Here is a 107,366-nt window from a genome sequence, read left to right on the forward strand (position 1 = left end):
TATCAATTATTTCTGCCCATACGTTTAAACTAAACTGGTGTTGATGTCTTGAATGCACAATAACGTGTGGGTTTTCTTCATTCCAATTATGATTATTATGAAAATTGAATATAATCATCCCTGATGAAACTAGCTTAGAGTTTGCTCTGTTTATAAAATTCATTATATCTCATAAACGAAGACAGATAGGACTTATATTTATATGACTTTTTTTAAATTATTTTTAGGTGTACAATCAGCTCCCGAAGTGGGTGCCACAAGTTACGAAACACCCTGTATATATATTTCTATCTCTGCCGATTGATTTTTCACTCGCTGTCGGTGAGCTGCGCGAAAATCGCGAGGAGAAACAGAGATGGAGGGAGGGATCGCTGTCGGGGAAACGGTTAACGAAGCGTGAACGGATCCGTTCGTCACGGTTCGTTTTCATCGAGGGACACTCTCGCTTGCAATTTGTAACCGCTAATTATAATTGCGCTAAATCCATCTGATTACGCAAGTAATTTAGTAAGAGCGCGAACCAGCCCCTGGTTACTCTCCGATTGCTTATCTACCGGTTTACGCTCGCCGCGGCTCGAGCTCCGCCTTGAAAAGTTTCGCGCGCAACGCGGAAGTCACGGAACCACGCGAGAATTCATTCTCTCGAGGAACTTTGCGTTTCCCCGTTACTCATTTATTATCTACCATACGTTGCCTCTGCTGTCGCGGAAAACGTGCGTACGAAATCAACACGCGTTCTTCTTTCTCGCTAAGTCCTAATCTTTCGGGTTCTCAGAATCTCGCCGCCATGTTGGATTGCCGAAACTTTCGGATTCTAGCTAGTTTCTAGCTCGGTCGATCTTCTTCTTCTTTCTTTTCGACCCTACCGAAATTTCAAAGTATCTCGATACGAGGGAGAAAAAAGTTCACAAAAGTCAACAAAGAGGTCAAAGATCCTCTGAGACGTTACGATAGTGACTCGAGGGTCCTCGGTTGCGCAACGCGAAATAACGCGGTTACGATTCGTTAAGCAAGAGAAAGAGAGAAGATGAAGAAGAGGAAGAAGAAGAAAAAGAAGAAGAAGAAGAAGAAGAAGAAGATGATGATGATGATGATGATGATGATGATGATGATGATGATGATGAAGAGGCGTACACGGTACGCGGAGCGAAATGACTAGCCGGCGGCTAGTCCTTCCGACAGGATAATTCGACCTTTTCCTTTTCCTCCGGGCGTCCACCGGCCAGCAGCTCGGCGCTTCGCTCCAGATTTCGAGTGGAGCCGCGTCGCTTTCAGAGTCCGCCGCGAGGAAATGCAATTTGTAATTTGCCGTGCGTTCGTGGAAACGTAATGATGATTCATACGCGGAAAGTGATTCGTCTCGGTCGAGCGACGCTCGCGAGGAATATCGCCAGGAATATCGCTCTCTCTCGCCTGGCATACGCTTGCGTAAACTCACTGACTGCGAGTACTACCGAAAGTACCGCCAGGCTAGTTTCTTGTTTCACTATAATTACGACAACGGGCGAGGGCGAGAGTTGACAAACAAACTGATAAATATCCCGATACGACTTGTAAAAATCTGACAGTCTGCAAAAATCTTTTATGCAAATACTATACGTTTGCGTAGATTTTGCGACAACTCTACTTGACTTTGCAGTCGATACGAAGAATCGTTCGATGAGTGACTCACGAAAGAGGGAAGCAAACAACGAAGCTTTTTCTTTTCTCTTCTCTTCTCTTCTCTTCTTTTTCCTCTCTTATCGCGGAAGCGATAAAGGAAGAGCATTGGAAAAGAACGCGAACCAGTTCATAATGGAGGCGCGACGATACGTGGCCTGTTGATTCACCGCAATAACGAGGAAGTGGACGCAGGGATCCTTGCCTAGAAGGATATATCGTGCCTATTACGAAACCACTAAACCGCAAATAGCTAATAGCACTTGTCCGGATGCGTGAAACGCGTCTAACTGCGCTCTCTCGATCAGTCACTCGTTTTCTCCTTTTTCTTCCTCTTCTTCTTTTCGTCGATGAATCCTTTTACACTTCCCCTCCCAAACTGTCGTCCAACGCTTTTGGACGAGAGAATCATCTTCCGACTGCATTTTTCTAGCATTTTCTAGCGATCGTTCGAAGAATCGAGTTGGATCGAGAAGTTTTCTCGTCTCAGACTTTGGTCGTTATCGAAATATAAAACGCGGACGGGACGATTCGCGCCCTAGCCCCGAAACTGGCGAGGTAAACCCCTCGTCCTCCGTTTCTCCCAATTTGAATAAATTAAAACGCCCGGCGAGCATTTCGCGATGAAATATTCATCAGAATCGCGCGTTAACGGCCTCTTCGAAGTCGTGGAATCGGACGAAGGGCTCTTCGTTTCGTGAGAACGAGCGTTTCCGAGCGTGACCGAGCGATCGAGATCGTGGCCGGAAGAGCCAGAGGTAACGAAATCTTCGATGTCGGGAACGTCGATCCTTCCTGGTTTCTGGTCTCACGCATTCGCAACTCGGCGAATTTTCAGCGACACGCTCGTTACGAGGCAACTAACAGGCATTTTTAAGAATCGCCAGTCACGTCGAAAGGATTTCGAATCGCGGGTAACAAATCTCCGTTTCTGGCGCATAAATCATACGATGATATCATTGCCGAGGCTAAGTCGTTGCGTACAGAGCGTCATAAATCACAGTCATTCGCCGCGAAATCAAGCCGCTAGATAGCCGATCGCGGCGCGCGGCCGAATCTGCTATCCGGACAATGTGTCAACCATCAGACATTATACCACTATACAACACCAATGTGTGATAAGTTGCAATTGTCGGCAAATTATAAAAAGAGGAAGTTTGAGCTTCGTTGGTTAGATTCGAGAAGATCCCTCAGAGAGGAAGGAAGAAAAACTGCGAGACACCCGCGTGGAGAATGGTCTTGGATCAAAAGTCCACGTGGTGAAACAAAGTTTCGCGCAACCAGCGGCTCGTTTTCAATTTTCAAGCCGAACCTTGTAACCCGTTTCCCATTTTCCCCGAGGAAAATGTTGAACAGTTGGGAAATCTCGAAAAAAAAAAAAAACAATTCGCCGCGAACTCTGTTGGCGAATTTACAACTGGACAGTTTACACTCTGCATGCAAATTTCTCCGTCCGAGAGATTTATATCCCGTTTTCGAGTTTTTCACCGAAACCGGGCATTTCTGTCAGGAAATTTTCAATCGAAGCCCCCATCCCCCTCGCCGCCGATACGAGATTCTGCTCGTAAATTTAACGCAAAACAATTTATTTATGAATTTTTCCTGCGAATCTCCCGCTGAAATTCCCGTTGTTTTTTAATGGAAATCCGCGTGCAACGAATCATGATGGAAGGAGAGGGGGAAAAAAAAGAGAGAGAGACGCGAGATCGGTGAAATGATTCGGTCGCGTCTCCTCGCTGCGTCGGCGATCTGCGGAGATTTATTAACACCGCCTGCATTATTCAAACGTAATTAATCCGCTCGTATAAAGCAGCTAATATCGAATATGGAAAAATCACTTGTCCTTCATCTGCCGCTGATCTCTCTCTCTCTCTCTCCTCCCTCGCGGAGAAACGTTTGTTTAAACGTGCTGTTTTGTCGTGCAAAAAAGACAACCACCGTCGCCAACCAACGTTTTGTAATTGCAGAAGCAATAATTTCACGATGAAAATTCTCAGACGTTCGAAAGAAGCAATGAAAATGAATTTTCCAGGAAAATGGACGAATCCAACGCATCGACAGCGAGTGGTAATTTTTAGAGCGGTGTACACCTTTCTGCTTGGGTTGATAACTGTCATTGAACAGTTAATACTATTGTCGATAACAAATATTGTCGTTTACTGTTGGCTTTATTCTACTTTGAACTGAAAGTGCAAAGACACTACCAACAGTGATATTGCGATATATAATAATAATAATATTAATAGATTTCGTATCATAAATGGACCAGCTTGGACCAGATCCACGCCTTGTTGACTTTTGGCAAAGTTCGACAGAGGGTGAACTATTAGGCTACCGCCACCGACTGGCTCAACGACTGCGTTTACCACTTACTACTTTTTATTACATTAATTCTCAGCACAGTGTACGTCTCAAACTCTCGTTGAAAGTTATCAGGTCAATAATCCTCCCTGGATCGCAAAAAATGTTCGCAAAGGACGCAGAGCTGCTAGAAAAGAAAAAAAAAAAAAAAAAAAAATGGAAATTGGTGACAATCGCTCCAGATGCTGAGAAAACTGGAGGAAGATGAGAGGAAGCTGGCTGGGAGGAAGCGCGTGTCGTCGACGACCGCAACTGCCGCCCGCTAATTTCAAACGGCACGGCACGGCACGGTGCAGGGGGTTGGCTAGTACTATTCGCCGTCTGCCCCGGAAAGTTATGTCGCTCTGTTGGATGGTTGACGCTGGCACATGAACTCTCTGGCGGCAGCCACCACGCGTCGTTTGCCCAGCGTTAGTACGCGTCAACGCGAGTTACGAGCGTGCAATGTGCGCAGCGCGCGTGTAACGAACGCTCGCGCCTTCGCCGAGCCGGGAATTAACGCGTGCGACTTCTTTTCGGCGAAAAGCTCGACGATGAGAGAGAGAGAGAGAAAGAGATGGTACGGGGAATTTTTGCGAGAATTTTTCCGCTCGGAGGAACGTGTTCCAAGCAACAACAAAAAAAAAAAAAAAAAAAAAAAAAGAAAAGAAAAGAGATACAGAAAGAATTCTGACGTAAAGTTAAAAATGCCAAACGTTTCGAGAACAATGGCGACGCAAAATCTGCGAACGATAACGAGCTACTTAGCCGAGAGCGAAAAACAAGCAGGTCGGACCACGGTTTCCTCGCGAGCGTTCCGCTCCAGGTGTAGACGACTGGACGAGCAAAGAGTAGGCCGGTGTAAATCAAAGAACGCGGCGACGAGATCAAGTTCGATCCGAGCCAAGTCCAATAACCAAGGTTATTTCGCGAGATCCAAGACTCTGAGTGATCTACTGGTCGTTTTTTCTCTTGGTTTCAAATGAGATCCCGCTTCTGAAGGGAAGTTGCAAAGGTACGAAAACGCGGAGAGAGAGAGAGAGAGAGAGAGAGAGAGAAACGCGCCAATTACAAACTCGGCTCGGACACGGCCATTAAGAGTAAACTCGGTAAACAAACGACTTTCCCTTTTTGTCGTTTCGACGTCCGATCGCGCCGTAAGGATCGTCAATCGGCGCGGTTCGCATACAGGTTCGCGGGATTTCGCGAGAAACACCGAGCGTGCACAGAGCGTGCGCGAGACGACGCGATCGACGATGGACAGATAAAAGATGTAGAGGAAGCGAAGCTGACCTGTTCGGGACGCGATCGGACGTTTTCAAGTGGCATTTTCTCGAAAACGAGGCGTTCTTTCGCGCAAAATCGCCGGGACAACATCCTTCTCCGATGGTGGCGGTGATCCCTCGCGAGATCCTCTTTGGAACGAGTCTGTCTTTCTTTGCCGGGATTCGCCCGTCTTTGATCTCGACGGAGGGAGAATCATTGCGCCGACAAGCAGCACACGTACGTACGTTCGTTCGTTCGTTCGTTCGTTCGTCCCTGTTGCGCACTTGGGCCGGTTCGACCGGATTTTCCAGAGAGAAGAGCCGGCGAATCGGTCGCGTCAAACCGTCGTCGTCAGCCTCTTGTCTCGAGCCTTAAACAGCATCCGAGCAGCCGAGTTGTCTGATTACAAAATTATACCGACGCCGCTCTCCTCTTTACGCGCGGACGCGACTCGACAGAAAGCAGAAAGCGCTTTTTATCGATTCACACCATCCGATGCGACCAGCGACGAGTGACGAATGCTGGTGATCAGGCGTGTTTGATATCGCGGGGAACAAGACGAACCAAACCAAACCATTCATTCATTCATTCATTCATTCATTTGGAAAAGAAAAACCTCCTGACTGAAAAATTCATCTGAGAAATCTAGCAGCATAGAGCTGGTTTGCAAAAGGCTAGTTGGCAAAGTGACGCGATTGCGTGGGAAATATATACGAATCTCGGCGGATCAGAGGTATATTTCGCGATGTCGAATACGACCATAAACAGAGTACGTTTAAACAGCAATAATCGTAAATCTCGATCGTCGGAACGCCCGGCCAATTATAATCACGAATGAATTACAGTAATGAATATAATATTTCAAAATGATTGCCGCGCGCCGGACGTTATCTGAAAATCGTTTCACGCACCGTCGGATCAATCTCGCTCGTTTGCCAATGCGATTTCTTTCCGTTTCCGCATGCAAAATTGATTTCCCGGCGAGCGCGACGTACCTATAAGGCCGCCGCGCCGCCATTAAATCGACCGATTCAACCCGATTGTTATAATATACCGTATTTTAACGCGATTAAGTCTCTGTTCGCGGTTCGGAGCGCCAGTGCTCGATATTCAACCATAATTCCGAGCCGCCGCAGGTGGTAGTTGCGGATCGTTAATTGTTAATTTATCGGCAGAGCGATCCGTGCGTGCGTGCGTGCGTGCGTGCGTGCAACCATTTTGCTCTCTCGATTCAATTTCTCGGCCCAAGATGATCACGGCCAATTAAAGGCGACCGTCTGTATCAGCCAGTCTTTGTATCTCTTTTGGAAAATTGCGAGCCAGTGATCCGGATAAAAATTTGAAATGTACGCTGTGGCGAAAATGTGACTTTGCTATGCTCGTGTTCTTGCTTTGCGACGTGGCAATTGTTGGCAACATTTTGGAAAGAAATCCATGAAAAGCGGCTTTGACGAGCTAACTCTTATCGACAGATACAGGGTAATTACTAATCGTCTTACAGACGATTGCAATGCATTGTAAATATTACCAATCGGCGAGCGATTCGAAATGAAACAAAGAAAATAAATGTCGCGTTCCTCGACAGGATCCTTCCCGTCCAGGTGCCGTCCACGTACGCGGATATAGGGCAACGATCGTTTTCTCGAGTTTTCATAGTTATCTGTCGACGTGTCGCACGTTACGCACACGCGTAAGGTGTGAGAAAGCGCGATCGAACGGCAGCGCAGCTGGGAAACCGGAATACAATCGCCGCGCGCTTGTTTCTCGCGGCTCGCGCTCGCGCCTTTTAATAACGCGCGACGATAAATGCCCGTGACAACGAGATACTAAGCACACGGTTGCGATTACCGCTGGAAAAACGCGAGACAATGCCACCGTTGCCGATTGAATCGTGCACTCTGGCCGATTTTCCGCGGAAAATGGCGAGCAAAGAGTCGAGCGGAGATCCCGCAACAGCGTGAATTTTCATCTTGTTATTTATTCGGAACAGATTTACCGATTTATCGATCGTTGCGCGACGTAGCAGCGGACAATTTTTTGCGCAACGCAGCGCTCAATTTGTCACTCTTTTACTCGAAATTAATATTATACAGCGTGGTCCTTTTTACATTCCTTTTTTTTTTTTTTCCTTTTTTTGGCAGAGACAATTTTAGACAACAGTTATACACGTTTCCCTGTTTTTGCGAAATTGTTACCCATAAAGTTCCCGGCGCTAATTACAGCTTTAACGAAACCGTATATTAACCATCGTTCGTTCGCTCTGCCGTGCAATTTTGCAAGACGTAGTTTGCAAAAACGAGCGCAACGTTAATTAACGATTCGTTTCGACGGAATAATTTCCCTTGACCGACGACGATAAAGACGAAATGCAAGCGTTCCATTACACGCCGAATTGGAAACCGATTAAATTTATTACACTCTCCGTGGTTCATTCAGTCGTTTCCGCGTAAAGAATCCTTTCGACGAATTTCGATTTCCTTTAGACTTTGAATTAGGCTTGGCCAATTTGTTTCTTTGATCCAACTGCGAGTTGAATACTTTTCGCTCCTTCAAACGACTCGCCAATGTTTATCTCACCATCTCGTGAGTATATTCATTTATTATCGCGAATTTGTTACGCCACGATCTCTCGTCTCACCTTTGTCACTTACTACGAACGAGTTTTTTTTTCTTTCACGTGACGAACATCTACGAATATAAAGAGCTCGATTGTCAAAGATCGATCGGTCAAGAGCGCAACCTGCGTACGGAATCCAGAGTCGACTCGGCTTCAACTTTTGTCGAAGAGATAGGTAATAACGTGTGGTGTATGGTTCCTCGAATCGCGCGGAGGTCGCGCGCAAGAGGCAAAAGGGCAAGCAAGCAAGCGGCGGGGCACTGTCGAGGTAATAACAATTTATTTGCAATTCTCGGAGTTGTCCGCGCGGCGCAAACGAGACGAGAAAGAGAGAGAGAGAGAGAGAGAGAGAGAGAGAGAGAGAGGAGGAGAAAGAGAGAAAGACAGACAGACAGAGGAGAGAACCGCGGCTCGCGCGTGTGTCGCAATGTCCCTTAACGGCTGACGGCTGTTGGAGAACCGGTCGACCTCGATACACCTCGACTTGCCTCTCCGCCACGTAGTACACCGGCTAATATATACGTATTCCCCGACGCACCAGCGCCATGTCCGGTTTCAACGTACACGTACGATTGCGATTATTTCTACCGCTGGCAGGTTTGTGTAATACGCGCGTAATTAGATTCTTGCCAGTGTCGTTTCTTTTTCCCTCCCCCCGATCGCTTTCGGCGATCGAATCGAGGCTGCTGTTTCTTCAGCCTGTTTTATCAGCAGTTGCTCTGCTGCCACGGCAACGCGGCAAACCGCGAACTTCCAAGTTCTGTCGCTCTCCGAACTTTGTTATTGATATGATTTTATATCAACAGTCCCACGTCGTTTTTCAAATTCTTCCTCAAATTCATCCTGCCGATTAACACGATTGCTACGTTGCTTCAAAATTCGTTGCTCCCGATTCAATGCAACTTTCAATCGTGTAACAATTTATGCACAGCAGCGGCGAGTTTGGTAAACGTTCGTATGGCGAGAAACTGATCGTTCGTCACCCGTTTCTTTTTTTTTTTTTTTTTTTTTTTTTTTTTGTCGTAAGTGCATAAAAATCTACAGTTCAGAAATAACGCAACTTTTATAGCATATCTGAGTTTCAATATCTGGCAACGAAATCTATTTTAAACTAGTGGATAACTCCTTTTACAATATTTTAGATTTTTTAAAAATTGAAATTTCAAAAATCATATACATATATATATACATCAAAAGTATTCCAACGTTTTACTCGGTAATTGCTCGACTTGAAAAGAAATTCGCGAACTTTATCTAATGTTCTCCTCAAACTCGCAAACTTATACAGTTTCTTCTCACTGAAGGTAAAGACCGAATGCTTAAATAGTGATCGCGAGTGTGCAACCAGCGACTAAAAAAAATTACACTTGTTGCTCAAGGTGAGGCAGATGTTCGACGAAAGACGGCAAACAACGGTGAAAGGCATCGACAGAAGTTATCCGCTGGAGCCGTTGGAGAACAAACCGCGGAAACAGGCGAACGGAAACAGCGTGCAGAAGAACGGAAATTTGATGGTGAACCGACAGTCCGTGACTGTGAGGCGGGTAGCCCGGGCTGACGTGAACAGCAATTTGAACGGTGGCAAACCGGTCGTCTCGTATCACGAGGAAATCACTCGAGAATCGTTCGGCCCGTCTGCACGCCAGCATCAAGGAGACGACGAGTTTGGAAACGAGAACCACGTCGGGCGATATACGAACGGCAACCATCGAGACGGGGTAACACGCCATTTTCCAAGCGACGGAATTTTTACTGTCGGAATAGGATTGTTTACCGCGTTCGCCACGTGCATGCGTCTCGAACTCGGATTCAGAGTTGCCGCCGATATTTTTATCGCGCGTGGAATAGCGAATATCGAAAGTTCGGAATATCGCGAGATTTTAAAAGATAGCGAAATTATTTTTCTCGGCTTTGACGGAATAGTGAAACTCAAAGGAGGTTAAAACTGGCATCTGGAGTTTAAAGAAAAATTGTTAAGTAACGTATATCTTTGATGAATATTTCTAAAATATATTTCGACGATTTTAATAAAAAAATAATCATCGCTCTTTCAATATTATCGTTTAAGAAATTTATTTATGATTGTTAAATTTATTCCAACGCGGAAGATCGATGTTGGAATTATTTCATTTAAAAATATCTTTATTTATTAGCATTATTGTTAACATTAAATACACGTTCTTCGTCTCATAAGTTTTTACTTGAATAATTTAATCATTTCCAGATACACATTGAGGAAGTTTTGGACGAAGATATAATAGAAAGGAATCGCATGATGGCGAAACTTCACCTGATGGAGTACGACGAATCGCTAAAGCATCGCGTTAAAAACGACCTCGAGAGCGAGGAATTCCCGGAGGACTTTATGGTGGATGTTCCTGACAAGCTTCCAAAACAAAGTGTTACCAAGAAGTTATCTCAAGCGGAGGCCAGGTTGGAGCGTTTTAAAAACGCCAACGTGAAGCGTGGTAGCTACGTTACGAAGAACCCAACTATCGCCCCAAAGAAACGATCTGACCCAATATTTCCAGCAAAATCTACTTCCAGGTACGTAGACGTACAAGCTGAAGCAACATGGGAAATTGTGAATCGTAAAAATCGTAAATTAATTGAAGGTCAAAACCATTAGCGGATTATTAAAATCATTAAGACCCTTTTTATCTCATTTAACATGTTTGGATATAAAGGATATATGTACATACATTGATCTCAATTAAATATAATAGAGTTATTTGATAATAGGTAATAATAGATTTTTATATATATGTGATCTGCACAATTTTTACCAATGTTATGATTAATTTTATCGTATCTATTATTATTCAGATAATGTTACAATATAGATTTGTTAAAGCTGAAAGTGAATTTATAACTATAGCTGAAAATCATACGACTCCACAGTAACATCATCCATTATTAAATACTGAAAATTACCTGATACTATAGTAACTGCTCACTGCTCTTTATAATGTTAAATTTTTTCAATAACATTTACGGTAAAAAATTGTGGAGGCAAAAATAATTATTACGATTTACTATATTATTATAATTCTTTCGTACAGGAAAAAGAAAATTTCTTTGATACCACACATTAAATATTACGTTTCGCAAAGTGGATGTTGAATTTGAAACGAGAACGATGTATCTTTATATTTATTTAAGTGCATCATATTTGCAAAAATAACTTGCTCTAAATAAAATTCATTTGCTCCAACGTTTATATTTACAAATGCATAAATATTTGTAAATTTTAATTTGTATATTTGAACGTACAAACATTGAAAATATCAAAATGGAATTTCTACGGACGACGATACTTTTTTATAATAATTTCGAGAAACTTTCTATTTATCCGGCAGTAAAATTTTTATCATCTTGTTTATCTGGTAGCTACCTGGATGCATGAAAGCGTAATAATATTTTATATCGGGTGGTAAAAATAGATTGAAATTTAGGAGCGATTCTCGAAAGTCGTTCTTAACAATGAAATAAGTACTGTTAATTAGGTAATTGGTGCCTTGCGTTTAATGCACATTTAACATTTTATAAGTACTACGTTTTACTACGTATGAATCTCGAGATAAACTATTAATTTATATAATATTTATATAATAGCAACGTTTCAAAATTAATTACACGTTTACGTACAAAAGACCCGAATTAACCAAACAGAAATTGATTTTCAATTTTACGATTCAGCAACGGTCCACTTGCAACAAATTAAAATACAAGTCTAACTGTAACAAATTTTATAACAAATCTTTCCCCTGTCTACAATATTAAAAAAAAAAAAAAAGAGGAAAGGAAAGAAGAAGGAGAAAGATGAGTAGTCTGTCTTAACGCGCAAGTAGATCATGTTTCCCGATAATCGAATCGAACCTTGACAAATGCGAATTCTCTAGCCGCTAATTGGCAATTAGTGCTAACAATCCGTCGCTGCTTTCGCCCCGCCACCATCCTCTCCGCCGATTAATTTCTCGTTGCATAATTGCGATCGCTGGCTAGGCTCGACTCGTTTAAACCCACGCAACCGTAGTCGCCTAACAATACATGCTCCCTGGAAGTGATCACCCTTGAAAGAACAACTAAATGACGCGTTTCCTGCCGAAGTTAAAGGCGCAGCGTCTCCGGTTTGTCGCAGGAAGGAAGATGCTCCCTCTTTAATTTATATGTCCGCCTTTAACATGAAAGTTGGATCGGAGAAAGGACAAATCGGCCGGAGGACATTGTCACGCTCCGTCATCAGCATAACAGCCAAGCGCAGTGCCATCCGGAGCAACGTTGAATTAAAAAAAGAAAAAAAAATACCAAAGTATCTCGCGAGACAACTAATCGCGATATCGCAGTATGAACGAATTTACGTACGAACAAGTCTTACGTTGGATTTTCTTGAATAAATGCTAGAACAATTGAAATCATCAAGTGATTCTGATGATCTAATTTAACGTCAGAGAAAATATTGTGGAGAAACCGTTTAACTTTATTTTATCAAATGATCCCACCGTGTGAAATTTCACCGACGAGATGATCTACGCAGAAATATTATATTAAATGTTAAGTAGAGGTTATTAAAGTAAATAGTTCACTTTACCAAGTTCAATTTCCAGGCGAGCGAATCGACACGCTTTCTGCGATCTCTGAACATTTTTGCGTATCATCTCCATCTCGGATCGAACGTGTTCCTGCTCCTATTCTGAACTTTGACGTGTTTCTATGTTTCAAAACGAAAGGGACGTCGATGACATTTGACACTGTACGTGGGGCTTTACCTGGGGCTTTCCTGCGTAACCAATATTTCTCTTTAACAAAATAAGATCGATCGGTTGTAAGATCAAACAGTCGAAGATCAGAATGTATCATGCCACTGCCACTCACTCTTACCACCGCCATCTTCTTCGTGTCGGCTAACAGCAATCGCAAAAAGCAGGATTAACAACGCAGATAACGAGCGAGATCGTCATCAGCATTGTAGAGCAAGAAGATAGAGTAACAAAGGCTAAGCGCTAAGGGGGAACAAGGATATCCGAGGCTTGTAAATTTATTAAAAGCAGAGCGTGGAATGTGTTACATTGATTGTGATTTCGTAGTGAGGATCGAGCGACCAAGACCAGGTCGTACGAGGTTTCCGATAGAAGAAAGAAAGGTCCAGCGAGTAACAAGTTGAAAGTGGAGACCCTAATCCCCGAAATCACGGGAGAAACGCTATCGCCGGATTCTGCGAGGTACGTGAGACGAAGAGACGATAATCCACGATTCTTTTGCAAAGAGTCTGAGAAGTCTGCTACCACGTACGCGATTGATTCGAGGACTGCGAAGAAATTATCGCCCGAGTTGTCGAAAGATAGAATGGAAAGAAGCGACATGTCGAAGAGTTTCACAGTCAGTGGGGAATTTGAAAAGTATCCGACAGACTTGAATGCCACGAGGACATCGACGTTCAAATCGCTTGAAGATGGAATGAGAAGAAGGCAGAGTCCCAAATTATTTCCCGAAGAAAAGTTGACCGCGAGTTCTGCGATTGATTTGAAAAATATCAAGAAATTGCCTTCCGTGATCTCGAGAGATGTGAAAGAACGAGGCGAGAGTCCGAAATTTTTCTGCAGAGAGTCTGAGAGATCGGCCACCACTTACGCCGCTGATCCAAAGACTATCAAAAAATTCTCTTCGGAAAAATCAGCCGCGACTCGCGCGATCGATCCGAAATCTGCAGAGCGATTGATCCAAGAAGTTTCGGAAGTCGTGAAGAACGTTAAACGACGAAGCGCGAGCCCAAAATTCTTTTGCAAAGAGTCCGAGAAATCGGCTACTACTTACGCAATTGATCCAAAGACCGCGGACAAATCAACCCGAGTGTCGTTGAGAGACATGAAAGACGTTAAAAGCCGAAGTGAGAGCCCAAAATTTTTTTGCAAGGAATCGAGAAAATCCGCCACGACGTATGCGATCGATCCAATGGCCGCTAAAAAGTTTTCTTCTGGGAGTTTAAGAGATACTAAGGATCGAGCTGATGGTCCAAAATTTTTTTGCAAAGAATCTGAAAAGTCCGCCACCACTTATGCTATAGACTCGAGGAGTCCTTCTGTCTCTCCTGTTTCTACGAAAAACAGAGAACGCTCTGTCTCGAAAATGGAGAAATCAAAAGGCGAAAAAGATACAATAAAGGAATCTATGAACGACAAGATAAAGAGACACATTAAATCTCTCAAACACGATGAAATTAAGAGATCTACTTTTCCGAAATATCTGAAACACAATACGACAGGTTACGCAAAACCGAACTATCCAAAAGGATCTAAATCTACCCTGTCTAAATCGTCCAGCTTTTCAACGAGAGAACGCAGCTCGAGTCCTCATTTTTTTTTTCGTGAAGGCAGAAAGTCGACCAGGAAAAAAAGTATCGACCACAAAGACGCCAAATTCATTTCTACATTCCCAAGTTTCAGCGAGAAAAATATAAAGAAACGTAGTGAAAGTCCAAGGATCGCCTCTGTCAAATCAAAATCGCCAGACTTTACGAAATTATCGTGCAGAAAATCCAGCACAAGTCCACAGTACTTGTCAGACTCTGACAGATCTACCACCTTCATGATGGTGACACCGAAAACGATAACAAAACCGAGAACAGAGTTCGCGTGCTCGAAAAGTCGAGAACAAAGCCCTACGTTGTCCGTTTCCAAATCGAAGAACGCTGTTACGGGTGTGCTGGCAGAACCAAAAAGGAATGATTCGTCGATGGAGAGCTACGACGAAAGTTCGAGACAGTTCATTCGGAGCTCGGTGTCGCGATTTTTCTCGGAGCAGTGCGAGAAAGCGACGGGAAACGCTGCCGATGTAAGAAAGCACGTTCAATCAGCGAAAATCGACAAGAAGGGTTATTCGTCGCGTGGCTCGTCCCCATTGTCGCTGAAAGACATGAGAACACTGAGTCCAACGAAGCCGCAATTTTATCGCGGACGTACCGAGAAAGCTGACAGGAGAACGAACGTCGATACAGACAGCAGTCGTGACTCGTCGCCTAAGTATCGGAAAATCGTGGACAGCGGAGAAGAAACTCCAGAATTCGTCCGTCGCGAAACAGAAAATCCCGCCGCCACTGTCTGCCGTCACGGGACCAGAATTTCCAGAAATGTGATCAAGGGATCATCCGAGGGTCCAAAATCGATTAAGCAAGCAGTTTTGCGTGAAATTGTAACGAAAACGAAAAATCTGTTGAATAACGTGAAAAATAAATCGTCGAGGAGTCCCAACAACTTGACTGCTAGAGACAGCAATTCGACGAGCAAAGACAAGAATATGTTCAATCGTAGAGGATCTAGTAATACGCTACGTTCGACAAAACTGATTCGTGACGCCGCTAAAGGCGATTCAACTACTAAAAACACGAATCCGCTTAATCGCAGGGGATCTAGCAATGTTTTATGTTCGACGAAATTGATTCGTGACGCCTTGAAGCGTCAGAACGGTCGAAATCGAGCAACTCCTGCCACGGAAAAATCGCGGAGTTCCTCTGAGCACGCGAGTGAAATATCGAGCGAATGGGAACAGCGATCGAGAGCCGACAGGGTGCAGGAAGTGACGACAGTGACTAAGAAAGTTGACGAAAGAGCTAGGACGTCGACTGTTGGCGAACTTTCAGCCGCGAGATCGAGTCTGAGAAGTTGCACGTCCGCGCAAATGGACACGGACGTTCGTGAAATCGTTATGCCTGATCAGTGCATAAAACAGGAGAAGCTCCGAGGTACTTACTCGAGATCGAGCAACAAAACAGCCGGTGAGAGGCCGGGCAGCGAAAAGCTGTTCACGTATTCCGTGCGCAAGCCGGTCAAACGGAGAGTATCCTTGCTCGAGTCGAACATATTCGAACGATCAGTAAAAAATTCGAGAGAGGAGAAGCCGATTAGCTCGAGATACAAATCGCCAAATGCGTCTTTGAAGAGGGAGACGGTCGTTGGTAGCACAAAGAGTCAAACAACGAGCGAGAGGAATACTTTGAGATCTGTAGGACGAACAGCAAGTTCGATTCAGACTGGAGAGAAAAATATGACTTCGAGCAAGTCGTGTATGACGCAGTCGATTAATCGCGATCCGAAACGAAGAATCGAGGGAAGTACGAATCGAAGAAGCGAAACTAAAATTTCGAGAGTTGGAGGGCGAACGTCGAGTCTCACATTCGAGATTCAAGAAAAAAAGGGGGAGGTGAATTCGACGGAGAAAGAAACGAGAACATTGTCTGAACAGGTACACATTTTGAAATCGGTCAGTCTCGTTCAAAATGTTACGAAAGAGCCCGATTTTACCGAAAAATCTCGAAAATTGATTGACGAAACGATACCCGATGGCACAGTTGCAGAGAACCAAATTACGAAAAGTGGTGCCATTTTGTCGATGATCGATATCAAAGAACCGGAGCTCATTGTATTTTCTCTACCGTTGTCTAAGAATTACGAGAGAACGGACTCGGTTGAATCGGCATTGAGACGTTTCGATTCTATCGGAATGGAGACTGGATCGATTCGAGGCACTTCGAAACGAAGCGCCGAATCAATAGCAGAAAAAAGACAAACGAAGTCTGGCGAGACCGCTGGTTTCGCGGATGACTCGAGGACAATTTCTCTGGAAGCACTCGATCGACCAGATGTAAATCTATCTTCAACTTCGAGAACATCTACGAACACGGAAGCTGGAAGACAGAGGGTACCGCGAGGAACGTCAGAAAGAAAGAATGCTCAGAAAAAATTGGAGGGAACCAGCGACTCGATGGAGACGACTGGAATTGCCATGAGATCGAGATCGCCTTCGTGCAGGCGAAAGCTTTTCCAGGACGGCGATTCCAACGAGGCGACCGAGACCGGAAGCACCGCGTCGAGAACCGTGAAACATCTCTCTACGCTGTTCAATAAGAACGAAACGCCAGGCTCGACGAACACGGCGTCCAAACGCTTCAAATTCTCCGCTAGCAATGAGACGTTGACTGAGATGATGGACAAAGGGGGAACAGATCAAGCGTCAACAGGTGTAGATCGTTCCGTGAAACAGCTGAGATCGATCGAGGATATTCGTAGGTCCATCGAGGACGAAAGTTCGGATCGTAAAAGGGGGAAAACGTCGGCAAAGTCAGCGATCGTAGGGAACGCGTTGAGAGATTTAAGCGTGGCGAAAGCAACGGCACGATCGGTGCCCCGTCGAATAAATATCGATGATCGCGCTGGAAATAGAAAAGAGATATCTTTGCCGAGACGGTCGGGGAACGTTACCGCGAGCAACGACGCTTTAGGGGATACAGGGCGTTCGTCTGTAAAGTGTACGATGCGTTTCTCCAGGATGGCGAAAAGTCCAAGCCCGGAGACAACTAAGGCGACGGAAACGAGCACCCGTGCGAGAAGAACCGTCCCAGCCCCGCCGTCCACGGTCGCTAGGGTAAGCGAGGATCCACGAAAGATCTCTTCTCTTATTCCTAGAAATAACATTCTTGAAGTTCTTGAAGTTTTGATATAGGAGGAGATAGGTATAAGGTGACGTAATATTTTCTTCAAAAATTCTTAAGAAAAGTGGTAAAAATCATTCCTTATATTTTATTAAAAATCGTTTCTATACCAGCAGACCATTCCACAATTAAGAATACGTTTAGCTTCCTCACAATATAATATAGAGAGAAACGTGTCGATAGTTTAGCCCGGGAGTTTCAAACAAACACGTTTCTATTATAGCGTCCGTCGACCGAGTTGAAAGCTCAAGACATAAAGTCGACGAAACGGTCAACGCCTATGAAAAGCACCGAGCCAATTGGAAACAGGAAAATGACGACGACAAGCACGACTACGAAAAAGTCGACGGATGTCGTCGATGACGCTATTCTCGAGAACGGTCTGCATTTAAGAGATCAAACTTCCGAAACAAAATACGATAACGACTCGCTTACAACGAAGAAAAACGATGCTTTTGTCAACGACTTCGACGAGCAACCGCCGAAGGAAAACGATGCACCACTTCCACGGAAGTCACTCTTACGAAAACAATCCACCGAGGTAAGTACCTGTTAATCAGATAAATAAGAAACAGATAAACAAAGTGTTGATAATTCTGGAGCAACCCTTTCACAATAGTATAAAGAAGATTGAAGCAAATTACCAAATATGATAGCATAAATTCTACATTTTAAAATATTGCTGTTCTCTTCATTTTTACCTTCATATTTATATCCTTTCAGATATGTATCTTATTTTCAGATTTTGAAATACTTTATTTATGAAAAGTATGGTATAAAGATAATCTATCTATGAATGATTCATTCTTCGTCACAAGAACGATAATTTCTAATCGTACGAAATGTTTCCGCGACGACTTGAAGTTAGATATATAAAAAATAAGTAGAAAGTTTATATAGTAAAATGTCTATTGCTCTTTGACGTTATTTAACCTGGTAAATCCAGTGACTTTTTATTGCATATGGATTCCTCACTCTCTAATAATTAATCGGAACACTTGCAAGCGAAATTTTTTAGTCTTGTTAAATTTTGATAACAAAATTAAACAGTAATAACGACAGGTATTTTATACGATTTATACTATTAAACAAGTTTGTTAATATTAATGTTATCGAATAATCATTGAATTTCAATTTGCTGAAAGAGTAAGACGTATAAAAAATCATCAATTTTATAATACTTAAGGACAATTGAAAAATATGTCGTCCTTTTAACAAATATATTCAACTGAAAATAATTGTTATATAAAGTTAATATTAATTAGAAACAGATTACTTCCGCGCAATCAGCTCGACCTCCATCGTCAGTTTCGTCCATCTCTAGCGGTAGTTCCATGCAGGGTCAGACTTCCGGTTTGAAAAGCAAAATGGCTTTTAGAGCAAAGACACCAATTTCTGGTTCAACATCGTACAAAGGATCAGCTTCTAGCAAAACCGGATCAGCTGCAGCAACGTAAGAATTTTTAGAGTAATTGATTTTCCTGTTGTGAAATTGAATATTATCTATCTATCTATCTATCTTCTTTCAAAAAACCTTTTTCAAAAAATGTTACAGCGACGCTCTGGTCCCTTGCAAAATGTGTGGTCGCCGCTTCGCTCAAGATCGAATAACTCTTCACGAGCAAATTTGCACAAAAACGATGCAAAAAAAGAGGAAACAATTCGATACGGTGATGTATCGCGTAAAAGGCACCGATCTTGAGCCATTTGTCAAAAAAGGACTTGCCAAAAAGCAACTGGAGGTCAGTACTTTTTATTCCAATCCCAAATCATTATCCTTCGTCTTTTCCCAATTCCTAAAAAAATTCCGTTCCCATTCGTCATAGCGGCCAAATTCATGTTCAAACTGTGAAGGCTTAATTTAACGTAGTATACAATATCTATATAAAAAAATAACATATAAAAAGAGCATAACACAGTAATTAATTTTTTATGATTTTATGATAGACCTATTAAAGAATATTAATTACAATTCAGTAGAAGAAGAATATTAATTACGATACAATGCAATGCGATTAGCTATTAACGTCAAATTTTTTATCGATAAATGTCACAAACAAAGAATTCTATAAAAAAAAAAAAAGATTTATGATACTTGAGAGGTAAAGGTCATTTATGTCGTAGAAAAATGAAATATCGCTTTAGAGAAAGCAATAGGATATCGATCGTTCTGAAGGAATGGAACGGTTATCGCTTTGCATGTTTCAGAAATCGAAGAAACCAGAGGTGAAGTCGAACTGGCGGCGCAAACACGAGGATTTCATTAACGCCATACGCTCGGCCAAGCAAGTGCAAGCACACCTGGCCGCAGGAGGCAAGCTCAGCGATTTACCACCGCCACCGGTTAGCGATAACTGCGATTACATTCAGTGTCCCCATTGCGGAAGAAAATTCAATAAGGCCGCCGCCGAGCGTCACATTCCCAAATGCGAGCACATGTTGCATAATAAGCCAATACACTTGCGTGCGCCGAAACCGAAGCGTTAATTCTCCCAGAATCATGTCTCCTAAAGCGATTCTTTTATATACACCGAACAAGAACAAGATAGATAAAAGTGCCTTTATTTTCGGGAAAATGAATTTCAAATAAAATCTTTCAAATGAATTTGAAGAAGAAAAGGAAATTGAAGCGTGAGGTGTGACATTATATAAAAATAAACTACAGAACTAATTGTGATAGTTTTAATAGAGCACAGCTTTTATAAAAATATCTTGCCTCTATTTTGTTCATGATCGAGCATGACGTTGATTACGAATTCTTGAAGAATTTTGTATGGAAGCTTATACATACATAAATGAAAAAATGGACCATCGAAAACATAGAGTACACGAAGCATTTGTAAAATTTGTCGATTTCTTGCGTGTATTTTGGACAAATGTATTTTTTAATCACACTGAAATAAAGTACGAATTTTCTCTACACGCTGTATATATGTACGTAGCGAAACGAACTTAAATATTTTATCATTATTGTTTGAAAAAATATGCAGGCAAAAAGATTTGCAAAAATAATAATATATATATTATACTATTATTTTCTCTTTTTATTTTATGAATTAAGAAGTGATGGAATTTATAAAATGTAAAAAACGAATATACGACATCCCATTGTGAAAATTTACAATACTTCGGAACGCTTACTTGACACGTATTTGTATGTTTTTATATTATAATGATATCGAAAGAATATGTTACATATATGACTATTTATGGCATTATAATTGATCCTCCTAAATTGCTTTCACATAATAACAGTATACAATTAGCTAAAGATTGGAATTAGCGAAAGATGAATTAATTACTAGTAAACATCGTTTTGATTAATATTAAAGATATTGTGATTTATTTTATAAGTTTTTATCAAAATAGATTGACATGGAAACATTTTTATAGCGCTTAATTTTCTTAATAAACGAAATTATTGTAATATTATTGTTATGATGAACTGTATGGGAGCTAATAAACTAACTTTTTAGTAAAAAAAAAAACAATGACAAGATATTATCCAGCTATATTTAATATTGTTCATCTCATTAAAATACTGTGAAACATTCTAAATAAGATTGTTGAATTTGATACCAAAAAGTTATAATGAACTAGGAAATATTATACCCGGAATGTTGGTAATGAAAGTGCATGCGTGATATCGTCGAGATTTATCACAGCAGACGACGTGGTATTCCCGGTGGATACGAGAAACATTTAAAAAATCGTCTGTGTTCGTCAGGTTTTGTGTCATGATTAAAACGCGAAGTTTTATAATGTTCCTGAGCCCGTTTCACGCATAAAGGAAAATAATGGATCATTTAATTATCTTGGTGGCTACATTACATTTATTGTACTGTCCATTCACAAAAGTGGAAGAAAGTTTCAACCTGCAGGCTATGCACGACATTTTATACCATGGTTTTAACCTATCGGAGGTAATTATTATAGTATCTGTCGGAAGAATTAAATAAGTAGAAATTAGAAAGAAGATATTTATCTTTCTTACTGACAGGTTGCTGACGTGTAACGAAAGAGATATTACGCAAAAACTTAGACATTATATTTAGAAGCAGATGCATATATTTATAAACTTACGATCAGCTGATATAGTTTTTAAAGAATTTACTAATGTATTAATTTAAAGCTTCATTAAAACAAATATGTTAAAATAATTATATATAACGAAATCATATATAATGATTACTAACATAATATAATAATTCAGTTGAGAATGCAATCTAATGGTTCAGAGCACTTGTGTAAAAGAACATGTATATTAATGCATTAAGAAAGAAAATAAAAACGAATAACTAATCATATGTGATATATTTTTGTTCTGTAACAGTATGATCATCATGAATTTCCTGGAGTTGTGCCACGATCATTCGTGGGACCAATTGTAATATCAGGCTTGGCATCTCCAGTAATAGCAATTATTAATTATCTGCAACTTAATAAATTTTGTGCTCAATATGTTGGTAAGTTGATCAATAAGTGTTTTTGATTTATTATTAGAATTACATTTTTAATTTATAAAACTTATAAAAAAAAATTGTTATGTTTTTCCAGTAAGAGCAACATTAGGCTTGTTAATAATAGGCACACTGAAACTATACAAAGATGCTTTACAAAGCATATTTGGTTTGCAATTTACAAAATGGTTAGTTGCAATTACTGTAACTCAATATCATTTTATGTATTATCTAAGTCGTCCATTGCCAAACATAATGACTATGCCACTAGGTAATTTAAATTCAATATTATGTCTTTTATTTAATGATTTATGTGAGGATTACTAGTTGTATGTTGTCTGTATTTGTAGTACTACTGGCTTTATATGGATGGTTGAAACAAAGTCACACGATGTTTATTTGGTCATCTGCAGCAGCAATAATAATATTCAGAGCAGAACTTGCCATGCTACTGGGATTATTTCTTTTGTACGATATAGCCAACAAGAAATTAACCATACTAAGGTATTTACATATTATATTGCGGACCATTGATTCCTAGTATGGCTATAACATTGCATACAGAAGTGATTAGAATCTTCGAGGAACCTTCTGCAAAACTGCACTGATTTGTAAGCTTTGTTTGCTTATAAAACTTATTAACATAACGAAACCCTTCTGTCAAAAATAACTAAATCAAACATAAATCCTTTATTTGATAAACTGCAATATGACTTGTGCTATAGTTAAAAGTAGATAAGAAAAGTAATTAAAAATAATTTTATAACATAGAAAACATTCATATATTAAAGCTATTCGGATACACTGTCAAAGTAATAATTTCATAAGACTAATAATTTTTTAGACTGTTTAAAATTGCGGTTCCGGCCGGTATACTTTTTCTAATGCTAACGGTCACGATAGATTCTATATTTTGGAGACGATTATTATGGCCAGAAGGAGAAGTATTTTACTTTAACACTATCCTTAATAAGAGCAGTGAATGGGGTGTATCCTTTATCAAGACGATTATTTTTAAATTTATTTAATATGATTTTAAAATATATATATTGGACCTAACATAAAAATAGACATCACCATTCCTATGGTATTTTTATTCGGCTCTACCACGTGGATTAGGGTTATCTTACTTTTTAATACCTTTGGGTATGTTATGGGATGCCCGAGTTCGGGCATTAACAGTTCCTGGTATTGCATTTGTTGCATTATTCTCATTTTTACCACACAAAGAATTGAGGTTTATCATATATGTTTTTCCACTACTAAATGTTAGTGCTGCAGCTGTTTGCCATAGGATGTAAGTAATTTATACATAGTTTTGCTTCTGAAGCTATTCTTAATTTTCAATTGTAATTATACATTTCTTTTTTTCCTTAAATCAGATGGGAAAACAGAGCAAAAAGTCCATGGAATGGATTTTTGGCACTGATCATTTTAGGCCATCTAGTTTTAAATACTCTATTTTCTATGTTTCTTTTATGTGTTGCTGGTTCTAACTATCCTGGTGGTTTAGCCATTGCTAAATTACACAGACTTGAAAAAGATTCTATCAGTTCAGTGCATGTACATATTGATATTCTAACTGCACAAACGGGAGTTTCAAGATTTACACAAACAAATAGTACATGGATGTAAGTTTTATAAATAACTGTCTGAAGTAAATGATTACTCTATCTAAAATGATAATATAATAAAAGTTTTTATTATATTAAAAGTTAGATACAGATAGTATAATCTAATTTATCGTTAACTAACTTCCAGTTACTCCAAACAAGAAAATTTGACTATTGATAATCCTGAAATGCTTCAATTTACACATCTTTTAATGGAAGCCAAAAGCAAATATTCGCCCAATATAAAACCATATCTTAGGACACATGATATTTTGGATTCTGTAGATGGGTTTTCTCATATAGCATTAAATTATAATATGTTACCACCAATAAGAATAAAGACTAGGCCAATTATATTTATCATGAAAAGAAAGCCTAATATACGATATGATCCCAAGAAAGCAACACTGCAGATCTTGTTGAAACAGTCAAATGAAAATGCTACTGAAAAAAATACAGAAAACAAGGACATCATAAATGATACTGTAAAAAATGTGGAGCCAATATTGGATGAAATAATGGAGTCATTAGAACAATTTGAAAAGCCATTAAATGTATTAAATGCAAATATATTAGATACAGAAATATCAAAAGAAGCTGAATTAGATATAGAAATGCCACAAGAAGATGAATTGGATAATGAAACAATCGATCCTACCGAACTCTTTGAATCATTAAATACGGAACAAATATCTAACAATTTATCTGAAAATAATTTGCCAGATTTAGACACATCAATTAACAAAGAAAACCTACAAACCATACCAAAGCTACAAAATGATATGTTTGAAAGCAATATTAAATTACAATCTGATATTGAAAATGATTCCAGTATTAATGAACAAAAAGTGGACATAAAGGAAGAAAAAAATGAAGAAACAGAAATAATTAACGAAAGATTAAAACTTGATAATATTCAGCAAGATGGTAATAGCCATATAAAAGAAGTTGTTAAAAAAATTATTCAAGAAAAATTAGAGGCAGTTAAATTAAGAAAAGATACAGCAGATGAAAAAACATTACCAGAAATACCGCAGAAAATTAAAATGAAAAAAATAGTTCCAATAAAAATAGAGTCATCGCAAAAAATTAAAATTATAACAAAACAAGATTTAAAAGAAAAATATTCAATTACCCAAGAGTTAAAAGAGAAACCTGCAGTAATTCAAGAGATAAAAGAGAAACCTATAGTAGTTCAAGAGATAAAAGAAAAACCCATGATAATTCAAGAGATAAAGGAAAAATCTATGACAATACAGAAGATAAAAGAAAAGCCTATGGTAATTCATGAAATAACACATCAACACAAATCACTTAACATGAGAGAAAGCATTAGAAATATAATCAATCAATTTAAGGAATTTGAAAAAGATTTTGTCCATGAAGATTCAGAAATAGATAAAAAGGAATTAGATGTTAAATATATACAACCTATAGAAATAAGTACAGAAAGGACAGAAGATTTATTGACTATAGATACTACAACTAAAGATGTAAAAACAATCAAAGATGCCAAAGAAAGCCTACGGGATATAATCAATCAGTTTAAACAAATAAAAAGTGAATTGACTTCGGAAGAAGATGATCTATTTGAAAAAATTGAAACTACGTATATGGAACGACCGATTGCAGAAACATTGATGCAGTTTAGCGAAGCTTTAAAGAATTTAATACAACGAAGACAAAAAAGTAAAACATTTGCTGTAAACATTTTTGAGAATGAAAATGACAAATCTAAATTACAAACCTTACCGAAACTAGCAGTAGAAGATCGGCAACTGCCAACAGAATCTTCAAGAAATTCAAATATTCAAAATTCCAATAATGAAGAAAAGGTACATAGTGCGGAAAAAACGAAAAAAATCAGTGGAAATATTAATGAAAAAGATACCTCAAATCCGGATACAAATAAAGTTTTACAAGAAAAATATTTTATAACGAATACCAATAATAAAAATGTCATCTTAAATGCTCAAAAGTCTAGTAATAATATTTTAAATAATATAGTAAATGCTTCCAACGAAAAAGATAAGACGATGCAGAAAAAAGATGTCGGAAATAGCTCAAACAATTAAACATGAGAACAACTCGTTAGTTTATGCTTTTTAATAATAGAATTATATAATTACAGTAATATGTAAATACGTTGTTCTGTGATAACAAAAATGTATATCTTAATTAATGCTCGTGCATTACCAACACGGAAAAAAGACGATATTTATTTTTTTCTGTGTTACTGTCTGAAATATCAAAAAAACATTGAAAAATGATAAAGCATTTGTTTAATACATAGTATCACAAATGTGCCACAATTGTAATTTTGTACTAATTGTAATTATGTACTTATGTAAAGAGAAAAAATCAAATGGTAAAAATTTACATATTTAATATTAAAAATTATAATAATTATTTTACGTATTATAAAAATATCTTAATGGTTTTTTATTTAGATGTTGAAATATTTATCTATATATTATTTGATATAAAGATAATATTTATTAATGCATGTTTTAAAAAAGAACACAATTTTATTATTCATCCTCGACTGTTTACAATTCTAATAAGCTGTCTTATAATATTTCCTTCTTTCTATCCTTGCATTTAGATTTTGCTTTCTTATATCCTGTGCTTTTTCTCCTTTTGTTACTTAAGTACATTTCTTTAGTTGTATTTTCATCAAACAGAATTTATCATTAAAAAAATACATTCGTTTCCATATTGGTATTTGCAGAGCATTGAAGTGCCTTAAAATTTCTTCCAAATTTTATATATTGTAAAATATTTAAAAAATATATATATATATGTGTGTGTGTATAACATATTATGTACCAATATTTTACAATAAGTAAAAGTGATTTATGACCAAATTACAATTGAAGATTTTATTAAAAAATATTATACAATTGGTCAGTATTCAATATATTTTTTATTCTAATAAATTTTTTAGAATTTTATTGAAATTTCTCAACCAATGCTTGTATTGTGTTATACAAAGTAAATACTAAAGCCGTCCAGTATAATATTTTTTCTCGTTTATCACTTTAAATGCGTAGGAAGATTATTATCATCGCACTGTTTAAATAAATGAAAAGTAATTACGTTCAAATTATATGATCAAGTTTATTTAATTATCATATATCACCTCATTTTGTATTTATATCAAAATTGATTTAAGACCTGCATTTTTGCTTGCTTTAATTTCAATTTCTGTAAAGTTTTATCAGAAACATGGATGTTCCATGTAAATTAAGATCAATATAATAAAATTATATTCTTATAAAAAAGTGTCGACTGTACGATCTATAAATGTGATTTAATATATCCAAAATTATTTAATAATACTGAAAAAAAATTTTACATAAACATTTTCATTATTATAAATTTATAATGTAATGTTTATGTAATAGAAAAGAAATTAAAAATTGAAAAGAAATATTTTTAAAAGTACTTATAACTCACATTTCATGATATTTCCGAGATTGTATCAACCCCTACTAATGTATTTCACATGTTTATATACGATGTCCCACTTTATATAGACAAAAAATTGAAAATTGCGAAAACAAAGCTGTTTTATTTGAATTCGCGCGAATACATCATATCCATGTTTCGGAAGTGTACAATTTTATTATTGCAAAGTTGGCGAACCTGAGCGTAGTTTACCGAGGTGGTAGGAGAGGTAACGCATGCGTACTCGTTTCGCGACGCAACAGTCGTAAACAACATTTTTTCCATTCAGATTTCTAACGAGTTTGCTCTTACACGATAATTAGAGCGTCCGAGGGACGCATCACAATTTTTCCGCGTTTTCGTACGATTTCGCGGAAAAAATGGAGTCAAGCTCGCATGTTCAGTGTATATGATACGTAAACTTCTGGGGTTTTGGCATGCGGTGACGTCATCCAGATCGTTCTGGAAGAACCCTGCAGGACAATAATGGCGGGTATGTATTTATGTCGACGGACGAAATATTGATTAGTACGCGAATGAACTGTCGTCGGTGATGTAATGTATTACGATTATTCGGTTTCAGATTTGTATGCTAAATACAATTGTACCTATTGTCAAGAGGATATCTCGGGCCTACGTGTAAGATGTGTAGAATGCCCAGATTTCGACCTCTGTTTGCAGGTGAGACGAGTTTGTTTCTCGATCACGTGTTCACGTCTCCTTCCCCCCCTCCTTCCCCTCCTCACTGTTTCGTCCTCCCTAATATCTCTGTCATATCTTCGTCTATCCTTCTGACTTTACTGGATTTTGCGTGTTGAGATTCCTTTTTCAGTCCCCACCCTTTTTTTGTGAACAAGTTATTCTATAACTACCCTACTACTTCACGAATTGAATGAAACCGCTGATCACGTGGAGACGGGTGCACGTGTACGTAAATTCTGTTCGTTAACGTAATTAATAAAAATATTAACGTAATTGTTCGGAAAAAAAATTTTTTTTAAATTTTGTAGTGTTTTTCCGCTGGAGCTGAAATTGGTCCACACAAAAATGACCACTCTTATCAGTTTATGGTAAGTGTCAAATCGTTTTTAAGTATTAAAAAATAACTTTCTTCTTTTGATGATACTTGAGAAATTAATAAATTATTATAGGATTCTGGTACCATTAGTATATTTAATGGCAGAGGAAACTGGACTGCTAGAGAACAGCTTAGACTTTTGGATGCCATTGAACAATTTGGTTTTGGAAATTGGGAAGACATTAGTAAACATATTGAAACACGTACACCAGAAGGTAAGGTTATTTTACATTAAAACTTCTTAGTATTATTTATTATTGCGCAATATCCAATTTTAAGGAAGGAGATACATTTATGTTTGAAGGAATGTTATTTATGTTCATTTATTTAATGTATGTTTTTACTTTATAGAAGCAAAAGAGGAATATATTGCCAGATATCTTGATGGCAATATTGGGAAACACACATGGCCTCCTACAGAAAGCTACAAACCAAATCTTACAGATCAAACTAAATCAGATCATGGACCTCTATCACCTGATCTTACATCTCGGTTACCTCCTTTGGATATCACTCCGGAGGAGGCTGCACAATTGGGATACATGCCACAACGAGATGATTTTGAAAGAGTATGTTTCAAATTAAAGAGTACGGTTATTATATTATATTACGTTATTACCTGGATTATACAATCAAAATCCTTTCTTACAGGATTACAACCACGAAGCAGAGTCGCTTGTTTCTTCGTTATTCTTGAACCCAGCAGAAGATGATGATTTGGACATAGCACTTAAACTTGCACAAGTTGATATGTATACCAATAATTTAAGGGAGAGAGCGCGACGAAAAAGAGTCGTACGCGATTACCAGCTTGTTTCCGCATTTTTTGCTTCATCTAGGAAAGATAAGGCAATGAAAAGAAAACAATCGAAGGAGGAAAAGTACGTTTGATTATTATTTAATAACAATAATTTGTTTCACATTCATAGGAAATCTATAATTTACAGGGAGTTCAGGGATAGAATGCGAGTATTTGCACAGTTTTACACAGCACAGGAATATGAGCAATTTCTAACAAATCTAGAAAGAGAAAGGGAACTACGATTACGTCTTTCTGAATTATATCGTTATCGAGAACATGGTATTACAAGACACGAAGAATGCGCTCATTTCGAACAAGTGATGGCACAAACTCAGGGACAAAATGATGCTGTGGATCACTGGAACGAAAAAAAATCTGTAAGTATGCGTATCCACATATCTATTAACTTTTTCCACATTGCAATGTTAATAAAAATTTTTTTCGAATGGTATACCTTTTATTTTATATTTTACTGAGTAATATTAGGTATATCTACTCGAATTCCAAAGTAAATTTTGTAAATATGCACTCGTAAAAGCTAGTAAAACTTTTGAACTCTCTTATTTCTTATTTCTTATTTCTTATTTCTTATTTCTTATTTTTATTGTTTCGCTTATATATTGCCTATTTTACAATTGTGACATAAATACATTATTAAAAAATTTATGCGCATTTAACACAAGTAATAGATTGTTATATTTTGCAATTGTTCAAATTCTTATTTTGTAATTCATCAACAGACTTGAAAATATGTTTAAAAAAGACCAATCAAACTTAAGTACGAAACACAGAATTTTAATTAGACACTAGCTTTTGCTTCTTCTTTAACTAATTCCATTGTTTGTGGTGCGTGTTGCCAGGCATTTGTGAACAGATTGTATCAGTTTGCATTTCACTTAGGGCAGCAGTGGGCCGTCCACACCAATACACCGCCACACCTCAAAAAAAAGGTACAGAACCGTCCTAAAATTCAACAACTTAATTCACAAAGATGACAATACTACAACTATTGCACTCAATAAAATAGATGATTTTAAGCAAAGATAAATTTGTTTCTTATTATCTTACAGAGAAGAAGAAAAAAATTACTCTTCCATCGACCGAAAGTACACTGTAAGAGACTTACCCAGCAGCAGCTTCTCAATCAATCAAATCAATCTCAATCGGACGATGACTCCAGCCAATCAGTGGGTGGAGTCGGATAACAATCCAAATTGTTCCAGCCAGCATTCTACCAGCTCCAGCTCTGCCGCAGACAAGAATTATATCACGACAACTTCCGGAAAATCTTGCGCGACAACAGGAGACTCAGAGGAACGAGACATAGAGATGGAAGCAGCGGCTCATCTATTAACAAAACAAGAAAAGTCTCTATGTCTTCAACTTGATTTAAAACCAACGCAATATTTAACACAAAAAACTTTGTTGTTGCAGGTAAGCTTCAATACATATAAATTTTTTGTTTAAAATTAAAACGTTTTTCAATTTTTATAAATTGTATGATTACAGGAATATCTAAATGGTAATAGGAGATCAAGTGTTGTACCTCAATCGGAACCAGAGAGTAAGATATTACATTATCTGGTAGCAAATGGCTGGATTGCGGCCAACTGATTAAACACAAAAAATTAACGACCATTTCAATTCTAAGTCACCTTCTATTTTGCAAACTAAGTCCTAGGTATAATTGAAATTTGAGTCTGATTTAATTAACATATATAAGACAGGTAGAGAGAGAATGTGTGTGTGCATAATTTATAAAAATATTTTTCTCCTTTCCTTTTCTTTTTCCTAGTTCAAGTGGAAAATTTAGAGGAATGTACTGATGTATGAATTAGAAATGATGAAAAGAAAAAGTTGATTGATTTGTTCACTTCATTACATGAACTAAAGGAACACTAATCTTGAAATGACTTGAATAAGAACATTTTTTTATTGAATTTTATTGTTTTTATTAAGTTAATATCATTTATGACGGTTTAATCGTCAATCATTGATATTCTTAATTGCTTTTTAAAGATTCAAGTATTTTCATTATTACCGGATCGTATGAAATACTTCCGCAAACGTCTGTACTTTATTCCAATGAATATTATTTTAGATTGTCGTTTAATTATTTAACATTTTTTGTCGAGAAAAATCTCTTACACTGCCTTTATCGAGCCATGAATATATTGCTCAATTAATTCTTCCATTGTCAATGTTTTCTTCTATAGATTATTAATTGCACATGCTCCTTTCTATCTGTTTTAAATGTGATTTGTTACCATACTTGACAATAAGGAAGCGTAAGAAAGAAGTCACGTTATAGTCGAGATTTCTAGATCGTTGTTTAACGCAACACTTAACACGATTGAAACATATCCATTCGGGAATTTATCATCGATTGATACTTCATGTAACGGTATTTGAAAGTTGTCGGCTGGATATGTGTTGAATTATTTAAGTAAAAAGCACTTAAAATATTTATATAGCTGAGATTCGTGAAAGTATTGAATATTACTAATTTAATAATAAGTATAATGTTCTTGATAAATTATACATATATAGATAAACGTACATAGATACATATTTCTTCGTATTCTCAAAAACTTGTCCATTGAACGAAAAGGATATTATAATCGTCTTTCGCATGCACGATTCACGCGTAAATCAATGCATTTTATTCGATAGATTCTTTAAATAATTTGAAGGATATTCCTTATTGATAAAGAATGGTACAAAGAGCAAGTTATAAGAGAACATTTGTTATTATATGTATCATGAAGATACTACGATATTAGATAATTTATCTGTTGCCTCTATGTAATATTTGTACATACGAATGAAAAATAGTACCTTCCTAGTGATACTACTTTTAATGCACAACAAATAATAACGGCATAATCTAATGATACGTTAAGGGTATAGTGTGATAACGGTGACGTTCGGAGTTGTATTGCAGAAAAAGACACCCTAACGTTTTAAAAAACTAATTATTTTCCATTACTTCTAATAACAGTTTTACATAATTTGGAGTTATAAAATGAAAAAAAAGATATTCACAACGGAATTTATGAATTTTTGTCGCTTTTTACATCCATGAATGTATAGTAACAACAGCTTCTGTAGCTCATACATACAAGTCAAAAGCATCGAGGAACAATACAGTTTATCCAAAATTCGTATTACTTGTATTCTCGTATGCTTAGAAAATTGAAAAGAAAAATTTATTTACATACGTAATTCAATACTTCTAAGAATATCTCCGCTTACCGAAGTCTTGAATAGCTTAAATTCGAGAGAAAAATTTAAATGAAAAAAGTTTATCTTGTATCATTATATAAATGTAAAAAAAAAAGTGAAATGTATATATATACATATATATATATATATATATATGTATATATACATATATATGTAATATATACATATGTATATATATTTCAAAATGAAAGATATCTTTTTTTAGACTTCTTTCCTCATGTGTGTGACATTCTTTTATAACTATTTACAATCGTAAATGATTTTTTTTATATGTATAAATCTAAATGAAAGTTTATCTTATATCATTATGTAAACGCAAAGAAATTGAAAAAAAATTCTTCTAAAATTTAAATTTATTTACATTAAAAAAAACTATTTACATGCAAATAATTGTAAAAAAAATGTATGAGGAAATCAATCTAAAAAAATATATCTCATTTTGAAATACTACTTATTATGGCGTATCGCTTAAATACTAAATAGTTAGGTAACAAAATAGGGAAATAGCTGCTCATATTTTTTACGGAGAGTAGAAGACTATTTTCCCTTTTATTCGATGTAACTCTATTTTTCGCCCAAACTTTCGCAAACGGGCGTGACAATTTTTCGACATACGCTTTTTCGAAACTCCGCAATTTTTTTTCTTTTATTGTTTATTTGAGAGAATGGCTCGAAAGTCGATTGAAGTAAGTTCCGTTTCATCATCCCGTGATTTTTACAATAGCGCTAGATCTATCATTTCTTTTTTAATTTGCTTAATATTCTGTATTAATAATAGTTTCTTCTTTTATTTATTGCTTCGCGGAACTCTCACGTTGTTTTAAAACACTTTCGACACACGTTTTTGTAAATCGAATATTTTAAAAACATTATACTTTTTTTTTTCGTTTTTGTCTTCGGTTTTTTTTTTTTTTTTTTTGACTTCCTAATCGTTGATAGTAATTTGCACGGATCGACTTGTCCGTCGTTTGACTGTAATATTTCTATAAGAAATGGTCCATTAAGAATAGAGACTGTTCAAATGAGTGAACATAAATGAAGTTATCTCAACGAAGAGATCGGTACGCCTTCCTGTAGTTACCTAAAACAAAAAAGAAGATGTAGTAATTTACAAAGTTCAGAAACGGAATTCGATGTGCAAACATCACAGCGATCTTTGTACACAAACTGCATCGTTTTAACTTTTATAAAATTTAGGGAATGAATTCATACGTGTTTCTTTTTTTTTTTTTCGTTTCACACCGAAAGATGATGAGATACAATTATTTTGTTTGAAGAGATGAGAATGATCGTTTATTAACGAATGAATATAATGATTATCATTCGCAGAATTCAAAATGTTTTCAAATTGAAATGGGATTTTTATCCTGATATATATTTGTATAACAAACAACGAGTTTGTTACTCCTCATTGTTCTAGGATATAATGGAAGAATTACGATTTCAAAGCGCGAAAGGCTTTCATTCTTATACTTGAATTAAACAGTCGTTGAATGTATAAAATAAACTATACAATAGGTATTTTCCCTTAAAATTATATTGCTATTTAATTCCCTATTGTTCCTTGAACTATTTGCCTTCCTTTACATAGATCTTTAAATTTTAATAAATAGTATTCTGCATCTTTTTCATCTTTACTTTGAATTTAAATTCATTTTAATATAATCTAAATAATACTTATTTTAAATTCCATTATTATGTTCTTTTTTAAATTTATGTATTAAATATATATAATTTATTATATTGAATTATATATAAATATTATATTGAATTATTATATAAATATTATATTTATATATAATTTATTAATATTATATTTATGTATAATTTATTATATTGAAATATCAGATTTTTCTTTTTTTTTTTTTTGAAATATTTTCATCTTTTATAAAAAATATATTTTTCTTTTACCTAAATATTACGAGAATCCGTTTAATAAATACTAACATGATTCAGAACCGCGAAAAAAGCAGATTTTCTTCAGCGTTCGAGCAAATATTTGCACGACGAGTCAATTCTTAGATTTGTGCAGATTTCATAATATATAATTTTCACCTTTTACGTTCTCCTAACAGTATATTTGTTTCTTGCATTTGATATCCTGCGTCATAAAATTTACAACTTATAGATTATCTTAGTACATACCAAATATTTATTTACCAATCAGTTTGGTCTGGCTCATCAGGGATCAAATAATATAGATCCAATTCAATTGGTGAAGCTTAGTACTGCAATTTGTGTTCCAGAAAGAATAAATGTTCTTAAGAATGAACTGTATGTTAGGATAATATAAGAGTTGAACTCGTACAATCATAACGAATCATAGATTGATTGAAAGTCAAGCAATTTCTTCTCCGATAAAAGACTGTTCCTTACCGATATGGAAGGACAGTAAATTTCTTTCGTATTCGTGTCCTTTTCACACTCTGTTTTGTACACACTCTCACACTCTTATTGTTACCTGCGAGCCTGTTTTACAGACATTGGCTAGCCGGTGATAGCTAATCATTTAAAAATATGAGTCGTTTGGATTGCCCCAGCGTAACCTGTCCGGATAAAGCTAAATCAAAGGGCAATCGAAGGAATGAAACCGATCGTTTCTCAAGGACACCAAATAAAACAGGCAGGTCAGTGACCCAAATTGATAACAAGAAGTGTTCACGGCACAATGGCCACGTTGGAGTAGGCATTAAGACTTTTCGTCAGCAGGAAAAAACGGGGCGAGCCTTTATCACAAATATCTAAGAATAAGACAATAAATTCCTTCATGCTGACAAGAAACCTAAATCGTTTTTTGTCCGTATAATTCTACAAGAAACTATGTGTACATAACTTGAACACATTGCGACCGTCTCGCAGTGCACCAGAAAATGGCCCGAACACAATTATTAATTACATTACTTATGATTAAACTTGACAAATACATAGATCATTTTATTACAATATTTAATCTATGAAACAAACCTCAATTTGGATTTTAATGAATTTGCTTATGAATTCGTATAAATATCCGCAGTCTGCTAATAAATTAGAATTTAATGTGGCATGTTCAACGATATATTATGCTTTAGACTTTAGAGTCTCGATTATTTCTCACCTTACTGGTTCTAATCGTTAAATTATCATAATGTGACGTAACATAGCTAGATCTATCTGTAATCTTCACCATTTCTAAAATCTTGACCGACTTTGGAAACTTTCTGAGACCTTGAAGCTCTGTTTATAGACTTATTAATTATTGTACTTCAGTGGAGCAACTCGCAAGCAGAACCTGTCAATTCTAAATTACGAGTCTAAAAGTTGCAATATTTTTATTACTGAAATCATTTATAGTTGGAATTATTCATTAAATTTACGTCTTTGGTATAAAAAATCGCCAATGATGCATCACATTAATCGTTTCTCGAATTAAATGCTTCTGACGTCTGTACAATTTTTTTCCTATTTTGCATATCCTTCGTCGTCAATTTCAATATCGTATTGTAAAATATGCAATTTCCCACTCCATATTCTTCCTTCCACATGCGTAAATATATATAAACATGATTATGCCACTTTTTATTAAAAGTTTTTTTATTGGCAATTAGAGACTTCTAGGTTTTTCTATTTAGATCGATTAAATTGATTCTTCGCGTCGCATTAATAGATTTAATATCAGTACCATTATCCTTATTATATCAAATCACGCAGACAGTATCAAACACAAATTATATCAAATCATACAAACAATAGGAAAAAATATTATAAATGTAACAGTGAATTTCTCGCGTGAATTTTTAATAAAATTTTAAAAAAATTAGAAGAGAAAGAATTTCGTAGGAAATAATATATAAATATCGATGATTTATTATAGAAAAATTACTTACTCTCTTTTTTCTAAGGAGAAATTTTAGATATGTATATGACAGCTAATCATAGATAAATTATTATAGATAGATATATATATATCAATAAGAATGCATCGGTACAAAAAAAAACTGATTAATATGGAAAATATTAAGATCAAATCTTCGTATTGAGTTATAATAAGTTATCGGTAATTCTCACATTAAGAAGATGTAGAAATAAAACCTTTTCTTGAACATTTCCTTGAATCTTATCATTGTTTTCAAAAACAAATGAACCTCCAATGCCCTAAGAAATACCTACTTCAACATAAAATTTCACATTTTTGTTGGAATTTAAAAAATTTCTTTTAACGACAAAAAACTAACGGCCTCAGTTCAAGACGGCGAGAGGAATGACGAAGGCTCTTTTATATTCATTTTAGATAATGGTTGTGAATGAATCATTCCTAATCCTTAAATCTTTATTAATTCAACGCAAGTCTGCGCTTCACGTTATGTATATTTATTTATGTATTTGTTTTTCGTGCTATCTCGTGATTTTCTCATTCTCGTCAAGTATCGATTAATTTAGTAAAGTGTTCTTCAACCATTCCGTGAAACTTCAGAATAAACAATTGATTTCCTCATTTGATCTTCTGAATAAAACAATACCACCTTATTATCAAGTATGATATCTCACGTCTGGAACTGTTTATTCAATAAAGGTTTCATATAAAGATTTCACATGAGATACATAGGTAATAATCGAACATCATTAAAGCAGGATAACGCGACATAAGTCATGATTTGAATAGATTAAATCTGTAGAGTTGTTGGCCGTGATGATTTTATTAAATCGAACAAACAAATGAAAATTGAACTGGTTTAATTATTTATCTTTAATTAATTATTTATCTTTTTTATTTAAATGAAATGTGTTTTCCTATTAGATTGAATAAAACCATAAATTGTAATAATATATTCTGTTTCTCGTTTATAATCTTCTATTACTAATATTAATCGTCTAATTTTTTCAATATTCAGAACAGGTTCTTCATTATCTAATTTTCCAGTTAAAACTTTCTTCTATTAACTTTGCGTCATTATAAAATCTCAGAGATTAAACAAAAGTAAATCCGTAAATCGGTAAAATCACTAAAATGAACACGCATTTATAAAATCTGAGCGCAGAATTGTTATAAAGCCAGATAATATCATGTTAAATGTAATTATGATAATGTTACGAAAACGTAAGGAAATAATGTCTGAAAACGAAATTTGAGTACCTTGTATTTTTATTTTTGAAATTAAATTAATCTCCAAAAAATTAATCCAGTAATCTGAAAATGGTTAATGCTTAATCACATGTATAAATTTGGAAGTTTTTTATCAAGACTTTAGAAAATTAAAAAAAAATATAGACAAATAATTTATTAATATAGATAAATAATTTATTAATTTTTTAAAATTATCTGTCGATTAATAATTTGAAATTTCGGATTATCGAAATTATTACAGTATTATTTTAACATTTTACAAAAATGACGCAATACTTAATAGATACTGCACAGCGTGCGAATATACGAAAATATGACTAATAATTTTCATAATCATATTTTCAAAAATTTAAGTCATTATCACATAGTCTCAAATGCAATGTATGAAATGACCATGCCAAGCAGCAAATCAAGAAGGATATTTTTATAACTTGATAAATAAATAATTCAAGAAGTTGAATAACAATCCTTTTACAAATGCTTTTTGCGTTCATTATCTGAATATATTACTTCAGAAATGAATAAATATGTTACAGTCACAGTTCTACAGAACTACAGTTGTTTTAATGTGGTTATTTATATTCAGTCAAATTATTTTCATTGCTCAATAGACAATTAGATAATAATTGATCTGGTGATACAAGAAGAGAAATAAAATTTCCAAGCACTTTCCCTTTTAACCTTCACAATAGAATCTTCCAAAAGATACCAATGTAGTCTCTAACGCAATCTTGTTTCTCGATAGAAAGAAAATATACTTAAATTCTTGCGTTATGTTATATCCTTTATCCTTTTTTATATCTATTTTATCTATACATTACTTAACATTTACGTTACATTTTGTATTTTGTACCATTTTGATGCGTATGATTTATTTAAAAATTGGATAAGAACATAAGGAAATGAACACGAAGATTGTTAGAGTGATTTCTTTTCAGTAACTACAATTTTCTGATATTTCAATGTTCATTTTTCAATAACGCAGGAAGAAATTATTCTCAGTTTCTTTACAAAAATTCTCAGTGAAATAAATATTATTCCCATTCGTATTTGTACGAAAGATAAAGTTGTAGAAGATGAAGGAGAAAGTTCGAATCAAAATATTAAGATGAAATTAAATTTTGCTGTATCTCCCTACTCACATTTATTTCACGCGAATTGAGAAATAAAGTAGTGTAGAAAGTAACAGGAAACGAAAAGAAAGAATTCAAATTAAACACTGAGATAAAATTATTTTCCACAATTGTTTCTCACTTACGATCGTTCTCTGTTAATAAAAAGGACGTTTGTACAAATTTCCTAAGAATGGAAAACTTTAAATGAGATCATACCGAACGACACAAGCATGCTACATTGATATAGCCATAGGAGATATCGACAAAACACTGAAAAAAAAAAGCATTAAAATGCATATCATCGTCAGATCAAGAAACAAGTCGAATATTCTGCAGAAATTCGAACAAAAGATATAGCGTCGATTTCCACGTACAGCTTGGTCTGTGTGAATCGTTATTATTCCCACCTTCGCTCACACTGGACCTCCACGATTAATCCTACCAGTGTTCTAGAGGCTGGACTTATGTATATAAGCCTCAGGAGCCAGATCTCTACAGTCGTAGTCACGAATCGCAGCTAACACGTCTAGGTGAGTCTTTCGCGTTTATAGAGAGTGTCTCACGTAAGGTGTTGGATAACCATGAAAGGTTGGTGGTTAATTATACTAAAATTTTTCACTAGAACTTTTAAAAACAGAATGATGAATTTGAAAGTAGCGTAGACAGTAGAAATACTCTCGATTTTATTGTGCGAGAGAAAATGGAATGAAATCGATATAAATCAGAATGAAATTTTCGAACAGAAGAAGAAAAGCTTTTTGTAAAGATGCATTATCAAAATGTCCCAATCGTATTTAATTTTCGACTTTGTCTTGTTATAACATAAATAGACTACGAATGCTCGCATGCTTTTAAAAAATTTAAGAATACAAGAATCAAACATGATAATATATATTAATACAAATAACAAGACAAAATACAATTGTGGCATTTAGTGCATGAAACAAATTTCTGAAAATCAAAAAAATTGTGTGACAACTTCAACAGAGTAATCATAATAATGGCTTCTAATCTGTAAAATATTTTCGAAAGTAAAATTATATTTTAATTGTAACATTTTTATTTCTTTCGGCAGCTATGCATCAAGTATTGATCTGTATTCTCATCGTGGTGTCGATCGTTTATGTGATCGCTCGACCCGATGAAGAAATCTTGTCCGCATCAACTCTCCCTGGAGGAAAATATACGAGTAAATATGACAATATCAATGTAGACGAAATCTTGCAAAGCGATCGTTTGTTAAATAACTATTTCAAGTGTTTGATGGACCAAGGAAGATGCACTCCTGAAGGAGCTGAACTGAAAAGTACGTAATACGTAAGAACGCTATATAATTCACTTTATTGCAAAAGAGCTTATTCGCTGTTAATTATAATTATTATTAATAATATTATTATTAAATAACTACTAATAATATTGTTAATAATAATTATTAAACAATAATTATCTTAATTTTCTTATTGCACTTGGTCATATGTCTATAATTTTCACTGTAATTTTATTTTCACTTTCAATTTCCTTTCCCGTTATCCCAAATTACTCCAAGATCAATTTAGTATAATAATTTTTATCTTTATTATAAATTGCTTTCGTTTTTCTATTATATCATTTCCCACGTTATTTATTAATCTATCATTTTGCTTTTCTATTATTGTTATTATTTTTCTTTAATCGTTAAATCACGTAAAAATTAAATATTGATTTAGCTTACTTAAGATGTGCTACTTTCTACTGTCGTTTCTTTCTCTGATAAATAATTCTCTCTTCAATCTTTCAGGAATCTTGCCCGATGCTTTGGCCACGGAGTGTCAAAAATGTTCGGAGAAGCAGGCTGAAGTAATCAAGAAGGTGATCAAGTACCTGGTTAACAATAAGCCGAAACTGTGGGAGGATCTCGCGAACAAATACGATCCCGACAGGAAGTACCGAACGAAATACGAGAAGGAAGCGGCAGAACTCGGCGTAAATGTTAATTAAACGCAATTCGATCGATCGTGCGACAGGAATGCATAAAATTCCAAATTGTCACGAGCGATTAATATTCTTCCCGGAAATTATTTACGCTTAATGTAACGATCGAATGTTAGTAATCGATTGCGATACTTGTGCGTGCGAAACCGCTAATTATCTCGACGCGGCTAATAATTAAAATGGTTTTATGATTCAGTTGAAATAAAAATTGATTTGAACAAACGTACTCCAATTTGACATTTATTTTTTAAGAAAGTACGAATTCTCGGCCAAAAAAACTAAATTAAAAAAAAAAACTGGGGGTGACATTGGCCGTTCGTGCTCTCCTGTTTTAGCGGAGTAAAAATTCACTTCAATGAACGAGTTCCAGTTGGTTTTTATTTCGATAAAAAAGAAAGAAAATGCAAAAATCCTCCTTGTGCTCATTGGCATTCGTTGTTCGTACTGTCCCTGTTTCAGCGGAATAAAAATTGACTTGACCGAGCGAGTTCTGGTTTAAAAAAAAAAAAAAACGACAAATTCCTTTGCACGAAGAAGATGCAAAAATCAAAGATACTGCTCACTTTCTCTCTTTTTTTTTTTTTTGCCTCACACGCTAAAACTTGGCTTGGTTTTAAATAATTTCGTATTCGTTGAGTAGTTTTCGTTCTCTCTCGGGCATCGTATTGTTTTCTACCGGCTTGAAACGAGCGAACGATATCGGAACATGCTATTGTATAATTACGAAGGTGATCTTAGCAATTTTTAATAACGTAACCTTGATATTATGTCCACTGTAATTTTCTACGTGTCTAATGTTTACCGATGGAAGGAGCTTCATTACGTAGTTTGCATTTGAGGTAACTATTAGACGAATGCGCAAGTGATTTCAACCAATCGGAATGATTTTTATTGAAGTGGATTTCGTAGTTTCTAGATTCATTTTGTTTCAATTCACGGACGTAATTAACTTCCGATATAAAGAGATGTAACGATAGCAATACTAATTATTGTATCATGACAGTAATATTAATCGTATTTGTTCATTATGCTCGCTTATATCCTTGAAAATCTTTCTACGTAATACCTACATATATTTTTAGAATTTTATCAGAAGATAAAGTTAGTGTGTTCGTTAATGTGTGTGTGTGTGTGTGTGTGTGTGTATGTTTCCTAGTTTTGACGTATTCTTTTATTTCGATTATTTTTCTATAGTTCGTCAGTAAATTAAAAATCATTGTCAAGTAATTAAAATTAATATTTATCGTTCAGCATCAAAAATTGACAGTAAACAATTGAAATTTTTCAAATTGAATGGTTTTCGTCAGAATTAGGATTATTGCAATGCTAATTAAAAAATCGTTTTTTATTGTCGAAACAAAGCAGATGCGTATGATATTCCGATATCCCATGATAAATGAAGTTATCAATACATTAAATAATTCTTTTTCCCAAGTTTTCAGCTTATTGTACAGCACGTTGCAATGTTTAACATATTATTCAATATTACTAAATTTTGTTATTTTACTTTTATATCATTTTCAATATTATTTCAATTTTTTTTTTTTTTTATTTTCAACATTACTAATCTACCAATTAATCAATCCAGTGTTCAGAAGTTAACGTCTTTCTAATAGAATGAAAGCAATGAAATACGAGTCACGAACGGAAGAAAGTAAAACTAGCCAATGTTGATTCGTTTGTTAAAATCAAGACACGATCGAACAGAGATTCTCTTATATAAACGTTGCTTGCAAAATACAAATTTATCTCGATATTTGTCAAGTCACTCTTGTCAAACTCTCCTAACCAAGAGATCTGCGACAATTAATAAGAGGTCCCGAGAAGGGGAAAGTAGCATAATGACGGAGGAATACGTGTCTTCTTTAACCAACAAAATGACGATCCTTGGGCTCGCATGAATTGTATAAATCGATCACACGTCAATGCGAAACAAGCTAAACTTTTGCATACAGAATAGTAAAGATGTCTGGAATGGAGAATGTCACCAATCTCGGTCTACGAGTGGAGAAATTCAAGAAGAATTTCCTCAAGCACTTCCAAGCCAATTATCCAACCTTGTATCATATTTTCCTCGATCCGATAGGCACTCATAAAAAGTCGCGTGCGTTCATCGGTTTTCTGCTTGGATTTTTTCTCGGCGTTCTTCTATACGAATGCATTATCATTGATCTACAATTCGATCCGTATACGAGCGTGTGTCTCGGTGGTATCGTAATTACAATGCTCTCGATTGGATGTGCTATGTCGATTCAGGTGACTATTAATTCTTTCGATTCTGTCTCTGTTATTTAGAGAGAGAGAGAGAGAGAGAGACATTTAATAAAGATCTGCAATGAGTTTTCTGTCTGAGTGAGAAATATTTCTTTTTTATTAATTATAGTATTATAATATAATTTATTATAATATTATAATTATAGTATTGATAGTATTAGGTTTTATCGCGAATATTGTGAAATTCTTTTATAATATAACTCTATTATAATATATAATATATAATATATTATAATTATAACATAACTCTATTATATATAATATATAGTATAATATATTATAATATAATATAACTCTATTATAATATATAGTATAATATATTATAATATAATATAACTCTATTACAATATAATATATTATAATAATATAATTATAGTATTGATAGTAGAAGTATTAAGTTTTATCGCGAATATTTTGAAATTCTTTCACAATGTTTCCTTGTCTCTGAGAGAGATGCGAAATTGAGTTGTTATTTTTAACAGGTGAGATGCATTTGCATTCTAACGATACCAGCGTTTTTTGGCCGAGCAGGTCGAAGTATGTTGAGAGCACTGATCCTTGGTTACGTAATTGCCGGGCCATTGTTCAATTTAGTATACAACGCCAAGGAAGTAGTGAGAACGTTCGGTTGTACCACTCAGCTAACGTACAATCTTACCAAGACGCGATTTGACTTAATGTTCAAACCATTTCAACAGGTACACTATTTTACGAAGCATAACGTTTCAACTATAATTCTAATATTTCTGTCGCGTTGTTTTAATTTTTAAGTCAAATTAAATTTAAAAAAAAATATTAAATTTCAAATAAAAATGTCCAAAATCACAAGTATCATACATCTCTACTTAATTGCGATCATTTGTAATTACGTATAATTATTGAATAAAAGGCGATCCTTGCTATGAAAGCGGATTCAAACGAGATAAAAGAGACCCTGTCTTCGGTGAGGGATTTGATGAGCCCGATTGTCGAAGAAGTGGAGGGGGAGAGTGAAATGTTACGATTGAAAGAGGAGAACGATTACCTGGACGAGTTGCAAGGTGACACGAAGAGAAGCAAGGAGATCGAAGAGAAGCACGAGAAGAAAGCTGAGAAAGCCAAATCGGACGCGGAAGCGTACGAAGCGAACTATAAGAAGAAGATTGAAGCTCGATGCGAGGAGCAACTTAGTCGCGGTGCTGGAAGATGCAGGTACGTTTCCAAAAATTGTGCATTCTGTACACTTTGACGTTGTCTTGCACATTAAAATGCATAAAAATCCGCTAATTATTATCTATATGTATATATATATATATAAATATTTAACGATTCTCAATTGTCTAATTGTTTCATTTTTAAATAGAAATTGTATCTTCCGTAAGTTTCTCGCGCCTTGTAAATTTCAAATTACGTTCTCAAATATCTCGTAACAATTTTTAAAGGGACATGTTCGGCAACGCTTATGACAAGTGTTACGAAGCAGTGACGATATTCGTTGCTTGGCTCCTGTGCTGGCCGATGAAGCTGACTTTCGTTTGTAATCTGGTCCAAGCACTGGGTGGTTCTAGCATCTGTGATCCTGAAGGGAAGGTGGATAGCGGCATCGGCGAAGGATACGTCGCACTGAAAAGTAAGACAATCTCTCCACTATTAAATCTTTCAGAGATTTCTTATTATGTAAAATAGACGTGTATTAAAATATTTTTATGAAATCAATAATTTATGTCAAGTTCATTCGATTAATTTTGTGTTTCTTAACAATCCAATAGACATTCAAATAGACTTTCCTTTATATATACAATAGACTTAATGTTTCGATCATGCTTTAAGAGATGAGTATTAACAGTAGAATTAAGAAAACTGATGAAAAGTACAATTAATCAGTCTCACTGAGAAAATTCCATGTATGTACCGCTGTATCGCTGTTCGTGAATCTCGATTTCCTGTGTTAAAGTTCACCTGGACGATCCTTCTTCAAAGGTGCGCGGGACGAATTCAGCAGAAGCTTGAAGGACGCGAAGCTCCAGTACAAAGTGAAGAAGCCTTCGGTGATTTTGGATCTCCAAGACTCGGCGTATGCGGCAAAGGCGGTGATACACGAATTCGCTGTGCGAAGAAGGCTTTTCGAGTCGGTGATGACCATCGTGAAAAGATGCTTGTCCTTTGTATTTCTAAAAATTATCCTCAACGCTCAGACCTACCACGACAAATATTTAACCGACATTGAGTTCGATAACGTGTACGTGACGCCTTATTTTCGGAAAATAGACGCGAGGAGGAAAGCACGCGGCAGTGTGACCCTGTTACCATTGAAGAAAATAGAGCAGAGGAAGTTCGTTGATCCCTATGCCGTGAAACCGAGCAAAGCGGAAAGATTTCATTTGACTGGACAGACAGTTAAGTTGCTCTTCGAACTCATCACTGCCACAGTTTTCGTCATTCTGGATTGGTTGTTCTACGAAGCGTTGGATTTAATTAGGAGGCACGCTTATATGGAGTACACTCAGGTAGAATTTACTCGACGAAAACAAGGGTAAAGAACTTTGTGGTTTATTATAAATTTAACTTTCAATTTATAACTGTAATTATTATTGTGTAATTTATTAAAATTTACGTAATTATTAAAATTTTAACGTTGTTTTTGTAGCGACAACAATGTTCAGTCAATTTAATTATATTGAATTGTTATAGCAAAAACAATGTTCAGTGAATTTAATTATATTGAATTTATATTATATTTATATTAAATTTATATTTATATTAAATTATATTGATTTATATTATAATTATATTTAATTATATACATATTCTATCCCTTCAAATATCCATTCAAAGAAGTAATTAATAAAATGTTTTAGACTTAATAATCACTAGATTATTTAATGATTATTAGATTCTATATATTTTCGAATGTTTAGTTTGTTATATTAAAAATTGAAAGAAAATTACTATCGAATTCTCTTCTGTATTAAAATAGTTTATTATATTAAACTATTTTATAATATCTATCCTAATATCTAAACTATTCCATAATATCTAATATTATTAAACCATTCTACAATATCTCTTCTCTAATATAATAGTTTATTATATTAAAAAATTGAAAGAAATTATTTATGACCAACACTGTCGAATTCTCTTCTATAGTAATAGACTAAATAACAGAATAAAAATAATAACAAGTCAAGTGACTTTGACAATATATTCCACAAATTACAAACTGCCCAGACTATTGCAAAAAAATTTATAAAAGAAATATCTACAACGTATTTGACCAATCAATTCACAAAGATATTGCTAGTCGTCAAGTCGAAAAGAGAGTCGTACTGACCTAAAACTCGCTGTTTCTGTTCCAGGCTGGCCTGCACGACCTATCACTCGAAATCCGTGGCACCGGAGTGGTCGCTTCACTGATCAGAAGCGCGATCCGCGGTTTCAACGTGAAGAAACGGATCAAAACTGTCGTTACGAACAGCGCGTGTCTTCCGCGGCCCACGAAACTGCCCACTTACGTAATCATCAAGATTTACGGCACATTCCTCGCCATTTTCCTCCTCATCTTCCTGTCAGTGTACACCGAACGGCTACGACGTGGAATCTGCTCGTTCTTTTATCGAAGAAGGGAGAAGAGACGGGTGTTGTACCTCTACAACGAGAGCCTACGACGTAGGCTGTCGCACGCCAAGTCCATGAGGGCCAAGGTGAAGAACATGGTAAGGACGCGTCATTTGGAGAACGAGGCGAATTTCTGGCTGGCTGTGAGGCTCAAGTGGCCAGATCGTTTCGGCTGGCTCAGGTTCTTCGCCTGCGCCAGAGATAGGTGTTTGATTTGCGGCGACACGGAGCCTAGAAAAGAGCCGAGGTACCGGGCTTGCGCCACGCCAGGTTGCCCTTTCTTGCACTGTGCCGAATGTTGGCGAGACGTGGGCAGGGTTTGCTACGCCTGCACCGAGTTCTCCGATACCGAGACGGAGGAATACGACACTCAGCGTAGTGATTTTTAATTCGCTCGTTGAAGCTCAACGAAACACAGGAAAAAATTTTTTTTAACAATTCCGATCTCGAAATTATTTGAAACTGACGACGAGCAACATATTACACTTTCTTGACTGACTGTAATTAAAGTTGTGCGATCGTAATAATTATTCGCCGACAAATAAAATAATCTAGGGTAAGTAGTATTATTTCAGATTGTTTCTGATATTTCAATACTTTCTTTTGATTACAAGATACTTATCTAGAATACTTAAATGTGAAGATAGTAATGAATAGGTTTGAGTGTTTGATAAATATCTTTATCGCGACGTTCTGCAATTTGACATATATGTATTAATCTTTGAATAGTATCATTAAGCTATAATAATTTATGTTAGACTACTAAAATTTAGGATACTTAATTTTCTAGTGTATTTTACATACACATAAAATTGAAATAAATGAAACAGTTGTTATTGTTCTTTCTAAAAGTATAAAATACTAAATTATATTATAGCTATTTAAAATCATTTTATCGATGATGGTCATCTTATTTTTAATCATTTTAAAATAATTTATACAAATAGACCGTGACAGTCGATACTTTAAATAGATAGTTCAATTGAAACAAGGAAACTTAAATTTAATAAATTTCACTCTAATCTAACGCACGATATCGCGTATTATTTTTCAAAGAAGTATTACCACGCGTGTCGTTAACGTCAGTTTCACGTCTCAGGATACTAGTCAAGATTTTAGATTAGCTAGTAGCTAGAAATATTTATTTTTCGAGGTCCAAACTACGATATCATCAGAAACGTGTAAGGCCATCTCTACGTATAAATCTCACGTAGCAAACTTGACAAGAAGTCTCAGATTTCACGGGGAAGGAACGAGAAAACTTAAAACGTGCATTTACTAGGTTGAATTTATGAGAGCCGTGGTACTCGAACGGAATAGAAAACGTCCGACAGTACCAAGTAAAATACTTCCTAGTTCTGTAATAATGGTATTATCGGATTCAAGGAACATCCGCGTCTCTATTAAATCTCCAATGATGTCGACGTCGTATCAAGGCAATGTACATAAGTGTAATGAGTTCCAGACGCGGAACGATTTACGTTTATTTCGTGTAATTCAAGGAAAGGTTGCGATTATCCGATGAATCTATTGGAATACCACATCAGAGTTTCGCAAATTGCATAAAATTCTGTTTACGCGTGCAAAGAAAGCAAAGACTAAAATATTATTCTTTGCTTTCTTTGTGCTATCTTTTTTTTTTTATTCAATTTAACACTAAGAATAAACTGATACCAAGCTTAGAAAAAGAACAACTTGTTAGATTCACGGACATGTGTTTCCTGGAAATATTTATGAAGACAATCTATGAAGTATTTTCTAAATTATTTTTGGAACGTTCAATACATATTTAACTTGACAACTTCAACTAAAAGGGCATTAATTGATCTATTTTAAATTGCTTACTTATATTTTACCGTTTGTCCTTTTTATAGGTCCTGAGTTTCATAATTTTTGCCATTTTACCGTTTCATAATCTTCTGCTACTTTATTATTTTATACCTTTGTCACATTGCAACTTTCAATTCTGACAGTTCAATAATCATACTGTTACAACTGGACTTACTCTGCTACTTTAACTTGCCATTTTAAAATTCTAAATAAATATTTTGTCATTTCATAATTCCACTCGGTACATTTTATCGCCGTGCTGCTATATAAATTTTCTATTATTTTACCATTTTATAATTTTACAATTCCATCATTTCCCTATTTTTTTCCACTTTATTGTGCTACGTATTAAAAAATTAGCTATCGAAGTATTTTCGCATAAACGAGACACGAAGAGAAACGACAGAGGTCCTCTCATAATGATCGTGACATAATCTATGCCGAGCTTACGCTGGAAGAATTGCTCGGTTCGTCAGACGTCTTTTCGCGGAAGAAAATCATCGTACCATTTTTCCTAACGAATTACGCGGTAGGTAGTACAATTTCGTTTCGATATGATAAGTAATCGGCCGCGATTTCGTGCGACTAACGAGCCGTGCACGAGACATATAAGATCGCCACGCTAACGAGCTCGATGTTCAGTAATCGAAAAAGCCAGCCACGAAGATGAAGACTGTTCTGATTGTTCTCGCTACTGTCTGCTTCCTGCTCGGTGAAGTGCACTCCGAAGACAAGTACACAACGAAGTACGACGACGTGGACATCAACGCTGTGTTGAACAGCGAGAGGCTTTTGAACGGTTACGTGAGCTGTTTACTTGATCGTGGTGCTTGCACCCCGGACGCACTTGAACTGAAAAGTGAGTTTTTTCTTTCTGTACGATATTTCTTTTGTATTATATTTGAGTAATTTTGAGCGGAGTAAAGCAGATTTAGGAAATTTTAAAGCAGAGTAAAATAGATTTAGAAAATGTTGAGGAAAGGAGATTTCTAAGGGTGTGTTAAATTATATTATTTATTATTTTTAGCTCTTATAATATAATATAAAATAATTATAAAAATTTATTATATAAAATATAATATAAAATAATTATAATATAATATTTTATAACATCACTTTTTAACTTTCTTTTCGTGTAAAAGAATGAAACTGTAGGAAAAATGGGAAATAATTTTATTATCAGAATTTTATCATTTATTATTTTTAGCTCTTATAATATAATATAAAATAATTATAAAAATTTATTATATAAAATATAATATAAAATAATTGTAATATAATATTTTATAACATTACTTTTTAACTTTTTTTTCGTGTAAAAAGAATGAAACTGTAGGAAAAATGGGAAATAATTTTATTGTCAGAATTTTATTATTTATTATTTTTAGCTCTTATAATATAATATAAAATAAATATAAAAATTTATTATATAAAATATAATATAAAATAATTATAATATAATATTTTACAACATTACTTTTTAGCTTTTTTTTCGTGTAAAAGAATGAAACTGTAGGAAGAATGAAAAATAATTTTATTATCAGACTCTGCAAAGGATATTTATGCAAATTTACATTTTTTCTAGAATACAAAAATTAAAATTAAATTCTCGGTGGAAAATTCTTTTATGTATCAGATGTTATAGACATTTCACTTTGTACCTCGAGTAAATATTTTTTATATTACGCGTATCCTCACTTGAGCGCTACAAATGCACAGAAATTTAAAAATTTATTTATCACACAGAGGGATATTTCTCTTTCTCTTCTTCTATATTTTTTTTTTTTTTTTACAAAATGAAACAGAAAGAGAAAAGGAACAACAACTCTCTTTACAAGTGATCAGCAATCGAACGTTACGTTACATTTAACACAATCATTCGATGACTCCAATTAGAACGTGCTTATGATAGAGGACAAAGAAACAGGAACAAAGCGAAGAAGGGTTGAGCGCGGGAGAAGGAGAAGGAGGAAGAAAAAGCACGACGCGGCGGTGTCGTTTAGAGCATCATCGCGAAGGTTGTTACAAGGCATTCTCCGCTCCCCGGAGAAACGCTGAACGAGTCAATTACGATACGTTCGTGCGCTCGTATGCATATTCCGAGTGATGTTCAGAACGCTGTCGTTTCACGGTCGACCGCAATTTTACGACCGCGTCGTTACTATTGCCGTGGGACAAGGCCGCGCATGAAATTGGCTACGCGTCTTCTCCCGTCTGAGAGAAAGAGGGATCCTCGCGCGTGTTACAATTACTCGCGCGTAGAATTTATTACTACGTGGATTCTTGCATGCGAGGACACTTGATTGGACGGAAGTTTGTTATCTCTTCTTTTTTTTTTTTTTTTTCGGAAGCTCGTATCATGACGTGAAATATTATTACAACAAGACCAGAAATTCTAGTGTGCAAGAACTTTCGTTTGTTTTACGGCGAAATTTCTTTCAAATCGACGATTTTCTTTCAAATGTCACATTGAAATGATTGAGAAATAATTCCAAGATTCAAGGTTCCAACTCTTGCGTTGGAATGACGCAATTCTCAATAATTTCTATCCGTTGATATACCGACGAGTTGAAAAGAAAAAGAAAGCGACGGTTTGGTCACTCGTTACGGTCCGCAATCAGTTACCAAGCTGGTTAAAGCTAACGAATTACGTTTAAAATTGCAGGAAACCTACCCGATGCGTTGGAGCACAACTGTTCAGCTTGCAGCGAGAAACAGAAGGAGATCGCTGACAAAATTTCGCACTACTTGATCGATCACAAGGCGGAAGAATGGAGTCTCCTGGAGGCCAAGTACGATGCAACGGGTGCCTATAGGCAGCGTTACCTTCAAGACCGAGTCAAAGAAAAATCTATTGATTAAAACAGCTGTCGCAGTTCAACGTAATATTTGCGCGACGTAACCGTAAATGTCTACACTGTGATCGGCGATGATACAACTTGAATTTTTCAAACAGTAAAAAAAGAAAAGAGACAAGAAGCGAAGAAATTAAAATTTCTTTCAATCACCACTCGTGTCCAATTCCTGGCAAAGCGTTCTTCCAAACGAAATCTATGAAAATTGCCACGACCATTACCATTATTCGTTCAGAAAAGCGAAATTTACAAGTTCGAAACCATCGCTTGAGATCCGCTTGATTTGCATGCAATTAGCGAAAACAATCTGTTGCAACGTCGTTGGGAGACGGGTAATTAATTCGTAGCTGTAATTGAACGGTGATTAATGAACCTGCTAATCTATCAACTTCAGAGATAGAGACAGGGCCTGATTCGCGTCCGAAACCGAAAAGCGGGACCGTGGCTCTAATGACTGGAGTCTACGAAGAAGAACGGACACGAACGTGTCTCGAACGAATTCTCGATTATTTTCTGAAGACGATTACTCATCGTGACCCTTCGACGCGATATCTCATTTTTTTTTTTTTTTTTTTTTTTTTTGCAGAGAACGAAGAAAATCAGCCGTCAAAAATGCTTCGCAGCCGAACATTTCACGCGAGAAATTGTAGTCGTGTGTCGCGTTATTTAACCGAATTATTTGTTCGACGTTGTTATCTCGCGTGACATTTAAATTGACTAATAATCAGGTAGAAACAGGCTCGACTCAATTGCACGCCCGTCAAGCGCATATAAAAACCATTAATTTGAATCGTTCGCCCGATTTTTCTTAGTTTTTCTTAGTTAGAAGTTGTCGGTTTGTGAATTGCTGTTACTCACCTTTTAGCCGTGGATGAAATAAAATGGAAATTTTTAGAAACGAAATTTGTGTCAATTGTTATCAGCTCTTTGAATACAGACGAAGAGTAATTAATATTGTTTAGAATTATTAATAAATAACGGAGGATTGATAAATAGGACTGTTTGATGCTGAATATGGATGAAAAAGAACGAGTTTCAAAGGAATTCAATTTCGTATGAATTTAGAACTATTCTAAGTTCAATATCTACGTCAACAGAATCATGCAATCAATTTACAAAGCTTCTTCAAATATTTACAATTTTTCGAACTTGTGAATTTTCAAAACGTCCATCTTCAATTCACTCTAGTCACATTCGCATTAAAATCCGATAAATTATTCACAAATTGTGAAAAAATAGAAACAATCCGTATCTTCTTTGATCGCGCGTGTACATGTCTCTAGATAAACAAAATGATCTCGTCTAGTGGTTTCCTTTTAGTTTAAGCCTGCAACGTGTAATCCATAGCAGCTTCCTGAATGCTACCGTCCATCCCCAAGTTCCTCGCGAGTTGCAAGCGAAAAGAAAAGGGGAAAACGAGAACGTCGTATATAATCTTGTGCTACATTTTACGGTTTAATGTTACCGAAAATATCCCGTGTCCGGACATTCAAGTAAGGCTGTAAAGCCCCGGATCCACGTGGGTGGTCGGATCCCTAGGGCTCACAATTCTTCGCTGCTTTCCTAGAAATCCGAGATTTCCAAAGGGCACAAGAGACAAAAAAAGAAATGCCTAAAGGGAATAGAAAAAAAACGAGGAGGAGACAAAGAGGAACGGAGTGACGACACGTGTACTAAAAATGAAGAGCTTAAAAAAAAAAAGAAACAAAAAAGAGAAAGTAAAAAGACAGAAAAATCTAAAAAATCAAAGAAGAAGGTCTAAAAAAAAAAGAAAATGAAAGCAAGAAAGCAAAAAATAAATAAATAAAAACGGGGCAATATATATAGTATATATATATATATATATATATATTACATACTGTATCATTGCTTTCTTGCTTTCATTTTTTTTTTTAGACCTTCTTCTGTTTCTACTTTGCTTTTTTAAATTTTTCACGTTTTCACTTTTTCTTTTTTTGTTTTATTATTATCTACATATATGTGTATATATAAAAAATTAGAGGGAACAAAAAAGAAAAAGGAAGAAACGGAAAAATTAAAAAAGCAAAGAAGAAACAGAAGAAGGTTTAAATATATATATATATATATATATATATATATATATATTTATTTATTTATATATATGTATTTATATATATGTATATATAAAAAAGTAAAAGAAACAAAAAAGAAGTAAAAAACAGAAAAATCTAAAAAAGCAAAGAAAAAAGTCTAAACAGGAGAAGGTCTAAATATATATATATATTTTACAGAAGAATATATATATATATATATATATATATATATATATATATATATATATATATATATATATATATATATATATATATATATATATATATATATATATATATATATATTACAGAAAAATCTAAAAAAGCAAAGAAGAAAGTTTAAACAGAAGGTCTAATATATATATATATATGCACGTGAGTAGAAACGAAGAATCTAAAGAAAAAGAAAAGAAAAAGAAAGGAGTATCGTGAATACATACTGAAAATTGTGTCCAGGACACGGCGGATGGTGGATCGAGTGTAGGCAAAAGTTAATGGTTCCGCGGATGGTGGCTGATCGAAAGGACAAGAATGGCGCGTTTTTAGTGAAAGCACCGGACTTTTACGAACTCTCCGAGACAGTTTATTGCCGGCTTTGGCTCTTTTTAGATGCGCGATACCTGAATTCCACATAGATAGACCCGTCACCGGTGAAACGTCTTCGAGGTAATAAAAAGGATTATGGGCTGGCCGAGTGCCGGCAAACCGTCGTGAAACTATTAAGCCGGCGTAAATCATGTTTCGTGAACGCGGAGTCTAATCCATAAGGCCTGGGGAGATAAAGTTTCGTCGAGGAACTGCTCCGAAGGAGGCACGTCGAGCGGACTGTTCTACCTCGATGATAAATCGAACGTTTCTCTCGATAGATTTCTTTAAGACTGGTGAAAACGAGCAATTTCTCAGCGGTGATTTTTATAGTATACTTGCAAGTCGGAGAGATGAAGATCTGTTGAGCCTCGTTGAGAAAGTCATTCGAATTACTGGCAATCGATCGTTGATGGCAAATCAAGCATTTTGCTCGTGATTGTTTCGTTAGGTCAACGAAACACGGAGCATCTTTCAGAGAATGAATTTTCGCAAAATGTACAAATAAAGAGCATTCTGCTCCTTTTTTGTATTGCAAATAGACTTAATGGATTTTACAAATTGTCGATTACAGTTAGCTATAGCTAACGACGAGGTTACTGTTGTGCAGGATAAAAAAATTAATAGAAAGCTGGAAAACGGAGAAGTGGATAAACGAACTTTGCAAACGGCCTGGATTATAAAGATGATAAATAAAATTGAGTTTGAATGAAAAGAGTGGAATAGCAATATTGCACGTACAAGAAGACCGCGTAGGTCATTAAAGGAACCGAGATCGTGAAAAAGAGAAGTTTGCTATTCGAGAAATAAAAGGACAAGTAGTTTCGGTCTATGGAGGACGGTGAAAAAAAATTTTTCGCATCGGAGTTCCGAGAAAAGGGTCATATATCAAAGAAGAAACTGAAATAACGATCACGTTTCCTCTACAATGTGTTAACAAAAGTTTGGAACAAAGTGGCGCTTAGGCAAAAATTTCCTCCATCCGTTTCGTGGGAATAACGATCTCTAATGATGGGAATCCGAAGCTTCGAGTTTTAATTGCTTGACCATTTTTAAAGTTCTCAGAAAACTTTTCAAACCCCTTCAATGATGAAAAATATTCCGTGCAATCTAATCGGATTAATAAATAATTTAGAAACTTTCACGATTAACAAAATACCACTGTATTCTCTATTCTTAGAAAAAAATATTTTAAATTCTCAGAATTTTCCTTGAAAATTTGTTTACTTTCGAGTCGTAGTTTTACGTTTATTTTTCCTTTTCCTGACGTCACGTGTTTTCACATTTGCAATTTTATTATTGCAATAAATACCAAAAGGCCATCGATCCTTGGCCACGTTTCTCAAAACAAATCGTACTCGACGCTGTCGACCGGTATTCGACAGATAAAAGACCGACGAACAAGCATTATTACTCGGCTAAAGTAGCTTCTGGCTGTCATTATCTCCTCCAGAGAGTCAATCTGACGCAGCATTAACGAAAAGTGGCCCCTGAGAAAGGAGCACACGTGTCGGACTGAAGACAGGTAGCCGGTTTCCAATGTTCCCGCCCAATTGGTTTTTAGTCACGTCGAGAATTAATGCGTAGACTACTAGACACACAGGGAATCGTCGGTTTTTATCTAAATAACCAGAAATAAAATCTCGAGGCAACGTACGTTTCCTCGACAGCTACTTGGGCCTTATATATCACGTACGTATGTCGCGCGACTTTGTTAATTCAATAAGTGCCGATACGATCTCGCAACGTTTCTGCCGAGTGGATGTTTTTGCGAGTTTATTTGAGCGATTTGCATCGCAGCTTGAATCGCTTGTAACAACGATGGAGGGACCGAGGACGCAATCATTTGCGATTCGTCCCGATTGTAACATTTGCTGTTACAATTCTTTTAATGGATCGCGCGATTCAACAATATTTCCCCATCCTCGGAGAAATTTAAAATATCAGCTAGAAATTTCCCGACCTAGAACAGACAATGTCAAGTAAAATTTCGCCGACTTTCCGAGTTTTATAACAGTGTTCGGAGAACGGATGAATCCACAATGTATGAATTCTCTTCGATAATTTTCAAATATAGCCGAGGACGTCTTGTTTAAATATCAGCGTACTTAATGAGAGTTGGTTGTTATTGAAATGAACCAGCCACTCGAAGCGTACCGAGTTCGCGTACAGATATCGAATAAACCTCGCCACAGGTCGTTCGTACATTAACCATTTTACGTATCCGAGCAACGATCAGCAACGTGACAAACGTCGTCGAAGCAGGCGAAGCAAGGAAATCCGACGAGGCCCGATTGAATTCACAACGAAACGGATTGGTAACACGCGAACCCCATAAAGTAGCGTGAGGCGTCGTCCTTACGACCCATTCCTCCCAGCTCCAATACCATTTTCTTTTCCTGTTTTGCACGCCGGTCGTCGATAACGAGCGGCGACATAAATATTTTCGAATTTAAATGATACGTCGCCGTCCGATTTGAAATAACATCGTCGCCTTCAAACAACATTGTCTCGCATTAGCGAAGTAAATTATTCGCTATTTTGACTCTCAAATGAAATAATTTTCTGATTCTTCTTTTCTTCATATTTCGTACTATATTTGATATAGTTTCTGACTCGCTGATTTAGTGGAATTATTTATAATTATTATTTATTAATATTTATAATTTTTATAAATTTTTTATTTTTAAATATTTACAAATAACATATAAAACATTCAAAATTTATAATATAATATATAAACATGCATGCGTTCTCTACCAAGATTCTTCATTGTTCATCCCACGTCGTCCCAAATTGCAACATTTTCTCAGCTTTCGGTATATTTAAATGTAACCCAGGCAAAACAAATGATAAGTTGATTACTTCTTAATAATTTCTATCCGGCGATATCGTACGGACGAGTTCAAGAGAAAAGGAAAGCGGCCCATACCGTTATGGTCACTCGTTATGGTCCGCGCATCCATTTGCCAGCGCAAGGGCTTAAGCGAAAAGAGTAGTGCAGTTTTGTCTATTTTATTCCTTCAAACAAATGCAAACGCTTCGATTCATATTTATTTCTCATCCTTTTTCTTTCTTTCTTTTTTTTTTTTTCACTTTAAATAAAATTTTCCTCTACTTCACCCGATCGATCCTTCCTCTCGGTAATTGTCATCAAATTGCAGTAATTGGCGGTGTCACGGCGACCGAGGCCGAGGGCGTTCCGTAACGTGCGCGTTACGCGTTCACTTTCGCGGTCTGTCGCGCGAGCAACGTACGTACACATGTGTGTATACCTACGCGTTTCCTCGCGCTGCCAACAGGCCGGCTATCGTGGTTATTAAGGAAACAGACGAAGGAACGAAACGAAGGAACAGGCGCGTTGGGTGGTCCCGCCCCGCTGTTTATGGGGCACTGCATCTGCTGGCCCCGTATAACCCTCCACCGTCGACCTGTGTGGTCCCACCTTACGTCCGACTTTACATTCGATTCACTACTTGCTAATGGTAGTTGCATTAGCATTAGGTGGCCGGCTGTGTCTCGGTATTATAAGCGGCGCCACGTCCACGGCCACCGTTCTTACGCGATTTTTCAACCGCGATATCGGACCCTCGTTCATTTGCGTTATCAATCTATTTGTTAACCCTTTAGATTAGAACAGGCAGCTGTGGATAAGCGTATAATCACATATACACCGCATCGCGGTATAATTTATATAATACGTGCGAGGATAAATTATGGTACGAATCATAGTACGAAGCGAGAGAAATAATAAACAAGCTGGAATCGTTGTGGCACCTGCCAGTCATTGAATGTTGAACGTTTGAGATTTCACGTGTTTAAAGATTTAAACATTTTCAATTCGTTCTACAATTTTAATATAGTATGTTTAGTATGTTATAATGATGGCATAATAATGGAATGTTTAATGTTCATTTCTTGCAGATTTTTGGGGACAAAATGTGTCTTCGTTTCGTTGGAACGACCGGACCCAAATGGAGAATTAAATACCGGATGGATGTTTTATACATTTTATATCTTTACACTTGCAAATTTCTAAGTGTCTTCAATCTAAGAGTACAATATCCAAAAACTACATACCATGGTAACAACTTCAATTTTATTTTTTTTAACTACGTCTTTTCATGCCTCAAGCCGACGTTCTTCAACCATTGTACACACTGTCAAACATTGTCGGAGATGGTACGAGTCGTTCTAAAGGTACAAATTGGCAAGGATGTCAGTCTCTACATCGATACGATTTTTATAGTGTAATTTTTAATTATACCCTTGCAACGCGAAGAGAAAGAAAAGGAGAACAGAAGGCATGAAAAAGTATTTTTCCGGCAGATCTCGAGTCCAACGTCGCGACTACCGCGATACCAGTTTCTCGAACGAGAGTGGAACGATGCACGTGATCGTGGTCGTCGCCGCCTGCAGGGTGAAAAATACTGAGCGTGCCACGTAAGTACTCGATCGGAGTCTGGCCCGAGAAGGCATCGATCTCGCCATTGATCGATCGATCCGGAGGTCTCGGATAAGATGCTGTCGTCGTCCTGGTCTCGACCTGCTCGTCGTCCAGCACGGGGTGGACCACACGCGTTGTGTCGCCTCTTTGACCTTCTCTCTGTCTCTCCTTCGTTCCCTCTCCTCTCTGCACGATCTGTCCCGTTCCCTCCTTTCTCTCCTTTCTCTAGCTGGTTTTCAGCCCCTCTCGGCTCGCCGGCCCACTCTCACTTCCATTCTCCTTTCAGTCTCTCTTTACGGTTTGCTCTCTTTCCTCCCTTTCGCCGACTACCACGACCTATCGCCAATCGTTTTTTCTTTTGGTTCAACGATCGTGCGGCCACGTCTTGCTCAGCTCAAACGAAACGCGTGGCGAGTGGAGAGGAGGGGAAAAAAAGAAGGATGAAAAGAGCGGAAGGACGAACAAAATATTACATATTATTGTTCACCGGTATTGTTTGGTTGGCGACTTCTTTCTGTTGAGTTACAAGCCTCTGTTGAAGTTCGTGGACAGAGAAAGCATTCGCGTGTGTATGCTTTTTTTTTTTTATTTCCCAACTTCAAAGTGATCGATCAAATAATTAACATGTGTCACGAATTAGCCCTTTTGGTGCCGATCATGGAAAATCCCGAGTCAAGTTAGTGACAAGTAGTTTGAAGAATTACGTTTGGAAGAAGGAAAAGTATAAGAATTCTGTAAAAAACTGATAATTACAAAATTGAAGAAAAGAAGGGAGACTGAATTAATATAGACGACGACGATATATCGTTATTCGACACTGTAAGGGTTAAATTTTTTTTCCCTAGTTACGCTAGCAAAAATACGAAATTACACAAACGTTGTATAAATTTATTCGGCGATAATTTTGTGTCAAGTATCTTCGAAGCTTGGACGTTCAGACCTTTTATTTCTCAACTTTTCGAGCGTTATTTTATTGCGTTTTACTTAGGTCCGTAGTCAGAAATTTAACGCACATTTGGGTGCAATTAATCAACGTGAAAAAGATAGGTGTGCAAATACATTTCGCTGCTTAAGCTACTGTATATTTCCAACATTGTATTTTATAGACTATTTTAAAGAACTTTGACTAATAGGATATTCCACTAATGCACAATACTTTTTCACCCACAGGATCAATAATTAACAACATTGTAAAATTTGTATGCTTGTCCTTTTACAAACGCATACACGTAACGAATAACAATACCAATTAAAAAATAATTCAATAACTGAGTGATAAAAGTGAAAAATTTGTCTGAGCAGAGAAAATTTTGCACGTCGCTTCGACTTTTCGACTTGGCTCTCTTCCGTTTCGTTTCGTCTTCTTTTATTTTCTGTTCTTAACAGGACCGCGCGTAAAACGCCCTGTTCGCGTCGTTCTTGCGCGCGCCGGACGTTTATTTATACGATTCCCTGGCTTTTTCTGTCCGTTCTTTCCGTCTGTCTTCTTTTACCGCGGAATTCTGATTCTTGGCTATCGAATGTTACGCGCGGTAGCTGCCACAAGTTCGCAGACGTTCGACATTCCTCCGCGTGCCGCTCTTCGAGGGTGCTAATTGATTTCGCAAGCCATTCGCTCGCGAGTTTAACCACTTTCGCTCGGGATCGGCGCGAATGTTTAATGAGGAAGATACGTGTTATTTCGAAGGTACGCGATTTGCTTAGGTATTTCGGAGCTGGGATTTTTTATAGAAGAAACGGAGTCTTTCATGATCAAGGAAATTGAAATTTTTTAAAAATGGACAGTGACGAAAGAGTGTCAAAAGAACAACGTAGGTGTTTGATTAATAAACAGGTCTACATGCTACGGAATTTACGTCTCTGTTAAAATAACAAACGAGAGTGAATTTCATCGTATTTTCATTTACCGTTTGAAATGATTTTTGTGTAATTTTTGGTATTTTATAAAATTGAAATGATTGTGAATCTTCGAGGGAAGATAAATACATGGTAAAAAATAATAATAAATGAAAGGTTAAATTAAAATTATATCAATTAATATTTATTTAATTAGATCGTTATTATTTTTATGTATAATTTTTTCTTCTTATAATTGGAGGAATAATAATTCTATTTTCATATTTTATTTGTCTAATTAATTTGCAAAAAATTATAAAAAACTTATATTTTATTATTTTAAAATGCATATTTATTATAATAATTGTTATTTTTTTTAATTTAAATTTTTTACTAATAATACAAAATTTTAAAATTTATAATAATAATTACATTTATTCAATAATGCAAAATTATTCTATTTATAAATTATATAACTTTCTTAATAATTATTTTAATACTTTTAATTTCATCAAAAGTTTATTATATTAAAAAAAGAAATCTGTACGAAATAAATTATTATAATGAAGAAATTTAAAATAATAATTTACAAGCATATTAAATTTAAAATCCCATTATCATTTATTAATCTTCCAACACTAACAAATATTAATTATATATGAAATTTTAATACTTAATTAAATTCAAAACAAGAACGTTTGCTCTTCTTTCAGAAAAGTTAGAAGATCAGTAAGATTCACCGAAATGAAATCGTTGTCCAGCCAAACTGAACATTCTGCCAGCTATTGGAATAAAATACACAAGCAACACCTCGATTCAAAATCGAAATCTGCAACATCGACAGACATTCAGTCATCCTGTCGATTTCCACGAATTGATTATCCACGGAATATTGTCACATACGACGCAGCCGCGATTTATCTTCCGGGGGACCCGGACAACAGAGGCGTGGCCTTTTCATGGCAAATTTGTCAGTCGGTCGATCATTAAACGAATTCGCTCGGTCGTGTCATTACTGAGGAACTCGGAGAAAGAGAAGGAGGAAAAAGAAGAAGAATCGAGCAGAGATCACGATGTTTTGAACATTACAGACGTACTAAAACAAGTGAAAGGTATTAAAGAATTAAGGAATTAAGGTTCCATGTTTCTTAAACCAAGTATATTATACGTCTATTATTCCCCGAATGATTCTTAGTGCGAACCAAGATTTTGGTTGATTGAACAAATGTTGGATGACCAACCCGGACAATATATATGCAAATACTGACAATAAGCAACAGTCCACATAAAAGTGGACTGTGAATAGTTAGTCATAAGGGCAAGATCCAATAGTTGGTCATCTATGCTCCTTCCCCTTCCACTTGACGATGATAACCAAATATATATAAGGACATGCTTTAGAGACATTTAGTCTCCCTCTTAAAACATTCTAAATCATTATAGAGACATTCAATATCGCTAACTCATAAAACATTCTAACTCATTATAGAGACATTCTATATCGTTAAGAGCAATAGACGTTCATCATATTCTAAGACATTTTAAATTATTGTATATCATCTTATTTCATACACGACTACGACTGTAAGGAAATAAATTCTTCTAAATTGTACTCCATTACATGGAATCCAACACGAAGCATTTTTTTACTTTTTTCTACGCAATTTTCAAAAGTGTCAACTGTATCAGAAGGAAGAGAAGAAGACAATGGCTGCTTCTGAACTTTTTACTACTTAACTGCAGACTTATTTACAAAAATAATTAAAAAAAACAGAAAGACAAAAGATCACTTTACACATTGAATGAAATAAAGAGTATCGTGTGACGTGCGTTTTCCATAAACGCGTGTAAAAATCCGCCTAAAAGTCCATTTACGACAGCACAGCAGTACCTTTACCTATAATAATACCTATTCGTCTCCCCGAACCGCTCTCCTTTCCCTGGAACCGTTTCTTTCCCGTGGAATCCTCCTCGCGATCGTTCCTCCGATATCATCACGCATACATAGAGAAATCACAGGCAGAAGAAAGAGAAGAAGATGAAGAAGTACGAGGAAAAGGAGGAGGAGGAGAAGGAGGAGGACAGGAGACAACAACGGTTGCTCCTGGATGGAGGACGAAGGAGAGCAAAAGCAGCCACGCCAGCGTAGGATGAAGATTCACCTCGGCCTCAGCGTAGCAGCGAGAGAAAGAGAGACGGCCACCCACGTCGAGGGCGCAAAGGCGATATTTAGCGGAAGGCAAATCTCTCCGGGGCCACCCACGTCGGCTCCTTCGTTCGTCGGGGCTACCTTATTTCAGGGTGCAACCAAGACTGGCTGTGTTGCTTCTCTGTGCTACGATGCGTGAGCCACTAGCACGGTAGACGCGATACACCAGGGACGAGCGATTCAGCCACGGTGCCCCCCGATCCCGGCGTACACGTGTATGCGAATACGGTGCGTATGTAAAGCAAACGAATCCAGATCTCGGGAAAATAAACGACGCGGGGAATACACGCATCGCGTAACATATTGAATGTTAAACCCCCTTATGGCGATGGCAACTTTGGTTGCGCGGACCATAACGAGTGACCGAACCGTGTACGATAATTCGTCGCTTCCTTTTTCATTTGAACTGTCGTATGACCGTCGCTGGATAGAAATTATTAAGAAGCAACAAATTTATTATTACTAAATTTAAATTTTTCATACTGTTTATTACTAAATTTAAATTTTTTAAATTTATTATACTGTTGGATTCCGTGGTAACGGAGTCAATACGCCTATAATTTAGAAGAGTTTATCCCCTTACAGTCGTGTATGAGATAGAATAATATAGAATGATTTACAATGATTTAGAATGTCTTAGAATATGATGAATGTCTAATGCTCTTGAATATGATGTAGAATGATTTAGAATGTTTAATGCTATCTAAAGCATGTCCTTATATACATTTGGTTATCATCGTCAAGTGGAAGGAGCATAAATAACCAACTACTGGATCTTGTCCTTATGACTAACTATTCACAGTCCACTTTTATGTGGACTGTTGCTAGCTCATTATTTACATAGATTCAATATTGTCCAGGTTGGTCATCCAACAATACTTAAATATACTTAGAGGAAGATATTGCAATTTGGGACAAAGAATTCTCGACGTACGTGGCACGAGATTAAAAATAAAAAAGACTGTTGCAAGACTTTTGAACGTGTACGTGATCTCGAAAAATACATTTGCTCCAAACTCTTGGGAATGTCAAACGACGCAGGGAACATACTGTAAGATATACGATAGGTACTGAATATTAAAAATAAAAAGACTGCTGTAAAATTTTTGAACGACGTGTACGTGTGTGGCAGTTAAGCACAAACATGTATACGTATTTATGCAATATATATCGTTCAATAATGGTGAACATACTTGGCCGAATCAACAGAATCTCCGACGCCAAAATCACCAAAAATCACCTTTGACATACGGAAAATTATAAGCCTCTGCAACATCGCGTAACTCGGAAGTTGTACCGTTCATACATATGTATATCCGTTTCATCAATCAGTACACCCATTAGGAAGCCACGAAATGTACGATCATTATTTATTGTCGGATTTTCAATTTGATGCGAATAGCTACGATCAACCCTTCCGAGCCAGAGTTTCGTTTACTCGCAAAAGGAGAAGATTAGCAATTAATTGCAGGCATTCTCCTTCGTTCTGCCAGCGATTTCTCCTCGTGTATGCGTGACGATGTTGGAGGGGGCGATCGCGAGAATGATTCCACGGGGAAGGAACGAGTAGTTCCACGGAAAGGAGAGCGGCTCGGAAAGATGAATAGGTGTTATTATAGGCAAAGGTAATGAAAGATATTGTTACGCTGTAATAAATAGTATGCGGATTCCGAGGGCGAGGCACGCAGCGAGCCGAGACTCGGCCGATGCTGAACCAAGAGGACGGTTAATGATCGGTGTTCGAGGTCGTTTCTCCTTCCTCGGCTTATTGAGGATCGCCAGGCGAGCCGTTTGAGGGTAGATTTAGTGTTTCACGGGGGGGAAATTAGGGTCGATTAGAACCTCGGGGAGACTGGGAGTGGCGAGGGACTCTTGCTTTTTAAAAGTTTGCACGCGGTAATCGTGCGTGAACTGCTGAGATGCTGAGATGCTTTAATTGCCGATCGCGAGCCACCGGCGTTCATTTGAACGATTCTCGATGTTAATTCTTGCGGTTTTCAGAGCGCGTGGTTATTACCTGCGTGCACGTTTTTTTTTTTTTTTTTTTTTTTTTTTTTTTTTTAAAAAACACAGGCCAGCCATAAATTGGAAATAAAATATTCTTCGTTCTGTGAAATAACGTTTTTTTTTTTTTTTTTTTTTTTTTTTGCTTCTAACAAGTTCTATCATTGGCCAAGGATAGAATAGGCCACGTATGGAATGGGACTTCCCGTCTCTGAAATATAGACCAGGGAAGAAAAACCACTGGGTGCTTTAGCGCATTCTACGGTGAATTGGAGAATTACGCTAGAAGTAAAATGGCGAGGAACGTAGATGAAGTTAAAATTGTTACAAGCTGAATAATCTTTAGAAATGTAGGAAATAATTTAATTGTCATAAATGAATCGTTGAAGCTGTGAAATAATATGCGTTTGAAAATATAAAATAGCTAATTGCTCAGTTGTAAATGAATGGTTAAAATTATTAACTATTACATATAAATATCATAGAAATGCAAACGTTCACTTTGTATAAAATATAGAAATTACAGTATTTGCTATTGCCTTAAAATAATGGAAACCATTGAATAATACTTTCTGCAGAATATTTGCACCCTATTACTTAATGGTGAAAATACTGTAGTTAGTTGATAGTTGATTGCCAACAAACATAATTCTGTGATCACGTGATCAAACAACTGTACGAATTCTTATCTATCTTGAAGAATTAATATAAACAAAGGGGATTCTCTCTTTATTAAAATTTTCTGATAATTAATTTTCTGTATTATAAAATAATGATCTCTGTTAAAAGAAATTTCTCTCGATGAAAATCACCTGTTTATACGAAGATTTTGATTATATAATTTTCAAATTACTCGCTACAATGCTATCTCGGGCGATAACGTGAAAAGTTTCACGGAATATCTAGTTTCCCTGTTCGAGAGGTAACAACAAACGATTTCTGTTAAGTTGAACTCTTTCTCAATTGGATACAAAAGTCTACGTATCTACGAGAGTCTACAATTAAATGTAAATGCAAATAGATCAACAATTGTCAACATTTGTACAACTAACGTTGCATTGCAATGAAATTTATTTCCATATTTGCTAATATAACCGATAGTCGCACGCTGGTGGCAACGAAAAAGCACGCACCAGTTGACGTTTCTATTGTTATCATTGTTGTTACATCAGCATTGGCAGGTGCATCGTTATACATGCAAAAGAGGAAGTGTCGGTGGAAGGTGAATCCTGTTATATCATTTATCTTTTCCCTTGGCCAGTGCTTTTTTATCCGCGTCAAGCAGGAGACAGGGCTCTCGTCTTAATTGCTAATTGCGTGACTCTCTCCGTCCATCGGGCTCGTACAACCCGTGAATCATCGACAACGAAATGTCACATAAAATCAGCGTGGTACAAACCACGTTGTACTATTTAAGGCCCCGCTCGGTATAATACATCAATCGATCAACGAGCGTGATTTATTTCGCATGCGGGAAATGAAATGAAAAAACGAAGCTATTACACGATTTAATAAGCTTTTATATTATAGGAGTCGTGGTGGGTTTCTCGAATGATCAGCAACAATTTTCGCGATCTTACGTCGAGGCTGTAATTTTTTTCCCATGAATATTTATTATTATTCATAATAATAAGTTTGTGATTTTTAATTTCATATTTTTGTAATGAAATTTTAGCTTGAATTCGAAATTTTAGCTTGGGAACCTGTTCTCGAGGTAAAACAAAATAATCCTTTAAGTTACAAATTGATACGACAGCGATGTTATAAATTACTTGCTCGATAATCATTGCAGGCGTTGAATTTCGTGTTTTCCCTTTTAAGTTAAATTGAATCAATTATGAAACGAAATCACACGGTCGATCATATGATTAAATAAATAAGTAAAAAAATTTTTTGAAATTAATAAAAAAATATGGAAATCAACGGTTAATCGTATGGTTGATAAATTTTTCATGAGCCACTACTTAGAGTCCCAGTTTATTCCAAGTGGAATGAGATGTTGATTTTGGATATGAACCTTCATAGATATTTACACCTGACTGAAAGTTCCATCCAATTCGATCTTGACAATGATCTATAGAGTCCAGTCACGCTCTAACGAGAACAAAATATTTTCATGAAATTCCCCGGAGAGTTTACGACAGCTGTTGTACAATCCGTGAATGTTTAACAAAGAAAACGTTTCTTTCTCTCCGCGGCCCACCCTCTTTCCCATCTCCTTCTCTCATCCGTCATTATAAAATTATGCGCATCTTCGGGCCGTCTGGGAACCGGACAGAGAGGAAGTCCGTGACTCACGACAATTTGCGAAAAGTCCAGAACGCGCCGGTTTCTAGAAATGGGATATGTTAGTTACCGTGTCGTACACCGCCGGTTGTAATTGAATGAAATTGGCCCGGAAAATCATTTAATAAGGTTTAATGAGGCTGCAACGGGTTGTTCGGCCATCACCGACTGGAGGGGAAACACGAAACGAGAATTCATACGGGCTCGCAATAAATTCTCTGTTCGTTTGCTCTCGCGTGTAAGTGCATGTTAAATGATCGAAAGTAAAGCAAAGCACGATCGGTAGACGAGGAACGACGTCCGTTTGATTACATGGTTGAACGATCGGTTGGAGAAAGACGGACGTGTCTGTGAGAAGACGTTTCTGATCATTTAAAAGGAAAGGGAAGATATAATGGAACGTTTGGATGTGAAAGGGAGGGGAAGAAGAGGGATCTGCAATTAGTTGAGATAAATTGTATGGTATTATCGATGTAACTGTTTGAACGAAAGAGGGAAAAAGAAATAGCACTTTGTACTGCCTGTTGAATAAAATAATACAGGCAAAACGTTTCCTGTGGTCAAGGAGAAACTTTGTAACCTGAACGTTGTTCATGCAAATCAAGGCGTCCTTTCAATTTCGATAATTCCAGCCAATTTATTATTCAATAAAATATACTTTCCAACGATTCAACTGTTTGCTCTCTTTTCACGCTCGTGCACGAGACGAGAAACATGTCACGTCGCGATAATTGGACTGTCAATTTTTGCACGTTCGCGAAGATTATGAAAAATCTATAACACAACATGTGATGCAGATAATGTGTGCAACTAGTTGAATAATAATCGCTACGTGAAAGAAACGGCTGTCTAAATTTCATTCGCAAGTGTCAATCCATATAATTGGATTGTCAATTTTTGTACGTTCGCGAAGATTATGAAAAATCTATAACACAACATGTGATGCAGATAATGTGTGAACTGGTCGAATAGTAATCGCTACGTGAAAGAAACGGCTGTCTAAATTTCATTCGCAAATGTCAATCAATATAATTGGACTGTCAATTTTTGTACGTTAACGAAGATTATGAAAAATCTATAACACAACATGTAATGCAGATAATGTGCGAAAGTGAATTGGCCGAATAATAATCGCTACGTGAAAGAAACGGCTGTCTAAATTTCATTCGCAAATGTCGATCACGTTCGCGGAAATGTGAAATTTTACAAATCTGGCGACAATCTGTGTTAAACGAAAACGTTTCCGCAGTTTCATTTTTCACGCGGCATGACAATAAAATAATGATGAAAAAGCGTTCTGATGTTGGATTCTAAAGGGACGACACTTACAATTTGAAAAAGGCTTTATTCTACGTTGCAAACGTGCTCAAGGATGATGTTACGATGTTTACTTGATAGAAAAGAGTGCTCTTCACTTTAGAGCACGTCTTTTTACATTTCTATTTATGGCAAGTCGAAGATGACCAACTACTGGAATTTTTGCCCTATGAGTAAGTGTTCGCAGGTCACATTGTCATATTGTCAAACCATACAATGAGCAAATATTGTCAGATCTAATTGTTCGTCCAGCACTAATGTACGTGAAATATCTGAGGCAAAGTGATCGATAAAACAATTAACATGTGTCATAGATTCCTATTTAACCCTTTTAGTGCCGATCAAGGAAACACCGAGTCATGTTAGTGACAAGTAGTTTGAAAATTACGTTTGAAAAAAGGAAAAGTATAAGAATTCTGTAAAAACTGATAATTACAAAATTGAAGAAAAGAAGAGAGAATTAATATAGTCGACGACGATATATCGTTATCGACGCTGTAAGGGTTAAAATTTATTTCCCTAGTTACGCTCGCAAAAGTACGAAATTACACAAATTACACAAATCGTCTGCGGCGATATTTATCCAGCGATAATTTGTGTCAAATATCTTCGAAGCTTGGACGTTCAGACCTTTTATTTCTCAACTTTTCGAGCGTTATTTTATTTATTGGGTTTCACTTAGGTCCGTAGTCAGAAATTTAACGCACACTTGGGTGTAAATAATCAGCGTGAAAAAGAATGGCGTGCAAATACTTTTCGCTGCTTAAGCTACTGTATATTTCCAACATTGTATTTTAAAGAATATTTTAAAGAATTTTGACTAATAGGATATTCCACTAACTTGCGCAATATTTTTCGAAGCTTAGACGTTCACACCGTCGAATTTCGCGCGCGACATCCGGTAACTAACGGAGGGCGAAAATCTGTCTGATCCTCGCTGTACGCTCGAGGGCAACCGCGTTAATGTCGTCGAAAATGCAACATCGGAGCGAGTTCTCCTGGAGACGTGCAACGTCATTACGTGCACTGAATAACACGTTGTGCTTGTCTCTGCGTACAGGGCAGACATTGTGAGCGAGGTAAATTAATAATTGGAGCGTTTAGCGGAGACCGACTCCAACCCTTGCGCACGTCTCGCGGTGTGATGTACATTTGAAATTGCAATGCTGAAACGGACTGCGAAAGGAAGGGATGCGATCGAGAATGAAGGGAAAAGGAAAGAGGAAGAAAGAAAGGAAGAGAAATTGATACAAGGAGGAAACGTTTAACGGCGAATGTTACTTCCTTCAGGTTTATAACATGGTGCCGCGAGGTTCAAGGGGAGCTGCTAGCCGGTGATTGAAATTAATTCGTACTTTCTATTGACAGACTTTTATCTACGATAATGGCGTGGCAACGCTGGGTGGGGATGCGAGATACGAAGCAGTGTCATGTTTTTTCTTTTTTTTTTTCTTTCTTTCTTTATTCGTGTTATGCACGTAATAAATACAATTTATCCGCTATCCGCTAGCCCGCTCGCGGCTATCGTTCACTTTCTTCGTTCCTGCTCGACAGAAAAGGTACGCAAGTACATTCCGCACTTACATATTACAAGTTCGTTCGAACGACGTCTTACGTCAGGTTGTAGGAAGAGATCCACCGTCACGTCCATCAATTCGTGCATGGCACAAGAAACTTATGGTGACAGTGTTCGATAAAGGGAGGAGAGTAAGGGACGACGAACAACATCTGAGGAAAACATCGGCCGTGTAAGAAATCGAGTACCATCTTGATGTGCTTCGTGCAACTTAATGGTGCCCATATAGAGGTGTATTAAATGAGGCAAAGAAAAAAAAAGAAGAAAACTTAAATATATACGTCTCATTTTATAATAATTTCCACTTGTCTGTCTCTTCATTTGCCTTTGTAATAAATTTTCGAAGTTGTAAACAGACTTTATGAACACTCTGTACAAGAAAAAGCTTCTCCACAGCTAACGCTCTTATCTATCCAACGCGTTACCAGCTCTCGTATCACCGGGGAAGATTAATTGCACCCGCGAAAAGTATCCTTTTGCCAGAGTCTGTTGTCCCCTTCTCCCCCCCTCGGGACGCATTTGCCTAATTCGATCGTTTCTACGCGGGTAGGACATTCTCCCGTTTGGAAGAGAGATAAATAAAAAGGAGAATCGTCCGGTTTCGACTTATGCAACGGGTTCCCCCTCGGATTCGGCCCGTGTCCGGCTCTGTTATCAAGGGTCGCGCCACGTTCGGGCAATATTTCCTCCGCGGGGGTTGTAACGCGTTTCGAAAATTTGCGAAAGAGGAGGACAGAAGACGCGGATAGGTTACAACACACGTGTCGGCCTCGTTAAACGCGGACCACCCAATCGCACCGCGACGGAAGTGGCAACGTCTTCGGTCCTCACCGCGCAAGATTTGTAGTCGGCCAACGTGTTCGACGCGAAATTTGCCTAATACGCTCGTATCTAAGCGAGGCATGCGTCGATGTCGCGCGTCGCGTTAACCTCCTCCCCCTCTCGAGAGAATTGATTTACGAGGTGAGCGGAACGTGTTCGCTGAAAATGTACAACGATTGATATATGGATACGCACCCGATCGATAACCGGGCAGTAACTCGAAAGTATGCAGCTGCATTTATTGTAAAATAATGCTTTCTGCAACAACAGGGAATCCGTCCATCCCTTGTGTGTATTTTTCTTAACAAAAGTTATGTTATTCTGCCGCAGGTTTTTTTACTAAGAGTGCTATAAGTTGTATCATCTACATTAAACGTTGAACATCAAAAATTTGAAAAAAAAAAAAAAAAATGAAGAATTCCAAAACGAAACCTACAAGGGTTCGAAAGTTTGTATTGTTACACGCGAAGAAGTGAATGTAAACTACAAATCCATAAAGAGTGGGAAGATTAAAGTAAAAAAGTATGTAAATATTTGTGTAAAGTAATAAATATCAAAGTATGAAGTGTTTAAAGTAATGAATATGCAAATATGTAAATAACTTAATAGAAATAGCCGCGCGTATTAAGGCTCGTTACAATTCACGTTTCAACCGAATGCTAATTATTAAAACCGCACAGTAACGTCGTCGGCTGGTAACAGTTACAGTAACGTTAAATGCCCGAAACTTATTCTTGCAAGACATTCACACAATATCGAAGTAAAAATCTATTTTCCGCAAAAAAAAAAAAAAAAAAAAAAAAAAAAGAAACCACGCGGCAAAGGTTTCGAATTTAAATCTCGCGCGTGTCCTCTGGATCAATCCATTGACAAGCGAACCAGCACTTGACTTGTACTCTTTAAATTAATCCACGGCGGTCGGCGGCCGCTCGAAAGTACGTAAAATTTACAGAATGACGAATCGCGCGCACGGAGGAATTACGCCACGAAGAAATACGACAGAAGCGTCGCGGCGTTTACACAGAGTTTCAAGACGAAGCCTCGGATCCCACCGCGAGATAAAATTTCAATTATATAATTTCTGGCCACGGTCTACGGGGGCCGCACCCCCGCCGCGATCACGGCTCCACAATTCATCGTTAGTACTATATTTCCATCAGCCCCGCGGCTAACGATTTCAGTCGCGTACGTCGCCGGGGACCTACGTAACCGGGACATAGTGTGCGTACAAATGCGTGTACGTCTTATCGAGCTATCTAATCCCCCCGTATTCCTCGATCGTGGACCACCCAGGCGGTACACCGCGGAAGTTGGCACGCACCATTTGCACACGCACACATTGCCCACGAGTCGCGCGAGCGTGTCGCCGTTCGCATACGCGGTGGACTCTTAAAAATTGTCGTGGTTTCTCGCGAGAAGTGAACGGATGAGAGAACTGACACTGGCCAAAGTGGCGAATTTATAATTCCTGCTGAAAATCTTGCACGTAGATGCGAAACAGCGTGTTTTTTAAATCGTTCTTGCGTACTCCATTATCCAAAAGTTTTTCCTTTTCATTTTAATGTCTCTGATTTTGTGTTTCGATCGAAAGATTCTCTATTCTACGATAAATTTTTTCAGTTTTATCTTCTATCACGTGTTATAACGTACGTAACTCTAAAATCTTTGAAAGACGATTCTAAAGCAAAGAGAAGAGAACTAAAGACAATTTCCCCAACAATATCCCCTTGGCACACGATCATCCATTTACCAAAGAATTTCTCGAACACCCTGTATAAGCACGAAGCCGGCAAGGCCGTGTGTTGCACGTGCCAGTGCCGAACGAAAAGAAAGTGTCGATGGTCGTAGCGAATAAGCGATAGTAACGCAACGTTTATTAATGACCGCTCGATAATTACCTCCGTGTACCCGATCGATCGTCAACCGTTTCTCACACCTTCCTATCGTTCCTCTCTCGTTCCCCTCCAAAGCGAAATATCGTTACTCTCGCGTTAAAAATAAGAAAAAAACGCGTTACACACGTCCAAAGGACCTGGGACACAACCGACAACCAATATACAACGCGTCCTTCTAACCTCACGAAACACCCGTCTGATTAATGAATAACAAGAAGTGTCGTTTAAAAAAAAAAAAAAAAAAGAGAGAGAGAGAAATAAGAAAATAAAAGAAAAAAAGGGGGGGGAGGAAAGAAGAGAAGAGGGAAGACACTGGTCGTCCACTGGTTCGATTCGCCTTCTCGGCGTAATGTGTCAGAGCCGGCGAAGGGGTTAAAGGGGAGCAACGAAGTATCGGATCGAGGTAAAGTGCGAAGTAGAGACGGCCCCTTATAATAGCCGCGGCTCGTTGGGTGGTCCAGCGGGGTCACCGTGGGTGGCCCACTCACCAACACCGTCTCGATATTAAACACGGCCACGTGTAACGTGTATGCACGTATATCGGCCGGTTGATACAGGCACGCACACGCCTGGCTCCACCGGGCCGTGTTTAACCGCAATATATCATTTTACTTAGCACCGAAGCGGAGAGGCTGCGAGCCGGTGGCCCCTACGGGGCCAGGAACGTAACAAGTATGTTCCGTGTCGACTTTACAACGACAACGTTGCTTGTATTTATGCACGGGACAGACAAGGTGCTTTCTCCTCCGTTCCGTTTCAACTTCTGCTCGCGTGCAACTACCACAGCCCGGACGAAAGAAGAAATTTCGCGCCGCGCCTTCTTTTTTTTTCTTCCTCCCCATCCCCTCCTTCTTCGTTCTTTTAATCTTTGTTCGACTCGTGCCCGCTCCACGAGCTTGATGACGATGTAAGCGTTCTTTAACGAGGATGTAAATCACCACGAAGAAGGAATATCGAATATGTATAAATATAAATGGAAGAGAGAGAGAGAGAGAGAGAGAGAGAGAGAGAGAGAGAAGCGGCTTGGTTTGGTGTAACAAAGTAGTGGCGAGGGTGGTTCGAGAGAAGTTTGTTGTGCAGAAATGGGTTCTTAATTGGGCACGTAGAGGTAATTTGTTAGAGCTGCGCTGACACGGGTTTGACACAAAGGACTAATGCAATCGCTAGGCTGACCATTTTGCACTGTAATTTAATTTGTGATCTTACAAACTGTGTCGCGACACTGCACGAGTATATAATTTTTAATTGTGAAGTGTGAAATTTTGTCTTAACGCTTGAAAAGTCAAAACTCTAAGACACGTTGCCAAAGAAACTATCATGCAATGTCAATCGATCCTACCCTACGTCCGCCATTCCCAAAACTACATCACAGAGTCTCTCACCCTCCCTCGTCCCTTGGCTATCACAAATTTATTTCTCTTCCAGAAACCAAGCGGACAGAAAATGAAAGTCGAGCACCTATTGAAGAATCGGGCGAAAATGTAGCGAATCGCGGAGGAAGCCGGCGCCCCACATAGACTCTTGAATGGCCAACGTGGGGAGTCGTGATCCTGTCGACGGACAATGAGATGAAAAATAACGTGCTGGACCAGGTCGGGTTAAAGGCTTCGTTGCTTACATACAAACCGGCCCCTCTCCCTCTTTCTCCCGTTTTCGTTGTCCCTCGTTCGTCCGTCCCTCGCCCCGGATTCCGCTAAGTCAATTCCACGTTGAGGATACGGCAGAGGCGTCAGACAACTTGGGTGGTCTCCGTCCTACGCAAACAGAGTATACAAGCGAATACACGCTGGCCGAACAGGTAGTGCTCACGAAAATTTACTGACTTTCTGGATTTCGAGCATGCTGCACGCAGCGAGGGTAACTCTTGGAACAGTGTCCCCCCGGCCGATTGTATTTTTGTACGCGTTTCCCTCAGCAAAAAAGAAAGTCGTCTATCGAATGACGATGGAAAACGGTCGGAGCCGAGCGTGGAGAAACAATGCGTGTGTCCCTCCTCTGCTCGGATAACTTCTCGGGTTAAACTGGCGAGGTTCGGTCCTCGAACCGACATATTTTATGGGGGCGGCTTGGTAACGGCGTGGCCGCCTCGAAAATTCGAAGTGGGTGAAACCGCGAACGCCGTTCCATTTTTATGGACTATGGCGTGTCTGACTCGACATTTTTACAAGCGACTGTTCTGGCGATTTTTATTTAAAATATCTTTCGTGCCAATAAATTTCTTTAACTTGTAGAGACAAGTACGTATTGAGTTTTAGCATTTCTTTAGTATGTTACAAGAATCTTCGACAAATGACGTTTATTTTGAATATTTCGAAAACTAGAGAATATTTTGTCCCTATAATGAGATACAGATACTTTCTTTGGCTATAGATTTTCTTACTCAAAAAATTCGTGTCATTTAAAATTTGATTTGTACTATTTTCGTTTCATACAGTCTACTTGCTCCAGATTGCTGTTATTGTTGTTAAACTGCTGATGTTTATGCATCTTTATATTTTCATAAACTCAACTAAAAAAAAAATAAAAAAAAAAAAAAGAACGAGATCAAGGTAGAAATTAGATAATCAATTTATATGTTCTGTGAATTAAATTTCCTCAGAATTCAAAATCGAACTCATTCGAGACTAGCGTCTCAAAAATTTTCCTACTATAACCACCGTCCAATTAACAATAATCTAATCGCGAGACAACGTCGCACTACAACCTAACGACGTCAACTGTTGTTACAAAACAACTATACGAGCGAAGTATCGCCGAATCGGACGGGGAATAACGAAGAAATGGTTGGCAAAACTTCTCGCGGGTATCACGTCTCGGGACCACCATCGAGCTCACCCGCAACGAGCACGTGAACCCATACATACGTACTCGTGCAGCTGCCGTATGCTTCGACGCGGCGCAACACTTATAAAAGCAGGTAATGCTAATTCAAACAAAGTTATCGCTCGGTAGATATATATTTAATTCTTCTCTCATTTACATACGACCGACTGGCGGTGGCGACGCGGCCAGCCTGACAATGTGCCATTGTCGAGGCACTGATACTTCAATGGGCAAGTACCATCGAGGCTGCGTTTCCAGATGACGATAATTTTCCTAGATGGAATTAAGCAGATCCTACACAATCAGATCGGGTTTCGTCCATAGACCATGTCTCCTAAGAAATGAACTAGATACTGTGATGTCTATAATATCTTGTCATCTGCAGCTCTGGAGCAGTGATATGTTTCAGAATTTACAATATTGAGCAAGTATGCATTTTCTTTTTTCTTTTTTCGTTCATTCTGTTTGTAATCAAACTTCGCGAAACTTCTGCACTACGAATTAAATTCGAGAGTATTATACTGTATTGTATATAATAGGTGTTAGACGAAAGAAGCAAACACGTGGAAAGTATATTTTTCAATATATGTATATTAGATATAATACTAATTTATGTTAGAAAATATTAGATGATGTTTCACGTAATTAGAAGATGGCACAGATAATCTAATTTATAATTTAAAAAATATATTTGCTGTTACAATTGGTTAATTTTTTTACTCTTTTGTACATTAATCAATGCAACTTTAATAGCATCGAATAGTGTTGAATGTTGTTCAAAATATATCTGCATCGAAGAGAAAGAAATACTAGGTTCAAAAAATTGCTTCATCACTAGATATCTATATAGATTTAGGGCTTTAGATCCTACACATGAGAAATTCTTACCATACTATAATATGATAGTGCTATTTTCCCCCCGAGGTTTTCTTCGAAACTCATTATAGAACCTGTCGTTTAACCAATAGAAGTTTTTGTGCAATGAAGAAGGAACGTCTTTTTCCAGATATTTTGGAAATCAGTGAAGAATAGTCGTCCCGCTGCGCGTACAATTTTACGTCAAAAATGAAAAACACATATTTTTTTCTCAATCTCTTTTGTCGATGAATTGCACTTTGCGTTCTCGTTGGCACGAGCCTACTAAATGGTTAAGTTATCTACAATAACTGATCATCGTATCTGTGATGTAGATTACGAGCCAATTTTTTTCTATAGATGAAAATAAGAAATTTTTACTTTTCTTTTGTTTCTTTTAAATTCAATTTAAAAATTTCGTATGCAGTGATAAATTTCTGAAAATTATTACTCCACGAATGACAATATCAAAATATTAATGTTAAGTTAGTAATGGAAAATTTAAATATGTAAAATACACAAAATATCCAAAGTATCTAACATATCATAATATAATACTTAGACAGTGGAATAAATTTCTACGCGGATAAGTACCAGTCTTTTAGTTCGCAAAAATACATTTGCAATTTAGATATCCAACATTTTACAGAGTTTATGCTAAAATTATAATAAAATTATAGAATTATTGCAAAAAAATTATTTCCAGAAAATACTTTGACATTTTATCTAGAATTCAGAAACACTTTATTTCTATTTCGCCGTATCTCTGACTTAAAAGCAATCAATTTAAAAGCTTTTAGCTTCTAGAAATAATTTTACTTTATCTCAGCTATTCTCTCGGAGTTATTTATCCAGAAAGTCTTTAACCAGATAAGATTCTCAAGAAATAGACGAATGAAACGAATTAATCGGTTAAGCTACCAAACTAGACAGCACATTCGTTTCTTCAAGTCGCTTCTGTTCATTTTTCAATCTCTATAATCATCTAGTATGAGGGCAACTCCGCTTACTGAGAAAAATGGGAGGAAAAATGAACGTGGAAAGGTTTCGTTCCATGATCGTGTATACGGTAGAACGAAATGGCGTGAAGCCTGGATTCTCTGCTACACCCTCGTCAAAGTGTCCTGTGTAGACTTCAAGATCCATCCTGATAAGAATTTTCATACTACGATAAGTATCACGTTAATACAATCGAGAAACTGTGTACCAAGATGAGGAAAGTTTTCACATATCGCAATGAGACTGTTCCAAACATACAAATCGAAAATTTTACGTTGTTAAATTCGTGTAATTTGTATGAAAATTGTTAAATTGTTAACCTCTCCATTTCTGAAATATTCAACAGTAAAAGATACAATAGAAGAATAATAAAAATAAAATACACGAAGAAATTTCACAAATAACAAGGAATCACTATCAAAGAGGAGTCAATTATTTTTATCCTTTTGTTACAATATATAATAATTCTGCTCTTGAAACATATAAAGCTGTAATCTTGGAAAATAAAAAAATTTCTATTTTATCGCCTTGTTTCTGCAGTTAAAAGCATTTCGCTTTTGTTTCAAATAACGTTCTGAGAGCTACTTCGTATGCGAATAAAATGCGATATGTGTCATTGTCGTGAGGAGGATTTTATGCAAAATCATGAATAACGGTACAAAACAGTTTGTCCTTGCTACCGAATCGCATTTACTTCGGCCACCGTGAACAAACGCGACTTTGTATGCAGACTACCCTGACGGAAACGCTACAAATCGTCTTGGTTGAATTTACGATTTCGATTCGGGTTAACCACGCAGATGTATCACGGCATGCCCTTGGTCGGTTTCTGCTCTGACCATATCGCTTTTCGTCATGGCCCGCGGTGCGTCTACGGACCACCGACGTCGTCGCAATTAGTAAGTCGGATATCCTTCCCCCTTGTTCTCTCGCTCCTATTCACCTTTACATTGTGCCCTTCTCCCGGGTGCGTTCTATTTCTCTCCTCTTCCTCCTACCCATGGATCTTTCTTTCTTTCTTTCTACTTATTCGTTTCAGTTCCGTGTGTATTCGCTAAGTTTAAAGTTAATATCTGTAGCAGTTAACCCTTTGTACCCCAATATACGATGCTAATTTTAACGATATCGACAGTGTGAAAGTTGTTATTCCGTTTGTTATACGAACTGTCTAAACTAAGAAAACATAAAATAAATTTTTTTAAATAAATAAAGTTCCAGGAATCTTCATTATAAAAGGCACACATTTGACTCTAGCAGAAAAATTTTTGCTCAGTCGACTGGTTAAATATTTATTTCAATGAAAACGTGATATTTTATCCTTCGTGCCTTCTTTCGAAAACCCACGTGAAAACGTCACCAAGAATCTCGGTGCCCGACAAAAAGCACGCTGAAAAAGAAAACCACGAATCTGTGAGAAATACTTTCAGCCCCAATTTTCACCGTCGCCATAACCATTTAATTAACGCGTGACTCTCGCTCCGTATAATCATCCGATAATTACCAATCACTAACCGGGCCACCACGTAGGTCGCATCTTTTAACAGAGGCACGTAGCGAGGGGGGAAGAGACACAAAGAATTCGTCGAGTCAACGGAGATAATGACAGTTTCTCGTCCGGAACGGAATTCGTAGAGGGTCGGGGCTCGGCGAACACCGGAAGTCGATGTCCCTGCGGTGTTTCGGCGCCGTGCAACCAACTACGCAGTCGTATCGTAGATAATCCATCGGCCTGACGCACCGGTAGCATTCGTAGATGCAGATAGCCACAGGTTACGTTGCAGATCTTCGTCTTCTTCGTCTATCTTCTGCCCCTTTCCCCATCAACTGATCTATGTTCACGATGAAGAGTAACGATTCGCCTCGTTACAATGGTAAAGGACGATCCTCCGTTCGAAGAGCCGCTCCTCCGATTCATGGCATTAGTCATCTCTGCATAGGGTTTAACGATGTTGTCTGACAATGTCTACTACGAGATAGAGAATCGATGGCTGGCAATGTACTCGAAAAGATTGCCGTTTATGGCAACTGAAACTTCCAGCTGGTGGTATTTTCTATAACGTTTAGTGGAATGAATATTACAAAAAATATTATGAAAATTGATGTACACAAACGGCATACAATTTACAAACGAATCTGTAGAAATGTCTTTCATCCGCTAAAAATTATAAAGGGGATCCTCCACTTTCGCACAGATTTCTCATTAAAATTTACAATCTCATCGTAATGTTAGAAACACTTCAATTTCCTTAAATTTCGTAAAATTGTGAAATCTATGTATTGTAATAAATGTCCTTTCATCCTAAATATTGTTTCTGTATATTGTTAGTGCGCATTGTGTACATTGACGCAAGTTTTTTTCTTTCACAAATGCATAAAAATCTACAGTCCAGTTGTGACATTTAAATTATTCTTGGATTTAAGAGAGATAAATTCCTTCTTTTTTTTAACACTCCATGCGTACAACTTTAATCGTTCGCATTTGTGTAGAAACATGGTAAAGGCAATAATACCGCAATAAAACATTGAAAAGGCAAGAAAGGGAGAAGAATGTGCAATTTGGTTACACGAGACCTGGTGATACTATAATATACGTTACTTTTATGTTCCCATAAAATTCTGGACAATTTTATTCCCGACAGTTATTGATACTTTCTCAAGACGATGTACCGTTACAAATTGTATTCTCTATTCGCGACGCAAACATTTGTTTAAAATAACCTACTAGCGGTAAATGATTATTTCAATCCGATAATTGCAGTTACTAGTGACAAAAGAGAAAAAAAATTAAAACTCTTACATACTACATAAAGAGCCTTTGTAGTAAACTTTTAATGACACAACAAATTAAATTATTGCTTCCGAAAAGAATATAAAACACATGGGTTCGCTTCTCCTACTTGTTTCCATTAAATCATTTTAATTGCAATCACAGATCGGATCAGATATATCAAATATGTATTACTTCAATTTACAGGTAATCCCACATTTCAACGACTTCCCAAATTTCACTTTCGAGCTCCAAAGCTCTTTTCTTCGGCACAGATCAACAATAATCCCAATATCAACCCCTCAATCATCGATCACATCGGATTTAACATGCTTCACTCATGACGTCTCCATTTCCAGCAAACAATGTTCATCGCCCCCCTCGTTACTAGCAAAGAAATCAAGCATCGAACGATTCTCTGTGACGAAACATGGCAGTTCATGGTAGTTCATCTCGAGAATTTACCAGATTATTTAGCGGCGCAACAAAAGTAAGGTATAAGGTATGTAGTATCGGCGATAGCCAACTGGCGGTATCGACGGGAGACCTTATTTTCGATGGTATCTGCGAAATAGAAACAAACGAATGGACGGACGGACGGACGGACGGACGGACGTGTATACCGCATTCCGTGTTTATTATTTTGTCGGTGGGTGGTCTGGAGAAGTCCAGAGCCGTCTTGGTGGCCGATAGCATCTCTCGTGTCTCTCATATGCACGCACCGTTGAACGCGGCCAACGCAGTGAACAAACGTGGCGCACCGAGTCGTCTTGCGTAAGGGAAGTAGTCGGACTCCTCTTCTTCCCCCACACGCCCCATTCTCCATTCTCCCATCTCGCCAGGGTTTCTTCTTCTTCCATCTTTCGCCGGGGGCTGGTTTCGGCCTTTTCGTCTCTCTTCTTTCGTCTGGTTACTTCATCGGAATCTATCTTTCCTGAGATGTTATTCCTTTTATCCTTTTTCTTTCTCTTTTTTGTTCATCGTGTATCGTTGGTCATTTTTTTCGTTTTATTGTCGCTTATTGTTCCACGATGTGTCCCCCTTCTTTATTCACCCTTCCCCCAGCCCCTCGTGTATGACATCGGTGCCTCCTTTTGTCCTCGTCGATGCTTCAACGTTTTCTTGCCTTTAAATCGATGGGTTTTTAGTGGTGTTCTTCATCTTGGGAGGTACAAGAAGAAGACCGTGCGTTTCGCTTCGGTTTGTTCTTGTCCGCGTTGGTTCTTCTGATTCTTAATTAAATACGTGCACGTAGTTCGGCTCTCGAGTTGTTACGATTTTTATAGTCGCTAATGAAGAGGATGTAAAGTTGATAAGAGGTGAGGATGAAATAAAGTAACAGGCGGAGGATTCTTTTAATATAGAAATATCCGGAAGTCGTGAAACGGGTACTTCAGTCACGAGGATGCTCCCCTGCTAATTAGTTGTTAAGGCGTTAATTTTCAACGTGTTTTAATACTTGTGAATCGAGAATGATTGTTTGTATGGGACATAAATTCGACGAGGAGGATTAAAATCGAGAAGGAGATTTCTTATTTTATTGATCTCCCTTATATACGACTTCCTTGCATAAATATCTCTAAATTGAGAAATATGTCTATAAAATTTGCGATGTTATATAAATCACAAATTATTTATTGATCATTAATCACGTGTAAGAGTTTCCGACGAGATAACTTTTCTACTTTATCTTCCAAAAACTATACGCCAATTATTGATAACCGAAAGACATTTTCATCACATATGACGGTAATCGCACACAATTTCAATAATAGTTACTGATAGCTAAAAAGCAATTTCCATTGCCAGTGTATTATAATTATCAATAATAAAAGGACTTTCGATCATTTATTTCTGCACGTCGTTGTATATATAAAAAAACAAATAAGAATAGTAAATGTTCCTCTCCGAAAGAATTAATTATGATAATAAATAGCAACAAGAACTGTTAAGGAAACTATAAAATACAGTCTTCTGACGTTTATAAAATCCAAGTAGTCCAACGACTTCAATTAAAAGATGCTTACTTTTTTATATTACTATTTTAGAGTAACAAAATTCATAGATGAAAGCAGAGAGAAGAAAGCCTGTAGAGATGCAACCCGAAACGCAGAGATGCATATTATGGAAAATAGACTCGCAGGGACCGCAGTGCACCGCAGTCGTGTGCTCCGTTTCATCCTGGTTCCGTAGCTATCTCGCTCTCGCACTCATTAAGTCGATGCAGCGTCGGCAAAGATCAAAGCTCGTCTTCTACAGAGGACCGCTTAATACTGGGTGGCGAGTTAAGAGTGTCGTAAAAATTATTAACGGTCCCTCCGCATGCTGTGCCTTATCGCCGGATCAGCAACTGCAGTAGGATGTATTCGTCGAAGCCGCCGCCACAATATGCAATGACATTTTCACTTCTTTTTCGTCATGCTTCGTGGCCTTAATTCGTTAATCTGAGACATTGTACTCCGAAAAATTTATTTCCTCGTTCGGTCGATTAATCACTCTTTCGTCGAAAATTTAATCTATCGAAGATTCATGCGAAAACTTAGAAACAGCTAGACTAAGCAGTGACCAATCTTAATTTAAGGGTCTGTAAATTAAGAAAAGGCTGGTAAGTTTTAACCAATGTTTCACGACACGTTGATTTATGATTGTCGAAACCGCTCGGAACCGATGGTAATGGCCGATTGTTCAGTAGTTTGTAAAATTTCTGAAGGCCTGTACAAACACAGAGGAGAACTGATCGATCATCCGTTATATTTCTACGCGATGTCGTCGCTTGTATCGCACTCCGATATTATGTAACGCCAAATACTTTGTATATTTTCCACGTGATATTATTCAAAATTTTCTAATCGCCAGATATTAACTCTTTCGTCGTTGACTTTAATACGAAGGTTTTACAACGTTATTATATCAGTCTGCTCTTCGAAGATTCGAAACAGTCAATGAAAACTGCCACAAGGTCTCTGGGATCAGAGGAGAAAATAAAAAAGCAGCGACCGTCCGTATCAGAATCGAAAATTGTCTCGTATTTGGTGGAACAGGGTGTCGGGCTCGGTATCGCGGTGGGTGGTCGCGTATTTATACATTACCTTTTTCGATCTGCCAGTTTGTTTCGTTCTCTCCTTCTCCCTCCTATTTAATTTTCTCTGTTCTCGCTGGCTCTTTCTCGCTCTCGGCGTCTCTCGAGCTCTATCTTTCTTTTCACACTGGTTCCTCACCACATGTGCGTTCGCTACAAGTGTGCAAGAATCTCGGACGCATGTGAGTACTGTCCGACGAACAGTTCAGGCGTGCATATATGCGTGTGTAAGCAACAGGCGTGCACGCACACTGAACACGCAAAACTGGACACGGGTGTGGTGTACGACGCCTAATGAAGTCGCATCATTATGCAGATATTATGAAGACAGGTTAATAAGTATAATAAGTTAATCGGTGTAATGTTCTTCCCCGTGGCTTAATGAACGCATTAAAAACAGTTGCCCCCTTCTCTTCTGATACTTTCTTGAAAATTGTGAGCACTGTAATATAAATACTAGAGCTTATAAGGAAATTCTTCATTGGTAAATAGCCGAAGGAGTTATTGAAATCTCGCATATCGTTCGCAAGAAGCGCTTGATTCGATTAAACGTGCAGCGAATAACAATAATAACAATAATAATAAGAGAGAGTGCGGTCGAACCCTACAGTTACGGCCGCCAATCAAATCATAACTAGTGGCAGAGGAGAGACGCGTATAATCAATTATGCAGATTCGCTTCAGTGGCGGTAGCGAAGAAGAGACGGTGAGTGGTGAAGCATTAAACTGCTGTATTTCCGGCCTCGATTAATGTTGCCAGGAGCAGCAGCGATTCCGATCTGCAGAGGCCCGTAAGGAAGTCGTGTTTACGTTCGGGTACATCGGTGGCCCTCTTCCGCTCGTCTTCAACTCTCCGCCGGCACGTCGGCCACGTTCACTGCGCTTCATGAATCGCGTTCGGGCCTTCTCTCTACTAACACAGAGTGCAACAAGCGTATACAAAATTTCTCGAGATCGTGTGGATGCAATGACGAGGAGAGAGCAACCGCGAGAGAGAGAGAGAGAGAGAGAGAGAGAGAGAGAGAGAGAGAGAGAGAGAGAGAGAGAGAGAGAGAGAGAGAAGAGGGAGAAGAAAGAAGGGGATGCTGCGACGATCTAAAAGCTACGTTGTGTGCCTCGTGCGTGTCACGTAGTTACTTCCATGTGTGGGTAATGTTTTTGCTCGAGGGGAAATGGTACCGCGTGTGTGGTCCTCCGTCGTGTTCCCCGCGTACCCTTGTGATGGCACATCGCTGTATCCTAGCAACGTAGAACGCCACGTTGATTCGGCCAATCACGAATGAGATCCGATCGCTTCGGCTGAACTCGGCTTATTTCGGCTCCAACGTCACCGGTACCTGCAGTGGTGTATCGGCCTACCGCGAAACTCGGGATATACGATAAGTCTCTTACGATGAATTCATTCATTAAAACTTTTTCAGCTTATTTACTTATGACAATGTAAACAAAAGATGTAAGAAACAAAAGATATAAGATACTTTGGGCAGGAAGCAAACGAAAGATACGATCTCCTGAAAACGTACGGTGAAAGGATGATTGAAATTTCGAGACTTCGTAGTTAAGAAGCGTGGATAACTTGTGTAATTAATCAAAGATATTAAGTACGAAATTGTTACGCTTACGTTCAAATTTACAGATGATTATACGACACGTGTACATATGAAATATTGTATTAGGCTTGCCATACGTGTTATGAGAGAAAATTATTTCCATAAATTGAATAAAGCGTCGTATTACCTTTTTGAAGTTTTTCTGCGATGTCGTTCGAAGTCGAAAATGCGGAATCATAAATTTACCAAACGAGACCAAGCTCCGTTGAAGCGTGCGCTCCGAATTACGGTCCTGAATGTTTGTGCAGTTCCGATCTCGGCGAGTGGCGCTGTTGGAGGGGGGGCCGTCAACTATGGCCGGCGCAGAAGGCAGGCCACGAAAGAAATGTGGCACCGCATTTCGCTTAGTATGTACGTAGACTGCTCTAAGCGGCGGTCGTGTACGCCGGTGTCCGATCACGACGACGTCGACGTCGTCGTTACAGAACGCGTGTCACAGAGATAGCCAGACTTTAACGAGAGTTTCCAGTTGCCTCTGCTGGACCGTGGAACACTCTCGTACTCTCACGCCGTCTACGTCTCCTTGCGTAAACCGGATGCTCGTCACTGCCGCGCTTATACGAATTCGGTAGTCGCGCGGCGAATTTTTTTTTCCTCACCGCAGTGTAAAAGAATACTCGAACAAGATTCTCCACCGCGTCAGAGTGACAACAATTGTGACAGTGACACTGCAGTGCGTGTGGCTACGTGCCACGCCAGTATATCGTGCAGATAGAAAAGACACAGTGTAGTCATCAGATTGATCGTTGAACGTTCAGACATACAGAGTTCGTTTCACTTCAACTGACGTATGAAAACGCACGTGCGGTGCAAGAGCGTGACTGTTTCCCGCGAAAACATTGAACAATCGGGCGGCACTTTTGTCCGGGTTGTCGCGTGATATTTCAAAACAAGGGAACTCCGCGTGTGCGCCCTCGTGCTTGTCTCCGCGGTACCGTGAGCCCCGCGAGAGGGAGATACAGAGAAGTGAGAGGGAGTACGGAGCACATTCCGTGAAAAAAGCGAGAGAGAGGGATAGAAAAAGAGACAGATCGAAGGGAGGAATCGGTAAGGAGGGATCAGTCACGTATTTACTCTTCTACAGTAAACGAAGCTAACCTAAAAACCGATACTCTGTCCGTTTTGTGCGTGCACCATCGATGGGCACGATACAACCGCGCATGCGCAGAAGAAATTGTGCATACCTCGTGCGCGAATTTCGATTGTCGTGCTGATGGCACGTACACGGTGTTGACAGAATTGCGCGGTAAACAGGGAACACCTATCGAACGTGTGCTGTGACAAGTGTTTCTGGAAAGGTTCATACGGAAATTACGTGTAACCGCGGTTTTCTAACGAGTGTGCAGAGTGAAATCGTTTCTTTTCCTTTGCTTATCCCAATTTTTCTTTCGTGTTCGTTCGTGTCCTGTTCGTGTTTTGTAAGAATCCGTATCGCGTTCGATAGGAATAAGTCGAGAGGATAGAGGGAAACCAAGACGAGAAGTCTGTCGCAAAGAAAAAAGAAAAACGTCACGTTGGAGGGGAGCGATATTAAAAATAATCATACTGCGAATTGTGCCGGGGCGAATGTATGACGGATCATGGTTTCTGCGTCCGGCCCTACAGGGATCCTAGCGGGACGCCCTTCTGGTTCTCAGTGCCTTCAAGGTTCACAATCGTCGCAGAATGGATGTGCTACGAGAAATCACAATGAGAAGAATATTGAGACCGAGGAGAACGCGAAGCAACGACACGAGTCGGATCTTTATATCAGGCCAAGCTGGACCGATGCTTCGATAGCGTTGGATCAGCTCGAAAAGGTTAGTTTTCTTCAATGACAAGTTTCTCTAGTTACTATCGTATAATAATTTTCATATTCGGTATTACTTATTCGTAAGCATGATGTAGAAATTTATGATGTTCTATAAATTAAAAGAAAAATACAGTAACGCTAAAACTCTGTCAACAGAGTTAAAATATCCGTCATTATGTATTTCCCTATATTTTCCACGTCTATAAAATAGAAACGGAAAATGTAGATTAGCTTTAGCTATCTTTCCTTGTTTTTGTAGTCGGAAATTGTCTTTCATAACGTTATAAAAAGAAATTTTCGCAAAGTCAAATACTAATTCATTGCCTAAATATTTCACACTATCAATAACGTAATGATATTATCACTGATCAATGTCAATAATCTCCAGTTAAAGAAAAAATAGATACATGTAGATTATTATGTAATCGGCGAGTAGTAAGTCTCGCGCATAAGTCAGACAGTTCTTAGGTCGGCATACAAGTAGCGAGTGCTTTTCTACGATCATCTGATCGACAAGAGATACGCTCTTGCAGGTTATGCGGGCATTGGTATCTTCGGAAAGGCCGGTTATTCTAACTAGATGTAGTAGATGTAGTAACACCATCACGTGCCACTCGTTTCGACTATTTTTAGAACGTGATAATGCCGCAAATTTCGACCGAAAATTGTGTTATTTTCATACACCATTCGCGAATTACATATGTATGTTAGTTGTACATTCCCTTAAATTGTAGCTAATCGATTCTTCATATTCCCTCGTAATGATACAATAATATTTTGAATTTTAATTTTCGAGAAATGTAAATGAATTCGAGGGATTTAAGTGATATTTAAATCATTAATCTATCATTTTTATCCAGTTCGTTGTTTCGTAGTTTACTTGTAGAGTGGTAAATTAAATATAATTTAGTTTGTTAGTGCAGAGAAAAAGATTCCACAGTTTTTTTTAACACTCTTCTTTCTTTTTAGCAATTATCTTGAAATTTCATGCCTTTGTAATATTTGAAAATTATAGACCAGTTAAGAAATCTAAAATTATTATATAGATTTCTAAAAATGAAATTTTTCCATACCGCGACATGATTATTTTACATAGTGCAGTAGCAATTGGCTTTTCCGGTTGATAGAATCGACGATGCATTAAAAATATAGATCGATTGGAGTTCGGAAACGTGTCTTATCCTTTCGGTGCACTTCGCTACTCCGCTGCGCGCGTATCTCGAGGAGCAGCTAACACAAACGCGTTGTTCGTTTCCGCATAAAGATATCGGAGACGAGGAAGGAATGAACAATGTAGCCGTCGATGTTATCGTTAGAGGGAAGGAGGTCCGAAAGAGTTTATCTATGTAGAACAATGCTTCATAGCTACACGAAGGTTTCGTTCGACGTTCCATAGGAGCGTAACACTCTTTCCACGAACGGCTTGTCTCTCCGGCAGCTAGCTGTAAACTTTCACACACGCGGGTGGTCCCCAGACGTGTTTTCAAAGGTGGAGGTTGATGAAAGGAGGACGTAAAAGATTATGAAGTGTAGATCAACGGAGGATCGACTTCCTGTCGAAGGAGTCCACATCCCCCTTGTTTTCGAACGACCTCTCCTTCTAAAAAAAATCCCTCCCCAAACGACGAAGACGATCTGTGGAAGCGGTGTTGCGACACCGAGATTGTCCCTCGAGATCTTTCCATCTCGAATGCCAGCCAAAATGTGCATGGCACGTGAACCGGGCCCTATCACCTTTCGAAATAGGCTCTTCGAACACACAGCGACCCTCCGAGCTTTCGACAGCAAGTCTTTCATTCGGGTTTTCTTGGAAGTTTGAAACACACACCCAGGTATGTGTCGTTCACCGCCATTTTCTAGTTAGTTGTCTAACCTGATTTTCCTGGTGGATTGAAATATTCCATGGCTGAGGAATATTGTAGGATTGTTATTGGTAATATATATGAAACAAACTAACAGCTTTGTCTGAGCAATTTATTAAGAAAATAGGAGAGATTCATGTAGAGAATAATGTGTATATTAAAAGAATTAAAACTCGATTTTAAAAATTATAAAAATCAACTTGTGATTTCAGTTTATTGATAAACTCAAATAAATAATCAACTTTTAGAAACTTAAAGGAATTAGAAGAAAATTTATTTCTAGATAAAATATATGTGATTAGTTAAATTTCCACGGAGAGCACGATTTACAAAACAAAGTTACAAATTGCGATAAATGTAGAATTTATTTGGCAGTTAATTCGAAGAATTCGAACTTTGCAAATGAAATACAATGTTATTGTAATCTGAAATCAAATGAACGATAACCCTTGTTTCGTAAGCAGCAATGCATTGCATGAGATTCTCTTATCGTTTGTATATCAAACGTAATATTGTAACATTGTCTGTTTTGTAAACCATCTTCTTTCGTTACGCTTTTATTCTCCTATCACTCTATTTTTTATGGAGAAATATTTTTACAGTTAAGTACAAGTGAAGTTTTTGATAATTTTTCATTGAAAAGCAGTAACAATATTAATTTGGTTTTATTAATAAATCAATGTAAAATGACATACTTATTTTTCGATAAAGTTTCTTTTTTTTTTTTCTTTTTTTGTTATTATCAAACTTAAAAAGATGTTCATTTTCAAAGAAATTTTATTTCGTTAAAAATATATATCTGATCTAGCAATAATATTTCTCGTATATTCATAAATTACATATTCCAAGTTTTTCCTGAATGTGGATACACAAGAACGACGAGTTCGCATATGTGAATCGCGATCTTTCTTCATTGAAGAAACGAGTTCTATCGAATCACCATATAGATGGTGAGATTATCTGGAACTATCGTAAAGTAAGAAATACCGCTTTTATTTTTACGTTTCTTCCGAGGATTCCAATTAACAATTTCTTCTGCTTTCCGCTGGAAACTAGTTTTATCGATAGTTTCCACATATTCAGAGTGACTTAAAAAAAAAAAAAGAACATTTTTACTATGAGGTTTTTCTCTGTCGTTTATCGCTTCTATTTTTTTATTCTTTTCTTCTATTAGCCTCTTGTATCCTATATATAATAGGATGAAATTTTTAAGTTTTAGCTTAAAATGATAGTTCAATTCCTTTTTTGAATACAAGTAAAATTATTATGTAATTTACTTATACGTATGTACGAGATGATTCATGAATTAGTTACTACGGTACTTAAATCGGTTTTTCAAAATTGAAAATTTACTGATTCATACGAGAATTTTTATTTTTTTCATAAAAAGATAAAACTGCATTCTTTAAATAAATATTTTTAGCATATTCTTAAATTATAAAAAAGAAGAGAATGTGGTAACATTATTTTAATTTTTGTCTCTATAATAATATAATTTATTTTTGAACTGCAATTTGCATATAAATATGTTCATTTACTTTGAGGACGTTAATTAGGAAACAAAAATATATATTGGTTACAGCAACGAAGAATTCTTGAATACTTAAAAGAGTATCATAATTTATTCATATATTCTTCCCTTTGCATTCGTTTATTCTACGTAACGTCACGCGTAGATACATAATTATGCCGTGAGGCAAAGAATTACATGAAGATTTTCATGTATCCACGTTAATCTACCGTGAAAAATAATGTTCGTACATTTTCTTAAATGCTTATGAGATATCGTAATTTAACGCTGTGTTTTTCTTTTCTTCATCAATTCCCCTTACACGAACCTACGTATGAATGTACGGCTATAGCCGTGGAATACAAAATTGCATCGGAATTACCATTTATTCATGTTAATTCGCCGCGCAGGAGCCACGTTATGATAATGTCCTTAGATGCTTTTAAGATTGTCACAAATCACTCGTTTTATTTCAAAATTTCATTCATCTTTCGTTCCTTATATCTCGCATGATGTGTGCACAGCAAAATAATACTATACTGTGCTATAATCTCGTGTTCATTAATATTGATATAATATTCACGTGGTACTTTCAAATTTTCCAAGGAATTTTATCGGAAGGTAAACAATTTGAGAGGATCGAAACTTGTAGTTCTTCAAAATCATCGTGATATAAGAAAAAGACGTAAGCAAATGTTACTTTTGACGAAGCTCGAAAGATTTTTCTAAATTATCAGAATTCTTTCTTTCTATCAGATATTATTTATCAAAAATTTCCGTTTATTTTACATCAGTCTCTATATAAATACTTTCTCGGAATAAGATTTCGGAAAGTCAAAATTTCAAATTGACTGTCTTCTTTCGAACTATATTTCCCCAAACAGCTTCTAACTAAATATTTTTCTCTCAAATTGTACTGGACAATAACGTGCATCAATCCAAAAATCTTTGATGCTACAACGCCAGAGATGAAGTTGCTGGCCGCCGCCACCCAAGGCGATCGCGGCGCGAATAAATGCTTTATCGTTTACGCGATTGCACAATCGCGACGGTATCGGCGGGAAGTGGTGACAGTGGTGGCCGGTCATTATCGGGACAAGAGAGAAAAAAGAGGGGCACGTTCTTCGGGGTCGACGCTCCACTTTTCTCGTCGGCCTGAAAAGGGAGAGCCGCGTGCGCCCGAGCCGAGCTCTCCTCGTTCAGTGCGCCCCGCGTTCATACCGGATGAGTCAGTCAGTCACGGCCACTGCCCCTACGATTCTCTGCGTGCATACACGTTCCGCGAACCGAACCACGAAACACCCGTATAACCCATTTTCGATCATTTTTCGTACATTTTTTTTTTTTTTTTATTCCTTTTACTGTGCTTTATCAATGCCCCATTTTTATAGAGCGTTGCAAAAAAAATTTTATCATACACTGGACAGATTTAGAAGATAATTATGTTTTTGTTAGGATAGGAATATTTGGGTCGCGTTATGTGTTATTCAAATATTCATGTCGTTTATTGCAGAGTTCAAACACTAGTTATTACATTTGTGGCAGCTTCTTTTTAAGTAAATTAATTCTGCATAAAATTCATAGCGACAGACTTATCGAACTCCAAAAATAACCATTAGCTAATATAAAAGTATTAGGAAATTTTCGCATGATTATAATGACAAACGCATTGTGGTGTATGCTTGAAAAAAATTAATGACAGTAAGAGCGCAGTGCGTATTACGAGTAGACGATGAATTTTTGCATGTATAAATAACTGTGAATGTGGTAAATCTTTGCTCAGACTTTCATTCGTATTCATAGAAATATGAGTTTGAATAATAAATACGAATCTGTCTAATCGCAAACACTTGACCCTGATCTTGGTTAGCGGTAGCAGTGCAAACCGGAAACGAGGGCAGCTCGCCTTTACGTGGCGCTCAAATACGCATTGATTACTATGCGCGATCGCGTCGTACGTATACCTGTGTGCTGGATGCACACGCGCGTACGTGTGCATGCATCATCGCGACGAGACTCCACTTACTCCAATTTGTTTACCGTCCTCGAGGATGATTCAGTTACAGGCAACGACCTCGACCTCCTGCACCACCTCCTATACACAATCGTTCGCTTATGCACAACCACACGATCATGTTTCCTATAAACAGCGACCGACCGACTGTTCCTCCATGGCTGTTCACTCGTCCTAAAATATTTTTTCCAAGTTTCTTCAATGGGAAGGACGAGGTGCTTGTTATGCAATTCGCAGCTTGGAACAAGTAGAATACGCTTGTTTGTTTCCATAAAGCGGGCTTTAAATCGATCGAATGTAATAATATTAACCCCTTGCGCTGGCAACTGATTGCGGACCATAACGAGTGACCGGACCGTATACAATAATTCGTCGCTTTCTTCTTTTGAACTCGTCGGTATGATATCACTGGATGGATATTATTGAGAAGTAATAAACTTGTCATTATTTAAATATACTTAATATACTTAAATATAATATATTATACCTGAAACAGAGAAAATTTTGCAATTTGGGGCAAAAAATTCTCGACGTGATATATCTCGTTTTTTTTGTTTAATCCGTGATCAATGTAAACGTATGATTGACTTTTAATCAATAACGATGGGGAATAACTGTACAATTACAAAATAAGTATATATCAGTAAAAAATGTAATTATTCGTACATGGTATTATTTATAAACACGTATGTTTTTTTTCAATCATTGTGTATTAGACCGATTTAAATAGTTAAAATATTCGATGAAAAAAAATTGAATATAAAAGCTTGCTTTCAGACGTGTAGTAAAAGAAATATATTACTGTATGATCATGAAATGACATTGTCCAAGGGTTAAAATAGAAACTTTGAATTGGCTGAAAGAATTTATTTTTTTACGTCAGAGCTATTCAAATCTAATTCGAACGTAACACGATGATTATATACCGACGTTATCAGATTACTCTCTGTCGATTTACGCAGAGAGACATCATTATATCGAACGTACTCGAATACGTACGAAGTTACCTCTTGCCAATTTGCTCCATTTTCGAGTCTGCTTGCCGAAAGAGAGGAAAACGGTCGGGGAAACTAAATTGAGATGAGAGGCCGAGAGGCGAGAGCAAGCAGAAGCAAAAGAGGGAAACACCGTACTATTTTATAATCGCGTCTTAATTCGTGGCAGCTGAGATATCTCCCCTATCCGAGAGCAGCGCGAGCACAATGGCGTACATTCACGCACGTTGCGTCGGCCCTGTTCGTTCGAGTGAGATTAAAGGGCGCCGACACTACGTGTGAGGCATTTACACTAATAATACCTACGAAAGAGGCCCTCGTAAACCGTCCAGAGGGTGGAGGAGACGACGCCTGACCAGCAAGAGCCTTTCCACGACGACGCAACCACGGGAACGAGCGTGGTCAAGCTTAGAAACTCATCGCGATCCGTGTAATCACACACCTCGATTTCGAGTTCTACCCCCGGTCCTTTTCTCCAAATTCTCTCGATTCCTCGAATTTCTTTTTCACCGAGTCTCCACCTGCATGCAAATAAGCCGCGCACGGTTCGCCGAATTTCCGGCGCGAAGGAGGTGTGTGCATTTTAAATATTTATGAAAGCCACTTGTTAATGTCCATACGGGAGATGACGGGGAATGAGAATAAAGTATCCGATGCGGGCTCCGAATCGATTTCAGGGATTACAGCGTGTTGATGATGAGCATTGAGAGTAGGTCTCGTTGCTCTCACGACGTTCTTACAACTGTGACATTTTTTTTTTTGTACGAGTCGTAAGATTGGATATGAGAAGTGAAAATTACAGAGCGTTACTCTTAAATACTATTGACGACAAAGATATCCAAGCGTAATCAAACATTGTTAATCTATTAAAAAGATTTCACTGTGGTCTGTAAAATGGCCGCACAATGCCCTGATTTTTTACCTAGGAAGCCTCAGACTATTCAAAATTTTACTATGTAAAATAACGTAAAATAATATAAAGAAGAAAATTATTCTTTATTAGTCTCTAATGATACTTAAAATTTAACAGATTGTCAGGATTTCTAAAAATTCCAAATACATTACATAAGAACAGGGCCACGTATAATTAAAAGTGTTGCGAAAACGTACAGTGAGAAACGTGCGTCTGCGTCAGCATCGTATCCGAGAAATCGCGCTGAAAGCGTCAGTCAGTGTTCGGACAGACACTTCTCTGTCGATTGCCGAAAGTTCGCTGAAACAGACGTTCATTGTGTCGCTTTCGATACGACGACGTATTCCTCAGTGCTCTTTCATCTCTCTTTCGTCTCTTCGGGATCGCCCGATTTCTAACCTGCGAGGAACCTAACGTGCGTAAAATGGATGGAGAAAGAAGAGGATATTCACCTGGAAGATCTGGCAGGAACGTTGCGACAACGTTCCAATCCATGCCTGCCACTCCGTTTCTAATGACACAAATTCGCCGTAAAGGTCGGCCGAATGAGTCGGAGGAAAATGTATGGAACAGGGGGAATGTCGGCTTCGGGCACAGTCTCTTTCATCCTTGCTGAAGGATACACGCCCCCTTGCTTGCTCGAAACCTCTTGAAAGCCCGCTGGGTCCCTTTGCGTAGGGTCAGTATCTGATTGATGCACCCTACCTATCCCCTATCCAGTACGTTGTAACATTCAACTCGTGGACTTTTGTTCGTCCAATTATGAAATTAGCAACAAGCCCCAGGCATTCCTTGCCCTTTGAAGTTTACGTATTCCCGGTGGTGGTAAAAAGAGACTGAAAGTGATATGTAGCTAAGTGGTAGGGTAAGTGGCGTGGTAGTACGTAGCTGTGGTGCACGTAGTTAAGTGCGGTAGGTAATTGCTAGCCTCGAAATAATTACTAAATACGTACTTTGTTAAACCTTTGGCGCTGGCAACTGGTTCGCGGACCCTAACGAGTGACCAAATTCGTCGCTTTGTTTTTGATCTCGTTGATATAATATCTATATTACTGGATAGAAATTATTGAGAAGTAATAAATTCATTATTTGTTCTGTCTTATACTTAAACATATACATAGAACTGAGGAAATGTCGCAATTTGGGATAAAAAATTCTTGACGTGCGTGGCAACTGATTGCGAACCATAACTTTCTTTTTCAACTCGTCGATGTGATATCACTGAATAGAAATTATTGAGAAGCAATAAATTTATTATTTGTTTTGCCTATTCTGTTTTACTTAAATGTACTTAAAACTGAGAAAATATCGCAATTTTGGAACAAAATATTCTGGGCACGTCATTCCAGCGCAACAGGTTAAGTATCTGTAGGACTGAATGCGACGAAGATTGAGTGTAATCTCTTCCGTTGCTCGTTCAACGATGAGACACGATTCGACAACGGTTCGTTCAATTGGTAGTTGTTCCAGGCGTGGAGAACGAAACAAAATTGTTTGTACGTTATGTTTCGGAGTGGCTGAATTTTTCCCGTCGACGAGTCGGGAGTGAGAAGAGCGCCCGCGAAGTCTGGCGCCGAGTCTTACGCGCGACGATACGTGGCAAGGACTCTCCGGGGCAAGGTGGAGGAAGCTCGTTACCGGAATCCAAGCGAGGCTTTTCCTTTCGAATAGTCGCACTCGGCGACTGGAATTCCTCGGCCGATTAGAGCGCCAGTCGGATCGAGTTTCTTGCGGACACTTTCGAGCCGTACCTACCGCAAGAACCTATTCGTTTATCTGGCAAGTCGCATGTCGTGCCCGCGAGCGAGCAGAGGCGGGTAAGGCGCACATGCGTGTTACATGTAGAGAACGCTCCACGGTCTTCGGTGTGGCGCGAACTTTCTTTTTTCTTTCCCCTCCCCCTTTCTTTTTCCTCTGCCGCCACTTTTACCTCTGTAGGGAAATGATTCTGAATACTCCGCGGGCTTTTCTGGATGCACGCGAGATGCATCCGGTTGGGAAGAGACAACATCTCGCTTCGTCCACCCACACTTTGGGAACCCCTTCCCTGGCCTCCTCGCTCGACCGTGTATTCAATTTCATTGCTCGACGGGAGTAAATTTCTAACGCGAGTGAGAAACGCTCTTGGATTTTGTTAATGATACACGCACGACGCGAAGGTTTGGAACAAGGTTCAAAGATAGGAAAAGATACCTACGTATCGATTGATACCTGAAAAATTGCATTTGCCACTTTTCAACAGAATATAATTTGAATTACATTCGTTTTATGCGACGGTATAAATTACGAATAAAACATTAATCTTACAAAACCAATATTATTTATCACAGTCCTAAAATGCTCTACTTTTATTCTCAAACAAATCAATCTGAGAAACTCCACTCGAATTTTCACGTACAGAAGTGAGACTAGAATTAAACTGGAAGGGACGCGAGAGAAGAGCAAAGAAAAGGAGAAAAAGGGAGCGCAGACGCCACGAGTCGCTTTCGAGACGTCTATATAGGCCTTGTATGTATACTGTCGCGGAGGAGGGAAAGAGAGCAACGAAGCGGTGGAATTCCCCCCTTTTTCCCGTAAGTGGTCCCCGCGGGGCCTTATGGGGTTTCTCGTGGCGGGCAATATCTACATATTACAACCTCGTGGCGTGGGGACCACCGTCGTTGACATAAGATCCTGTTATGCTGTCTGCTATCTCCTCGCGAACCTCGTGTCGCGGCTGTAAGAAAAACACTAAAAGTACGAATAACATAAATTCGTTAAACGTTTCCGCCCCCCCCCCCTCCCGACCCCACTGGCCTTTTGCCTCGTCGAATTTCCCTCTCCCGAGGTTTCTTCTCTCTTTCGCATTATTCCGTCACTATATATAAAGATCCTGTCAGGCACAGGCTCGCTTCACGAAGTCGACGACAGTGATGCGCCCGTTCTTGTTGCTTGTACTCGATCGTAATCGCCGTTTAATTCTTTGACGGGGATGGACGTAAAATAAGAATTCGATTGTCAGGCCTTGTTCGAATGGGTTTTATTTGTTATTATTATTATTATTTTTTTTTTTTTTCATGCGTTTACGCCGACGGGAGGAAACATAATACGACCGTTTCTCAATGAAAATTGTCGCGGCAATTTATCTGATTTATCTGATTTGTATCTGTTACGTATCTGTTACGTAATCATTTTTGGAGCATCGAGAGCATGTATATATACACTTCTGTGACTCGCTCCAATTGTGTTTTTTTTTAACGATTTATTCAGTAATATTATTTGCGTTTATTATTAGAATGTAATAATAATAAATTATGAATGTTTATTATCATAAATTGAACAAATACATTGAATTGAATTTAAAAATTCAATTTATTTCGAAATGTTTCCTGCAGTTACGTAAAATTCTAGGAAATTCTGTTTCTTTAGGTTTGTCGTTTTGCTCGAGACGATCGGCATAACGACGAATGAGCGTCGACGAATAAAATTCTGCACGATTGTGTACGATTGTGTAATATGTAATAAGTGTACGGATGAAATTGTGCTTTGTATGCAAATATAAAGCTAGCAAAAGACGGATATTATAGTTAAACAGATAACTGTCAAGAATGGCTCTGACGAAGCCACCACAAGTATGTTTTACGAACATAAAGATAAGACCGAGAGAGAACAATGATATAATTTTGCACTTTCAATCGATCATTAGCATTGCAAAAGACGTCGTTTCATCGCGTTTATTAAACAGTCAAATTCAGGATTGTATCGTGATCTCTTCCGATTCTAAATTTCACCCAATTTTCGTCCCCTGAATCTTAACCTGTCAAGATTTTAAAGACTTTACAAAGATATAACCTTTCCATCTGCCAAATATTAATAAATATTTTATTTTATATACTATTACATATATTATAAATAGCACATAAATATCCGCAGCCTACTAGTCTCTGTAATTTGTCTCGTTTAATGCGATTTCTGCTTTAATCCTCGAACAGTGGCCAGTTTTATTATACTCGCATGCATAGCAATTGCTCGGTCAGTCCCAGTAGTACGTATCTTTTCGACTTTTCAAGTTGCATTTAAAAGACAAACATATTTACAAGCATTGTCCGAGAATTGAATTGATAAAGAATCGACGCACAGAAAATAAAAAGCGGAATCCCGAATTCCACTGTTCGAAACTCGTGCACCCAACTATCGACTGATCGATCGATCGATCGTTCTTGAATGAAAGAGTAAAGGCTCCTCCACACACGTCGACTTCTAGGTTTCATGAAACCTGCATTAGAGGTCAATTTGCCCACACGTATTGCGACATGCATCGTGAAACGTAGAAATCGGTGCATGCGCACGTGTTTCGTGGGGGAACCTCTGAGCCACGCATGTCGAGAATTTTTTGTCTCAAAATTGCAACATTTTCTCAGTTCCAAGTATATTTAAATATAACCCAAGTAGAACGTATAATAAATTTACTGCTTCTCAATAATTTCTATCCAGTGATATATCATACCGACGAGTATTTTTTCAAAAAGAAAGCGACGAATTACTGTGTACGGTTTGGTCACTCGTTACGGTCCGCAATCAGTTGCCGGCGCAAGTGGTTAACCACTTCCGCCATAATGACGTGCCACGCACATCGAGAATTTTTTCTCCCAAAATTGCAACATTTTCTCAGTTCTAAGTATATTTAAGTATAACCCAGGCAGAACGTATAATAAATTTATTGCTTCTCGTTAATTTCTATCCAGTGATATCATATCGACAAGCGGCGAATTATTGTATTACGGTTTGGTCGCTCGTTATGGTCCGCAATCAGTTGCCAGCGCAAGTGATTATAAAAGCGAGCGAGCGAGCGAGAGAGAGAGAGAGAGAGAGAGAGAGAGAGAGAGTGTGTCTTCTTCGAAAGAGAAGCGCGCAGTTTCCTTCGGGAGTAGAGGGTAAACACGCGGTCATCAGTCGGAGCGCGTTGGAACGGGGAGGTCTGGTGGGAAGCGGTGGTTCCCCGGGGACCATGTGGCCGACGAGGATTGTCTGCACGTCTAGAGTTACCCGAGTCTGGCAGGCCGCGAGGCCGCGGCACCGGGGTTAATTGGCTGGAAAACCTTGCTATCCGATACTCGATGCCCGGCTACTGCCCCGAGATACGTAAGCGTGTGTAATCTGTATTTTCATCTGCACGTCTATCGTGCGCCCGGCGTTGCTTGCACGCCGCCTTTCTTCTCTCTTTCTTCCTTTCTCCCTGCGTTTCTCTCTCTCTCTCTGCCTTCACCGTTGCTCTCTCTAACTGTACCCCGAGAACGAGAGTACACACACGGCAGCGCACGGAGAGAAAGAGAGAGAGAGAAAGGTTGTAGAGAAAAGAGAAAATCGTTCGTTCCTTTCCTCCTGCAAGCTCGATTCCCTTCTGATCCGTGTGCCTCTCCTCTTGCGGCCTTCCTTCTCCGTCTTTCTTTCCCTGTCGGCCAGGAAAGATAGGTATTGTTGCGGGTGGTCCCTGGTGCACATTGTCAGACCGGCCACCAGGTAGTGTGCAACGTTGCCGCTCGCAATGTTGCCCTCCCCGTCCATCCTACCCTCTTTCTTCCTTAGGTTTTTAACTTCTTCTTTCATTCGCCTGTTTTTTTATTTTTTTATTTATTTTTTTTATTTTTTTTCATTTCTTGATATGATTCTTTCGGCTCGAGTCTTTCTTTTGGGGATGATTTGCTTTCGTCTTGTTTGTCGGTGTATATGTATATGGCGAGGGATGGTTTTGGAGTACAGCGATCTGTGTCATGTGCTCGAACAAGGTTACATTAATCGCCAAATTGCATCCGAATATAAAAATTATTAATAACACGAAAGTGTAATGTGTATTTCTAATGTATATGATTTGAATTGGAATTTTTTGTTTTGACGATTGGATTTGAATATTGAATAATATTAAAATGAAATTCATCCAATATTGTGTTCTCAATGATACGTCACGACAAATTACAATATACAGAATTTCGAGTACTCCAAATGTATATTAAAAATCACGTTTAATTAAAGTTTATTTAAACAATACTAATCCTTGATCTCTTCAATCTCTTTCTCAGTTCCGTGATAATTCTCATTTATCTTTTCCAAACTTCATTCACATGCTGTTTTCCTTTATTTTTCAATCGTGTCTGACATGTACCCTCTTCTTCTCTCTTCTAACGTGTTTCATCGAAGAGGTGGTATGTTCGTACGAGTATCTACAACCCGCAGCCAGCTACTTATCATCATCAAAGCCCACGCGGCCAATTTAAAGCGCTTCAGCTGCCGTTTCGGCCTCGCTACCCTTTAACCGCCGGAATCTATTCTTTCTTCTTGAAAATCATAAACCTGATCTATTGAATTGGAAGCCCGAACGTACCATAGGAAGTGGTTTAAGTTTCCATCGAGTTTACACTGCAACGCGATTTAAATGCTAATGCGAATGAAATTGTGATCATTAGACTGAGAATGTTCATGCAAATTTATATTTTCACGAACGCAGATAAAGATTTATCTCACTCGTTGAATAGTCTGACGAATGCCATACGTTTCATATTTTATACATTTTATATCCGTGCATTTTTAAATTTTCTATAAATACATAGAAATCCGTAGTTCGGTAATTATTTGTGCGAACGAAACGGTGTCGGTGCGATAATTTTTCTTAACCCAAAAATTCTTAATGAATTATCTTGGTTCAATATTGCTAGAACTTTAAATATGGGAGCACATATGAGAATTTGGTGTGAATAACTGTCCAAAAAGTACTTCAGATTCGAGTGTGAACGAACAGTGACCATTCACGAACAATCAAGCTTTTGAAAGCGTGCGCACAGTTTTAGATATTCAATTTTCTTGCGATCTGTACAAAGCAAAAATAGAACGTATGAAATTTTAGGCATGAATTTAAATTTAAATCTGAATCTAGATTTGACTGAATTTTATCACATTTGACATTCAACGATTAAGTTTAAGTCGTTGTGACGATAGCCTAAAGTTTCAGGTGTCTTATTTTTCAGGGCAAAGCGGAAGGTCAGAGGTCCGCGGTGTGGATCAGGGCAACGCTGCAGGATCAGCTGGGTCAGTTGGGCTACTTCCTGCAGAGGCACGCAGGCAAGGTCCTCTTTCTCGCTATCGTCGCTTTGGCTACGTTCTGCGTCGCTCTCAAGTCCGCTCAGGTTCACAGCAAGGTCGAACAGCTTTGGGTTCAAGGTGAGCACAGTATTCCAAATATCTCTTGTGAATAAAATTATATAATAAAATCAAGCAAGTTTCAATAGAACGATGAGAGACATATCGAATTTCATTCTCGATCATTTTCGCGCTGAGGAATAATTTTCATATGGCCCGCGAAAATACAAAATGTGTAATAGCTGTTAATTTGGAACGCAGTTGTTTTCGCTTTTTAACTTTTGAGAGCTTCTTTTTATTTTCAATGAAATAAAATAAAATGAGAGGGATTTGTAGTATTAATTAGAAGATTGGTTAGTGGAATTTTAGAGAAATTTTCAAAGTTTCCTCCTTCTAGTAGTATCAACTGAGAGATTGATCAGTATAATTTTTGTTCGTCTTTTAATGAAACTTGTAGAGGGATTAGTACATTTCATTGTAGATATTAGTATTGGTACCTATATTTCAGAATTTATGTGTCGCTATGATAACCTGGTTTTTTGAAAAATTTCTACATCAACCCTACCTTGGATATCATTACGATCCGAGATAATCCATAATGACCTTTCAGATAAAATTTTTCTACGCTAACAAAGATATTCTCTATTCTATTTTTCAACTAGAATAAATATCATAAATATAACACTGCATTGCTAGTTAAATATTTCAATACAACTTCGGGTACAAGGTTCTATCTTTTGATAAATTATTTTCATAAGTATTGAAAAGATAAAATAATTTATTAATTGGCTTGGAAGCCTCATTAAATTATGAATCAAACGTTAATTGATCCACGCAGATTACGTTACATTCTCTCATCACGCATTAGGAGATTTGACGAATGACTAAGAGACTTTGTAATACCATCATGTTCCGTCTGTAATACCAAAGCGCATCTGGCACATCTGAGAAGCAGAAATTTTCTGCAAATCGTGACAGTACAGACAATATGTATGCGCCACAAAATGTACAACATAGCTTACATGTTTCCAGTGACAAGGACATTACTCTCACGCTCCTCGCATTTTCTGCCTCCCTCTGAATGCGCGGAAAATTCGATTTCTCAGACGATATACCGCGTCATGTTGCCAAAGGGTTGAGACGACGTTGCGTTTGCTCACATTGTGAAAACATCGACGATTTATCCTAGGATGGCCTTAACCCATTAAGGAATATTTGCCGTTAACGCAACTTTTTATTCGGAATTCTCTACGATTGCAAATTGTATCGATAAATTCTATTTTTCTTAATGTCGGAGCTACAAAAGGAAACTCCGAGGCTAGGAAATATATTTAAATTCTATAATTAGATATTCAAATTCTATATTAACATATTAAAATTCTATAATTTTATGAAACTTAAGGAAAGTGAAATATTTGCGGAAATGTTGATTGGATTAAGCATTTATGGGAAATTTGAAATATATAAAATATTCAAAATGCCGTGTTCATTACAGAAGTCAATAAGTAAAATGAAACTTTTTCTCCAAATTCTATAATTTATTCAGGTCAGATTTATTGAATGTAACGATTAGACTTCAGATTTTCGAAGATAAAAAGAAATGCGTAGGAATACGTAGAAATACGTGAAATATATCAGACAAAACAATTTTCTATTTAGTTTTAACTTTTCAATTGTCTCCATAAAAAAAAAGATGCGTGTTAATTTGCACAAATTATCCTCAGTCCAATTACGATGAATTATCGCATGGTGCCTAATGGGCTAATAGTATATCACTTGTCGGAAAGCAGAGGGTTGGTTCGAGGTCGGTGGAAACGTCGCATAATTCAGAAAGTGGACGTGGTTTCGCGTGAAAATATATGCAAAGGGTGACGCAGATGAACGAAAGGGAGGGAGAGAGAAAGTGACAAAAAGAGAGACTGGAGAGAAACGAAACTGTGCTTTACCTCCACGTACATTAGTTTACTCGCTGGGTGGCCCCTCTATATTTATCCATGGTCTGAAACGCTAATTCGAACACCCCGTTGCTAACTTCGACCTCGAGCGTTGCGCCGGCCAAATCGGATTTCGAACGACTTTCGAAATGGAAAGCGCGAGAGCAACGTTATTGGGAAATTGATCGTAGAATTTAGTTAGAATCGAGTATCTTCGGTGAGAAATTGAGGAATACAGTGTTCGACTTTTTTTTGAAATTACAAAATCGATCACGATGGTTCATTTTTATTTGATTTTGATGTCATTTAGTAACGTTATTAAATTGGAAAAACTGTTGTTACTTCTGCTATTTAATTCATTCATCTCCCAACGTGAATATGAAAGCTATGTTGTAAAAATTTTTTCGCATCGAGCGGAATATCGATGAAAAATTTCCTGGAAAAATTCACGTTTCACAAAATTCAGCTATTTTCTATACGGTAAATTAGTAGTTTCTCGCGTAATTCAAAATTTTTGAATATTCAGTTATCCTCACTCGTTAGTTTTATCCTTTATTCTACAGCTTACTATATCATACCGAGTATTTTTTTCTTCTCTTATTTGAAGAAAAGTTATTCTGTATAAACTGTTGTAAAATAATAGTTAAATATTTGAAGTCGAGCGAAGAGAAGACTGAATTTCAAAATTACGAACCGTTTATTTCGACGACTCTGGTAATTCCATCGTTAACCTCTTGCAACATTTTCTCAGTTTAGTATATTTATATATTTATTTTATAGTACAGTTAAGTATATTTAATGAGTGACAAGTTTATTACTTCTTAATCATTTATATCGAGTGATGTCACACCGACGAGATCAAAAGAGAAAGAAAGCGACGAATTATTGTATACAGTTTGTTTCGGTCACTCGTTATGGTCCGCAATCAGTTGCCAGCGCAAGGGGTTGCTATCCTACCCTCATCTATCACCTAAACAGTTCGATTCAGACAGCGAGTACAGCTTCGTGACGAGAAGATCCGAACAATGAAAAGTGCTGTTCTTGGTAACCAGGGCAAATATTACTTTCCGAGAGAGGCTTTCCTGAATCGAAGCTGTGCCGTGGCATTCACACGACGTGGACGTGTCCCGGCTAACTGTTCCCAGTGATTCTTTCGTCCCGGTTCGCTTGCCACGGGCAGAGGCGGCCGTTGATCGTTCCTCCAGTCTAGGATCAAAGTTAAGGCCACACTCTGGGATTTCCTCGAGCACGGGAAACGCTCTCGCCGACGGCAGATTAAAGACGTATCAACGTTTTATGAGATTTTAATGAGCAAACGAGTTTGCCGAGCGCCGCGCGGCTTTGGTCCCCGATAGCAGTGTTCGGATCAGCGAAGCGTGAGCCGAGCCGCGCGCCGTTTTACGGAGACGTAACACGCCGGAGCGTGTGGCAAAAATTTGCATCCATGTGATAATCGCGCGGGAAAATCGTTAAAAAGCCATCCATCTCGAACGAAAGTTTCGCCGGCGGATCTTCAACGCACGAAACACCGACCACGCGGTGAACTTAATGATTTTGTGAACGATTTTTAAAGAAACGATTTGCCCGCCCGCTTATCCCATCGAAAGGTTTCAACCCTGGAATTTCGTGTACTTTTGTTTTTATGAATTTTTGAGGATATTATGAGAGGAAATTTTTTTATTTATAAATTTTAACAATACGTAAATTCAATTTAAGTATTTCCTATCGTGGATTATCAAATTAAATAACAAATTTCCCTAAAAAGATTAAAAGGCTGCCATATTAATTTATTTCAATGATTTTACATTTAATTAGAAAAATTTACTATTTGAATATAATAGAGTATCTAATCCTAGTTTATTATTCAATTTTTTTACATTTTAATTTATAAATTTATATTATTATTAACTTAAATTTCATCTGAAATTAATAAATGTAATATAAAAGTTATTTTATACCACAATAAATTTTATTTATTATTAATTTATGATATAAGTTTAACCGCTATTCTTGGCACTTTATCATTATTAATTTTAATTCCCCTATTTAATTTTCTGAAATACATTACCCAAGGATATTATAGTTTCAGATAGTTTGTTCAGATTGGAATGTTATATCGTACACCGAAATTTCGTTGTGCATTCTTTAGTTTCTTGGATCTGTTATCGCCATTTTTTCTGTTTCTATCAGTAAAGGAACTACGTATATACTGCCATGCATGTTTTTTAATTTATGAAACTTCGCACGTGGAACATTCCTTTCCCCTATCGCGGCTAATTTAATAGCATATCAAGAAGGAGTAACGACACCCGGAAAAAGCGTCGAGCAATTTGCACGGCGAGAGGGTTTTTGCCGTGGTGATCGGTGGGGGATACGCGAGAGGGTTGCGCGATCACGTGAGAAGCGACGCGATAGCTCGCGACACAAGAGAAAAAGAGTATGGGATTTTCGAGATGGTGATTCGAGATGTGCGTGCGTGCATCACGCTGATCGGTACCGGATATCCGTGAGGTGACTGCAGCCGAGGATATGCGGGCGCAGTTGTACGGTCCAAGTGGAGACCAAGTATACGTACACTATCGTCCATAAATATTTTGGACACTTTCAATTTGTTGCAAATGCGTGAAATGCGCTCCAAAACGAAGTTTTTCTAATTTTTCTCTCTGATTTTATCGCGGAGAATTAAATAAGAATAGTTAATAACAAAAACACCATACAACTACAATATGTATTTTCAATATACAATTAAATACACAAGAATAGCTAATAACAGCACCATATATTTTTTATTTTCTTTTATAAGTTGTAAGTAAAAATTTTTACCATGAAAATTAAGGATAGGTTACTTACGCTTGCAAGAATTTTTAACCTTTAGTTTATTTCCCTCGATTATAGCAGTTTCAATCACTCTGTAATCAAGAAATACAACTCAACTAATTGGTTGCATAACTAATTAGATACAAGTAAAGAAAGTGAATGAAAATCGTCATATCTAAATTAAGTGATTTAAATTTGATCGATGTTGACGTTATATTAAATATTTCTGACTAGTCCTTAAAAATTTGCATAAACTTTAAACGAATTATCTGTTACTTGTTACGTTCCTTGTTTCAAAGGAATATCCTGATTTTGTCATCAACATTCTGATTGAAACGCGCTGGTTAATTGCGTTCAGAGACTTTTGGGCAGTACTGTACTTAGTTTTAAAACGGCGGATAGAAAAGAACGAGAGTTTACAACTTGGAAATGTGATTTGACGATATTCCGGCGAGAACTTGGGACGGGCATAAATTTTGCTGGCAAGAGATCGATAAACATTACTTTATGGCTTCCTTGATTTCCCTCGTTTACTCTGTGACCGCGGAGGAACGCATAGAAGAAGGTAATGGAGGAAGTTTTATTGGCGATACGGGGGATCTTCTCTGTTTTAACGTTCATTGTTGAGTTGTCGGCGTTTTATTCGTGGTGATTCGCAAGATGAAGATCCTCGGGCTGCTTTAAATCAATATACGTACGCTGACGTGCATACGGAGAAACGAAGAGAAGTGTTCATAATAGAGGCTTTAATTATTCGACTATCTATCATTTAGAGTTATCATTGAGAATGCAGGATGAGAAAAATATGAAACACGTGACAAAACAAGATTTCCTTTATAATTGACGTTTCCTTTGATGTTCTTAATTAGTTAGTTCATTTAACGGACATTAATTTAATAATTTACAAATAGAGTAATGTCATCAATGAACTGCCTACTAAATTTATATGTTTATGAAAAATTTAAAAATGCATCGAATGCGTGTAATGCATAATACGAAAGTATACTACTGCCCGAAAGTTTGGACCGCGTTAGGATTTCGAAAGAAATAATAATATTCTCAGTACGCACTCAGAACTAATTTAAAGTATTTATTTAGTTTTTTTTTGTATTTTATATTCTCTCTAGCCTTTTATATTAAATGAGATTAAAAATTTCAAAAATCGACAACGTTTCGATTTAAATTTCCATAGCTCCCGGTCTAAATTTTATATTTCTTAAACAAGAAAATTAATCTCACGAGAGAAAATTAATCTCATTTAAAGAGAAAATGGTGCTCCAAATTTCTCAACCCATGACTACCCATAAAATGTGCAATGTTTTAACATTTATTATAGCTGAAGCAAATTTCTGGCTCTAGGTTCTTCGTCCGTATTTACAAAAAAATATGAATTTACATGTCTAATCATCCGCAACGGATACTCGTAGTATCAGCTTTGATTTTACACCGATTATTTTCTATTTGCATACCGCTCGTCAACGCAACTCGAGCATGAAACGTGCATTGCCGGGCGGGTGTTACTTTTCAATCACCTGCACCCATACCTGTTTCACGTTTCCTGTTCATTTTACGAGTCGAACCAACTCCTTCGAGTATTAGTATTTCTTCTCAATATTTCTTTTCTTTCGCAGACAGAAAAAGGAAAATAGGTAGGAAGATTAAGAAAAAAAAAAAAAAAAGAATAAGAAAAAAGATTAAGATCGCGATGCAATTTTCGTCGTGTCAGAAAGAAGCAATGATTCACGATTCACCTTGTTTCCTGCAGCTGCGATTCGGATACGAGATCGGTGTCCAATGAGAGCGCAATTAAAAATCCACCTCGGGGCGGAATGTACGATTGAAATGAATGAACCGCCATACATGTGACCATATACAGGACAGTTTGATAGATTTATGATAATAATGTATTAATTTCGTCGAATTTCTTAAATTAATGGACTTGGGAGAGGGGGGGGGGGGCGGTTAACTGGGCGAGGATTCTTCGAGGTTAAAGAATTGCAAAAAAATGAATTTTCGAATTAACAATAAATTATTTATTGACTAGGAGAACAATGAAATACACGGAAGTTTGCATAAAACGTTGCAGGCTTGTAGGACAGGCAAAAATAAATAGTAAATGAAATATATAATAATATCTACTACATGTAATACTAAGTAACAGAATTTCTTTAACTTTAGCTGTAACTCAAATTTAACCAGTTGCGCTGGCAACTGATTGCGGACCATAACGAGTGACCAAACCGTATACAATAATTTGTCGCTTTCTCTTTGAAAGAATACCTCGTCGGTATGATATGATATGGATAAAAATTATTGAGAAGTAGTAAATTTATTGTTTGTTTTTTGCTTGGGTTATATTTAAATATACTTCAAACTGAGAAAATATTGCAATTTTGATAGGACAAAAAGAGGTCAATGAGTGAAATCGCCCTTCGAAATTTGGCTCTGAAACGATCACAGACAGAAGCAAATTTTCAAAAAAAAAAAAAACAAAAAA

The 107,366-nt window shown here is 37.4% G+C and overlaps 7 protein-coding genes and 1 long non-coding RNA gene across 18 annotated transcripts; 7 read left to right on the forward strand and 1 right to left on the reverse strand.

Moving 5' to 3' along the window:
* Positions 1 to 9,255: 9,255 nt before the first annotated feature.
* On the forward strand, positions 9,256 to 20,286 carry LOC122535450 (the record flags this gene model as incomplete). Its single annotated transcript, XM_043666992.1, has 7 exons — positions 9,256 to 9,600; positions 10,107 to 10,429; positions 12,970 to 17,299; positions 17,590 to 17,907; positions 18,632 to 18,819; positions 18,922 to 19,108; positions 19,575 to 20,286. Coding segments are annotated over 7 exons (5,970 nt in total), but the record flags the coding sequence as incomplete, so codon positions are not given.
* Positions 20,287 to 20,986: 700 nt separating this feature from the next.
* Positions 20,987 to 25,831, forward strand: LOC122535451 (probable Dol-P-Man:Man(7)GlcNAc(2)-PP-Dol alpha-1,6-mannosyltransferase). 3 transcript variants are annotated; one of them, XM_043666996.1, is made up of 9 exons: positions 20,987 to 21,289; positions 21,700 to 21,832; positions 21,924 to 22,097; positions 22,177 to 22,330; positions 22,671 to 22,815; positions 22,897 to 23,123; positions 23,209 to 23,457; positions 23,588 to 24,582; positions 24,613 to 25,831. In XM_043666996.1, the coding sequence occupies exons 1-9, from the start codon at positions 21,164 to 21,166 to the stop codon at positions 25,512 to 25,514; spliced, it is 3,105 nt and encodes a 1,034-aa protein (XP_043522931.1). In that variant the 5' UTR covers positions 20,987 to 21,163; the 3' UTR covers positions 25,515 to 25,831. The 3 variants fall into 3 exon arrangements, with proteins under 3 accessions (XP_043522931.1, XP_043522930.1, XP_043522929.1); XM_043666995.1 differs by having other exon boundaries at positions 23,588 to 24,562; positions 24,593 to 25,831; XM_043666994.1 differs by having other exon boundaries at positions 23,588 to 25,831.
* A 278-nt stretch (positions 25,832 to 26,109) lies between these two features.
* On the reverse strand, positions 26,110 to 27,600 carry LOC122535457. Its single transcript, XR_006308174.1, has 2 exons — positions 27,498 to 27,600; positions 26,110 to 27,362 (listed from the first exon to the last, which is right to left on the reverse strand). It is a non-coding gene; the product is annotated as an uncharacterized LOC122535457 (long non-coding RNA).
* On the forward strand, positions 27,250 to 31,573 carry LOC122535453 (transcriptional adapter 2B). 7 transcript variants are annotated; one of them, XM_043667000.1, is made up of 11 exons: positions 27,250 to 27,382; positions 27,473 to 27,570; positions 27,900 to 27,959; positions 28,041 to 28,182; positions 28,319 to 28,536; positions 28,619 to 28,848; positions 28,915 to 29,146; positions 29,630 to 29,718; positions 29,838 to 29,882; positions 29,993 to 30,203; positions 30,279 to 31,573. In XM_043667000.1, the coding sequence occupies exons 1-11, from the start codon at positions 27,376 to 27,378 to the stop codon at positions 30,381 to 30,383; spliced, it is 1,437 nt and encodes a 478-aa protein (XP_043522935.1). In that variant the 5' UTR covers positions 27,250 to 27,375; the 3' UTR covers positions 30,384 to 31,573. The 7 variants fall into 7 exon arrangements, with proteins under 7 accessions (XP_043522935.1, XP_043522938.1, XP_043522936.1 ...); XM_043667003.1 differs by having other exon boundaries at positions 29,670 to 29,719; positions 29,840 to 29,882; XM_043667001.1 differs by having other exon boundaries at positions 29,675 to 29,718.
* Positions 31,574 to 38,676: 7,103 nt separating this feature from the next.
* On the forward strand, positions 38,677 to 40,431 carry LOC122535455 (ejaculatory bulb-specific protein 3-like). 2 transcript variants are annotated; one of them, XM_043667006.1, is made up of 3 exons: positions 38,677 to 38,764; positions 39,310 to 39,540; positions 40,012 to 40,431. In XM_043667006.1, exons 2-3 carry the CDS (start codon positions 39,312 to 39,314, stop codon positions 40,209 to 40,211), a joined length of 429 nt encoding a protein of 142 aa, XP_043522941.1. In that variant the 5' UTR covers positions 38,677 to 38,764; positions 39,310 to 39,311; the 3' UTR covers positions 40,212 to 40,431. The 2 variants fall into 2 exon arrangements, with proteins under 2 accessions (XP_043522941.1, XP_043522940.1); XM_043667005.1 differs by having other exon boundaries at positions 38,682 to 38,822.
* A 177-nt stretch (positions 40,432 to 40,608) lies between these two features.
* Positions 40,609 to 47,876, forward strand: LOC122535452 (protein sneaky). Its single transcript, XM_043666997.1, has 7 exons — positions 40,609 to 42,461; positions 42,962 to 43,177; positions 43,369 to 43,670; positions 43,901 to 44,088; positions 44,439 to 44,965; positions 45,815 to 46,629; positions 47,227 to 47,876. Exons 1-6 carry the CDS (start codon positions 42,171 to 42,173, stop codon positions 46,460 to 46,462), a joined length of 2,172 nt encoding a protein of 723 aa, XP_043522932.1. The 5' UTR covers positions 40,609 to 42,170; the 3' UTR covers positions 46,463 to 46,629; positions 47,227 to 47,876.
* On the forward strand, positions 47,365 to 51,355 carry LOC122535456 (ejaculatory bulb-specific protein 3-like). Of its 2 annotated transcripts, XM_043667008.1 has the most exons (3): positions 48,300 to 48,432; positions 48,546 to 48,762; positions 50,569 to 51,329. In XM_043667008.1, exons 2-3 carry the CDS (start codon positions 48,570 to 48,572, stop codon positions 50,763 to 50,765), a joined length of 390 nt encoding a protein of 129 aa, XP_043522943.1. In that variant the 5' UTR covers positions 48,300 to 48,432; positions 48,546 to 48,569; the 3' UTR covers positions 50,766 to 51,329. The 2 variants fall into 2 exon arrangements, with proteins under 2 accessions (XP_043522944.1, XP_043522943.1); XM_043667009.1 differs by lacking the exons at positions 48,300 to 48,432; positions 48,546 to 48,762 and adding an exon at positions 47,365 to 47,522 and having other exon boundaries at positions 50,573 to 51,355.
* A 31,413-nt stretch (positions 51,356 to 82,768) lies between these two features.
* Positions 82,769 to 100,199, forward strand: LOC122535458 (protein patched-like; the record flags this gene model as incomplete). Its single annotated transcript, XM_043667010.1, has 2 exons — positions 82,769 to 85,721; positions 100,007 to 100,199. Coding segments are annotated over exons 1-2 (412 nt in total), but the record flags the coding sequence as incomplete, so codon positions are not given.
* Positions 100,200 to 107,366: the final 7,167 nt, after the last annotated feature.

The sequence above is a fragment of the Frieseomelitta varia genome, unplaced genomic scaffold (genome assembly GCF_011392965.1).
Source record: "Frieseomelitta varia isolate USP_RPSP 00005682 unplaced genomic scaffold, Fvar_1.2 scaffold_726, whole genome shotgun sequence".
Classification (NCBI taxonomy): domain Eukaryota; kingdom Metazoa; phylum Arthropoda; class Insecta; order Hymenoptera; family Apidae; genus Frieseomelitta; species Frieseomelitta varia.

Coding starts and splice junctions, on each gene's coding strand:
- LOC122535451 (XM_043666994.1), top strand. CDS start 21,164: ATGGATCATTTAATTATCTTGGTGGCTACATTACATTTATTGTACTGT. Junction 21,833..21,923: donor ATTTTGTGCTCAATATGTTG/GTAAGTTGATCA, acceptor ATGTTTTTCCAG/TAAGAGCAACATTAGGCTTG. Junction 23,124..23,208: donor GCAGCTGTTTGCCATAGGAT/GTAAGTAATTTA, acceptor TCCTTAAATCAG/ATGGGAAAACAGAGCAAAAA.
- LOC122535453 (XM_043666998.1), top strand. Junction 27,571..27,899: donor ATTTCGACCTCTGTTTGCAG/GTGAGACGAGTT, acceptor TAAATTTTGTAG/TGTTTTTCCGCTGGAGCTGA. Junction 28,183..28,318: donor TGAAACACGTACACCAGAAG/GTAAGGTTATTT, acceptor TTTACTTTATAG/AAGCAAAAGAGGAATATATT.
- LOC122535455 (XM_043667005.1), top strand. Junction 39,541..40,011: donor TGAAGGAGCTGAACTGAAAA/GTACGTAATACG, acceptor TCAATCTTTCAG/GAATCTTGCCCGATGCTTTG.
- LOC122535452 (XM_043666997.1), top strand. CDS start 42,171: ATGTCTGGAATGGAGAATGTCACCAATCTCGGTCTACGAGTGGAGAAA. Junction 42,462..42,961: donor GATGTGCTATGTCGATTCAG/GTGACTATTAAT, acceptor TATTTTTAACAG/GTGAGATGCATTTGCATTCT. Junction 43,178..43,368: donor TGTTCAAACCATTTCAACAG/GTACACTATTTT, acceptor ATTGAATAAAAG/GCGATCCTTGCTATGAAAGC.
- LOC122535456 (XM_043667008.1), top strand. CDS start 48,570: ATGAAGACTGTTCTGATTGTTCTCGCTACTGTCTGCTTCCTGCTCGGT. Junction 48,763..50,568: donor GGACGCACTTGAACTGAAAA/GTGAGTTTTTTC, acceptor TTAAAATTGCAG/GAAACCTACCCGATGCGTTG.